Genomic DNA, 144179 nt, shown 5'->3' on the forward strand with positions numbered 1-144179 from the left:
GCATGGATCATGCAATCCCAAATAAAACCAAGACCCAATCCTCCAAAGGCAGATGTCCTGTCTGGTGGCAGCCATAAACAAACTATACAATAGAAGGAGGAAGCTACTACATGATAGAGCAAAATCCCAAAAAGGGAAGGCTTCTCTGATCAGTATTAGCAAAAAACTACGGGCACTCATAAAATCGTCTTAAGGCCAGCTTCGAGAGAAAAATTGTACAGGACACTAAGGATAATCACAAGGATTTCTTTAGTTATGTTAGGAACCTGGGTGGAAATTCCCAGATATGCTCAGAATTAGTCCAAAATGACAAAAAATACACCGAACCCACAGACATTGCCAACATCCTAGCTGACAGGTTCAGCGCAAACTCCCCCCCCCCCTACCAAAAGGGCAAACATCTATCCCAGCAGAGTGCTGCCCCCCCTGACATTTCAGATGCTCAGGTAAGAGCTGCCCTCTCCAAAGCAAAAAACACAGCATCAGTGGGAACAGACGGTGGCCCGGGCTGCGTTCTACATGAACTCCAAGAAGAGCTAAACCCAAACATAAAACTACTGTTCAATCTCAGCCTTACTACAGGATATGTACCCAAAGAGTGGCATACAGCAACAGTGGTCCCTCTCTACAAAGGTGGTGCCTCAACGGATCCTGGAAACTATCGCCCCATAAGCCTGACTAGCTTGGTCTGCAAAGCTATGGAAAGGATCATCATGGACCTCATAAATAAAGATATTGGGGACCTACAGACACTGGATCCTACCCAGTTCGGCTTTGTTAAGGGCAGATCCTGCCTCTTAAACCTGGTTGATTTCTTTGAAAGAGTCACCAAGGCCATTGACGAGGGAAGGTGGTCCACACAGCCTACCTGGACCTTGCAAAAGCCTTCGATACAATACCTCACTCGGGCATTATAGATAAGCTCACCAGCTTAAATATAAACCCCTATGTCACTAGATGGGTTGCAAACTGGCTCAAGGACAGAACCCACATGGTTAGAATTGCTGGAGCCATGTCAGACTCCAAACCAGTTACAAGTGGCATCCCACAAGGCTCAGTCCTGGGACCTGTCTTGTTCGGTATATATTTCTCAGAGGTACAGACTGTGGCTGACCAAGTTCACAGATGACTGCAAACTGGGTGCCATAATTGACTCTCCAGCCAACACAAGCATCCTCCAAAAGGGCCTCATAGAAACAGACAACTGGTGCCAGAGCCATGGCCTCAAGCTAAACGCCAAAATGTGTATAGTCATCCCCTTTGGCAAAAACAAAGTGCCCACAAATTACCACATAGGTGGTAATCCATTAAGTACAGAAGAAGTAATTAGGGACCTGGGGACCCAAGTTGATAGCAATCTCTCATTTGACAACCACGTGGCCAAAGTGGTTAGAAAAACATTTTATATAGCCCACCTAATCATGAAGGGATTCACATCCAGATCAGGGGAGGTTATCATACCTCTTTACTCATCCCTCATCAGGCCCATAATTGAGTACAATGCCCCTTTTGGGATGTACCTTACCAGACACCTGCAGCAACTGGAAAGAACCCAAAAGTACCTCACCAAGAGGATCAAAGGGCTCAAACAGGTGCCATATGCTGCCCAGTTAAAGAAACTCCGGCTCTACTCAGTGGCATACCACCTGCTCAGAGGCGATCTGTGCCTGACGTATAAAGCCATGTCCAACCCGGAATTAATGGACATGCTGCACCTCAGAAAATCCAAATCCCATCGAGCTACGCGCTCTAGAGACTTGAACCTCACCACTGAAATAAATAGGACATGCTGGAGGGACAGATTCATAACCCAGAGGCTCCCTTCACTCTGGAATAAAATCCCAGTCCAGGTTAGGCAGAGTCCCTCATTGACTCTCTTCAAGAGGAATCTTAATGAGTGGATGGGAGATCATAGGTTTACCCCGGGTATCACTTCTGTGACACTGTTAGACAGAGGCACAGTATACTAACCTCGAAAAAGGGCATAGCAAAATTAATTTAAAATGGGTGGCGAAAGCCAAACACACTCTGGCTAGGCTTATAAATGCCCTAGGGCAGATAGCCTAGTATGAACCTATGAACCTATGAATCAAATACACATGAGCAGCTAGTACCTTGTTATATAATCCTATAATTTAGCTGCCCTTAGTTTCAACAGGGGTACAAACAAGAGATTCTCATTTAAACCTGAAAGGGATGTAGCTTGAAGTTTTATTTGCCACTTGAGCTCTTTATATTCTATTTTCTCTTCCCATTGTCCCCCTCTAACATCTTTTTTGACCCCCTTCCAACAACTTTCTTCCTCCTTGACCTCTGACACCAAGGACTTTGTAAATGAGTGCAAATTACAAAACAAGTACAGGAAGGTAGAAATGACAAATATAAACCTATCCTTGGTCAGCCCTTAATTGAGAACCATAGTACTAACTCCTCACAGCAGAACCAATTTAGTAAAGCAATGGTGCTAGAATACAATGCTAGCAGTGGATTAGTAAGGAAAATTATCAGTGATGAGTGGGAGAAATTCAAAAATCTCACTGATTTGGAACAAATAACCAAAACAGAGCTGAAATTTGTATATGAATACTCACAAAGTATGAAAAATGCCTTAGAAAATGACAAAAAAGAAGCAAATGGAAGGAAGAAAGTTGGTACCTACAAATGTGGGCGATGTTCACAATGTAGGTTTATAATGAATTAGGAAGAAGTCATTTTAAATAGTAGAAATGTGGTTTTAAGTAGTAAAGGATATTTTAACTGTGACTCAAATGGCCTTATTTATTTAGCTCTGTGTGAGGTGTGTCATTCTTTTTACATGGGCAAAACTGAACGTAAGCTAAGAAGGAGACTATAGGAACATCTATATGATATGCAAAACAGGAAGGAAACAAATGCCTTTTTTAAACATTCTTTAATATGTGTCAATGCTAATTATTCCTTCTTTGTGTTGGAAGGGGTCAAAAAAGATGTTAGAGGGAGACAATGGGAAGAGAAAATAGAATATAAAGAGCTCAAGTGGAAAATAACACTTCAAGCTACATCCCCTCCAGGTTTAAATGAGAATATCTCTCTTGTACCCCTGTTGAAACTAAGGGCAGCTAAATTATAGGATTATATAACAAGGTACTAGCTGCCCATGTGTATTTGATGTTTTTCCTTTTCTTTCACATTTTAATGCAATTTTAACTTTAACCACTACAGAGTGCTAAAAAAATTACTTTTATTTTAATACAAATTGTTTTATTTAAGTTACTTAAGTTATCCAAGATATTTAAGCATTTTATGGTTTTATAAATTCATGTGATGCATTTTTTTAAGTTTGTAAAATGTATATCATGTTTTTTTAATATTTATGAACATTTTATACAATTGTGGTTAGTAGTGTTTTTTCTGCATGCAAGGTTTTAACATGAATATTCATGAGGATTAATGATGTTTTAAATTGGATGTCTTCTATTAGATAATGAACCTCCTAGAGGATTATAAAAGGCATTAATTGTTCTCTGACTCACATCTGATGAAGTGATTCAAACAAAAACGCTGGTTTTAATGTGTGCATTTATGTGCTTTTGTGCTTAAAGTTGGATTTTTGGTACCTGGTGGCTGTTTTTTCGAAAAAAAAAAAAAAACAAATAAATATATATATATATATATATATATATATATATATATATATATATATATATATATATATATATATATATATATATATATATATATATATATATATATATATATATATATATATATATATATATATATATATATATATATATATATTGAGAGAGAGAGAGAGAAAGATACACACACTCACGAGCTCGCATGGACATATATGTACATATATATATATATATATATATATATATATATATATATATATATATATACGTATGCATATATATAAATGTATATGCATACATATAAGCCTGATATATATAAGCCTATATATATATATCTTTATAGTGACATATTAGCATATATTTGTGTATATGAATACATATATGCATGTGCGTAATCTTTGTGCAGACTAGCACCCCAGACAATTGCCTAACCTTCGTACTACATATCTATACCTTGTTAAATCTGTGAAACTTTACAATCAAATCAGCAAAGTAATTTCACTGTCCAAAAAAGACTTTAGAATTATAACCCAAAGCACTATCTTTAAAAGTACTGAGTGTGTACTGAAATGTATAAAACAAGAGAGAGATTTCAAAGTTGTACACATATTATTATTATGCAGTTTAAGACACAAAAGGAGCTTACCTCTTTTAGGTAAAACATCATTCAAAAGTCCCAGATAAATGTTGTGTTTAGTTTGAAAGTCAGACGAAAAACAAAAATCTTTTAGCTAAAGAAGCCACTTCCTAAAAATGTACACATCACTGGATACTGTCCAATTTATGGGCTAGCAGCAATACCATATTTTGGAAGATTTTTTTCAAGTCATTTGTTACATCGTTTTACGTGTTCCAGTTTTGTTTTGCATGCATTGCAATATGAGTATTATTTATCATAGTATCACAAAGGTACCTAACCAAGAGGATTACTGGCCTCAAACAGTTGCCCTATGCAGCACAATTGAAAAAGCTAAGACTGTTCTCTGTTGCATACCGCTTTGTCAGAGGCAATCTCTGTCTAACGTACAGAGCCATGTCCAACCCAGAATTGTTGAACATGCTCCATCTTAGCAAAACCAAATCTACTTGAGCTACACACTCTAGGGATATAAACCTCAACACAACAATGAATAGAACATGCTGGAGGGATAGATTCCCTTCGCAGAAACTTCCCTTACTATGGAACAGGGTCCCGATCTACATAAGACAGAGCCCCTCACTATCACTCTTCAAGAGGAACCTTGATGAGTGGATGGGTAACAGAAAGTTCACACCAGGGATCACACCAACAGTACTACTAGATAGGGGCCAAGGGTACTAGCTGCTAGTACAAGGGTCTAGAGAACTACTAAAGGGGCGGTGAATACCGCACAATGTGGCTGGGCTAATATATGCCTTCGGGCAGATAGCCCAGTACCAACCTATGAACTGATAGTGTCAACTTTTATGTGTGTTTTTGTTGGTGAAATTACTTACTTACTAGCTGAAATTGTCAAAACAGAGCTTCTGGTGAAACTTATTTTCCAGTGAAACTCCACCCCTCCCCCCAGCATGATATCACATTAGGTAAACAGTGAAATTACTTATTTACTAGATGAAATTGTCAAAACAGAACTTCTGTTGAAACATATTTTCCTGTGAAATTGGTTTAGGGAGATGTTTCATTTTTGTAGTTTTGCATACTTGGATATACTACTGAAGGGATCGCTAGGCGGAAGTATTTCATTTTGATGTCAGTGAAGAGCTTGTGTAGAAATGGGCATACTCCTGAAGGGGGAACTGGGGGAAATGTTTGATTTTGATGTTAGTGAAGTGCTTCTGCATAGGTGGTCAGACTGCTAAAGTGAATACTGGCAAAATGATTTATTTTGCATCATTTTAGTGCATGTGAATATTTGAACTACTGAAGGGGGTTGCTGAGGGAAATTATTCATTTGTGCATCAGCGAAGTGCTTCTACATACTTCGACAAACTACCGAAGGGATGTCTTGAGGCAAGTTCCTGGACTGCAACTCAGATATCAAAGCCCAAGCACTGCTTTTAGCAAGGGATATGAGTACCATGTGGATATTAAACTATGAATCAATAGAATGCCTCATTAGCATATGTCACTTTACAAAATTTCTTATTTGCATCTCATTATACTTCAGACAATTCATATTAGCATAAATGGCCTCTTTGAATTTCACCTTTGCTATGCTCATTCGTAAACATCGGGGATATTCCTATCGCATTTCAGCAAATGAATATGAATACCACCAACTGCTTGTTACAGTTCACTTTTAAAATGGTATTAACTGTGCATTTTGTTTCTCTGGAAATAGCCACTCATTTATGCATGATTTTTAAGTATCTAAGCCAACATATGACATAAATCATGCTGTGCATATCTGTCAACTGCTCAGAACATCGCAGAATATCCCTGAAACTTTAACATAATACCATTGCTTAGTATATGCATGATTCCCATGTGCACATAACAATCTCTGTGACCTTCTCCCAGAACTATCATTCTATGTTGTCTCTGCTACTCTCCAAATAAATTCAGGAATAAGCCTTTGTTCCCCTCATAAACTGCACTTCAACACCCATAATACAGTTTCATACTGCATTTTTTTGTAAAAACTTTTTATTTGATTTTATATCAATAAGAAATTGGGATAAAAATTAATAAGAAACAAAAACAGAACTATATACAAAGTCCATAACAAATATTTATGTAGCCATGGCCTAAAATTAAATGCCAAAAATATAAACCTATAAAATGATTAATATTTTTCTAACAAGTCTTTGAGTTTTTTCCAAGACATACATCTACGTGTTATATTTGATGTTGTGTTGTAAATAGTTTTTAAATCTTTGTTACACACATTTTTGCTCAGCATATACAGTCGTTAAATGAAAGAATGCTTTCATTTTTCCAATTCATTGTATTCACTTTGCTGGCAATGGCCAAGATTGATCAAAGGAGAGTCACTTGTTTTTTTGGAATTGTATCTGAAATTGGAACATTGCATAAGATTACCGATTTAGTAATACTACAATTATCTGACCACAAAGCCTTAACAAAATTTCTAAATTATCTCCAAATCTGTATGACTACCCTACATTCAATAATCATGTGTACCCAATTGGCATCTAAAATCTCACCACATCGCCAACATTTTACTTCCTGTTTTTATATTTATTTTATTTATTTATTTTCAGTTTGTTAACCAGAAAAGTCCATTGGGTCAAAATGAGCCCGTTTTCAATGGAGGCCCAGGGAGAAAAGCTGCATATACAATTATTACAAAGCTAATATCAACAAAGTTAACAAGTACAATACAGTTTTCAAAAACTACTAAAACAGTAATATAAAAGATAAAATAATAACACTTGAGCAAGGTGTTGTAACAAAGCACTGAATGAAATTAAAACATAAGTATTTTGGAGTACATAAGTATAATTTGGAGTGCAGGCATTTATGTACTGCACTCAAAGTTTCATGAGGTGAGAGGAAGGAAGAATTAGAGGAGGAGAGTAGAACAGTGAAAGGTGAATAGGTTGAGTTATGAGAAAGGAAAAACGGGAGAGGGAGTGGAAATGAAATGATGGGAGTCACTAGGTTGAGTTTTGAGAAAGGAGTAAATTATATCAAAGCAATTTTATATGGTGTTAAAAGATTTCTATGTAAATACTTCCACATACAATTTTTTCTACTAAAGTGACGAGGTGGTATTATTTATAGATTGTAAATATATATATTTTTTATTATCTTCTGAAATATTTCATTATTAACTTTTGTTGAATAGTCCCAAAAGGCTGGATCAAGAACTAAAAAATCAGCCCTTAAAATCTTATACGTTATTGATAGGCAAGATCTGTTTTTGTCTCAACATTATTCATACAAAAGAAAAAAATCTAATATCTTTTATAAGGGATTTGTATTCATATTTAGCATAATTTTTTTATTATTAATAAATTCTTTCGATATTTGTATAGTTAACCAATTACCTTTATTTACATCGTATCTGGCTAAAAGATAATTAGCCTTATGTATTTTATTTCTATCTAAAAATTGATGCCAAACATTTAAATTGTCTTTAGGGTTTAGCATTTTACTTGAATTAAAAGATCCCAGTCAATCAGTAGTATAGGCTGTAGGGAACATCAGAAATAACAACTGTTTAACCAGATAATTACTATCCATCACTTTTCTAAATATAGTTAGAATATGATTAATACAAGGAATAAATGGAGGAAAATTCCTGATATTCAAACAAAACTCTCTTAAAACCTAATATGTTTTATTAATACCCAAAGAAGAATTTACATACGTCTCACATTCAATGCTGAACATTATAATTATTTCATGTATTATTTTCCAATTTGAAGTAAAAGATGCATTTAACCAATAACTCACTATATTAATAATATCTGATTTAGCATATAATTCACTGTTAGGGAATCCAATCCCATTAACTTCTCAACTTCTCATAAAATTGAATTTAGTTAAAGATTTTCTTAGGTGGTAACAAAATCAAGGATTGTATATGGAATAAAAGTTTTGGTAAAATAATTATTTTTATCAATGAAAGCCTATCTTTCTTAGTAAAGAACATTTTATTCCAATTGCCAGCTTTAATATTGTATTTATTACAGTTAAATAATTTGAACTTACACCATCTTTCCATGTAGATTTTATAATGATTTCTAAATACTGAAGTTATTTTCCCAATTAAAATTACTTAATCCTTTAAGAACGTATTTGTTTTTATCAATAACATTTCCATTTTATTTATTAAAATTTATGCCAGAGATCCTTTCAAAGAGTTTCATTGACCCAGTAATATGTTGTAGTGAAGATGTTATGTCGTCTCCACTTGTTAATAGTATGTCATCTGTAAACAGCTGAATTTTTGAACAATAAGTATCATTTAAAGGAAAACTTGTATGTGTATGTTGTTTCTAATAAAAATAGCAAAAGTTCAATTGACAGTGCAAACAATAGAGGGGATAAGAGGCAACCTTATTTTGTTCCTTTTAATATTTGAAATGAAGAACATAAATAGGAATGAATTTTAACAATAGAAAATGTATTGTTATACAACTTCATTATTAACTCAATAAAGTCTAAAAATTATATCCTTCAAGTATTTTATATAGGTATGACCAATTAATGGAGTCAAAAGTTTTATGTATATCTAAGCTTATGATTGAAAGTTCTTTTTGTTGTTTAGTATATGAGAGGCGTAGAGTAAGGTGGATGTAAGTTGAGAGTTGGCAATAGAGGTTTTAGCTGCATTGGTTAGGTATAGTTTGTTTCTATAGAGTGGCCCAAGTTTTTCTGTACTTTTTATGGTAAGAGATATGTGTACATCATATTTGAGATTGTTCTCAATCTCTACACCAAAAGTTTGGTGTGTTCTGAAGGGGAGATGGTGGTATTATCTTTGGCAAAGGATCTTGAAGTGGGTGGGAGTTTGGTTGGCTCTGGAGGGTTGGAAGATAAGGAGTCTGGTCTTGTTAGGATTGATTATAAGATGGGCATTGTGTAACCAGCTTTCTACTGATGAAAATGACTCTTGTGTGATCTTTTGAAATTCAGGTAGAGTGGGGCCACAGCAGATGAGCGTGGAGTCATCTGCATATTGTATGAGGGAAGCATGCTTTGTGGAGATATATAGATTGTTAGTGAACAAGGTAAATAGTAGGGGGCAAAGGATGGAGCCTTGGAGGACTCTGAGAGTAATGGGGAAATGAGGAGATAGGCTATCTTTCCAGATGACTGTTGTCGGCCAGTTACGTAACTCTGGAACCAGTTGGTGGCAGAGTAGGAGAAGGAGAGATTAGTGAGAACAGAGAGTAGCATTTTGTGTGATACCATGTCAGATGCCTTAGATAAACCTAGAAATAAAGTGGGTGGGAATAATCCATTGTTTTTATGATAGAGGATGGTGTTGGTGAAAGAGATCAAAGCAGTAGTAGTTCTGTGATATGGCCTAAAGCCATGCTGGGTTTTGGAGGGGAGATTATTAGCTAGGAAATGGTTTAGTACCTGAGAGTTAATGCATTTCTCAAGGATCTTGGAGAGTGGGAAGAGGATGGCGATAGGGCGGTAGTTGGAAAGATCAGTGGAGGAGCATCCCTTGAGAAGGGGAATGAGCTGTGAGATTTTCCATAGAGACAGTATGTAGCTTTCTGATATAGAGCAGTTAATTAGTATGGAGACTGAATAGGCTAAGGTGTCAGCTGCAATTGTTAGGTATTCTGAGGGAAGATTGTCAGCTGCAAGTTTTGTGGGCTTAAGTTTTGTTAGGAGTTTTTTTATATAACAGGTGGGTACAGAGGAAAATGCAAAAGGGGAGGTGGAGAATCAGGTTCGAGAGTGGGTGGGTGGAATAGGGTTGTTGTTGTTTGTCTAGGGATAGAATGGTTTCAGTGAAGTGTTTGCTGAAGGAGTCAGCAATACTGGTAGAGGTGGAGGGGATGGTAGGTGGGGGGTCTGCTTTACCTGAGTGTATTATTGAGTTTATTGTGGACCAGAATTGTTTAGTGTTTTGGTAGAAGGAGTTTAGGGTGGTCTGATAGCAATGGGCTTTATCTGTTTTTATTTGTTGTCTGACCTTATTGTGTAATTCAAGAAATGTTTCCTAGCAGAGGGGGGTTTGTTAGGCACCAGTGATCCCAGGCTTTATCTCTGATTTTCATTAGCCCCTGGGTGTTTTTTTGGAGCCAAGTGGATTTGACCCTGGTGTATCTTAGGGGAGCATGGGTATTTAAAATGTTGAGGAAGGTACTATTGAAGAAGTGGACAGCTTCATCTAGACTGAGGTACTTTAGTGGTGTCCAGTTACAGTTTTGGAGAGAGGAGATAAAGGAGTGGGGGTTGAATTTTGCTTTGTTATGGATTTGTCTATAAATTATGGGATTTGCAGTGTTAATATGGTATTTTAGGAGGTATATGGGAGAGTGGTCACTGAGGATGTCAGGTAGACAGCCAGTAATGTAGGTGTGAGGATCTTTGCTAACTAGTATCCAGTCGAGAATGGTATGTTTGTTGGAGGTTTTATTTATACAAGTGGGTGACTGTATTAGTTGAGAGAAACCATGTAGGTTTAGGTGTATGGCTGGGTGGTCCTTAGAGCAGGGTAGCCAGTCACCAAGGATGATGGTTTCTTGTGGTAGAGAATGATTGGCCCAGTTCAAGAAGTTTTCTAGGGGTGGTATATTTTGGCCTGGAGGGAAGTAGCAGCCAATGATGTTGATAGTTTTATTATAGTTTAGTTTGAGGTTGACATATATGATTTCTTCCTTTCCTATCAGGGGAACTGATATGTTGAGAGGTTGTATGATGAGGTAGTGTTTAAACATAATTGTTATGCTGCCCCCTTTCTTGGATGGTCTATCTGCTCAGAGGATGCTATAGCAAGAGGGGAGTATTTCCTCATTTTTTATGTGAGGTTTGAGCCAGGTTTCTGTTACGATGAGAATATCAGGGAATTATAGTTTTATGGTGGCATGTAGTTCTTGGGTTTTGTTGCATATGCTTCTAATGTTTAGACATAAGATGAGGAGGTTGGATGATTTTTTTTTTTTGGTAGTGATTAAGGAGAAGGGGGTGTTTTTTGGGGAGTTTAAGGTGGGGTTTAAGATGGTGGGGCCAGGAGTTGGGTGGATGTCTCCACTGAGGGTTATTTTACAGAGGGAAGCAAATAATAGTTTAGAATACATTGAATGGAGCCTGTTGTATTTCTTTTGTTTAAACATTGTGGATATTTGGTATTTGAGTGGGTGTATAGGTATGTATTTTTTGGTGGCTGGGGAAGTGTAGTTGTAGAGAGAGAGTTGGTGGGAAGTTGCTGTGTGGGTGCAGTGAGACTAGTGGGGAGTGTCTATGATGTGGTCTTGGTAAGACGTTATGTGAGCAAAAACAGTGAGGGTAAGAAGAGAGATCACGTTAGTAAATAGAATGACTGCGTCAAACTAGAAGAGTGGTAAGTAAAAGGAGGGTGTGGCATGGGGGAGGAGTTTGGTAGTTAGTCCTGACTGGTGACAAGTAGAGGGAGTGGTTGAAGGTTAAGATAAATGTAGATGTAGTGGGGTGGGTTGAATTTGGGGGCAGGGTGGAATGCTAAGTGAGCCTGTGCATAGCACGGGCGAACGGACCAGGACCTAAACCTCAAGCAAATAGTATACAAGGTAAGTGGAAAATAGTTCAGTATGGGAAGGGAATTCAAGAATCAAGCACTGGCCCGATCGATTACACACTACCTTGATTAATTATACTGTTACAGGTATAGATAAAAGCACAATGTACACTTTCTGTTGTATTATTTTTTGGATAAAGTTAGGTGGTTGCCGTGTGGTGGACACACACAGTGGCAAATAGTCCACAGGTTTTGTGTGAGCGGAAGCTAACAAGTCAACCAGCTGAGCAGAAATAAGCTGTTAGAGAGATAGGGGGAACAGAGGTTAGGAGCCTATCTAAAGCAGGGAAAAGAGAGGTACAGTACAGCTATATGCAATACAATCTATTGAGGATAGAAGCAGCAAGTTAGCTAAATTCATGCACAAGTTCACAGTCAAGCCCCTCTGTAGGTATCACACTAGCTAATATGCAGGAAGTCAGAGCAACAGAGTAGCAATGTACATATTAGGTGAACAACTTGTTTATGGCAGAAAGTTACAAACGCCTGAATGGGAATTTAGTGCTCTTACTGAAGCAAGTCGTAAGGAATCTAATGCATGAGCAATTAACTGCTTGAGAGCGTCTATCAGAAATCAGTAATTGCCAACAATCCTGTTCTAAGAAAGTGCACTTAACTTTACAATGGTTCCATTACAATCGTTATACATTTTGCTATGAATCACATATTTAGCAGTTAAATCACATGCTGTACACTATAATATGACTATCTGGTTACCATAAACTATGACTGTAACAGGTACAGGAAAATGTGATTTAACTGGTTACTAGTCTACTGAACCATGGAGCCAACTGTCACAATGCACAAATGAGCAGACTGAAACAGTAAATGAACTTACATGGGAAAGGACGTGCACTCGGTAGGAATGCCATTCAAAAATGGCACCAGGAGTGGGGGAGTATATGTAAGCTTGGTTGGGGAGGGGCTATGATGTTGATGAATTATACTAGGATTTTAAACCCCAAACAAAGGTATATAAAGTAAGTGGAATATCTTGCAATAGTTCAGCAGGGGAAGGGAATTCAAGGATCAAGGGCTGGCTTGATAAAGTGCACACTATCTTGATTAATTATACTGTTACAGGTATAGATAAAAGCACAATGCACACTTTCTGTTGTATTATTTCTTGGGATAGGTTTAGGAGGTAGCTATGTGGTGAACACACACAGTGGCGAATAGTCCATGGGTCTTGTGTGAGTGGGGGCCAACAAGTCAAGCAGCTGAGCAGAAATAAGACCTTCTGTTGTATTATTTCTTTGGATAGGGTTAGGAGGTAGCAGTGTGGTGGCCACACACAGTGGCAAATATTCTGCAGGTCTTGTGTGAGTGGGGTTCAACAAGTCAAGCAGCTGAACAGAAATAAGATGGGAAGGAATGTGCATGTGACCTTTAATGCTTTTAATAAAACCTTTAAGATATTATCAGGAATTATTCCATATATGTCTGGAATTATACCATCTAGTCCTGGGGCCTTATTATATTTTTTTAATTTTTGATTTGTTCTTTCAGTTCCTTGTAAGAAACCAATTTATCCAATATCGTAACTTGCTCTTTTGTTAATCTATTTTTATAGTGTTCTTCAAGAAATTGTCTGTTAATTTATTACTTTCTAAAATTGATTTATTATTAATTTATAATGATTTCCAAAAATTTCAAGAATATTTATCAAATCAGTTACCTTCTATAAGTATATATATATATATATATATATATATATATATATATATATATATATATATATATATTTATATATATGTGTGTGTGTGTGTGTATGTTTGGTTGTGTCTTTCGGCTTTTCCTGGTTAGGGGTCTCCACAGCGGAACTCCGATCCGCTAATGATTGGTAGTTGATTTTTACGTGCCGAGTTACCAGCCCTGATGCACAACCTTCAACGAAGGTACACCCATTCACGCATGTCTCCATGCAGAAGATGCTCTAGCTCAGAATCGAACCGGACAGCTATATATATATATATATATATATATATATATATATATATATATATATATATATGTTCAGTTCATCAGCTCTACTACCAGTGTCCACAAAAAAGGATAGAATTGAGGTACATGCTTACAGACATTTCAGAAGTTTGAAATTTGAAATCTTCTTTTTCTTTTGGCTGTTCCCATTAGGGTTGCCACAGCAGATCATCTGTTTCCATTTCTTCTTGTCCTCTGCATCTTGCTCTAACAAACCAACCACCTGCATGTCCTCTCTCACCACATTCATAAACCTTATCTTAGGCCTTCCTCTTTTCCTCTTACCTGGCAGCTTCATCTTTAGCATCCTTTTCCCAATATACCCAGCATCCCTCCTCAGCACATGTCCAAATCAATACAATCTCGCCTCTCTGGCTTTGTCTCCAAACCGTCCAACCTGGGCTGACCTTCTAATATACTTATTCCTAATCCTGTCTACCCTCGTCACACCCAGTGCAAATCTTAACATCTTTAACTCTGCCACATCCAGCTCTGACTTCTGCCTTTTTGTCAATGACACTATCTCCAGCTCATATAACATAGCTGGTCTCACTACCCTCTTGTAGACCTTCCCTATCACTCTTACTGGTACTTGTCTGTCACAAATCACTCCTGAAACTCTTCTCCACCCACTCCACCCTGCCTGTACTCTCTTCTTCACCTCTCTTCCACACTCGCCATTACTTTGAACTGTTGATCCCAAGTACTTAAACTCATCCACCTTTGCCAACTCTACTCCCTGCATCCTCACCATTCCTCTATCCTCCCTCTCATTCACACACATATATTCTGTCTTAGTCTTGCTGACCTTCATTCCTCTCCTCTCTAGAGCATATCTCCACCTCTCCAGAGTCTCCTCAACCTATTCCCTACTCTCACTACATATCATAATGTCATCTGCAAACATCATAGCCCACGGGGACTCCTGTCTGATCTCGGCTGTCAACCTGTCCATCACCACTCCAAATAAGAAAGGGCTCAGAGCTGATCCTTGATGTAATCCCACCTCCACCTTAAATGCATCTGTCACTCCCACTGCAGATCTCAACGCTGTCACACTACCCTTGTACATATCCTGTACCACTCTTACATACTTCTCTGCCACTCCCGACTTCCTCATTTCAAGTTTGAAATTTGAAATAATAAACAAAATTACCAAACATAGTTTGCAAAAATTGCAGAAAATGATACTGTTCTACTAAGTTCTGTTTTTATTTTTGGTAACTTAATGTTTAAGTTACTGTATATTTAACATCTTTGAGATTTATCTGATCTTTATCTCATTACCATAATTTCACTTTGTAGATTATCTAAAGAAGGATTGTACATTATGGCAGATAAGTGCTCCTACTTAATACAGACATGAAATGCACTTAGAGAATTCTGTTTTGCTAAACTAAATATGAATTTAATATTTGTTTCCAGTTATACAAAATACAATGTAACATTATATATGTTACCCCCTCTAAAAAGCAGTAAACTTTCTTGCTCACTGTAACAGCATTGTGTGCTGGCTTAAAGCAGTGACGGCTTTCTTTGATGAGAAAGATTATGCAAAGGCCTATGATTATACCTGGCTTGACTTTTGAAAGGAAGAGTCCCTTCTTCTGTGTCTGATATTGGCAGCTTCATTTAAAACATAACACTCAAAAAAGGACCACAATGAGGTGTCTTTCCTTGTGACTATCTGTTCTAGTAAGATAATATCAAAATTATTAATGAATCATGAGAGTAAAAGTCAGAAACTGCCTAGATGCTGATGTCAGATAAGTAGGCAAATAAATTACAATGGCTTGGTACTAAGTCACCATGCAAACATAGGGAAAATCTAATTTAGATAAGAGTTTAATTATTGCCTCCTACTCTAGAAAAGTAATCAATATTAACAAGAGTCTAAAGAAAATTATACATAGTGAGTGTGTAAGTGCCCACGTGTGCACATCTGCCTCTCTGCATTTTGTATATACATATTACCTAAGCCAATACATTTAACTACAAACACATTAACCATCACCTAATCTAACACACACTAATGACTATTCTAAAGTTAACAGTTTGCAATGAAATAGGAAATATGGTCATAGCTGTAAACAAAAAATTCTAACATTTGTGACACAAATTCTTAAATGACTTCTTTACAGGTTGAAACATACAGAATAAGTCTAGAAAATATCTATAAACTATCATTTTGTCAGACACAAAGATTATCTGTGTGTATACTGAGACATGAACTCAAAGTTTTATGAATGACTTTATATTTTCTAATTTATCTATAAAAAGTAATATATAAAAAAATCATTATATTGCATTTTAATGTGTGGGCGTGTTCCATGTATGCAAGTGTACATGCGTGCCTGTCCATCTATATACAGGTAAGTAGTATAAACCATTGAGTTTGACACTGTCTGATTTAAATTACTTTAAGCACATATTTCAGGAACACACTAACACCAGAACACTTACTTAAAAGCAACTAAGTATAACATATATTTTCAAATGCAAACACCATTTAATATAGTATAATTAATAATTATAACTTACATGATACTTCTTTTAACTCTTGCTTCAAAAATAAAAACAACAAAAACACTGTGTCCTTTCCCCATTATTGTTGTAGCATTTGATCCATTGTCCAGGCAGGTTCAAAGGTCATATATGACTTCCTGCATTTTCAACTTTCAGTGCTGTATCACTACAAAGCTCAGCAGTATTAAAAAGGAGCTTGTGACCTCTTCAATACTTCTAAAGCAAGCACAAATGTACAGCTGAGTGGGAAAATGTTTTTAACTGATATTTGAAATTGTGAAAGGCCTGAGACTCCTTTGGACTAACTGCAGTTATCCCTTTTTTTCTCAAAAAATGAAACTTTCCATCACATTTAATGCATTTCACCCCATATTATAAAAATAAAAACAGGATTATTCAGTACCACTCTAATAAACTAAAGTGATCAGACCTACTTGCACAATGATTATTACCAGAAAAGGAAAATAAAGGAATAAATCACATATATAAAAAAGAAAACCTGAGAGATATACAGCACACATGCGCACACACACACACACACACACACACACACACACACACACACACACACACACACACACACACACTCCCAACAAACCCCAGCATGCAGCATCCAAAGACATCATTCATACACACATATGTATTATGCAAATAAAAAACAAGTTTTTAAACAAATTTAAATTAAAATGTGGGTTCAACTACCCATGTCTAATAATTACAATTGCAACAGAGCTGTCATATAAATACACTTTGTCGCTAAGTATTGTAAAAGAAAAGAGAGAAAGAAAATAAAAAAGAGAAAAAAGAAAGAAAAGGATTACCTCATTTTATGCTTCTCTCAAAGAAAGCTGAATAAATACTTTTAGGTTCATAGGTTCATAGGCAGGTACTAGGCTATTGGCCCTAGGGCCTCTATAAGCCTAGCCAAAAAAGTACCCTGGCTTTCGCCACCCAAGAAAATTATTTTCCTGTGCCCCTGTCGAGCAGAGCCACAGAAGTGATCCCTGGGGTGAATTTCCTATCTCCCATCCAGTCATCAAGATTTTTCTTGAATTGTGTTAATGAGGAGCTTTGTTTGATATAGACAGGTAGTTTGTTCCAGAGTATGGGAAGTCTCTGGGACAGGAATCTATCCCCACAGTATGTTCTGTTTATTGTGGTGACAAGGTTTAGGTACCTAGAGACTGTATCTCAGAGGATTGGGATTTCTTTAAGTGGAGCATGTCCAACAGCTCTGGGTTTGGCATAGCTTTGAATGTTAGGCAGAGATCGTCTTTGAGTATGTGATATGCAATGGAGTAAAGATGGAGTTTTTTGAGACGGTCTGCGTAGGGCATCTGTCTGAGGCTGGTAATCCTCTTTGTGAGGTATTTCTGCAGCCTTTCTAGTTGTTGTAGATGTCTTGTAAGGTACATACCAAAAGGGGCGTTGTACTCTATAATGGGTCTAATGAGTGATGAGTAGAGGGGAACAATGACCTCCTTTTTTCCTGGATGAGAAACCTTTTGTGATGAGGTGTGCCATGTTGAAGGATTTCCTGACTACTGTGGTGATGTGATTATCAAAGGAGAGACTACTGTCCACCGGTGTCCCAATGTCTCTTATCGCAGTTTTAGTGTTAAGTAGACTACTGCCAACGTGGTAATTCATGGGTACAGAGTTTTTACCAAAAGGGATGACAATGCACTTTTTGGCATTGAGCTTGAGGCCATGGCTTTGACACCAGGCATCTGTCTCAGTGAGGCCCTTTTTTAGGATGTCCACATCGTTAAGAGTTTTGATTATGGCTCCTAGTTTGCAGTCATCTGTGAACTTCGTTAGCCAAAGGCCTTTTGCTTTAGCCTGTACTTCTGAGAAGTAGATACCAAACAGGAAAGGACCCAGGACTGAACCCCGTGGTACTCCACTTGTCACTGGTCTGAAGTCGGATTTGGAGTCTGCTACTTTCACAGTGTGGGTTCTGTTAGTGAATAAGTTGGCAACCCATCTTGTGACATAAGGATTTATACCTAGTTTAGTGAGTTTATCTATAATTCCAGAGTGGGGGATGGTGTTGAAAGCCTTGGCGAGATTTAGCTAGTCTGTATGAACCAGCTTACCCTCATCTACAGCTTTGGTGACTGCTTCAAAGAAGTCTATCAGGTTTAGGAGACATGATCTGCCTTTTACAAACCCTAACTGGGTGGGGTCCAAAGTTTGGAGATTATCACTGTCATTGTTTATATGTTCCATGATGATACTTCCATAGCATTGCAGACCAGGCTCATCAGGCTAATGTGGTGGTAGTTCCCGGGGTCCGTGTTGGCTCCCCCTTTGTGGAGTGGGATAACTGTTGCTGTGCACCATTCAGTGGGCACAAAGCAGAGTTGAGGCTATGACTGAATATGGTACTTAGGTGGGGTACCAGTTCATTCTGTAGTTCGTGTAGAACACAGCCTGGGATGTTGTCAGGTCCCATGGATGCTATGTTCTTGGCTTTGGAGAGTGTGGTTTTTACCTGTGCAGCTGTGATTACAGGAACTTTGCATTCTTCTGGTATAGAGATGGGCCCTTTAGGGGTGAGAGGAGGGTAAAGTTATCACTGACCCTATCTGCCAGGATTTTGGCAATATCAGTTGGTTCTGTATATTTAGTACCATTTTGTTGTAACTCAGAGCAGATCTGAGTGTTGCCATTGAGATTCTTGACATAGCTATAGGATGCTTTGTGGTTGTCTTTGGAATCAGTGGTGATTTTGTTTTCATAACTAGCTTTGGAGGGTTTTATGAGGGATCTCAGCTTTTTACTTAGGCTGACCAGTAAGTTCCTCCAATCATGGGCTTTTACTCTCTTTTGCAACAGTTTCTTTGTTTTGTTGTAGAGTTTGCTTATGGCAAGGGACCACCAGATTGGCTTCCTTTTTTGGAGGATAGCATCTTGGTTCTGTTAGGGATTACACAATCCATGCACTTGCGTAAGTGCTTATAAAGTGCATTTGTGTAGGATTCAGCAGTCGTACCTCTATTGTCTGTCTGCATGGGTATCATGAAGTTTGCCACTTCTGTCTTAAGAAGCGTGAAGTTGGCTTTGGAGAAATCTTTTATGGTGGTTTCTCTAATGGAGGGGTGGGGGAGGGTTGTGGATGTCTAGGGTGATTAGCTTGTGGTCAGATCTGACCAATGAGGAATTGACTTCTAGTGTGGAACACCGGTTGCCCATGTTGGTAATGACCAGGTCTAGGATATTGCTGCCCCTGGTAGGGGTATGAATAAGCTGATCCAAGACATTGGAATTTATGAATTCCAGAAAACCTTGAGCAAAAGAGTTGGTACATGCATAGTTTTCCCAGTTAATGGTGAGGTAGTTGAAATTGCCCATTATTAGGGTGTTAGGTTGTACCCTAATATTTTCTAGTGTATCAAGAAATGAGCAGTGGGAATCCTGGGGCATGGTGGGGGATCTGTAGCAAGCTACAATTTGGATTGCAGTCTTGCCCAGAGTTAGTTGCACTTGGATATTCTCTGATACATTATGCTGAGCAACTAGCCTGGAGGTGTGGATATCCTTAATGAATATGGACACGCACCAAAAGGTGTGGTATGAATTATAGCCTGGCAATGCAGGGGTGCTCTCTGGAGCCTTGAATGAGGTCTTTTTCACTGCACAGATGTCAATGTTCTCCATTTTTAGGAGTACCTCCAGTGAGTGCATTTTGAGGTTTAGACTTCTAGCATTCAGTGGCATTACCCTCAGATTTTGCTTGCTTGCACCCGTTACAGTGGTGAGTTTGTCATTTGAACCTTGCCTAAAAAAGGCACTATAGTGGTGGCAAGAGCCTTAGCCAGTTTCTGGAATCCCAAGGGCAACAGGTGCAGGCAATCTCTGGCAAAGCATCGTGGTCTGTCGATCATGTCATCTCAGGCAGACAGATACTTTGTTAACACAACATTTAAACCATTGTATGTAATATAAAGAAATTAGTTATATTTCTTTATTTGTCTTTAATCTTTTTATTTGTTTTTTTCTTTAGTAGACCAACTATTTCTTGTTGATTGTCTTTTTAAGCTTGTTGCAGACCAATCCATATCATCTTTTCCAGATAATAGATTTTTCTTTTGTATAAAATCTAAAGCTTCATCAAGAGAGTTAAATACTTTGTCACCATTGAATAGAAAGATTTTTATTCCGGCAGGAAATAAAATTTGTGCTTTGATTTTAGATTTTTGAGATATTTTATTAAAGGGACATACTCCATTCTCCTGGAAATCACTGAAGAAGTATAGTCATTGCCAAACAATAGTTCTTTCCATTTATTGTTATGGGAGGATTTGACCAGGCTGTTCTTAGTGCCAAGTCCTTGTCCTAGGCCAAAAAGAATCTAACAATTATGGATCTGGGTGTGAATAAGTTATTTACTGATGAAGTATTTGATAGACATCTATGAATTTTTTCAATCCCAAATGAAAGAGATTTTGGCAAGTTTAAAGTCTTCAGTAACTAATTATTTAAAAATTGTATCATATTATTTCCTTCCTCTTTTTCTGACACTCCATATATTCTTACATTGTTCCTCCTGAATCTGCTTTCCAATTCATCAATTTTATTCAAGAGTAAAGTGTTTTGTTTTAGTAGAAATTCAGTTTGTCTTTCATTTTCAATTAGTTTCTCTGCCATGACATTCATATCTTCTTCAGTCAAAGAAATTTAAGCTGAATGTTTCTTAATTACCTCTTTAAGCAAGTCCATTTCTTTCTTGCTGTTCTGTTTTATGCTGTCTGTTTTACTTTCCATTATGAGTGAAAGACCCCGGATATTTGTAATGATGGATTGTAGCTCTTTTTTTTCATCATACTATCCTGATGAGAAGCTTTTGAGTTGCTCATGACTATATCAGGCTGAAAAAGAACTTCTGACAGGATTCAAATTGAGAATAAATATGAAAACTTAGTTTTTCTTCTGGATTTCAAAAAAATGCTATTACTCAGTCACTTGAAACAGTTATAAACTTGTTTATTTTATTATTATTATTATAAATCTGACATTTCCCATTAGAATAACTGAAAAGAGGCAGAGCAAAAATGTTAAGCTGCTAACTGCTTGGCACTTTAGCCATGCCCTCATACTATATTTTCTTCTTAATTAAAAAGTAAAAAGTTCATATTGTATACAGAAGAATTTCTTTGATGCACCAAGTTTCACTCCTTTGCCTAAGATGTTGTGTGTGTGTGTGTGTGTGTGTGTGTGTGTGTGTGTGTGTGTGTGTGTGTGTGTGTGTGTGTGTGTGTGTGTGTGTGTGTGTGTGTGTGTGTGTTTTTGTGAACACTTCGGTACATATGATGCATGGCTCCTGTGAGAATCATTCTTAATTTCCTGTTTATAAATTCATATCATTTACTAACTCCCCTATATGCTAGACAAAAACTCTTTATCCCCAAGCATACTGCTGTCACTCAAAACATTATCAAAACAATAGTACACAGCTCTGAATCACTAACTACAGCAAGCACCACCATATATATATATATATATATATATATATATATATATATATATATATACATATATATAATATATATATATATATACATATATATATATATATATATATATATATATATATACATATATATATATATATATATATATATATATATATATATATATATATACACACACACATATATATATATATATACATATATATATATATATATATATATATATATATATATATATATATATATATGGGTTCACTTCAGTTCACTGAACTTTCAATTCACTGACTTTCATTTCACTGACACCATTTCACTGAAATTCATTTCACTGAAACTTCATTTCACTGAAAGTTAATTTCACTGACAAGTATTATTACAAAGTAAATGGAATATGCCCCCTTCCCCACTGTAGTACGACCCAGGAGTTAGAATATATAATTAGGGGGGTATGGGGGGCAGAGCCCCCCCCATCGGGGGGTGTGGGGGGCAGCCCCCCCACTTACTTTTCTTTTACTAAGCAATATTATATCAAAACGTAAGAATATCATATGAAATGAAGTGGGGACTGCACCCCCCCACACCCCCCCAACTATATATTCTAACTCCAGGGTCACACTACAGTGGGGAAGGGGGAATATTCCATTTTATTGCTAATAATAGTTGTCAGTGAAATGAACTTTCAGTGAAATGAAGTTTCAGTGAAATGAATTTCAGAGAAATGGTGTCAGTGAAATGAAAGTCAGTGAATTGAAAGTTCAGTGAACTGAAGTGAACCCATATATATATATATATATATATATATATATATATATATATATATATATATATATAGAGAGAGAGAGAGAGAGAGAGAGTAATCATCAGCTAAAGAAATCCTAGCAGAACCCATACTATTTGATTTCCCATATATCTTACAGTTTGCTATGGAGAAAGCCACACAGCCTCATCATCAACAACATTCATATCATCTGAACTTCCTGCTGAACTCAGATCAGGGTCATCTTTGAAAAGATTTAGAATACCAACATCAGAAGTTAATACAATAAATTAGAAATCACTGTCCTCTCCCTAGAAAAATTACTCCATTCCTTCTTATCACTTTCACATTGAACTGAAAACTTTAGTGGACATTTTTAAATGGCATCAAAGGTCAGAGTGCATTTCACATAGAATTCCATGTAGGTGAAGCATCATACAATGAAAAATAACAGAAAAAAATGAATAATGACTGCAAACCATAAAACAACAATAGCAAAAAACACATAACAGTGCATTACAAAAATAAAACAACCATGCAGGTAGGAACAATGACAAATAAATTTAAGTTTACATAGTTTTGAATATGCATAGTTAACTACATCAGTGTAAGTCAGGAAAAAATATTTATTCCTTACACATTCCTGGGGATCATTTTACAAATCTCCATGTGCGAATAGGTTTTAACTATTCCATTAGTAAACATATAATATCACTGAAATTATATCTACAAAGCTTGTTTTCAGGTCAGAAAAATCCAGTCTCAATTCTTGCTGAAGTTGAACTATGCAGAATTAGGCAGTATAAGAAACATTGCCCTCAAAAAATAAAAACAGACATTAAAATCAAACACAAAACTAGTTTCTTCCTTACAGGTTTTTATACAAAAATATGTTCTGTTAATCAGAAGAGAAAAATATGTCACTTGTAATTTATGAAGAAATATTGTATTGATTGAGATGACATTCTGAGAATTTCTAGTGAAAGTGGTAGTCAATCAAACAAAACATTTTATTGACCAAGACCAAATGTCTCAGCTTTTTTCCCCACAGGATTTTGTCTTCTCTGATACCCATGTCTGCATTCTTGTAAAGCTTCTACTACCAGTAATTTTGAACAATGAAGATGTTAATATTCCTGGGGATTTTATCCATATTTGCCATCACCGTCTTTCTGTTTGCTTATAATCCGAATACTGGAGAACTAATAACTGGTAAGTAGAAATGCACAAAAGTTATCTTACAAACCTGGGTACAGAATGCTAAGGATACAGAAGGCATGGCCATTAACTTGGCTCAAACTAAAAAATATTATGACATGCCAGCATTGTTTTACCTTACAGTAGACCTTAGAAGGTATGTAAGTCAGATAGATAAGTAGCATTGAATGATGTTTTAGCAAAAAATATGAAGCTATGTTGTTTTTCTTTTCTTTTTTTTTATTTTAACTTATTTGTTTTTTATTTTGTTTTTGTTATTCAGTTTAACAGAATTGTATAAAATTGTCATCTTACTCAAGAGCAAGAACGAGCAGTGTAGGAAACAAAAAACAAAAGTAGTGTTTGAGAAATAAATATATTAAATATGATCACTGTGTAGGTGATGAAAATCATCACTTAGTAAGGTTAGCAAAGTTAGATGTGAGTAGCAGGACAGTTTTATTGCCCTTGGACAACACCAGGAGACATCCCAAATAGGGTATGATACTCAACCACTGAAGTTTAACATCCCTAGGGAAATTGCCATGATACTACAACACAGATAAATAGAACTGAGAAGGTATGATATATGGAATATATGTACTGCAACCCCAAAGGAGAACATAAAATCTGTGTGTTTGTATGTGTGTGTGTGTGTGTGTGTGTGTGTGTGTGTGTGTGTGTGTGTGTGTGTGTGTGTGTGTGTGTGTGTGTGTGTGTGTGGTCTATGTGTCTGGAGGGTAATGCCCAAGGTCCTTATACCATCAGAGATAATTAATTGTTTTAGGAAAACTCATATTTTTATTGAAAAGTAGCCTAAATTTAAAAATTATATCAGTGATTTTGGAAAGCTTTAAGTTTATAATGAAAAAAAGTTATTTACTTCTAAAAAGGATGATACCAAGAGCATTTGGTTTATAAAGCTGGTCAGTGTCAAAAGACTTAATATATTTATTTTACCCTACTGCTGTTGTTTTTTCATATATTGGTCATTTGTTTCGTGTTTTTACTTGGTTGGTGTTGTGTTTTCTGGCAACTGCGGTGTTGCACCAGTATGGAAGACAAGATTAATTCTTTATTTGAAGCAGTCAGCAATCTTATTGCTTTAGTTCACAAACTGATGCAACGAACAGGTGATTCACATGGGGAGATCCGGGGGGACAGATTTCGTCTCTGGGATCCAAGAATCAACTTCCCGTTGTTGGAACTCAGATTGCACAGCCCTCTATTTCTGGGCACAACAGGCAACTTTTCGGTGTTTACTCAGGGCTGAGTAATGATGACGAAATTTCACTGGGACAGCTTACAGGAGCCTCTGTGTCAATGGAGGACAGTATTATTGCTTCAGGAAGTAATTTCTTGAACACTGTTGCTGGTTCAAATAATTCCGTGACAGACTTATCTAATATCAATCTTACTACCTGGATGAAAGAGGGTTTCGGCCTTTCAGGCGGGTTTTGACAGGCAGGAAAGTGAATTTGGTACTTTGGACAAACAACTCAAGTCATTTCAGGGCATGGTTTTGAAATACAGAAATGATGAATGTAGTAAATTATTGGATATGTTTTTGAAGTGGGGCTACCCCAAGATTTTTTAACAGAAATTTTTACTGAAGTTCAGACAAAGAGGTCAAACTGGATTTACACTCCTTTAGTGGGGAACTCTATAGTTCCAGATTTGAACTTGGAATTAGATTCTTCTAGGAAATTATACAGTAAGGCCTTTATTCTGCCTTTTAATTTACAATTCAAGGATATCAGTCACATTATTAGGAAATTTTGGGGAATTTTTAAATGTGATCAAGACATTTTCAACAAAGTAGGTGAACAATCCGTTATAGTATACCAAAAGGACATGTGTTTGAAAAATCTCATTGAAAGGCCTTTGTCATCTGTATCCATTGGCAAAATGTCTAAATGTGGACGGTGTTCACAGGGTAGATTTATTCTTGAAGGTATTGATTGTTTTGTTTATGGTTTTGGACAAATCAAACACAAAATGAGATTTAATTGTGACAGTAAAGGTATTGTTTATGTTGCTTTATGTCAATGTTTTGACTGTTTTTACATTGGCAAAACCATTAGGCAATTTAGATACAGAATTTATCAACACAATTATGACATCTCTAAAAAGGATAAACACAATGCACTTTATAGGCACATAAAACATTTTCCCACTCATACTTTTAAATTTTCTGTTATTAATAATGTAGGCACAGATCCCAGAGGGGGTCCTTGTGACATTTTTCTTGAATTTTTGGAACTGAGATGGCAGTTGAAATATAATGCTTCTTGTTTTCCTGGGTTTAATGACGTCATTTCCATTGCCAGTTTGTTGAAACTAAAATCTATGTATGCTGTCTAAAATTATTTTTCTATTCATATGTTATTTATTTGTAACATATTTATACATTTTTTAGCATATTTGTTAAGCTTTTTACAGTCTAAGGTTCATACATATATTGTGATTTATCATACAATCTGCATATATGTACTCATGTTTATAAACTTAACATGTACTTTTTTCTTTTTTTACATTTCACTTTAACTGATTAATTGGTTCAATTATCTATGTGACATTTTTCATGAGTATTTATGCTGACTGTTTGTACTATTCCTTGTTCTGATGAAGTCCTGCTATATCAGCGGATGAAAGCGCTCAACTATTAAATTGTTTGGTTCAATGCTGCTGTTGTCTTTTTTCATATATTTATTTTACAGATTTCATTTACATGAACATAGACATGCTGTTATCTATGAATTCATGTATGCAAAAGATGGAGAAAATATTACTTATCCAATGTATATCTCTTTTCAGTTAAGAATGTGCTTTAGGTGAAACATCAGCTTAAACCCCTGAAAGAAGACATGAATGTGCTAAAATTAGATTTAAAAAACACAGATGAGCTCTCACAAATAAAACAATTGCTGAGGATAATCCAACTTCTTGAGTTTAATGATATGAATATACGTATTTCAATACAGTCACACATATAGACATAGACTCTTGTGTTAGGCCTTACTGTCACCTCTCTTTGTTAGTCTGAACCTTTCCTTGCAGAGGTGCAGAGTAGTAAAATTTAAACTTTTAGAGAAGATGCACTGTCACAGATAAATGTAATGTATCAGGTAGCATCTTTTCAAGTGTAAAATTTCATGAATTGGCCTGTAGTTAACTATATAAGTAAGCCTAGTTATGGCAACAAGTGTAGCTAGCGCCATGAAATTATGATGCAGTGGGACAGCACTAGTTGGCATTCTGGTGTCACCTAGTAATACATCTCAAAATTATATGTAATTTCTATTTAAATACTCAAAAAACATTTGCTAACATTCTAGTCATACAATTACAGATCCTTGATTGTGTGTTTCACCATGCTTATTTCATTGTTAATTATTGTGGTGTAGTGTTTTTCCTCATAATAGTTTCTATTATTGCCTCACCTTGGGTATTCTGACTTAGGGAAAGAATAGAAGAGTTTATTTATTTATTTATCTGTTTTGTGCTCTTTCTCCAAATTTAAGTAACATTGGTTACTAACTAATAAAGGAAGGGTGTGTTGATGGTTTGATTGCTTGATAAACTACTGTATTGCAAGTCCACCTGTTAATGCCTACTCAAGGGAATAATTGTAAGGTTGCAAGGCAGAACAGTTCTATTTTCAGGGGTCACAATTCAAGCTTTTATAGGGGAAACACTGTAGCCCACAATATGAGTGAACAAAACCATGTAAAACTGGCTTCCATTATCAGTGGATAAAACAAATGCACTGAAGATCGGAAACCTTGAACTGCATTAGCCAAATAAAATTTCTGAAAAATTATTTTCTAAGTATTTTTTGCAGAGGGGGCTTGTCCCATGTGGTGGACAATCCTTCTACCACCCCTTGAACTTATATCTACCAACTCCATGATTGAACCAAGTTGAAAAAAGGAGAAATTCCCCCCAAAAGGGCATCACTGCTGGCAAAACTCATTCATGTATTCAGAGCTTCCTTGTGCTTGGCTTGGACACCTGTGATTACAAGACCTGGATTGCTTCTAAAGTCATCTGGACCTAAACAGCTAATATAAGTATATTTTTTGCATTTGCTCTGTTTCAGTGATATTTAACACTTTTGTGCTTCATTTATCGATTTGGTCAAATATATCGCTGTTTTGCAGCCTGCACTTTTTAAAAAAAACACTATCTGTTTGTTACTGTACTGCTTTTAGGTTGTTTTAACAGAATTCTGATATTTCCTAAACTCTTTTGACACTGCAAAAGATGTTCTGAGTTTGCCAAAGTTCTTCTGAGTCTGCCAGATTATTTCTAAGTTTTGGAATTTTTTTGTGTGTTGGGAATATTTATCAGGGTTAGTGAACTTATTTCCAAGGATTCCTGATATTTTAAGAATTCTGACTTCTGTTGTAAAGCATTGGTTACTATACTTGAGCTCAAAACCAGTTTGTTTTATATTTAAAAGTTTCTTTTCACCTTGGTGGGAGCATAAAGCTAAGTTCACTCCATCCAAGATGGGAACTACTGGTCGATAGCTTATTATATTTTTATCTGACTGGCCTGAGGGTTTAACTTTATAAAAGTCTTTCATCTTGCTGGTATAAAAGTGCACAAACATGGTTCCCCATGCTTGCATATAAGCAGACCTCTCCAGTTTAAAATCCTCTATAGGAAACTCTTTCCATAGTTTCCCACTATTCACAGCTACTCATAGAGCTGCCAGTTTGTGCAGAGGGTGGTACCACTGCAGGTCAATGAAGGTTATATTCCTAAACACTCTCATTTTGACCTTTATGTGACTGTCCCCTACTCCTTCCCATCTAGAAACTGTGTTTCCTTGCTTTACATATCATAGGCTAGATTTAGACCTACTGAATCTAGACTGTTTGGTATCAGTGTGCTCTTAAACCAGCCATCTTACATTAAGAGGGCCTCCCTGAAACCTTGTGGCAGAAGTGTGCAGCTAAGGACTCATCTGAGTTGAGGATTGCTGGAGAAAGGTTCAGTTTGGGGCTTTCCTATTCATACTTGTGTTAAAACTGTTTAAATTTGCCTTCATATAAGTGGGATTGTGCTCAGTTTACTGGAGCTGCACAATGTTTGGCAACTGTAGCTAGAAGTCTGGAGTGCATCTGCATTGAAATCCAAGGCATCCACTGAAAAAAAGACCTGAAAAATACACATATTTTAAGCCAGCACTGCACTTTGGTATCTGTATTTAATTGAATTACTGTTTCATTTTTGCTCTTTGACAGCGTTTTATTCTGCACTTTGAAATTGTGTTTTATTGCCTTATATAGTGTAGGCTAGATTCAGACCTGCTGAATCTAGACTGTTTGGAATCACTGTGCTTTTAAACCAGCCATCTTACATTAAGAGGGCCTCCCCGCACCCTTGTAGCAACAGTATATAGCTCAGGACCCATCTGAGTTGGGAATTCCTGAAGAAAGTCTCAGGTTGGGGCTTCACCATTGGTAGTTGTGTTAAAAACTGTTTAAATTCACCTGTATATAAGCTTTGCATTTGCCTGTTGCCGTGCACTATGCAACAGGGTTTAGCAGTGTCCTGTATATATGTATACGCCTGGGAACATTATTTTTCCCTGGAACCCCCAAGCGTTCCTGTTGAGCAAAGGGCAATTTAGTTGCACTCTAAGCAGCATTCTCATGCTTATTATCCACAGCCTGCTATACACCCACGGTCTTTCATATTCCAAGTCAAATTAGCCCACTAGTTAAGTCAAAGTTCTAAGTCCAGATAGCCTACTTCCTTCCCAAATACTACATTAAGAAAAATCCTGCCACAATGGGCAGACAGTTTCCCATTATTTCTCCTGCCATCTTAATTGAAATATGTATTTTGAGGCACTGTAGCAATTGCTTCATGTATACTGACAACCATTTGCTCCTAAAGCAAACTAACACCTTATGTGAGAGATGCAAATACATTGTGTAACTGTAGTCAATTCTCTCATATAAAAATAAACTAGTCATCAAAGAGGTTGTCAGCAAACATGCTTCACCTCTGACACAAAATAAGGTCATGGCACATAAACTCACATATGAGGAGGTACTCACTAAAAGCCTACCAAAAGAACAGGGACCTCCCAAATGCATACCACCTACACTCACCACTAATCAAAAAGAAACCACTACACATATCAATACATACACCCGTGTTTCAACAAATATGCCCCTAAGGCAAAACACATCAAATGCCTTGGTCATAAATGACTCACAGATGTCTCCCTCACCAGACTGGACAAGGAAAAGATCACAGTCATCTGCCTATCAGGTGCCAGGATACCACAAATTAAGCATGCACTCAAGTCACTCAACAACAAGTACTGTTATGACTTTGTCATAGTCCATGTTGGAGTGAATTACCTGAGACGTACCTGTCTGGACTATATGAAGATACAGGACAGAACTCTCTGATTATGTGTCCCAGATAGGTATGTCCCTAGCTCTAAGCAGTATCCTACCCTCACCCAGGATGATAGTACAATATAAACAAAAAATTATTGACTTCAACAATTGGCTTAGCTTCCGGTGTCAGTGCAGGGGGATCCAGTATCTGTCAACATGGGAGGATATTGTAGACGGACCTCCCTGCTTTGATAGAGATGGTCTGCATCTGTCCCCCCTAGGCATTCAGATACTGATAAAGGCCCTTGCCTGCTCCATAGTGCCTTTTTTTAGACAATGTCAAAACAACAAATTTTCCAATGTAACAACATCTAATTGAGACAAACTCAGGGTCATACTGCTTAATGCCAGGAGCTTAAACACAAAACTGCATTCCCTGGAAGCATTCCTCACCTTGGAGGATACCAGTGTCTGTGCAGTTACAGTTACTGAGACATGGTTCAAGGCTGTTGAAAGCACCCAGTCATGCAAGGCTACAATGCCTTTCACATGTTGACACCTCAAAATGAGCATGAAGGAGCCAAAGGTGGAGGTGTATCCATTTTCATTAATACGAAATATACTTCAGCACTGGTCAAACAGCATAACTCTCTTGAACTACTCTGTAGATCAGTGTGTATGACAGAATATGCTGTGCCATTAAGAAGCATATCAAAGGCTGAGTGTGCATGTATATATATCAGGCACGTGCCATTCATGTTGCATTTTGAGACTGCACCCAGAGAGTGAGCATGTATGATTGCAGTAGTTAGTTTGTATATAAGTTACTTAAGTTAAAGTCAGTGAAATCTTATTGTGATGTGTTTGTGTAAAATAAAGCTGCTTGAATAGAACCCATGAAGACTCTTCTATTGTGTCCAAAGTAGGAGAGCAACATGGTGTCAGAACCAGGATTGCAGAGAATAATATTCAGAGCCATGCGGTGCAGAGATGACAGTAAAGGTAAACTAAGAGAAACAAGCAAGAAAATGAACCAGAAAAGAATCAAATGTAATGAGAATTTGCACAAACTGCTTATTTTATAAAAAAGACAAAACAGGGCATTACAAGGGCACAAATCACTTTATTAAACAAGTGGGAGGCACAAAAGGCTTATTAACTAAGGGAAATGTTCAAAATAAAGATATTTGATGAAATGATTAACATAAAAGCAAAATGAGTATGCTTAAGGCAAAAACGAGTGTGTTTAAGGCAAAATTGGTATGTTTAGAGTAAAACAAGCACAAGAAAAGTACATTGGGCATGAAAAGAGATTAACCGAGCAAAATTAATATAATAAGGGCAAAAAAGGGCATATTAAGTGTAAATAAAGCAAGGCGACTGCATGTGTTTTGGCAAAGTGCTGTGTATTGGCATAACTATGACTTTGTATTTTATCAAGAGTATCGCTAAAGTTATTTGAAGTATCTAAAAGTGTGCAAAAGTGCTTACAGTGTGTGCTTATTACTGTGTATGTATTCCAAAGAGTTTATTTGTGTGCAAAGTACAACTATTTTATGAAGTACAGTCAATGTATAGCCATTCCGAAAAGTTTCTTGTGCTGGGTGTGTCTATTCACAAAGTGACGCCATTGCAAAGTGTTTCTTGCACTGTGAAGAGTTCCTAGCAAGGTACTGCCATTTTGGGGAAATGTCAGCGTGCTGTGTACAGTTTATTCGCAAAGTGCATTTATTTTGAAATTGTATTGACTCTGGGCTTCTCTTGCCCAGTTAATTCATATTGTGGAGTTATTTGAAATGTTTCTTAAAATGATGATAGGTTACTTTTGCAATACAATAATTTCAAGAGTATTACAGTGCCCTAGAGATGTATTTTGCAAATTCCAGTTATACAGAGGCTTGCATTGAGCAGTTATTTGATATGTTTCTTACACTGATAAGAGGTGATTTCTTGCAATACAGTAATTTCAAGAAGTATTACAGTGCCCAAGAGAGAGTTATTTCACAAAGTTCAGTTATACAGAGGCTTATTGTGCTATTGGGCAAAGTTACAAATAATGGCATAAATTTCTGGTATATGTGTATGTGTATGTGTTCCTGCTTATTTGCAAAACCCTTCACTGGTATGTGTTAATATGGTAGATAGATTTTGAAAGCACTTACCTGTTGTATTTGATCAGAATATTGCAGAGAATTGAAGAATATTTAAGCGAGAGCATAATATTTTTATGCAAGCAGCTTATTCAGATAAAGATGCATGCAGCAGGGCATTCATTTTGTTAAACTTAACTGGCCGAAGGAGAAGAGGAGGGGAATGGCATGCCCGAAGGCAGGAAGAAAGGAGGAAGGTTAGGAGTGTAGTAGTGAGGGTAGGAACTTTGAATGTTGGCAGTATGACTGGTATAGGGAGAGAGCTAGCTGATATGATGGAGAGAAGAAGGTCGATATATTGTGCGTGCAAGACACCAGATGGAAAGGAAGTAAGGCCAGGTGTATAGGAGGCGGGTTCAAATTGTTTTATCATAGTGTGGATGGCAGGAGAAATGGGGTAGGGGTTATCCTAAAGGAACAGTATGCCAATAATGTTTTGGAGGTGAAGAGAGTGTCTGATAGAGTGATGTTTATGAAGCTTGAAATTGATGGTGTAATGATGAATGTTGTTAGTGCATATGTTCCACAAGTTGAGTGTGCTATGGATGAGAAAGAAAAATTTTGGAGTGAGTGGGAGGAAGTGGTGGTGAGTGTACCCAAGGGTGAGAGACTAGTGATTAGAGTGGACCTCAATGGGCATGTTGGTGAAGTGAACAGAGGGGATGAGGAAGTGATGGGTAGGTATGGTGTTAAGGAGAGGAATGCAGAAGGTCAAATGATTGTGGATTTTGCGAAAAGAATGGACATGGCTGTGGTGAATACGTATTTTAAGAAGAGGGAGGAGCATAGGGTGATGTACAAGAGTGGAGGAAGATGCACTTAGGAGGATTATATCCTATATAGGAGGGTCAGTCTGAAGGAGATTGGAGACTGTAAAGTGGTAACAGGAGAAAGTGTAGTTAAGCAGCATAGAATGGTGGTCTGTAGGATGATGTTGGTCATCAAGAAGAGGAGAAAAAGTGTGAAAGCAGTGCCAAGGATTAAATGGTGGAAGTTAAAAAAGGGTGATTGTGAGGTGGAGTTCAGGGAAGAGTTAAGTCAGGCACTGGGAGGCAGTGAAGAGTTAACGAATAGCTGGGAAACTACAGCAGAGCTAGTAAGGGAGACTGCTAGAAAGGTGCCTGGTGTGACACCTGGACAGAGGAAAGAGGACAAGGAGACCTGGTGGAGAATGAGAAAGTACAGGAGAGTATACAGAGGAAGAGGCTGGCGAAGAAGAAGTAGGATTGCCAAAGAGATGAAGAAAGTAGACATGAGTATAAGGAGATGAGACGCATGGCAAAGAGAGAGGTGGCAAAGGCTAAGGATAAAGCATATGGAGAGTTGTATGAGAGATTGGACACTAAAGAGGGAGAAAAGGACCTGTACTGATTGGCTAGACAGAGGGACAGAGCTGGGAAAGATGTGCAGCAGGTAAGGGTGATAAAGGATAGTGAGGGAAACGTACTCACAAGTGAGGAGAGTGTGTTGAGTAGATGGAAAGAGTACTTTGAAGGGCTGATGAATGAAGAGAATGAGAGAGAAAGAAGGTTGGATGATGTGGGATAGTGAATCAGGAAGTGAAACAGATTAGCAAGGAGGAAGTAAGGTCAGCTATGAAGAGGATGAAGAATGGAAAGGCTGTTGGCCCAGATTACATACCAGTGGAAGCATGGAGGTGCTTAGGTGAAATGGCAGTGGAATATTTAACCAGATTGTTTAATGACATTTTGGAAAGTCAGAGGATGCCTGAGGAGTGGAGAAAAGTGTTTTGGTACCTATCTTTAAGAATATGGGTGATGTGCAGAGCTGCAGTAACTACAGAGGGATAAAATTGATCAGTCATAGCTTGAAGTTATGGAAAAAAGTAGTGGAAGCTAGGTTAAGAAGGGAGGTGATGATTAGTGATCAGCAGTATGGTTTCATGCCAGGAAAGAGCACTACAGATGCAATATTTGCTCTGAGAGTGTTGTTGGAGAAATACAGAGAAGGTCAGAAGGAGTTGCATTGTGTCTTTGTGGACTTAGAGAAAGCATATGACAGGGTGCCTAGAGAGGCAGTGGCGGCTGGTGACTTCAAATCACAGGGGGGCTGCAGGAGACGCTGAATGGGCGGGGTCAAAGGGAAGGGGTGTGGTCAACCATAAAGGGGAGGAGCTATGCACAAAACCACAAAAAAACTAACTTTAATTAAATACGCTGCCCTGGGTGGCAAACCATCATTATGAAAGTCCAATCAAGACAAAAATAAGTGTAGAAGAATAAAAATATTTCAATGCATTGGCTGCATGACAGCTTACTTAATATCTAGATGGAAACAAAAGGTTGTGAGGCATGAAAAAATAAATTACTTTTAAATACATTACTGGAATGCCAGTCAAAATCAAGTATAAGAAAATCCAGAAGCACTCAAGTCCAACTACTTCTGCTTCCACTGAAGTTATAACTATAATACATTCAGGTTTATTAAAGTAGCAAGCAACATGCTGAAAGTGGAAATCTATGTGATGCCCCCACTTGTAAAAATGTTTCTTATCCAAAAAAGACCTGCTGCCTGACGTTTCATGGGGAAAACATGATAAAAGTAAAAAATGAAAAGCAAACAAGAAACAAGCTCAAGATACATTGCTTAAAGGATTACTGTACAGGTTATGGACCACACATGATTGGCATTCTGTTTAGTTTACTGGTAAAGCCTGTAGAGATGACTGGAAGTCTCCAACAAGTGTAATGAGCTTTTTAAAATAATGGAATCCTGTCCTTTAATACCCAAGGCTTATACATTATCTAGTCAAGTATTCTCTGCATGGCAACAACAGAAAGGCTTTCAATGTTGGCAATTCTTTAACAGTATGCTTATTAAAGCTTACTTGCATCTTACGATGTCAGACAAGCTACCTTATGGTCATTAAAGCATTGCTACTTAAACACAGAGCAACAGGCACTTTGAGTAATAAGCATAAATCAACAGTACAAAAATATGACAGAAACCAGACCATTCTGCAAAATCAAGGACAGACGAAAAGCCACTGTAGTACTTATGCAGTGTGTCCTCCCCATCCAAGGTAGATACAACTACTCCTTGCCTTGCTTGGACACATCCAGAGTCACTACATGGGGAGGGGTGCAACAAGCATGTCACAATTTGAAATCTCTCTGGCTGACTGTGATGGCCCTGACACATTTGTCATACCTCTCAACTTCAAGAGCAAGAAATCTGGACAAAGCCATACACAGAAGTGGGACAAAGGCACAACAAGAAGGACAATTTTTAAATATTGCTCTAATAAACTTAGAAAGATAATAGAATAGGTCTTGCATTAGTATGAATTTTCTGAAGGGTATAAAATCTGAAACTCAAATGTCTGTCATTTTCTAACTTCAGTCTTTAGTGATTTGTCACTAATTTGCCAAAAACACAATTTTATGAAAAATGGACCAAAATGTGATGCAAAAATATAAAATAGACACACAATACAGCTTCTACCTGTCAAAGAAGGGACACTTTAATATTAGTACTGCTACCTTGAGCAGCTGACAAAATAAAAGAATCTACATGCATTTCAAGTAATCTATAACTTTGATTATTACAGTTATTTCTTAATTGTAAACCCTCCATGTTTTCTTCCAAAATTGCTATTTTATGGAGGGATTATTAGGGGAAGAGCAACATTTTGAGCCAAAAATTGGGGACAGTTGAGAGGTTGGCTATGCCTAATTCTATAAAGCAATTTATTTGCATGTACCTCTCAACCTGTTAATGCAGTAAATCTGAACAAGGCCAAATATATTGGGGCACATATAAACAGTACTAAAAATTGCTCTTGTATAAATTGAGACAGTTGATAGAACGGCTCTTACTTTAACATGCATTTTATGAAGGTTATGAAGTCTGAAACTTATTATTTAGTGACTTCTGGCAAATCATTTAGGAATTAAAACTACAAATTTTATGAACAACAAACCAAAAATAAGAAGCAAAAATCTATTCATTCTTTGAAAATCTGGACAGTTGGGAGGTATAGTTCAGCTGGGCCTGTCTGAGTTTGCTGCCCTTCCCCTGACAAAATAATGGTTGAACTGGAGCCTCTGCAGCCATTCCAATTAACCATTACTTGGCTATTTCACTCCATTTACCATAAACACTAATGTGCATACTGCTTTACTTCAATGATTGGACTTCATTTGAAAGTTTTATTTTGTATTTTACAGCACAAACATTAAGTAATCTGTTAAACAAAGCAATGCAGTCTCACAATGAAAACTTAGCATTAAAACTTCTCTGCCCTTGAAACTCACATTCATTGAAACAGCATTGAAACCCACATTCAAAGAAAATACATTTTGCCAGTGGCAGATAAAGATTAATTTTGGGCTGTTTTTCAATCATAGGCCCCTTGCATATGAAACATACATGTGCTCTTTGATACACCTTCCTCATTGTACTAAAAATTATATTCCTTGTACAATACAGTACACTTGTTAGAGGGTGTTTTAAATTTGTTTTGAACATTTTTCCAGTAAGCAATGAAACAAAACATATGCACCCATAATGGCAAAACTGCCCAGTTGAGAACATTTATCATAAAAAGTCTACTCAGACTTCCACAGTCCACCATTATTAGTAAATATACACAATTCTACAGTCCACCATTATTAGTAAATATGCACAATTCCACAGTCCACCATTATTAGTAAATATGCACAATTCTACAGTCCACCATTATCAGTAAATATGCACAATTCTACAGTGCACCTTTATCAGTAAATATGCATAATTCTACAGTCCATATTCAGTGAATTCAGTTCTTGCCATAGCTGTCAACCTTAGCACAAAAACCTGACGAAGCCAATAATGTGGGGAATACAGTCCCAAAATAGGGACAAATTTAAAATATTCATCTTATAAACTTAGAAAATTGCTAGAAAAAAAGGTTGTGCTACTATGTATTCTGAAGAACATGAAGTTTGAAATTCAAATGCCGGTCAATTCTACTCTTGGACAGAACAAAACAATTTTCAGCAGAGACGAGGATTAATACTGCAGACACGTCTGTGTAAAATGGCAGGGCATCAGAGCAAATCCACACAAACACAGGCAGGAGATGCAGACTCCACACAGAAGCCACCCAACCAAGAATCAAACCAGAAAACCTATAGCTGTGAGGCAACAATACTACCACTGCACCATCAAATCTGCAAGGAATTAAACATTCAGAAACCTGAAGTCTGAAATTCAAATGCCTGTCAATTTTACTGGACAGAACAAAAACAATTTTCAGCAGGGATTAAAACTGCAGACACGTCTTTGTAAAATGGCAGGGCACCAGAGCAAATCCACACAAACACATGGAGGAGATGCAGACTCCACACAGAAGCCACAACCAAGAATCAAACCAGAAAACCTATGGCTGTGAGGCAACAATACCACTGCACCATCAAATCTGCAAGGAATTAAACATTCAGAAACCTGAAGGCTGAAATTCAAATGCCTGTCAATTTTACTGCGGACAGAACAAAAACAATTTTCAGCAGAGATGCAGGGATTAATACTGCGAACACGTCTTTGTAAAATGGCAGGGCACCAGAGCAAATCCACACAAATACAGGGAGGAGATGCAGACAGAAGCCACCCCAACCAAGAATCAAACCAGAAAACCTATAGTTGTGAGGTAACAATACTATCACTGCACCATCAAATCTGCAAGGAATTAAACATTCAGAAACCTGAAGTCTGAAATTCAAATACCCGTCAATTTTACTGCGGACAGAACAAAAACAATTTTCAGCACGGATTAAAACTGCACACACGTCTTTGTAAAATGGCAGGGCACCAGAGCAAATCCACACAAACACATGGAGGAGATGCAGACTCCACACAGAAGCCACCCCAACCAAGAATCAAACCAGAAAACCTATAGCTGTGAGGCAACAATACTACCACTGCACCATCAAATCTGCAAGGAATTAAACATTCAGAAACCTGAAGGCTGAAATTCAAATGCCTGTCAATTTTACTGCGGACAGAACAAAACCAATTTTCAGCAGAGATGCAGGGATTAATACTGCAGACACGTCTTTGTAAAATGGCAGGGCACCAGAGCAAATCCACACAAATACAGGGAGGAGATGCAGACAGAAGCCACCCCAACCAAGAATCAAACCAGAAAACCTATAGTTGTGAGGTAACAATACTATCACTGCACCATCAATTATACAAGGAGTTAAACATTCAGAAACCTGAAGTCTGAAATTCAAATGCCTGTCAATTTTACTGCGGACAGAACAAAAACAATTTTCAGCAGAGGCGAGGGATTAAAACTGCAGACACATCTTTGTAAAATGGCAGGGCACCAGAGCAAATCCACACAAACACAGGCAGGAGATGCAGACTCAAACAGAAGCCACCCAACCAAGAATCAAACCAGAAAACCTATGGCTGTGAGGCAACAATACTACCACCGCACCATCAATTATGCAGGATATTAAACATTCAGAACCCTGAAGTCTGAAATTCAAATGCCTGCCAATTTTACTGCGGACAGAACAAAACCAATTTTCAGCAGGGATTACAACTGCAGACCGTCTTTTGTAAAATGGCAGGGCAACAGAGCAAATCCACACAAACACATGGAGGAGATGCAGACTCCACACAGAAGCCACCCCAACCAAGAATCAAACCAGAAAACCTATAGCTGTGAGGCAACAATACGACCACTGCACCATCAAAATAAAGGAATTAAACATTCAGAAACCCTTAAATAATGGCATAAATTTCTGGTATATGTGTATGTGTGTGTTTCCTCAAGCTTATTTCGCAAAAGAGCCTTCACTGTGTATGTGTGTGTTAATATGGTGAGATAGATTTTGAAAGCTTATCTTACCTGTTGTATTTGACAGTCAGAATATTGCAGTGAGAATTGAAGAATATTTAGCTGTTTATAGAGCATAATATTTTTATGCAAGCAGCTTATTCAGATAAAGATGCATGCAGCAGGGCATTCATTTTGTTAAAACTTAACTGGCGAAGGAGAAGAGAGGGTGAAGAAGGCATGCCCGAAGGTGAGGAAGAAAGGAGGAGGGTTAGGAGTGTGAAAGTAGTAGAGGGTAGGAACTTTTGAATGTTGGCAGTATGACTGGTATAGGGAGAGAGCTAGCTGATATGATGGAGTAGAGAAGAAGGTTGATATATTGCATGCGTGCAAGACACCAGATGGAAGGAAGTAAGGCCAGGTGCTATAGGAGAAGCGAGGTTCAAATTGTTTTATCATAGTGTGGATGGCAGGAGAAATGGGGTAGGGGTTATCCTAAAGGAACAGTATGCCAATAATGTTTTGGAGGTGAAGAGAGTGTCTGATAGAGTGATGTTTATGAAGCTTGAAATTGATGGTGTAATGATGAATGTTTAAGTGCATATGTTTCCACAAGTTGAGTGTGCTATGGATGAGAAAGAAAAATTTTGGCACAGGTGAGTGGGATGAAGTGGTGGTAGTGAGTGTACCCAAGGGTGAGAGACTAGTGATTGGAGTGGACCTCAGCAATGGGCATGTTGGTGAAGTGAACAGAGGGATGAGGAAGTGATGGGTAGGTATGGTGTTAAGAGGAGAGAGGAGAGGAATGCAGAAGGTCAAATGATTGTGGATTTTGCGAAAAGAATGGACATGGCTGTGGTGAATACATATTTTAAGAAGAGGGAGGAGCATAGGGTGACGTACAAGAGTGGAGGAAGATGCACTTAGGAGGATTATATCCTATATAGGAGGGTCAGTCTGAAGGAGATTGGAGACTGTAAAGTGGTGACAGGAGAAAGTGTAGTTAAGCAGCATAGAATGGTGGTCTGTAGGATGATGTTGGTCATCAAGAAGAGGAGGAAAAGTGTGAAAGCAGTGCCAAGGATTAAATGGTGGAAGTTAAAAAAGGGTGATTGTGAGGTGGAGTTCAGGAAGAGTTAAGTCAGGGCACTGGGAGGCAGTGAAGAGTTAACGAATAGCTGGGAAACTACAGCAGAGCTAGTAAGGGAGACTGCTAGAAAGGTGCCTGGTGTGACACCTGGATAGAGGAAAGAGGACAAGGAGACCTGGTGGTGGAATGAGGAAGTACAGGAGAGTATACAGAGGAAGAGGCTGGCGAAGAAGAAGTAGGATTGCCAAAGAGATGAAGAAAGTAGACATGAGTATAAGGAGATGAGACGCATGGCAAAGAGAGGTGGCAGGCTAAGGATAAAGCATATGGAGAGTTGTATGAGAGATTGGACACTAAAGAGGGAGAAAAGGACCTGTACTGATTGGCTAGACAGAGGGACAGAGCTGGGAAAGATGTGCAGCAGGTAAGGGTGATAAAGGATAGTGAGAGAAACGTACTCACAAGTGAGGAGAGTGTGTTGAGTAGATGGAAAGAGTACTTTGAAGGGCTGATGAATGAAGAGAATGAGAGAGAAAGAAGGTTGGATGATGTGGGAATAGTGAATCAGGAAGTGAAACAGATTAGCAAGGAGGAAGTAAGGTCAGCTATGAAGAGGATGAAGAATGGAAAGGCTGTTGGCCCAGATTACATACCAGTGGAAGCATGGAGGTGCTTAGGTGAAATGGCAGTGGAATATTTAACCAGATTGTTTAATGACATTTTGGAAAGTCAGAGGATGCCTGAGGAGTGGAGAAAAGTGTTTTGGTACCTATCTTTAAGAATATGGGTGATGTGCAGAGCTGCAGTAACTACAGAGGGATAAAATTGATCAGTCACAGCTTGAAGTTATGGGAAAAAGTAGTGGAAGCTAGATTAAGAAGGGAGGTGATGATTAGTGATCAGCAGTATGGTTTCATGCCAGGAAAGAGCACTACAGATGCAATATTTGCTCTGAGAGTGTTGTTGGAGAAATACAGAGAAGGTCAGAAGGAGTTGCATTGTGTCTTTGTGGACTTAGAAAGCATATGACAGGGTGCCTAGAGAGGAGTTGTGGTATTGTATGAGGAAGTCGGGAGTGGCAGAGAAGTATGTAAGAGTGGTACAGGATATGTACAAGGGTAGTGTGACATTGGTGAGGATTGCGGTGGGAGTGACAGATACGTTTAAGGTGGAGGTGGGATTACATCAAGGATCAGCTCTGAGCCCTTTCTTATTTGCAGTAGTGATGGACAGGTTGACAGATGAGATCAGACAGGAGGCCCTGTGGACTATGATGTTTTCAGATGACATTGTGATATGTAGTGAGAGTAGGGACCAGTTTGAGGAGACCCTGGAGAGGTGGAGATATGCTTTAGAGAGGAGAGGAATGAAGGTCAGCAGGGCTAAAACAGAATATATGTGTGTAAATGTGAGGGAGAGTAGAGGAATGCTGAGGATGCAGGGACTAGAGTTGGTAAAGGTGGATGAGTTTAAGTACTTGGGATCAACAGTTCAGAGTAATGGTGAGTGTGGAAGAGAGGTGAAGAAGAGAGTACAAGCAGGGGGGAATGGGTGGAGAAGAGTGTCAGGAGTGATTTTTGACAGACGGGTACCAGTAAGAGTGAAAGGAAAGGTCTACAAGAGGGTAGTGAGACCAGCTATGTTATATGGGCTGGAGATGGTGGCATTGATGAAAAGGCAGGAGTCAGAGCTAGATGTGGCAGAGTTAAAGATGTTAAGATTTGCACTGGGTGTGACTAGGATGGACAGGATTAGGAATAAGTATATTAGAGGGTCAGCTCAGGTTGGACAGTTTGGAGACAAAGCATGAGAAGCGAGATTGCGTTGGTTTGGACATGTGCTGAGGAGGGATGCTGGGTATATTGGGAAAAGGATGCTAAGGATGGAGCTGCCAGGTAAGAGGAAAAGAGGAAGGCCTAAGATAAGGTTTATGGATGTGGTGAGAGAGGACATGCAGGTGGTTGGTGTGAAAGAGCATGATGCAGAGGACAGGAAGAAATGGAAACAAAAAATCTGCTGTGGTGACCCCTAGCGGGAACAGCCAAAAGAAGATGATGAACTGGGTCAGAGACCATAGAAAGAGATTGTTCATTTGTGTATGCACCAGCAATATATGAAGGAGAATGTGAAAACCGTTATATTCCTGCACAGGCTAAATCAAGGGAAGACCCTGGGTGTTTGAAGTACAAGTGCAGAGAAATGTGTAACCCCCAGACAAATATTACATTAGAGAGGCATCTGTTTTATACAAGAGATCAGAAACGAGGGGAAACTTTTGCAGCTTATATAACTGACCTGAGAAACAAAGCTAAAACGTGTCAGTTTTGCGACTAAAAAGATGAATTAATAAAGGACAGGCTTGTGTGTGGTATTAATAATGCTGCTGTGAGAAAGATCCTGCTTCATGACAGTGATTTAATGTTGAGCAAAGCCATAGAGATTTGTCAAATCAATGAAGTGACAGAAAAGCACACAAGTAGGCTTGAACGTGACAAGACCATGATTTCAGCAGGCTCCAGAGCAAATGTAGATTGCATGCGACATCATGTGGCAAACAGAAGTAGGCCTACGCACATGTCAGCCACAGCCCCTGCTGGCTCATCAGGGAAACCCTGTAGTTTTCAAGCAAGTTCTATGACTAGTTCAGTTAAAGGACCATGTTCCTCAGTGCAGTACAAGCCTGAATCAGCAAAACCGAAGTCTAGCTTTATTGTTAACTATCGCAATTGTGGTGCAAATCATGAGTCTGATGGAGAAAAATGCTTAGCATTCAGTCAGCAATGTCACAAGTGTAAAAAATGGAACCAAAATTTTGCAAATCAAGTTAACCTCACACATTTGTAAAGAAAGGTCACACAAAAAAGCAAGTTGATCAAGTAGAGCCAAAGCAGACAGCTTTCTATGTAGATGGTATATCAGTAGTTGATGAAACAGCTGATGCAGTGAATTTATTAGCAAAGAGCGGAGTGTTTTGTACTGTCAGGATCAATGGTAAATTCACAGAGCTTAAAGTAAACACTGGTTCAAAGTGTAATGTTATATCAGCAGACACATTTGCTACAGTGAGAACTAATGAGCAACTCAATGTGACCAGTAGTGCGAAGTTTGTTGCTTATGGAGGTAAAGAAATCCAAACTGAAGGCTCAGTGATGCTTTCATGTTATTTGGCTAAGAACTGTTACAACTTGGTATTCTATGTAGTCCGAAGACCAGTACAGTCTTTATTGGGTCTCAAAGATAGTCTGAGAATGAATCTGCTTTCCTTTACCAAAGAAGTTCATCACATAAGTGCATCTCCTAGTTCTAATTTTTCTGAAGCTATTTTCTCAGAGTATGCTGATGTTTTCAATGACAAGTTGGACAAACTTCCAGTTGTATATTCCATGAAGTTAGACCCAGAGGTCACTCCAGTGGTCAGACCAGCAAGAAGAGTTCCAATAGCTTTGCAGGATAAAGTTAAGGCTCAGTTGGATAACATGGTGCAGTAAAGTGTAATTTTTCCAGTTACAGAACCAACTGAATGGGTGTCGTCTATGGTAGCAGCTCACAAAAAAAGCTCTGACAAAATCAGAATATGTATTGACCCGAGAGATTTGAACAAAGCATTAAAGAGACCATATCATCCAATGTGCACAGTCAAAGAGGTCGCAGCCCTAATATCAAATGCCACTGTGTTTTCTGTCTCGGATGCAAAAAGTTAATTTTGGCAAATGATGCTTGATCACAAATCCTCATTACTAACCACTTTTGGTGCTCCATTCAGCAGATACAGATTCCTAAGAATGCCATTTGTAAAAGATTCTGCAAGTGAAGTCTTCCAGCGTGCAATGGAGCAATTTTTTTCAGGTTATCCTTGTGCCATAATAGTAGATGATTTATTGGTTGGAGGCAATTTGAAGCAGAGCATGACAGAAAACTAAAGAAAGTTCTAAAAAGAGCACGTGAAGTAGACTTGAAGATCAATCCTCTGAAGTGCAAATTCACACTTCCAGAAGTTACATATGTAGGTAATTTATTTACCAGCTCTGGCTTGAGACAAGACCCCACCAAGTAAGCAGCTATTCGTGAGATATCAGCACCAAAGAATGTTCAAGCTCTACAGCATTTCTAAGGCACAATCATCTATTTAGGCAAATTTATATCAGACTTCAGTTAGTTGACATCACCATTAAGAGAGCTGATGCACAATAATGTTACATGGTCATGGTTAGAACAGCACCAGAATGCATTTGAAGACCTTAAGCAGAAAATTGCCATCCCTCCTACATTAAGATACTATGATGTGAACAAACCAGTCACTCTTTCCTGTGATGCTTCAAAATTTGGTCTTGGCACAGTTTTACTTCAAGAGGGCAGACCAGTACCCTATGCATCTAGAACATTTGCCAAAACTGAGATGCAGTATGATCAAATTGAGAAATAACTTTTGGCAATATTATTTGTATGTTCCAAGTTTCATGATTATATTTATGGTCAAGCTATTCAGATTGAAACTGACTACCAACCTCTAGTTACTATAATAAAGAAGCCTATGCATTCAGCTCCAGCAAGATTACAAATAATGATGTTCAAACTGCAAAAGTACAACTTCAAAATGGTCTATACAAAAGGCAAACTGCTCTGTCTGGCTGGTACCTTATCCAGATTGCCCAGAAATACAATGGGACATTTTGATGCATAGAATTTTGACTTTGATGTGATGGCAGAGCATATTTTTTCTAACAATAGGCTTGATGTGTTAAGAGATAATACAAAGACTGATCCAATTTTGCAAAAGCTCAATTAGTACATTAATGATGGATGGCCGTCAAAGCAATCAAGTGTACCACCTGAAGTGTAAACCTATTTTCCTGACAGAGATGAAATGTTGATGGAAGATGGCATTATTTTCAAAGGTCCTAAAATTGTTGTTCCTGCTTCTTTACAACAAGAATATATCCAAATTTTGCATTGTGGCCACCCAGGTTCCACATACACTGAGAGAAGAGTGAGAGAATTTGTATTTTGGTCTTCATTACTGAAAGACATTTCAGTATGTAATAGTACTAGACTGCATTTGCAAAGAGAACCACTTCAGCTAAGTCCAGTTCCTGAACTAACTTGGTCAACAGTAGCCACTAATATCTTCGAGTGGAGCAATCAACACTACTTGGTATTGGTACACTCTTATTTGAACTGGTTTGAGATTGATTTACTACCTAACCTAACATCCACTGCTGTTATTACTAAGTTGAAACATCATTTCGCAGTCCATGGTAGTCCACACAGTTATTTCTGACAATGGTACTCAATTTACAATCCAGTTGTTTCAGAAATTTGCAACAGAATGGGATGTTGTACATGTTACCATCAGTCCTGAACATCTCTAGTCAAATGGTCTAGCTGAACGTGCAGTGCTGAATGCAAAGCAATTACCTGAAAGGCCAAAGCATGACAATACCGATGTCTTTTTGAATTTGCTTAATCTCAGAAAAATACGTCGTGACGATATTCTTGGCTCACCTGCTCAAAGACTTCTATCCGGGCAAACCAAAACTTCGCTACCTATTAGTCTAGTTTATTGAGGCCTAAAACTAAGAACAATAAAACCATCAAGGCTCAATTATTCAAGAAGCATTCTATCCAGAAGTCCAGTTATGATAAATCAAGATTTCTTTGTCCATTGAGGGAAGGAGTGACAGTGAGAATACAAATGGCGACAGGTTTTGACCGGATTTGTCAAGTTACAGGTGTATGTGCTGAGCCAAAATCATACCTTATAGAGTCTGAGGATGTGGAGTACAGAAGAAATTGCAGACATCTTCTTCCTGTACCAGAATCATTATCACAGCATTGTTCCTGTGATACAGACTCTAGATCTCAGAGCAAACCATATGTTGTTCCCATCACTGAGTGTGTTCCAACCTCTGATTCCATTCCTGAAGATGTTCCAAAGACTTCCAAGGTTGAACATTTTGTAGAGACAGCTCCAGTTGTAAAACCCAATTCCCAGTTTTTTGTCACACGATATGGTCGAGTATCCAGGCCCAGTGTGAAATACCCAGCAACATGGACTTAACTGTGTATATATGTACCTAGTCTTGTATAAATGCATGACAAAGAACCACCTGTGATATCTGCATGCCAAATAGATTCATAATGTTGCATGATCTATTTATCAAATAGGGAGGATGTAGATCAATGTGTATGACAGAATGTGCTCTGTCTTTAAGAAGCATATCAAAGGCTGAGTGTGCATGTATATATATCAGGCACGTGCCATGAGTGTGCCATTTTGTGACTGCACCCAGAGAGTGAGCATGTATGATTGCGGTAGTTAGTTTGTATATAAACTACATAAGTTAAAGTCAGTAAACTTCTATCGTGATGTGTTTATATAAAATAAAGCTGCTTGAACAGGACCCACAAACACTCTTCTATTGTATCCAAAGTAGGAGAGCGACTACTCTATGTCCAATTAACTATTGGGAAAGTACCATACCACATCATTGCTAGCTATAGATCCCACATCATTAACCAGGATAAACACACCGCCTACCTTGATTTACTGGAATCCCTTGCCATACAGCACAACATCTTAGTCATGGGAGATTTCAATTATCCTTCCATAGACTGGGGGACATACATGAGTCAAAATATGTTCACCCAGAGGTTCCTGTACTTTTTTAACACAAATGCTCTGTAACAGATAGTCTGCACCCCTACTGAGGGCTCTAATGTTCTTGACATAGTACTCACCAACATGGGGAGGGGGTCACTGCATTTTGCCATGTGTGATGTCCTCCCTGGTTATGTCAGACCACAAATCAGTCTGATTTGAAGGAATTACTGGAACTGATACCCTCACAGTAACAAAAATTATTAAAAATATTCACTAAAGCTAATTACAACCTACTAAGTAATGGTGTAAAAAGCTTAATACCATCCTCAGTCACAGACATCAATGATCACTATGCAGAAGTGTACGCAAATACACTGTACAAACACTTAAGTGACTGCATAAATTCTGCTGTACCTGACTGGATCAAGACCAGGTCTTCCTATAAAAAGACACCATGGTGAACTTCAAGTATAAACAGATTATATAACAAGAAGAAAAAATTGTTGTCCAAAAGCAAGAGGGATATTACTCTGCAGAGGAAGAGTTCCCTTTTAAGTCTAAACAAGAAAATCAGAAATCTTGTAAAGTTTTCTAAAACAAATTGCAAAACTAAAATCACATCCCTAGGCAAGGATAATCATAAGGCATTCTTTAACTATGTCCAAAGTCTAAAAGGGAATGCTCAACTATGTGCCGAACAGGTTGTAGATGGGATCCCTCATACTACACCAGAAGATATTGCCAACCTGCTAGCTGACAGCTTCAGTGCAGAATTTACCTCCCCTAATTCTACCTATCATATCCCAAAGCATACCTGACACCAGCCCTTTGTCTCGTATCTCTAGAGGACAGGTCATCTCTGCACCCGACTAGGCCAAAAATATGGCCTCAATGGGACCAGATAATATCCCAGGTTATGTACTAAACAATCTAAAACAAGACATAGTGGACCCACTTGGCATTCTCTTCAGTCATAGTTTGAAAACTGGCTATGTTCTTGTACAATGGAGAACATCAACAGTAATCCCCCTGCACAAAGGGGAGCCATCAATTGACCCTGGGAACTACAGACCCATAAGTCTAATCAGTCTCATCTGCAAGGCCATGGAAAGAATTGTAATGAGCCTTATCAACAAGAACATAGGTGACCTCCAAATTCTGGACCCAACCCAATTTGGCTTCATTAAGGGTAGATTGTGCTTATTAAACCTGGTAGACTTCTTTGAGAATGTCACCAAAGCCATGGACAAAGGTAAGACAGTGCAAACAGCCTATCTCAACCTTGCTAAGGCTTTCAACATAATTCCCCACTCTGGTATTGTTGTGAAACTCTACCAGCTAGGGATTATCCTTTATGTTACTAGATGGGTAGCCAATTGGCTCACCAACAGAACATGCTCGGTCAAAATTGGTGACTCCATCTCCATCAGTGGACCCGATACCAATGGAATACCACAGGGGTCTGTGCTGGGCCTCTTACTGGTTGGCTTCTATTTCTTAGACGTCCAGGCCAAAGTGCATGGCCTCTGGCTCACCAAGTTCACTGATTATTGCAAACTGAGAGCAATCAATGAGTCCCCCAGTGATGTTAACATATTAAAAGAAGGGCTAACACAAACAAATGATTGGTGCCAAAGCCATGGTCTAAAATTAAATGTAAAAAAAATGCATTATTACTGCCCTTAGCAAAATGGAATTCTCTACAAATTACAGTATTGATAGACCCCCCCCCCCCACACTGAGTTCCAACCCAGTGGTGCAAGACTTGAGAATACAGGTTGATAGCAACCTTGAACTTTGACCGCCAAGTTTTCACAGTGATAAGGAAATCCTTTTACTTAGTGCACCTCGTAAGCAATGGCATAGCATCCAGGTCAAGGAATGTTATAACTCTACTATAATCAACCCTCATCAGACCACTAACAGAGTACAATGCACCCTTTTGGATGTACCTCACCAGACACTTACAGCAGCTGTAGAAACTTCAGAGGTTTCTTACTAAGAAAATACAGGGACTCCAAGCCCTGACCTATATGGACAGGCTGAAAGCCCTGTCACTTTACTCTATATCTTATAGGCTGCTTAGAGGTGACTTGTTCCTTACCTATATGGAAATCTATGACCCTACCCTAATGGAAATGCTGCACATCCACAGGTCAAATGGCACAAGACTCACTCACTCTAGGGATCTCAACCTAGCTTGTGACATTAACAGAACATGCTGGGGAGACAGATGTGTCTCCCAGAGTGAGAGGGAGACACTTCTCTGGAACAGAATTCCTATTCACATAAACAGAGCTCCTCAATGACCCTATTCAAACACAACCTAGATAATTGCGTGGGAGACCACACATTCACCCCTGGGGTGGTACCAATGTTCCTCATGGATAAAGGTAGGTAACCAGTGTTGATCAGAGACCCACTTTGTTCATAAATTCATTCTGCAAACTACCCAAAAAGAACAAATGTGGATACTTGGGAATAACATGGCTAGGCTTGTAAAGGCTCTAGGGCCACTGGCCTAATAACCTCATATGAACCTATGAACCTGTGAGTGATTTTTAAGGTGAAACTCTGTTTGTTGACAGGCTGAACCTTGTGCAACTGAAGCCTGTGCATTCAGTCTTCATCCATCAGTAGGTTATCCATAAAACTGCTGGCAATGCTATGTGTGAAGTGCAAACTAGCTCCAAAAATTACTACTATTAATTGTTTTTCCTAAAAGGTCTAAAATTGAAGAAACAGATTGTCAAGAATTTTTGTACACATACATATATAACAGATGAGAGGATACTGTACTTTCCAACCTAAGTACAGTTGGTTACTTAGTTTCTCTTGCTTCCTTCAGTTATAAGAAGAAAGATACGCCTGTTATTTATGTGAGTGAACAAACAATTTAAATGTCAGCAAAGATTTTCAATTTTCATTTGCTATATATCAACTAAAGTTATGCATAATGAAGGATAAGCAAAATATAAAGTAGTCCGTCTGTACTTGAACTTTAAAATGGATTTCAGTTACAACTATGGTTACAGTGGGGTATAGTAAAATGGTGCAGATACTGACTGGCTGTTCTTCCCTAGGGAAAGTTAATAAATATAGGAATACCTTGTGAAACCTTCCCTGTGCCTTTGCAAGAGAGGTTACAGTCTATTTTATTTATTTATTTTTTTATTATATGGATCCTTTGTTGACTGGGTTAGTCCCACTAGGCTAGTGGCCTCTTTTCAGGGGATACCCATATATGAGTATGCTACCTGTTGTACCAGTTATGCTGCTAATAAAGCCTTTAAGGCCTTCCACAAGAGTATTTTTATATATATATATATATATATATATATATATATATATATATATATATATATATATATATATACATATATATACACACACAATGGATATGAAAAGTTTACACACCTCTGTTAAAATGCCAGGTTTTTGTGATATAAAAAATGAGACCACAATAAATAATTTCAAAACTTTTCCCACTTTTAATGTGACCTATAACCTGACCAAGTCCATTGAAAAACAAACAAATCTGTTAGGGGAAAAAATATAAAAAATAAAAACGTACAATGCACTGGTTGCATAAGTGTGCACACCCTTAAACTAATACTTTGTTTTGTGCGCACACCCTTAAATTAATACTTTGAAGCACCTTTTGATTTAATTACATCATTCAGTCTTCTTGGGTAGGAGTCTATCAGCATGGCACATCTTGACAAGGCAATATTTGCCCACTCTTCCTTGCAGAAGAGCTCCAAATCTGTCAGATTGTGAGGGAATCTCTTGTGCACAACCCTCTTTGGGTCACCCCACAGATTTTCTATTGAATTTAGGTCTGGGCTCTTGCTGGGACATTCCAAAACTTTAATTTTCTTCTGGTGAAGCCATTATTTTGTTGATCTGGATGTATGTTTGTGGTCATTGTCCTGTTGAAAGGTGAAATGCCTCTTCATCTTCAGCTTTCTAGCAGATGCCTAAAGGTTTTGGGCCAAAAGTGACTGGTATTTGGAACTGTTCATAAGTCCCTCCACCTTGACTAAAGCCCCAGTTACAGCTGAAGAAAAGCAACTCCAAAGCATGACACTGCCACCACCATACTTCACCGTGGGAATGGTGTTCTTTTGTTGATGCAAAGTTTTGTTTTTGCACCAAATGTACCTTTTGGAAGGGTCTATATTATCATATTGCATACTCAGCAGAGCGAATGACAGATAATCGACCCCATGTAAGCAAAAGCTTGCCACATCGAAAATTCAGAACATTGATTATTTTCCAATGGAAAACAATCGCTGTTCCAAAACAAACAAACAAAAAAAAGTAAAACATTACTTAACGTGGCTGTGCCCCCCATGACCCCCTACTTAAATATACCAACTCAGAGATCGCACTACAGTGTCGAAAATGCAAAGTAGCGAAAGTGGCCAAACGGATATTTTCCCAGGGAAAGAATTCACTGAAACTCTACTTCGCTATTTTGCCTTTTTGCGTTTTACTGTTCGACAACAATGCATTTGAAACCTGTGTCTGCATCGGTGTAATAGTGAACATTTTGGAATTGTGGCGAAAAAGTTAAACCTTGGTCTCATCAGACCATAACACATTTTCCCACATGCTTTTGGGAGACTTGATGTATTGTTTTGCAAAATTTAGCTCAGCCTGGATGTTTTGCTGTGTAAGAAAAGGCTTCCATCTTGCAACACTATCCCATAGTCCAGACATATGGAGAATACGGGAGATTGTTGTCACATCTAGTACACAACCAGTATTTGCCAGAAATTCCTGAAGCTCCTTCAGTGTTGCTGTAGGTCTCTTGGCAGCCTCCCTGACTAATTTTTGTCTTGTCTTTTCATCAATTTTGAATGGATGCCCTGTTCTTTGCAACGTCACTGTTGTCCCATATTTTCTCCACTTTTTGATGACTGTCTTCACTGTGTTCCATGGTATATCCAATGCTGTGGAAATTTTTTTGTATCCTTCTCCTGACTGATACCTTTCAACAATGAAATCCCTTTGATGCTTTGTAAGCTCTCTGCAAACCATGCCTTTTGCTGTAGCAGACAACTTCCAACAAATTCCAATACATGTGAGAGATGCAACCATATAGCCAAACTGGAGGCTAAGCTCTCTCAACTCAGTACTGGCATAACCAGTCAGGAGGAGAAGGAAACCATACTCACTACAATTCCAATCTCACATAGACCTACCACGACAGCAAACCAAACACATAATCACACAAAAACATACTCGGAGGCTCTAAATAAAGATCTGCCGAAGCAGCAGAGACCTCCAAAGCAGACACCCAAGCAGCCGCTACCCCAAAACAAAACACGTGCAACACATATCTCACAAAGCCAGTGTGCCAAACAGTCACAGCCCTTAAGACTAAACAACACACCTGATACACTTGTAATAGGTGACTCTATCATCAGGCACACTGACGTCCCGCTCACCAGGCTGAACAAGGAGAGGGTCACGGTGAGCAGCCTGTCGGGTGCTAGGATCCGCCACATAACACAAGCACTCAGGTCACTCCAAGGCAAGTACAAATATGACTCAGTCATTGTCCATGCTGGTGTGAATGACCTGAGACGTACCTCCCTGGACTACATGAAAAGAGACATAAAGGAGCTCTCTGAGCATGTAGCCCAGGCCGGTATGACCCTGACCTTGAGTAGCATCTTACCCTCACCAAGAATGATGCCACAATTTGAAGACAAGATGATCAATTTCAACAATTGGCTTAAGTACTGGTGTCATTCAAAGGGGATCCAATGCCTGTCAGCTTGGGATGATATGCTCGACAAGCCACGATGCTTCGCTAGGGACGGCTTGCACCTGTCACCCCTGGGCTTTTGGATATTGGCAAAGGCTCTTGCTACCCCCATAGTGCTTTTTTTAGGCAAGGCTCAAAAGACAAACCCACCTCCATAGGTATCACAAGGGATAAGAAACTAAGAGTAATGCTACTCAACGCCAGAAGTCTAAACCTCAAGATGCACGCACTCGAAATTCTCCTTAGCATGGAGAACATCGATATCTGTGCAGTAACAGAAACCTGGTTCAGGGTTCCCAAGAGCACCCCAGCACTACCAGGTTATACCTCATACCATGCTTTTCGGCCCCAAAACTTGGACCGAACCACAAAAGGAGGGGGAGTATCGATATTCATCAAAGATACCCACACCTCCAGGTTGGTGGCAAAGCACGAAGCATCAGAGACCATCCATGTGCAACTAACAGTGGGTAAAACTGCCTTCCAGTTTATAGCCTGCTACAGACCACCCTCCCAAACCCAGGAACCCCACTCGGCCTTCCTGAGAACACTGGAAAATATGAAGGTCTCTCCAAACACCATTATATTGGGCGACTTCAACTACCCAAACATAGACTGGGAGCCTTACTCTAGCTCCAACACCCTAGCCCAAAGGTTCCTAGAATTTATAAACTCAAATGCTATGGAACAACTTGTTACCACTCCCACAAGAGGGGAAAACATACTGGACCTGATCATCACCAACATGGGGACTCTATGCTCCAGACCAGAAGTGTATCCCTCACTGGTAAGATCAGACCATAAACTAATCTCACTGGATATTCACATCCCGACCCCACCCCTGCCCAGAAAACCACAGTGAAAAACTTCTCTAAAGAAAATTTCACACTCCTCAAAACTGAGGTGGAATCCTTCAAAGCCCCGGGCCTGTGGAAAATACAGCCCAGACTGCAGAATCCTTTATAATCGCATTCTATGAACACCTTCAGGAATGCATGGATCATCGATCCCAAATAAAACCAAGACCCAATCCTCCAAAGGCAGACGTCCTGTCTGGTGGACCCCAGCCATAAACAAACTATACAATAGAAGGAGGAAGCTACTAAATGATAAAGCAAAATCCCAAAAAGGGAAGGCATCACTGATCAGTATTAGCAAAAACTACGGGCACACATAAAATTGTCTAAGGCCAGCTTCGAGAGAAAAATTGCACAGGACACTAAGGATAATCACAAGACTTTCTTTAGTTATGTTAGGAACCTGGGTGGGAATTCCCAGATATGCTCAGAATTAGTCCAAAATGACAAAAATACACTGAACCCACAGACATTGCCAACATCCTAGCTGACAGGTTCAGCGCAAACTCCCCCCCACCAAAAGGGCAAATATCTATCCCAGCAGAGTGCTGCCCCCTGACATCTCAGATGCTCAGGTAAGAGCCGCCCTCTCCAAAGCAAAAAACAGCATCAATGGGACCAGATGATGTCCCGGCTGCGTCCTACATGAACTCAAAGAAGAGCTAAACCCAAACCTAAAACTACTGTTCAATCTCAGCCTTACTACAGGATATGTGCCCAAAGAGTGGCGTACAGCAACAGTGGTCCCTCTCCATAAAGGTGGTGCCTCAACGGATCCTGGAAACTATTGCCCCATAAGCCTGACTAGCTTGGTCTGCAAAGCTATGGAAAGGATCATCATGGACCTCATAAATAAAGATATTGGGGACCTACAAACACTGGATCCTACCCAGTTCGGCTTTGTTAAGGGCAGATCCTGCCTCTTAAACCTGGTTGATTTCTTTGAAACAGTCACCAAGGCCATTGACGAGGGGAAGGTGGTCCACACAGCCTACCTGGACCTCGCAAAAGCCTTCGATACAATACCCCACTCGGGCATTATAGATAAGCTCACCAGCTTAAATATAAACCCCTATGTCACTAGATGGATTGCAAACTGGCTCAAGGACAGAACCCACATGGTTAGAATTGCTGGAGCCATGTCAGACTCCAAACCAGTTACAAGTGGTGTCCCACAAGGCTCAGTCCTGGGACCTCTCTTGTTCGGTATATATTTCTCGGAGGTACAGGCCAACACGGAAGGACTGTGGCTGACCAAGTTCGCAGATGACTGCAAACTGGGTGCCATAATCGACTCTCCAGCCGACACAAGCATCCTCCAAAAGGGCCTCATAGAAACAGACAACTGGTGCCAGAGCCATGGCCTCAAGCTAAATGCCAAAAGTGTATAGTCATCCCCTTTGGCAAAAACAAAGTGCCCACAAATTACCACATAGGTGGAAATCCATTAAGTACAGAAGAAGTAATTAGGGACCTGGGGACCCAAGTTGATAGCAATCTCTCATTTGACAACCACGTGGCCAAAGTGGTTAGAAAAACATTTTATATAGCCCACCTAATCATGAAGGGATTCACATCTAGATCAGGGGAGGTCATCGTGCCTCTTTACTCATCCCTCATCAGGCCCATAATTGAGTACAATGCCCCTTTTGGGATGTACCTTACCAGACACCTGCAGCAACTGGAAAGACCCCAAAAGTACCTCACCAAGAGGATCAAAGGGCTCAAACAGATGCCATATGCTGCCTGGTTAAAGAAACTCCAGCTCTACTCAGTGGCATACCGCCTGTTCAGAGGAGATCTGTGCCTGACGTATAAAGCCATGTCCAACCCGGAATTAATGGACATGCTGCACCTCAGAAAATCCAAATCCCATCGAGCTACACGCTCGAGAGACTTGAACCTCAGCACTGAAATAAATAGGACATGCTGGAGGGACAGATTCATAACCCAGAGGCTCCCTTCACTCTGGAATAAAATCCCAGTCCAGGTTAGGCAGAGTCCCTCATTGACTCTCTTCAAGAGGAATCTTGATGAGTGGATGGGAGATCGTAGGTTTACCCTGGGTATCACTTCTGTGTCACTGTTAGATAGAGGCACAGTATACTAACCTCGAAAAAGGGCATAGCAAAATACATTTAAAATGGGTGGCGAAAGCCAAACACATTCTGGCTAGGCTTATAAATGCCCTAGGGCAGATAGCCTAGTATGAACCTATGAACCTATGAACCTATGAACAACTGAGTAATGTCAAGAAAATCCTACTAGGACAGCTGAAGTTTATGTGGGGTTAATCAGAGTCTCTTTAATTGATGGCAGGTGTATACCCAAGAAGACTGAATGATGTAATTAAATCAAAAGGTGCTTCAACAAAGTATTAGTTGAAGGGTGTGCACACACAACAAGTATTAGTTTAAGGGTGTGCACACTTATGCAACCAGCTTATTGTACTTTTTTTATTTTTTATATTTTTCCCCTAACAAATTTGTTTGCTTTTCAATTGAATTGTACAGGTTATAGGTGACATTAAAGGTGGGAAATGTTTTGAAATTATTTATTGTGGTCTATTTTTTTATATCACAAAAACCTGGCATTTTAACAGGGGGGTGTACACTTTTTATATCCACTGTAGTAAATAGTGTGGGAAGAAATAGCCAGGGAATTGTTATGGCTAGGCTTGTATAGGCCCTCAGGCCGATAGCCTAGTGCCAACCTATGAACCTACGAACATATATATATATATATATATATATATATATATATATATATATATATATGTATGTATATGTATGGATGTGTAGTTTTCTATTACATGTCAAGCCCAAAATGAGGATGCTGTCAGAATCGCACAGATTGATAACCCTGGCTCTCCTGTTCAGTGCTTTATGTCTTTGTTTCCTACCATCTCTGTAGACAAACTCAAAAGTTTAATTCTTGCTAAAAACTATGAGACACTCATACAAAATTTTACACTGGCACTGACCTGGAATGAAGATCCAGGAGGCTTAGAAACAGATAGTAAACATATCTTAATGCTAGAAGAGGTGTATATAAATATGTGTAATACAGTAACAAGCAGGAACTAATCTATTGGTGAAGATGGTATAAGTAGGTAATTTATAAAAAAATATGATGGCAAAATCTCAAATTATTTTTGTTATGAGGCACCCTACCTTTGGCAGAGGGAGCCAGCAACTTAGCTTATTTGATGTGGCAAGCTAGGCCCTCTAATCTAGCAACTTTCCACTTGTGATGGTCATTCAGGTGATTAAATTGTGTCACTCAGCACTGCAGTAAAGCAAATGTGTTAACTAGTGTGCAAGCTGTTCAGATGCCATGCAAAAGAAACAATGTTTTGAAGAGTAAAAGAGTCCACAGTAGTACACTGCCACATATTGCAAATTGTGTGGTTATTTTTTAATGAAGCTCTGTTATACTAGACTAACTGAGGGGTTTGTGCAGAAAATAAGTACAATACAGTGCATTTCAAAAAGGAGATCTGGTCTTATCATACAAAATGAAAGGCATACCTTTTCAGTCAGATAGGAGCTATGCAAGAGGAATACAGTTTTGTATTTGGGTCCTCTTTTTAGGGGAGAAATGTAATATTATTGAAAGCTGACATGCTTCAGTTTTATTCCAAAATAAGTGGTTGCAATCCATATTTTTCCAGTTGTATAGCAGTAGTGTAGCAGCTCAGAGGTAGGAATAACACTATCCTCCATTTCTCCCTAGGCTGAACACCTAAACTTAGTTAACAAAGGTAAAACCTGACAAACAACTACAAGTTATGGACTGTTACACCTTCAGCACCCAAACACATTCTTACATTTGAGCATTTTCTGAAAACTCATGTTAAAAAACATACACCAAACAAATGTAAATACCTTTCAGACAGTAAATGTTATTAAAAACCTACAAACTATAATGTTATCAGTAAAACATTTGTTTTCCAGTAATAATAATGAATGCATTCACAGTCTTTAATTCAATACTGTAATGTAATTATAATGCACACAAACCCAAAATTATATTTTCCTCAAAGGTTTCAGAAACAACTCTAATTCTTCACAACTGTACAACCTAGACATATAATGTCAGGGACTTCTATTCAATCTGATTTCAGTTTTTACATGACAGCAAAAAATGTATCTTCTGAGTACTTGTTTATTGAAATATTTACATAAATATGAATTACTATACTTATTTAAGCAATTGATGATAGAAGTAGCACTGAGTATCTCGTAAGATGTACAACTTACGGCGCAAATATCAAGAATTGTTTGACTCAATATAATGTAAGATTTCACCTGATATCATGTTATAATTAGTAAGGAACTTAGTTTTGGAAACATTAATATACATATGGAAATATTGTATATCGTAATACTTGCAAGCACCAAACAGTAATTAATATCACCAATGCAGGACTTCTGGATTAACAGTTTTAGGATTGTTTTGTTACTTAACAGTTTGCTCTTTTTTATGCTGACTATTATTAATTGGTAAGGTACAAGGTATGGAAATTTGTCCGCTAAAAATGTTGAACTGCTATAAGGAGCTAATGTTGTCAAATGGTATAATACAATACGTACTGTAGGTGTGAATGAGAATGAGTGTAGGTCAACCACAAAAAAGAACTCCCCTTCCATGTAAGAAAGAATGTGGAAAAGTACTGGATAAACTAGATAAAATGGATGTAAAAGCAAGAGGTGTAATTTCCTACACCCTTGGTTTCTGCAACACTTTTGGGCTCCCAAAGGTAAAGATTTTGATAGTTGTGAAGCTACATAATGGAGTCATGGTAGCCAATACAGCCATGCAAATAGAAAAGGTGCTTTGACTCTGGCTGCAGATTATGTAATCAGTGTATTACTTTCTTCCATTTTCTCTCTGCATCCTATCCTTCATATTCTACAGTATATATAGTCACTCTCATCCCAGACTAAATACCTGCTGCAATACTGTATATTTTGCCGAGGATTATTTCTGTTGTAAATTTCATGTGCATTTTGTAAATCTGAATGCCCAGTTATATGCGTTAACTGTATAATAATGTTTACTGTTTTTCTTCTTTTTTTGTACCCCCCTGAGTTGAACGTGAAAATGGTCACCAAGATCAATGCTGTACCTTGGTCAACAAACATACACAAACATAAATAAACAAATAAGTATATATTTGATGAGATTGTTTTGAAATAAGGGTACCATCATCTCGAACATCTTGAACAACATGCATGCGGCAGAAATATTACCACCCTTCCAACTAACATAATGCTGATATGACACTAGAGACTGATCTTTAATGTGAGCTCTGCATCAGGGATATTCCACCATGTAATATTTCAGGCCACACAAGACATTCAGACTGTAGGAATCTTCAGCGATGACATAAGCATCTATGAGAATAAAAGTAGCACCGAACGTATAGAAGTATGAATTTGTTTTGACTTCTACAGTCTTGTGCTTACTTTGCTTGTCTAATTATTATTTAAAATGTATTTTCTGATGCTCTTAAAGATTTGAAGCCCAGTGGCTTTGCTGGACCTGATGGCATCCTTGGTGTCATTGACAATAATCACTGAAGAGCATTGTCTATGTTTTGTCAAAATTTTTTAAGGACAGGCCAAATCCAGTAAAAGACTTTTGTGGTTCCCATTTTAAAGAAAGAAATGTGATTGTTGCCGTCATATTCTTGCTGGTTGTTCTTGTCTTTCATTCCTTATCAGTTTTATACTACTATAGCAGAAGTAACTGAGCTGTGCTTGTTGCTTATTGCTTTGTATCTAAATTTATCTAAAGCTTTTGATAGCATTCCTCATGATGTAATTGCTAAGCACTGTTTCAAACTGAATTATAAATTTGCTCAGCAAGCATCCATCTCACGTAAGGAATCCGACTAGCCTATCACCTCTGAGGATATTAAATAGCAAAACCAAAAGTGGATGATCCCTAAGAATACTTTTCCTAATTGCTATATCTTTCCTTTTTATTGTTGGAAAAAGAAGATTCCTTTTCTGATGGTGAATCCTTCCTTAAAATGTCCTTAGTTCTCATTGTAAACTGTTGGACACCTACTCCAGTGAAGGGTGTTTATTTTGAATTGTTTAAATAAATCACACTTAGATCACTTAGTCTGTTTCACTTCAGCTTTTTATTGTAGAATGCATGAGGTCTGTAGTGTACAGCACATCATTGTTATACACAGATGTGCAGCAAGGGGGGGAGTAGTCTCAACTGGGAATACAATGTCTGGTTGGTTAGCTTTGGTGGTAGTTTCCCAGACAGCGAGTTGTTTGAAACATCTAAAGCAATGGAGAGCTGGGTTGGGTTTTAGCTGATAGGGATCACCAAGCTAGCATGGGTATGTCTGAGAGGATCCTAATAATTTCCATAAGGTTTAAATTTTATTCCAAGGTGTACTCAAAGGTCTAAAGTATGCATAGGAGGCTGTATATCACTAGCAAAAAGTGGACATTTTAACACTCTTTCTCCATCATGGCTTCATCAGATCCACTGTATATTTAGTCAACAAATGCATCTGTAAACACTTAGTTGCTGCAACCAGCTAGTTGTCAGGTCTCTTAAAGTACCTCTCATATTTTATAACATTAACCCACTTTTTATTTATTTATTTATTTATATTTGTTGACCGAGAGTGTCCGACTGGACGTAGGTCCATTTTCAGTGGAGGCCCGGGGAGAAAAGCTCCACTTTTATTTTGTTTTACTCAAAGGATGTTGCATTAATTCATAATTATGACCAACAACCTGCTTTTCTGGGGGTTTATTCATAGGTGTTTCACTTCTCTTAAAAACATTTTTTCTTAGTTCTACCAATCCTAATATATCTCATTTCTTACAATGATAAGCCCATTAAAACCTGTTTTTTAGTGGCCCATTTATACACTTTTATGGTGTATTATACCCAGCCATGTCGATTGTAAAGAATTAGTGCCAGTTCCTGTCTTTAGTTTAATTTTTATTTCTATATATTTACCTATATAGGTCCTCTTGTTTTGGTAAGCCTGCAATCAACTAACTTTTATGGGGTAAGAATGGAATTTATCTGATCTAGATCAGGGATTAGTGGCCAGTTCTCTGCTATGATTTCTGTGTTGCTCTCAATTCTATGGACTAAGATATATTCTGTGCTCAGGGGTTGAGTGACCAGTTGTCTGCTTTAATTTCTGATTTGCTGTTAGCTCTGTGGGCAACATTGTGGTTTGTTCTCAAGGTTTATCAGATTCACAAAGTTGTGGGATGAAGGGAGGAGTCAGTGTAACTAGAAAGAAAAAAAATCTGCAAAATAGAAATACAATAATCAGAAATCAGAGTATAAAAATCCTTCTAAATAAAACATTGAAAACAAGAGGATCATTCCAAGCAAGTTACCAGAAGGATCAAGCTCCAAAGCATCCTAAATATAGTTTTTAAAAGTAATAATAGTAATAATAATAATAATAATAATAATAATAATAATAATAATAATAATAATAATGAAAACAACGACTCCTTGGGATAAAGATTTGCAGCGTTTCAGACAGAGGGATGTGGTTGCATGGTTTAGTTACTCTACTCGAATATGGAGATTCACCTGCAATATTAGATGAAATGGTTATAGTCCTTAGTGATTTTTTTGCTAGAGCACATAATTTTGGAGTAGTATTGCATTACATTGTTTAGGGCTTGATAATATTCTGGATTGAACAGAAATCTGTGTTTTGTATTTAGCTGAGAAAGAGCTAGTTGATGCGGTAGTTCTAACCAGTTGAGTTCTCTCAGTGCTAGGCAGTGGTTTGTTTGATTGTTATATTGACAGTGCACAAAGGAGTCTGAATCATAAGGACCAACCACTGAAAAATAATATAATTTAAATTTTAATGTTAATATTAAGTTAATTGTTTTAATCCAATAAATAATAGCATCAAAGACTTCATCAGAACTAAATCTTCACATATGCATTAGACATTTGAATACTTGGACTTCCATCTTCATGGCTTCCTTAAAGACTCAGAGGATAGTAAATGCGCATTAACTAAAATAATCAATCCCATAACAAGTATACATACGACATTTGCTATAAATACATAATATAGCCTTTGTTATAAAAATAAAAAAATATGTAAAAATTACCTGTATGTAAGAAATATATAGGTAAAGAGACAACAGAGACCTCTACCTCATTACCACAATCAACAGAATGTGCTTGGTGGACAGGTTCATAACCCAGAGACTGCCCATGCTATGGAATAGACTTCCTATACATGTCAAATAGAGCCTCACTGGCCCTCTTCAAGAAAATCTTGATGAGTGGATGCTAAATAAAAAATTCACCCCGGGGATCACTCCAGTGGCTCTACTTAAGAGAGGCACTGGGAACTAAGGTCGGGTGGCATGATGCCAGGGATAATACTATGGGCAATGCTTGTAAATGCTCCAGGGCCATTAGCCTAGTACATATCTAAGAACCTATCTAGGAACCTAAAAATATGTATATGAAAAATATTTACAATACGGTTAATATTATACTTTGCCAGCCTGTAATTTATGTACTGAATTTATAGAGACCAGATAATTTATTCCTGAGGGGCTAGTAGCATTTAACCTAAACTGTCACAGCAACTATTCTATTTTTGCCCACCAAGTCCCCTCTAGGATCAGAAGCAACCAGTTCCAAAAATACCAAATACCAAAAACGGAACTTTTTAAAATTCAAACAACTTTACAAATGTTTGAATAAGGCATTATTGATACTTCCTTTCACTGTATAAATTCTTGTTCTCAAAGTTCTTTCCATCTTTCCTACGCAGAAACCTGAACATGGTATTTCACTATATAAACCACCCCTGTAAGACCATAACTGATCTTTTGTAGGATAACAGTAAAACCCAATGGATTTTCCACTTTTAAGGAATCCAGTGCAAAAATATTGGGACATTGTTTACAATTATCAATAGTATACATTATAATGCATGAAATATAGAAAATGAAGCTGAGAACCCGCTCAACACTCCTTGAGTTGCTTAATCCTAATAAGATGCAATTCATTGAACTGGCTAATGTGCTTATTAAATGGTATTTGGTGAAGTATTAAGCAATTACTACAAACTGAATTCAGTGTCGGTTTTAATGAGAAATTGTAACTATATTCTTCTGTTTATAATAAAGAGTACACAAGAATGCATTGACTAAGCATTGCCTTTTTACCAAAAACACATATAAATGATAGAAAATTATTTTTGTTTTATTTCTACACTTTACTTTTGCATTAACTTTCTTTAAACTGTTGAATTTTCTCTAAATAATAAAACTTTCATTGCTTAAACATGAAAGTTTTATTATTTAGAGCTAATTACACAGTTTAAAAACTGATGATGATATGGCAATAAAATGTACTGAAGACAAGATACTCTATACAGGCTTGTTTTAGCTGAGGTGCTAAGAGAATTGTATGTTTTTGATTTTATTTGCTTAAAGTGTTTTGCATTTTTGTATCACTGGCCTTCTTGTTTTTTGCGGTTTTACAGTATTGCTTTGCTTGGTGGTTATTCATACTTATCTATATTTTATCACTAATCAGCATGATTATAAATAAGTTACATTCAAGTTCTTCCCAAATTAAAAAAGAACACTTAAAATATTTTATTCTATTTTATTATAATTTATTATAATTTGCTTTTGTTTCCTGTGTTTGTCCAAGTAGATTTAGTCAAAAATTCATTTTCAGTGGAGGCCCAGGGAGAAAAGCTTGAATATTGCAAACATTTTTAAAAAGGCATTCAGTTATTGCATGAACAGACATTAAGTAATGTACATTAATAATTACACACACATTAGCTAATTGGATTATATTCATGTGAAACAAAGACAACTGTTACAGTACAAAGATATTTATGCATTTAGCAGGTGTTGAACATTGAACATCTGAAGAGGTGTTTTAGTGAGTTTGTCAAATAGTTAATAGATCTTGTGATTAGAACTTAGAAATTGAAAAAGAAATGGAAGTAAAGGAAAGAACTTCACAGGGCAGAATACATTAATACTGTTGCTAAGAAGTAGGATATTAAGCAGGTTCAGGGACTATTATATGCAGCTATCATAAATTTGTATTAGATGTATAGAGGTGGGGGTTGGTGTAGAATTGTTGTGGGTCATAGAATTCAGATTGAAGAGAAATGGCTTGACAATATGCCAACTTGAAGATTACAGTATGCAATAACCTTAAGAGATATAATTAATTTACATTCTAAATGGATTTCAGTGGTAGTGGGATATGGTTGCATAGTTTCGCTACACTTCTTGAATATGGAGATTCACCTGCACTGTTAGATGATTTGGTAATAGTGATTAATGAGTTTTATTTAGATCATAAAATTCTAATGGGAGATTATTGTTATATTACTTTGTTAAGAACTGAGCAATTTTTTGGCTTGTAAAGAAGTCAAGTGTTGTTGTAGGCTAAGAAAGAGCTAAGTGATGCGGAATCTTCTGAGTGCTAGGTAGTAGTGTATTCTATTGTTATATTAAAACAGTGCACAAAGGAGTCTGAGATTCAAGGACTACTGGAAAATAATATAATTTCATCTAATAAATAATGACATCAAGGACTTCGTCAGAACTAAATCATCACATGCAGTTAGACATTTAAATATTTGAACTAATATCCTCTTGTCTTCCAGACAAAGGCAATAATAAATATACATCAACTGACTCAATCAATCATAATATGAGTATACATACAATGTTTGTTTAAATACATAAGACATCCATTGTTGTGCAAATATAAAAAAAAATGTAAAAAATATCTTTAAGTAAGAAATATATATGGAAAATATAGTTATGAAAAATATTTACAATAAAATTAACATTATAGTCTAGCTGCTCTTAATTTAAGCACTGAATTTATAAAGACGGGCCCCGGGATTCATTGCGCCAGGCGCAGGCGTAGCGTAGGCAGTATAATGCCAAATATGGCCGCCAAGCGATCCAGGTACAGTCCAATTCCATGTGCGCTACCAGCGTACGCCAGATCTGTGCAGCCCTCGGCTCAGGCATGCTAATCACCCCATGTGCAGTACTGCACAATGCAAATGAAGGTACATAGCGATTCATTAAGTGGTGCAGGCATAGCGTAAGCCCACAAAAATGTAAACCAAAAAAAAACAGTTTACATTTTTCCAAACAGAACATCGGAGCTATGAAAGCGGACCAGACTCATGTATTACAAAGTTAACATATGCCAATGGCTAAATACACAGCCAATGGCATAAGAAAAGATGCACAACACCTAAAAAACAACATTTAATGTCATGTCCACAGTAACGCAAAGTACACCCACAGGGCATGTGTGCACAAATGGGAACACAAGGAAAATATATACAAATATCATAAAATCGCAATGTAATACAAATCATGATTTCACCATAATACTCAATGGTATGCATGGTACACCACAACCAAGCTGCAAGGGTTGCTAAGGGTTTGTGACAGTGTTTGGCACGGTAACTATGAATTAGTAGTCAATGCTATGCAAATGAGGCAAGTAATAGTGAATCGCAAACGTCCCGCCGGACTAAGAATGTACAATACGGCGCAGCTCTACAACACCGAGGAGTGGTTTGGAGGTATACATGACATCAGCAGTGGGGTGTGCTACCGTAGCGGTAAGCACATTGGAGCAATGCAAATCTGGCCTGCCCATTGCTAAGCAAAGCCGCAGGATAGGGGTGGGGATGTAGGTATAGCATTGTTTAGCTGAGAGCTCATATGGTGCCCGAAAGCTCATGTGTACGTGGATGAAAACGTGCCTGAAACCCGGTAAGTGGACACACGCGCTGTGCACCATAGCTCAAACAGGAAGGTTAGGGGAAGAAAATAAGGAAATGCCGCAGTAGGGTAATTGGAGTACAACTGAGCAATTAACACCTATTAACTCACAGTGGGCAATCAACAGCAGCTAACAAGTCTGCTCGCAGCAACCTGCAGAACAGGATAGGGGAGGTGTCGGATTGCAAAGAAAAGAGAACTGTCATAGCAGAGCAAAGCAAACCTGCAGTAGATCGGCCATAGAGTACATTTTGCAAGATAAGCCAGGTTTTGGAAAGTACAAAAGAGAGCAGGCTGCCGGATGCATGCCAGAAAATTGGAGGGGAAACGTTCAGAAATGTTAAGGGAAGGGCAAGAGGTAATCCACAGCAGCTAAATGTAATTCAACACCAAAGGCACCACAATAGCAGTACCTGTGGTAAAACACATAAGATACCCTGTAGCTCTGATTGTACATACACACCCTATGACATCATCAGTGTTCACAGCACAATAGTATAAAGTGTGAAGGCACCTTACACACACCTGTGTATTCACAAACATTGCATCATCGGTGTAAACAGACGGGGAACTTTTACAATGTACATGTTGGGAGTTGCCATAGCTGTGATTCATCACCATGTGTTAGAGACTGAAGGTGTTGTGGAGGATGATGCTGACAACCACCGCAGGCCCCGGAGGAGGAGAAGAGTGTTCAGACCAAGGGTAACCTACTAGGGGCTACATGATCTGGAGATAGTAGAGCGTTACAGGGTGGACAAGGACATCTTACAGCAAATAGTTGAGCTGTGCCGGCCACACCTGAGATCCAGAAACAACAGAGGGGAACCCATCTCAGTGGACACGAAGGTATGTGTAAGCTTGTGAATACTAGCCACAGGTACCTTTCAAAGGCCAACTGGAGGTATAATGGGGATCTCCCAGACATCACCATCCAGGGTACTACACCAGTTCCTGGATGCCATGTTACCACATGCCAATAAGCATATATACTTCCCCCAAACTCAGGAGGAGTTGGCCAGCAATATGCGTCTCTTCCACCATGTGGCACACTACCCGGAGGTACTGGGTGTGATAGACTGCACGCACATACATATCAAGTCACCACCTGGTGAGCATGGTAGGCGCTACATAAACTGCAAGGGATACCACTCCATCAACTGTCAGGTCGTCTGCAATGCCCAGGGCATTATCATGGATGTGTGTGCTGGCAGCCCTGGAAGCTACCATGACTCCCACATCTGGCATGCCTCACAGCTGTACCCAGGTATTTGTCAGGGGGGACATCCCACATGGCCACCTTGTGGGGGATGCTGGCTATGCACTGAAGCCATGGATGATGACTCCCATCAGAAATGCACACACACCCATGCAAGAACGCCATAATGAGGCACATGTACAAACCAGAATCATCATAGAGCGTGTGTTTGGGATGCTGAAATCATGGTTCCGTTGCTTGGACATATCTGGTGGAGCCTTTCAGTACTCTCCAGGCACGTGTGCCTACATCTTCATAGTATGTGCCATGCTACATAATATGATCCTGCGGAAACAGTTGCAGCAGGGACATAATGGCGAAGGCCCTCACAGCCCACCGCAATTGCCAAGGCCATCACAGGCACAGAGGGATTCAGACCACGAACACCCTGTGCCAGCTCCAGTAGGCAGATGCAGGTGTGCCCAATATGCCCACACCTTGGCAAAGAGGGAACGTATAGCACATACACTGACAGTGTAGGCCCCTACGGACTGACACACCTCTCCACCTGCACACACAGTAAACTGGATGGCACACACACACGACCACCTGTAAATTGTAATGTATATGTGGCCTACTGTGTGAATACTACATAGGCAGCCCTCAACCATTGCACACACAACAGCTATTGGAACAAGGAATGTCAACACCTGAACAGTACACACACCTAACAGCATATGTTGATACTGTATGTATAGGTTCCTAGGTACATCGGTAGGTACATGCCCAATTGTCAGAGGCCATTCATCAACTGAAGCAAACAGCGTCTGCTGTTGCCACCACATCGATTAACCAACTGTCCCTCAGTGGAGCAGAGCCAATTGCGGGATCCATGTGTGTAATCAGTGTTCCCCACACACTCTGCATGGATTCCCTGGTGTGTTAATGAGGGGCTCCATATAATGTAATCAGGGATGTAGTGGCAAAGCATGGGGAGTACCCATGACAGGTATCTGTCACCCCAGCATGCTCCACCTATGGTTGTGTGAAGGTGTAGCACATTATAGTGTGTGGCTCACTGTGACATACATTCACAATGCTGGAGCACATCCATTAAACATCACTTGGACACACCAATAATAGGTCTCATCCATATGTAAACTAACTGAGTTACACATTTGATTGCAGTATGGAGTAACAGCCATAGTACAGTCCACATACAAAACACCATAACACATGTACAAATCCCAGATGCCCAAGTGGTAAATGCACTGACTGTCGTGCATGTTCCCGGTTCCACGTCCTGCAAGGGACGTTACGTAATCCCGAAGGCACGAATAATGGATGTTGGATGCAGGTCATCACATCAGGTTTAGCACATGTTAGCGGGATTATGCATTGGCAAGTGCTGGTAAGCGTCGTTGAAACATGACTATACGGATATGCATGAAACAGGGCTAAGCTTTGCTGAATATCGCGCAGATCACGGTCAAAGATGTCCAGAACAGGTGAAACTAGCATTATTCACCCCTGCACTAATAGTGCCTGCTCTGAAGGGTAAAATGACCACTGCCAGGAGTAGATCACTCAATCATGTACACAATCACCTAACACTAAGCTACCCGAGATGTACCAACGGCAGGTGTGTATTGTGACAGGTTAAAACACAAACGTGTGGAGTCCAGGAAACAGTACACACCGCCATGTACACAACGAAAGGTGTGTTCTCCCTCTCACACTCTTTCTCTCTTTATATATATATATATATATATATAAAATAGAGATAGAAAGGGTGATAGAGGTATATATGTTGATATATACGGATTCACGTATATCTGCAAATATATAGATAGGTCAACGACATGTACACAACCATGGAGGTACAAATAAATAGGATACTGCCAACTATCGAATGTGTCACATACTGACACGCGTAATCACGAGGCTTAAAGACTGAAAGACCACAGTACCGGAACAATAGAACCACGCGTAATATTATCACAATGTTAAGGGACATTTAGTTATCGCTGCCGGTGCTGCGGTCCAGGTAGGTACTGTGTTCAACTGTGTTTGTGATTGCTGTAGTCTGTGTATGTGTGTGTTGAGGGTGCCATGTGCATTTCCGTGGGACTGTAATATGTGTGTGTGTGTGTTTGCATCGTGTGTCTGTTAGTGCTAACTCGGAGGTAGATCATTACGGTAGGTGTGGTCATAGCTGGCCGTAGGCATACGGTTACCACCTATCCCACTTTAAGAGGGACAGCCCCTCCCTGAGCATTTGTGTCTTGACAATAAATATTAAAAAGGGCAAATGTATGAGATTGCAGGACATAATTATGTCGCATATATTATGTAATAGTTGCATTAAATAGTAATTCCTGTATCTAAAATACGTAAATGTTACATGAAATATGATAAGTAGCTAAAGTGCTACAAGAATAAGTATGTATTTAGGATAAAAGTATGTTCCATCCTGTGTACTGACTGTGGGTATGTGTCGCCCTGTAAACACCGATGTGTGTCCTGCAAAAGTCCCACTATGGCCATTTGAAAAGGTGGCAACCCATGCCAAAGAGGTTCAGTCACCAACACAACTGCAAATAGTGCAAATATCTGTGACAGAAATACACGAGACAGCTGTCATTTAGTAACATTCCCTTAAATATTGATGTACTTCCAGAGGTATTGAAGTATCAATCTCACCTGCATGCTATATAGGAACCAATTAACACTGGCTCAATGTATAAGCCCGTAACAACCATAGTTTCATGTCTACTAAATGATAGGTCTTCAATTAGGGAAGGGGCCCACACACATATATGGAATATGTAGAAATGCAGTCCCCACAAACCTGTATATGCTATGTACACCCACCTACATCTCCCCCACACTCGAAACTATTGCAATACAGACTGTAATAACATCACAAACATCCACTCACTCAATTACATCTGCAGAAGCATTAACATACCTTGTGAGAGACACATTTGTAATGGCACCATGTGAAATCGTAGCTGTTGTATAATGGACAGCGATTTTACAGGTTTTGTTTGCAATAGTCCCTTATCAGACTATTGAGATGACAGGTACACACATGTAGAACCACATACTCTAGCCATCACACACAATCCACGGGGGGCATGAATTCAAAATATCCGTGTCTCTCCAAATAGCAGTTGCAATTCCTCACAACAAAACACATACAGGCCATCTCCCCAAAAGTAGGGCAAAAGAGCAATGCCCAAGTGGAGAATTCAATTATACCCCACTGTTGCCACGTAATTGGCGAATGGAGTAGCTGCACAGCTGATGTGCATGTAATAATTTACTCAGGAACACCAACTGGCAGCAGGATACCACATGTTACAGGTATTGACGTATATAAGGATGCCTTGCCATACATTCAAACCATATGCTCATACCATAGAACCCTTTAAACAGTAAAGGTGTAAGAGAGAGATTTATGAAGACTCGGAACGCTAATAAGGTATGTAGAACACTCAGTATGTTAGTGCATGTAGAGCCTGTTTTGTATTAATTAAAGTGTACGCAATGCATAAAGTGGGAAAAGGTATTATGTAGTGATGTCTTGTTGAGCATAGTAATGCTTGTAGAAATTGTGTGTCCTGCTGTGGGCCACAAGGTAAACTTCTCATACACCACAAGGGATCCTACATGAGGGCTTTAAACACAACAATTCCACACCACCCACCGTCAGTGGTAGGGTTTGTCCAACAAGTATGTGCCATAGCAGGGGATAGTATATGTTGATATACTGTCACAGTAGGCATGTGTATGGGCATATAACGAGAATAACATGCCTAAGGTGGTCCTGCTGTGCAAGTATGCTTTGCATTATGGGATAATGTTTAAAATATGTGTAATGTACAGTATTGTAGGTAGATATGTCAGATATTTTACACAGCATAACAGTTATATCATGCAAACAAAAGGTATCGTCAATTGGCATGTACAATACACAATAACAGGTTACATATGGCTTGTAGTCACGGGACACTGTAACAGCATGATAGCTAATTGAAATGAAAGAGCTACTCAATTATCCATGCACAAAGGACATGTAATAGCTTCACAGGTTCATAGTGAGGTACTATGCTGTCTGGCCAAGTCCATGTGTAAGCCCAACTACAGTGTTTTCACCGGTGGCACCTCCCTAGGGTAGTGTCCTGTCTGTGAACAGCAGAGCCATGTGTTACATGCACCTGTGTACAGTACAGCCACTGCAGTGATCCCTGGCGTACATGTGTGTCTCCCATCCACCCATCGAGGTATCTCATGAAGAGTGCTAGTGAGTGTCCCTGCCTGATGTACATAGGAATCATGTTCCAAAGCGTGGTGAGTGTCTGGTTCAGGAATGTATCCCTCAAGCACGTCCCACTCATTGTTGCGTTTGTGCACATATCCATGACCATGTTGCTCTCAGTGGTTTTTGCTTATGTTGCTTATGTGGAGTATATCCATAAATATTGCTGTGGACATGGGCCCTGTATGTTCAGCAGAGGTCACCCCTGAGTATGCAGTATGCAAATGTGTACAGTCGTGGTGTCCATAGTTGTGCCGCATACATCATCCTTCGGAGGTCAATAATCCTCATGGTGTGTTAATGTTGTGGTATGTAAAGCCGTTGCTGTTCTGTAAGGTACACCCCAAAAGGGGTGTTGTACCCTTGAACGTGTGTCATATGTCAGGAGTATAGAGGTACAATTGGTGCCTTTGTTCCAGCTACAAACCCATTACAGATAAGGGTGGCCATGTAGAAGAATATGGTTATCAAAGGAGTGGGTGCAATATACGTGTGTACTAAGATCCCATATAATATCACATGTATGTAGGGGACCACCACCTATGTGATAGTCAGTGGGTGATTGGTGTAATCCAAAGGGGATGTCTATGCACCTTGTGTCATGCAGCTTGAGGCCATGTTATCAACACCAGGTATCCGTCACAGTGACACCCTTATGGAGGGTGTCTCTATCAGCTGGTGGATCAATCATGGCTCCTTGTTTGCAGTCGTCTGGAAACCTATTCAGGGAAAGTCCCTCTGTGCTAGTCTGTACCTCAGGGAAGCATATACCGAACATAAGGGGCCCTATGACCAAGGACTGTGGTACACCAAGTGTAACTGAATTACAGTAGGTAGTACGGTATGCTACCCTCATTGTGTGGGTCCTGTCCTGTCCGTGAGCAACTTTGCATAACATCTTGAGACGTAGGGGTCAATGTGCAGGTGGATGTGTATGTTGTCAATACCAGAATGGAGAACGGTGCTGAAAGCCAATGATTGGACAGTGTAGGCTGTGTGGACCCCCTTACCATCATCAACTACCCTGGTAATTGTATCAAAGGAGTCCACCAGGTGTAGGAGCCATGGTCTGGCTCTAACAAATCCAACCTGGGTGGCATCAAAGGTCTGGATCCCACCAATGTCTCTGTGAATGACTTCCATGATGATGTGTCCCATAGCCTTGCAGAACAGTCCAGTCAGGCGTATAGGGCAATAGTCCCTCTGGTTCATTGTGGCACCACCTGTGTGGAGTGTGATAAATGTTGCTGTTCACCATTCAGGGGCCACAATGTCTGATACAAGGCTATTAGTGAATCTGATGGTCAAGTGGGGAACCATGTAATTCTGAGGTTTGTGTAAATCACAGCCAGGGATGTTGGAGGTTCACATGGCATCTGTGTTCCAGGCCTTAGAGAGTGCAGGATGGAACTGCGTAGTTGTGACCGCAGGGACTCTGCATTGTTCCTGTATGGATTTTGGCCCTGTAGAGAGTGAGAGTATGTAAAGTTAGCATTGAACCTATCTGCCAGGATGTTGCCAATATCAGTCGGTTCTGTAATGTTCCTGCCTAACCGTTGTATGTCAGAGCAGATGTGGGTATTGCCATCGAGTACTGACATGCCTCCAAAATGCTTTGTGGTAGTCCTTGGAATGTGTTGCAGTAATGTTTACGTAGCTAGCTTTGGAGGATGTGATAAGGGATCCCGGATTCCTACAGAGGCTGACCAGTGAGCTACCCCACCCATGGGATTGTACTCCACTTTGCAACAGCCTCCACCTTTTGTTGTACATTATGTCCATGGAACTGGACCCCCAGAGTGGCGTCCATTATCTGGTGGGAACCATCATGGCTCTGTTTGGGAAAGCATGATCCATGCAGTCGTGTAAGTGCTAATGAAGTGCACCGGTGTATGTTTCAGCATTTGTAAGTACATTGTCTATATGCACGGGTGTCATGGCGTTTACTACCGCTGTCATAAGACGTCTGAAGTAGGCCTTGTAGAAATCGTGTACTGTGTATTCCGTGAAGGGTGTGGTGCCGGGATGTGGATAACAAGGTGATTAGCATATGTTCGGAAACTACCAACGAGGGGATAAACCCAGGGGTGGAACACCAGTCACATGTTGGTAATGTCCATGTCTAGGATATTGTTGGCCTTGGTGGTGGTGTGTATGGGTTGATCCAGCTGAGTGGAGGTTATGAATCCCAGAAAGTGTTGGCCTAATGTGTCAGTACATGAGTAGGTATCCCAGTTAAGTGTGGGGTAGTGTCAGTCTCACATCAGTAGTACCTGTCTGAACCCTACTGTCCAGTACACCAAGAAATGAGGACCGGTAACCATGGGGTATGTTGTTGAATCCGTAGCAAGTTACAATGTGTATAGCAGTTCTGGCCACAGTTAGTTGCAAGTGGATCACCTCTGAATCATTGTGCTAAGTAACCAGCCTGGAGGTGTGTACATCCTTGTGAAATATGGACACACCTACGCCGTGGGTGTTCCGGTCCTGGTTACATGACTGAAAGGTGTGGTCTGCGTATAACCTGTCAGTGCAGGTGTGCTCTCCGGAGCCTAGAGGCAGGTCCCAGTTACTGCAGAGATATTGAAGTGGTCCATTATTAGGAGTGCCTCGCCTGAGTGCGTTAGAGATGAAGATGTCAAGCACTGAGTAACATTACCCCAGGTTTTGCTTGCCTGTTCCTGTTCTGGTGGTGAATATTATTGGAAACTGTCCAAGACAGGCAGTATAGGAGCAGCAAGAGCCTTACATGTTATCTGTAATCCCAGGGCTGACAGGTGCAGGTCATCTGTGCCAAAGCATCGTGTTTTGTTGACCATGTCATTCAAAGCAGACAGATACTGGATGCCTGTGGAATGACAGCAGAAGTATAGGCAACTGTTGAAGTGAAGCATTCAGTCGTTGTACACATGCTACATATGTGCATCTCCCAGAGGCTGTAGTGTCGTATGTTGGAAGGTGAGCATTGACTATGTACATGACACAATTGCTCTATTGCCTCATGTTTGCCATATTCATCATATAGACAGGCAATAACACTGGTAAGTGACACTTGGACATGCCTGTATATTCAACCATGTCTCACAAGATATGTGAGGTACGTGTGTACAACAGCTGTTGTACTGTAAGCAAGCTGGAAATGTAAGGACAGACAGTGTACTTGTAAGAAATGAGTTGGAATGGATGCTATAGTAATTAGTAGCTCATGAAGTGCTTACATGTTCTGAACAAGTGCTGAGCATGAATATGCAATACAGATAGGGTGTTGGATAATATAAACCCACTGCAACCCACAAGTGGAGACGCCAGTCATAATTGGAGGCACTGCACTATTACCCTGCTGAGTATGGTCTGCAAGTCTATGAACCTATATCAATGTAGATGTTAGCAGTACAGAAGTAGATGACAGTACAGATGATTTCACACTGCATAACATACCTGTGACAGGTCATAGGACATCATCACCCATACTGTGTTCCAGCTACACTGAGTATACTAGATGTACCTTCGTATGTCACAGGAGTGTTCTACCAGTGGCCTGTTGACAGAAGCAACACTACAAAAGGTGTCTGAGTGACATGTGCATATCACACCAGTGGCAGCTACAGTAAAACAGGGTTAATGTTTTGTACTCCCCCTCATTTTAGCCCACAGACAAATGGGAGGCATCTGCATATGTAAGGATGTGAATGGCCATGACCTAGGAGCAATAGCTGTCTCAGTGTTGTGGACAACATACAGAATGGGATTTGTGCGAGAGGTGCGTGACATATGTGCACAATCTGACAGCTGCTAATAGCATTGTCACCACTAGGTGAATAACCCTTTACCCATTAACTACCACCTAGGCAGTGGTCAACATTATGGACACTGTGTGTAAGGGATGGTGCTGTGCAGTTCACCTCCCTGAGCTGGTGACATCTCCAGGCCTATTAGGTAGTCATACGAGGCACCCATGTCATGACAGAGTGCCATCCATGAGCATGGAGATCATTGGACAGGCATACTCAGCACTCGGGTGACCAATATCGGAATACATATCACCTTTAAGGGGTATTGGCCATGCGTGGATGGGCGATACCAGCCTTCACAATCCACACCTACACTATGCAGCATGCTGGCTACCTTGCATAAAGACATGTGCTGCACTGTGATGTTGGACATGCTACACATACAAATCCTGATCTGAAAGACATACGTCATGGACAGCCACCGTCCTACTACAAGGATTGCCACATGCTGGACAGATCCCTGTGCCATACATGTTACATACTCCTGCCATACCATGCAACCCTGTCCATCAAAGCTGCACATGTCATCTCTGTTATACATTGTGCGATGACCGCATGGTAGATGTATCATTAACTGTCTGGATCAGTAATGTGGCACTGATGCACCTGGCAGTGGCAAAATGGCTGTCGGATACAGCTAGAAATCCTTGCCCATACATGCTATAGTTGATAACCATCCCTGCGAATAATGTCCGGCTAGCCATTGTCCCATGTGTATCACATGTGCAACACAGGCAATACTTGGCAGGATGTTGAACTGCTGTACAGTGCCGTGTACATGTATATGGCAAAACACATGCATGTAAAGGTTTCCATGTGCCTGTCTGCATTGTCACTGCTCATGTCTGTTAAGGCAGTGTATGTGTTGATATGTGACATATACACAGCATCAAGGTCAACAGCATTACTGTGGACACATCCAGGCATGTGCTGATAGGTAAGAACTTCAGTACAGGCAAACAGACATGCCTACATCAAGACAGCATTCACATGGAGTATGAGCGATGTAATGAGGTGACACACATATATGGTTATGATATCCAATGCACAACGGGTGTTACATGTGTGTGACACAAACATGTCAGTCATGTCAGTGTCATGACGATTTTCAAAGATAACTTTTCATATGTACTAGATTTAATAGAAATGTATGTGCAGCTGTATCTCTGTACATCTCTGTGATACTGTGACCTGTCTCCATCATTATGTCTTCCAGATAATGCCTCATTCACGCCTGCCAGTATATAGCAGGCTGGAGGATGATGCCCTCATACCGTACCTCCATGATAACTATAAGGTGTTGTTCAGCCATGTGTCACAGCATGCCCAGCAGCATGACGACCTGTGGCAGGAACTTCACAGGAGGGTTAATGATGTGGGTGGCCATAACTGCACCTACCAGCAGGTGCGCAGACACTGCACGGACCTGATACGACATGCGAAACAGCGTGCCAATGCAATCACCAGGGAACAAGGTGGAACAGGTAGTGGGCCACCAACCCAGCTCCCACTCATACCTACCGAGGAGCTACTGGCCAGCCTGGGGACACCCTCAGAACAGCATCCACAAACACTAGCTGCCATCGTGGAGGTGGGTGTCTCCCAACCACGGAGCCTGGAGTTGCCTGGTAAGTCACTACTGCACATATGACTATTATATCCCATTTAGTTGCATGTGTCACTGTACAATATGTAATGTAACATCATATGCAAGGTATGTTTACACACATGCCGCATACTATACTATGCTACCCTGTGTATGCACACATGTGCATACTATGTGCTATTGTACAGGCGAATGTGTTAACATGCACAGTGCACCCTGTAGCTGTCATACAGTCATGGATATTGTTCAAACTGCTGTGTCACCCCTATACAGGTACCTCTGGCATGCCGCACAGACATCAGTCTGTTGCAGGTGAGACAGTTATCAGTATCAGGCATGTTAATGCATAGATCTATTTGCCATGTGGCCAGTTAACACATGTACACATAATGTATGGTCCAGTCACGATATACAGGTCGCATCTGTCATCAGTCACACTGGCTACCCATGTGCAATATATACAAACTAAATGAGACACCAACATGAAGCCACAGTATCTGTCATTGCTAGTTGTGTGGACAGCTGTGCATACAATGGTGGAGGTGTTGTTCAATGTAGGCATATGTTCTATACATTGGAACAACACATGTGTGGTACGCAAACAGTACCACACAGTGAGCTGGGATATGGGCAGCCCACAGGATTCACCATTGTGTAATATGCCCCTGCAATGGGTGCACACATTTTGACGTGCCATCTGACATGTCCCAGACATGTAGTGTTCCAGCTGCAATATTGTCTCACTATCCCATAATACATACCCCACATACCAAACATACAACCCTTTGTCTGCATAGCCCTCTGGACACAGAGTGACGTATCTGACATCTATGGATGTATGTTATATGGGACAACACAGACATGTGAGATAGACGGCCATCACACACATTTGGCCAACACATGTTCACACATGGCCATGGAGGATGGCCAGAGACATGTAGTTACACACAGTAGATGTGATGTGTATACATCCTGCTGCACATTTTCCACACATGGTCCAACTATAGCCTTTGCTGAATGGTTATATATTTGATGTGGAACACGGGACATCCTAAAAGCCTGTGCACAGCTTGTGGAGGTGTCACTTAATTCGACCATATAAGATGTGTTGAACATCATGACTGTGTCATAGCATGACAGTAGTCACCTGTACAGCTTCCACAGACATAGACACCACATCAGGCCACAGATACCGTACATTTCCCTTGCTGCGGTTGGACATCACTGTCAGCCGTGCACCTTGTGTGTGTGGTACATAAATGTCATGTGGGACATGGTGTATTGACAAGTCTGCCATGTGTGGACACGGTTGCCAGGCAGCTAAGACATTTTAGTAGTTGTGCAGGGGTGTCATCCGTAGGTCTTCCAGTGACCTGTCACATGACACAACATGGTTTAGTGTGTATACACCTCAGCGATGTGGCTCACAATCCACAGTAGTTATGTAATGTGTATGCACGCAGTCATGGTTATGCACTGTGTGTGTATTCCACACTGTATAGCAATATAGACGCCTCATGATGCCATGCAATGGCACCAGCAGATTACATGTCATACTACATGTTAATGCCAAGGTCACATCAGCCATGTGTACTGTTAACCTGTGCTGGTCCACATGGTGTATCACAGGGATGCATGCTTACTACCATGATTGTGTGAACTGCATGGTTTCTGATATGACACCTGCTTGCTGTTGTGTGCAACCCAGGGATGTATGCTAACTACCACTATTAATGTCTGAGCTGCATGCCGTCTGCTGTATCACATGCATGCTGCATGCCATCTGTCAAATCACATGCATGGTCTGTGTCTGTGTGTCTGTGTGTGTCTGTGTGTGTCTCTGTCTGTGTGTCTGTGTGTGTCTCTGTTTGTCTGTGTGTCTGTGTGTGTCTCTGTCTGTCTGTGTGTTTATTGTAATGTAGAGTCTTTCTTTGCATTCACAGGTGATGTGGGTGCGTTACCCTCCTGCGGTCCATCTGATGTTAGTGACCCCACAGACTCTAGCAGTGATGAACATGTGCATGAGGTACAGGCAGGATTGTCAGGGGCTGAATCTGTGCCAATGGTTGCCATCTCAGCTATGTCCCCCTCTTCCCCGCACATAGTTCTCATGCCAACACATACCCCATCACCAGTGGCCATAGAGGAAGGACAGTCAGCGTGTGTTAGCTTGGAACAGGAACGTGTGGTGGCTACAGAAGGTGTGACTTCACACCATGGTGTCAGTGTAATGACTGCAGATGTGCCACACAGGCATGTGGCCAGTGCTGCTCGTAGGAGGATCTCTGGCAGACATGCACCTGCAGGACAGAGCACAGCAGATGGTGTCACCAGATGCATGATTCAGACTGTAATGGCAGCACAGGCACATGCTGAATGGCAGAACAGAGAAGAGCAAAGGCTTCAGAGGGCTGCTATCCATTCTTTAAATGACAAAATGCAGGCATTGGCAAATGCTCAACAGCAGATTGCTGATGTTCTGGACAGGCAATTGGGTGACATGGTTGGAATCCTTGACCATGGCATGGCAATCCATGAGCGTGAGCTGTCTGTGCTGGAACATCTGGTAGGAGTGAGGCATAGGCCACATGAACATAGGCCAGCTACACCACCTGGTGCAGGTCAACATGAATGAGCTACCTCACATGCCCGCTCCCACAGTGCCAGTAGCAGTAGTAGTGCAGCTGGTGCTGCGCTGTCCACACCAGGACACAGCAGGCCACGTGGACATGGCCCTGGACGTTGCCAGCAGGGACACAGTTTCAGTGGACATGTGTCATCAGACAGTAGCCAATCTGTACCTCTGCCTGGTAGTGCCCGTACAACCCCTGGCAGGCACAGGTCACGTGGCTGTGGCCAGACACAGTGAGCTGTACATCCTGGTCTGTACAATCTGGAGCTGTCAATAATACCCCTGTGTAGGCCAGACAGATGGCAGAACTGTGTGCACACATACACGCACACAGCAGAAACATCTGTAGGGCACTGCAACACCCACATGCATAACAACCACACATGTCCAATCAAATCACCAGCCCTAACCCACACACATGATGTCATCCACTGGTGCAGCCTATGCCCCTGGCAAACATTATCACCCTGTGCATATGATGATGCCTGTGCCGCATCCTTGTCATCCACACCATCGGTGCAGGGACATGCTCATATGGTCTGATGCACAGGGTGAACAGAATAGTGAGATAAGAGTATATTACATTTGTTGTGTACGGTTGACATGCACCAGACATACCATGTAGTACAGGTTTATAATGCATTGTTATATGTTCACAGTATGTGTCTTGGTAACAACGGTAACAGCATGTTGGTAATGATGCCCTGCTTCCCTCCTTATGGTCTAATTGCATGTGCCAATAGGTAGCAGTGTTTGCAGTTTCCCATGTGTAAATGTGGAGTACTCACAGGCATGTATGGCAATACCAGCATGCTATACGTAGCCTCAACCTCACTGTTAGAAAGGCTACCATTCCACAGATGTCCACACATCTACTGATCCAGAAGCATGTGAGCTGTTTAATAGGCTACACTGGCTAGAGATGTGACATCCATACCGGGTCACATCACAGGGATAGTGACATGGTGCAGGGGGTGTACACAGCGGTCTGGCTGATGTCAACGTTAGAGGCCAGTTGATAGCATGAGGCCTCACTGTGTAGGAGTAATACACTGTCACATTACAGGATGAGAACACGCACAGACATACACAGACACACACAGTAACATGCCCACACTTACGGGGTGAATGACACTATAACACACACTCGATAGTGTTGAGGTGAGGACCCCTGCCTATGTGGTAATCAACTTCACAGTACTGTGCACCCACATGATGTGACACAGAGAATGAACATGTACAGGTAGCCAGTAAGGCTGAGACCGATGGCATCAACAGGGTAGTAGACTGCATCACCATGAGGAGTTAGGGATCCTGCCTGTTCTGTATGGTAGCATACACCCTCACTCCATGCACCAGACAGCCATTCATACATACACACACACACACACACACACACACACACACACACACACACACACACACACACACACACACACACACACACACACTGTGGAGTCCACAAATGTCATTCACATACAGATAGCTGACATGTGTGTGATACACACACCACCCCTGCCTACGTCTTGCTTTCTACACTGCAGTCTGTACAGATCTCTACAACAGTGTACAGGGGTGTGTAACAATTGGGATGTATTCCCCAGCATACGTGGCATATATGGTCACACAAGCAAACACACATGGCAGTACTGTGAATCATACACATGCTATATGATGATACGTCTGACAGACATGCAGCAGTATTGGCCGCATTATGTGTTCCAACGCTACCTTCGGCAATTGTGTTGCTATATGCACACGGGAGGATGCAAGTGTTACAGGTGTCAAGTGATTTACAGTCAGTAACACCCTGACCGCTGTGTAGGTTGTATGTCTTCACCTTCAAGTAACAGTAACATAGTGTACTGTTTGCACATCTGTGAGCTGTCTTCAGCAAACATCCATCTGCAAAGGTGGACCACTACTTTATGTACACACATCCATCCATACCTGATGTACAGCCAACCGTACTGTCAGTATTTCACCATATACAGGTGTCAATGATGAGGCTGCATTGTCACTGCATGTTGTAGTTAGACGCAGATGAACAGCATACATCAGCTACTGCACATGCATGGTAGCTGAATGCACACCACTACATGTACATGTGTGTTGGTCCTACATTTCTGTCATGTAGCCATGTTTGTATGCATTGCAATTGGTGGGCATGTGTGATGACATACATGACACATGGACTGTTGTATGACATGATGGTTGTCATGGGTAACTAGTACAGAGGGAATGTTACCTCAGTCAACATTGCTACCTTATGTACTGTAAGCATTCAACAGCCATGGACCTACCTTCCATGTGCATGCGTGTGATTACTGTAGCCACTTGTCTGCACGGAGGACAGCAAAAGCTATGCTATGTACATATGTGTTGTGTGTGTGTGTGTGTGTGTGTGTGTGTGTGTGTGTGTGTGTGTGTGTGTGTGTGTGTGTGTGTGTGTGGGACGTGTACATATCCACAGCAATTACATGTATGTCATATCCAAACATGAGTGTTTTTTGGTGTATAGCAACAGTCATCTGTTACAGCTGTGTAAGACCCAGGGCCCCTGTTATGTGTAGAGCCAACCTGGTTATGAACAGTGGTATCATTGCATTGCATAACACATGATGGAACCCTGTCAGTACATGTGTAGTCTGCACAGTTGCTGTAGACCTATGTACAGTCCACTGGTCATGAGTAACATGGTGTAGTAATGTATGGATGTGTTTTGCTGGTCCAAGGACATGGTGATGTCTGAGGGCTACATAGTAGAATGTGGCATTTACCACTGTGATCTGTACCTGAGACATCTGTGATGGCTGTTGAGTGTGTACTGGTCAGTACATGTGTGTGGCCTTCATGTACGTGGGGACACTAACACCTGGAGCGGTCCGTCATGGTCTTATGGCCCACATGTCTGTATCTGAGGTATACGGTGGTAGTGCTATTGTGCACAACTGTGCCATATGCCAGGTGTTCCTCACTGCAGAGATGTCCGTATTCCCCATTGTTGGATCTGGATTGTCAGCTGTGATTACGAACGCTACATATCATCCGTATTCCCCATTGTTGGATATGGATTGTCAGCTGTGATTACGAATGCTACACATCTAGCACTGACGACCGGTGTCAGATATATGTAGTGCAGCATTCATGCTAACAATGTTCACTATCGACACACTGTGCCTTCCGTGTTTAGAATCCGTGTGCATACAAAACAGCCCTTCGCTACTACTGTGTGAGCATGCCCAGTACGCCGTTGTGTAGATGGACACACAGTACATTCCAAACGGACGTGTGCTACTAAGTGTGTGAGCATGCCCAGTGACACCTTGTGTCGATTATGTGCCTCTGTGTATGGGCATGACCATTGAAATCCTGTATAGCGATAGTGATCATCCAGGCAACAGATGTCCATACCCCACGTCAGGATGGATTCCTACATTGAACACACTGGTTGACTGTCTTGAAGGGTGTACTGTCTGTGGCGTGTCTCGTATCTATGTAATGTTGTAATAGTGCTCCATAGATAGGCAGTTGTCCCGTTCACACCACTGCCGTTTGTTTGTCTCCGTCTACCTTGGGACAATAATATGCTTTTAGACTGCTCACTCTCCATACATTCCCTAACGGCGTCTTTGTCTTTGCTGATGATGTCATCCACCTAGAAGTATGCCTCTGGGAGTGCTGTGTTCCAGTACTCTCGGTAGCGCATTCTGTAACTGTGAAATGCTGTAGTGTGATAAGGTAGTTAGGTTTATGTTCGACTCCCATCCCTGCCAAGTGTCTGTGTGTTTCCAGCTGCCTGAAGACAGAGTAATGCTTTTAGACTGCTCACTCTCCATACATTCCCTATCGGCGTCTTTGCTGATGATGTCATCCACCTAGAAGTATACCTCTGGGAGTGCTGTGTTCCAGTAATCTCGGTAGCGCATTCTGTAACTGCAAAATGCTGTAGTGTGATAAGGTAGTTAGGTGTATGTTCGACTCCCAACCCTGCCAAGTGTGTGTGTGTGTGTCTGTGTGTTTCCAGCTGCCTGGGGACAGAGTAATGCTTTTAGACTGCTCACTCTCCATACATTCCCTATCAGTGTCTTTGCCTTTGCTGATGATGTCATCCACCTAGAAGTATGCCTCTGGGAGTGCTGTGTTCCAGTAATTTCAGTAGCGCATTCTGTAACTGCGAAATGCTGTAGTGTGATAAGGTACTTAGGTGTATGTTCGACTCCCAGCCTTGCCAAGTGTGTGTGTGTGTGTTTTGTGTGTTTCCAGCTGCCTGGGGACAGAGTAATGCTTTTAGACTGCTCACTCTCCATACATTCCCTATCGGCATCTTTGCCTTTGCTGATGATGTCATCCACCTAGAAGTATGCCTCTGGGACTGCTGTGTTCCAGTAATCTCGGTAGTGCATTCTGTAACTGCGAAATGCTGTAGTGTGATAAGGTAGGTGTATGTTCGACTCCCAACCCTGCCAAGTGTGTGTGTGTGTGTGTGTGTGTATGTGGTTGTGTGTTTCCAGCTGCCTGGGGACAGACTAATGCTTTTAGAATGCTCACTCTCCATACATTCCCTATCGGCATCTTTGCCTTTGCTGATGATGTAATCCACCTAGAAGTATGCCTCTGGGAGTGCTGTGTTCCACTAATCTTGGTAGCGCGTTCTGTAACTGCAAAATGCTGTAGTGTGATAAGGTAGTTAGGTGTATGTTCAACTCCCAGCCCGGCCAAGTGTATGTGACTGTGTGTTTCCAGCTGCCTGGGAACAGAATGATGTTTTTAGACAGCTCATTCTCCGTACACTCCCTATCGCTGTCTTTGCCTTTGCTGATGATGTCACCCACCCAGAAGTATGCCTCTGGGAGTGCTGTGATGCTGAAACTCAGTAGCGCATTCTATTACTGAGTAATGCTGTAGTGTGGTAGACTAGACAGGTAGGTGCTCGATTCCAAGGCATGGCAGGTGTGTGTGTTTGGCAGTTATGCCCTATGTGTTGGTGTCTGTGGGTGGCTATCTGCGGGATGTGTTCAGTGTGTTTTGTTGCTGACCTATATAGTGTCCACAGCCCGCATATTCTGCCAAGACACTGGGTTGTCAACACATACATTCGCCAATAGGTCTGGTGAGTAAATGTCAGCAGCCCTACTCTTACCCTTAATACAGTCTGACCCATGTGACGCAACAAAACACACATGCCTTGATAGTAACAACACTACATGATGCAGGTGGCACATGTAGTTTCCTTTTCATTCCTGTCTAATGCTTTGCTGTCATGTGGTCCGCTGTTGTGATACAAATGTAATATCTACATATGTGTGTACATGTATATGTGTGTATATATATATATATATATATATATATATATATATATATATATATACATATAATATATATGATATATGTAGATATAGAGAGATAGACATAGATATAAACATATATGTCTGGGGACATCAGCACTATTGAATGTTTGTGCCGGATGATCTGTACGTGATAACCTCGGATGTCTGTATATCTGCTATGGCGTAGTGGTAATGCACATCATCTGTTGTGTGCAGAGTCCTGGGTTATAGTCGTGTAGACACCGTTTTTTTTTGTTGCTGGGAAACCACAGAACATCGAATATGGTGATAGTAAGGCACTTGTTACCAGTTGTGTATGGATCTGAGCGACACTAAGCAGTGGTTATTAATTTGGAGGTTCGGTATGGGTCATATAACTATTCATTAGAAGACTATACTATGCAGATGAGGTTGACAATAGTGTATCCCATTTATCCCCAGGGTGTGATGCAGATCCCTGGAGTGTATGTGTGTAGTTAGCCGGGTGCTGGGCTCGAATATAGCTGACAGCATGGGAGGAGGGTCAGGCATACTGTACGTATATTGCAGAACTGTGCCTCGGGAGTGCTCCTGCCTTAGCACACCTAAGCTAGGGGTGTGTCTATACCTGCCTGGTGACATTGGGAGGGACAAAAGCAGTAGTGGGGTAGTCAGGGTGTACAGGCTGCACAAGCAGGTGATGATCAGCACAATCAGCAGATGACATGGCCAGCCCACACCTGAACAGTACGGTAATGTGAGCAAGCAGCATAAACACAGGTGTCTTACGCACTTTACACCGCCGGTGTATACCTGCAGGGACATTTCACAACAAAGTCCAACCAAATGAGAAGGGCTGCAGCAGGCAACATAGACCAACATGTGCAGGAGGCTGAGGGCAGTGAGTATGTGTATGTTGCCGAACAACCCTTACTGGGGTGACATAAGACTTTATAGACACAGGGTGACTTACCAGGGGCTACATGAGCTGGGGATGGTGGAGCACTATGGGGTGGACAGAGACCTCCTACAGCGGCTTTTTGACCTGTGCCTGCCACACCTGACACATCAAACAGGCCGAGGGAAACCCATCACAGTGGATACCACGGTATGTTGGCCTAGGTATACTAGCCACAGGTACCTCACACAGCACAACTGGGGATATCATGGGGATCTCGCAGGCATCTGCATCCAGAGTATTGCACCAGTTCACAGACGCCATGTCAACACATGCTAGTGAACATGTACATGTCCTCAACACACGTGATTAGTAGACCAGCAATATGCATCTCTCCAACCACATGGATGACTACTCTGGGGTACTGAATGCTATAGCCTGCACACACGTACACATCAAAGCACCACCTGGTGAGCGGGATAGGGCCTACATTCACTGCAGTGGCATACCCTCCAACAGCTAGGCCATATGCGATGGCCAGGGCCTTAGATTGAATGTGTGTGCTGTCTGCCCTGGAAGCTATGATGATTCTGATATATGGCTTCTGACACAGCTGTACCACACCTTTGCCAATATGGACATCCCCTACAGTCTCCTAGTGGGGGATGCTGGGTAACCACTGGTGTCGTGGCTGATGACACCCATCAGCAATGCACACACACCTGAACACTCACACCATAATGAGGTGGATGCACAGGCAAGACATATAATTGAGCATATGTTTGGGATGCTCAGGTCACGTTTCTGGTATCCGGACACATCCGGTGGAGCCCTGCAGTATTCACTAGCTACATGCACACAATTTGTTATGGTATTTGCTATGCTACACAATCTGATCCTGCAGTAACAGTTGCAGCAGGAACAGCATAGGGCAGGGCCACATGGCTCAACATCACTGCCAAGGCCTGTACAGGCACAGTGTGACTTGGCAAAGGAACTACCTGAGCAGGGCCCGGTCAGCGAAAGGCCGTGCACATTATGACCTGCCCTTGGCAAAGAGGCAACACAAGGCATATGCACTGACACAGTAGGTACCCATAGATTTCCCCTCTCTGACCTGCACACAGTACAATGGATGCCAAACATGACACTACCTGTGCTCGGCCATGTATAGGAGGTGCACTGTGTGCATCTGACATAGGCAGCCCTCCAGCACCGTCCTCAGGTCCAGAACAACCCCAGGGTATGTCTATCGACCTAACAATTGGCCATTGTATTAGAATGTGTATTTACCCATTGCTATGGTATGTATGTGAACATACAAGAGACTTTGGTGTCCGAATGTTAGGGCAGCAGAAAGTACAAGTCCATAGTGGCACCATGACATTTGTAGCACATACGGGAGTCACAATGGTAGCCAGTAGTACACAGGGTGTCCTAACCCACTGCAGATTATGGGCTGAACATCATGTGTGTCCGTACAGCCCACACACGTTCCATGTAGCTGGACAGGTGTGGACCAATACAGACAAATGATATACAATGGCCTATGGATATGCCCAATGAATGACCCCAACCCCAAAGACACACACAGACTACAGCAGGCCAGGCAGTTTGATGTAGGTTGTGAAAGCTAGGACATTCAACACCACTATGCTGGTATTCAAAGCTGGGATCTGACGTACACTGGTATCCCTCCAACCAGCAATTTAGGTAGGTCCACACACTGACATGGGTACCTGGCATTCCAGTACAGTAGCGACAGATGTGTACAACTGTCAGCTGTGCCCCCCGTCCAACCTACACATGTGAGAGTCATGTGCGCCACCCACGGTGCTGTGTAGGACTGTGGATGTGGTTAGATGTCCCCCCACGCTATGCAGACATGTAGCAACTGTCAATGCCACATGACCATTAGCTACCCTGCAGACACTGCATGACACCTGTCTGTGTAGAAAGGAGGGTCGGCAACACAGTACTGACTATCTGGACATGTAACACATGCGATACAGTTGACCATACTTGGCATGCTCACACACATGACGGTATGATGGTAATGTCAGTCGACAACATGTGTAACAGTCATACTGGGCATGCTCACAGACTGAAACACAGGACGGCCAGGCATGCATACACCAGTGGTCCAGACATATCTGCCAGTACATTGCTATACTGTTGGATGGCTGTGCTGTATGGTGTGTGTGTGGTCTATTGTCTGTACATATGCCATGGTCTATTGTTAATTCACATGAGCTATGTGCGCAGGGTACTGCTACTAACACGTGAATAGGACAGTTCTTTGTTTGCAGACAGACCGACGTCTTTGGATATGGACTGGGTAAGGCACAATCCAGCAGGTGGGAGCAGTTGTGCATGGGTTAGCACAGTGTTAAGCACTGCTGATCTCTAGTTACAGCATCTTATACCCATTTAGACTCCACATGTCTTTGACAGTGCACTACTGGCATACTGGTAGACAAACACACTGAGAGCCGCTCGCTCACTGACATTTGTGCTTACATTTGTCACTCACGCTGGGTGTGTGCGATCCCTTGTGATGTGTATTACATCAGACTACATGACTACAGTATCGGGTATGACTAACCATTTGGCGATGGCAGGCGTTCGACTGTACGGACCCGGCAGCCTGTCCAGTGACATAATCATATTATATGCGTGTTCCTCATACGATCTGCTCCCATCTGCCTGATACATGGGAACCGATACTCTGCAATGCTGACATGTGAATGTTATTTTGTTAGCAGCTGTCCACCGAGTCATGATACAGCATACCTACTGTACATTTTCCACCATTCAGATTGCACGACGGGAGACTGCAGGTGTGACACCTTTCCCACTTTGCATGGGACAGTCCCTCATTAGGCATATTTCATGTGACAATACTCTAGCCCATGCAACTGTCCTGATTAGGGGACATTCTCATATTCTCTGGCGTCTGTAGTGGTTGCTTGTTACAGGTCTTGTATACCTGACACGTCCAAATGTTATATGTAGTAGCATAAGCAACTTTACTGCTGCTAGACTATGCTTTGATTTGTGCTGATATGTATATTTCTGTACTATGCATGGCTGTAGGTATGTTCTGCCCTGGTACGTCTGACATTCCTACAGAGCAGGTCCCACTTTGGCCATTCAGAATGTTGGCGGCCCTATAGATCCTATATGTAGAGCTATCACATGTGTCAAGGCAACAGTCAAGGCAACACATACCCACAGCCAGTAGTAAACTGACTATTTCAATGGTTTGCATACGGTAAGGTTATTCTTGTAGCATTATAATTGCTAATACTGTTTCCTATTACATGTAGCTGCTTCTGATACAACAAATTAATTTCTGACACCACTACACACAATTTATGGCCTCATTTCCCGAACTCACAGGCCATGTGCATTAACATTCATTTTGCAGGACACAACTGCCCAGACGGGTGTGTCCCTCAAAGGTGTACGGGTGGTAAACCTCATCTATTATGCTATCATCTACCTAAGGTGGTCAGCAAATTATGCACTTTCCGTCACTAGCAGACCTCACATACCAATGGGTACAATGACTTATATATTTGTTTTGTGTGTATATGTATATATCAATACCTTTTGTATGTGTATATATATCTATCTATAGATGTATGTATTAATGTATTATATCTTTGTGTGTATATATATATATAAAATATAAAATATATATATATATATATATATATATATATATATATATATATATATATATATATATATATTATATATATATACGTTTTTATCTATATATACATCTGTGTGTCCGTTAACCTATACATTTCCGGACATAGACACTTACACATGCGTATTGGGTTTATCTCTGCTTCAACAGCATACTATTGCCTTACTCATTATGACACTGATACTTCACTTCGTGAACTTGTGATCAGTATACTGCACGCTATACAGCAGACAGATGTCGCGCATTTTTCATGTCTGGGGTGCGCTGATAAGTGTAATGTGCTACAGTGTCATTCGACCTATTACTCGTGAGCAGCCTATTATTCCTGCTACTGTGTTTGTTTCTGTGCACATTCATATTATTAATGTTAATAGAATGAGTGTTTGTGTTACTGAGATTGTCCGTCAACATATTGATGTCTGCATATAGTTGTGTCTTTCTGCTTTTCCTGGTTTGGGTTGTCACAGCAGAACTCCGTTCGCGCTCATGGTTGGCAGATAGGTTTTACGTGCCAGGCTACCAGTCCTGATGGACATCTGACGACGATACGCCCATTCATGCATGTCTCCACGCAGACGATGCTCTATCTGGGAATCACACCTATGTACTGGCTGACCTCCACAGGCCGCTCCATTGCAACCAGCTTAACATATACCCTAGCACTCCTGTGTCCATAATCGCATATCCATAGTTTCTCCAGCACACCCGTTGAGTTTCCACGCATAACAGCCATTATCTACCTGATATCGCAGCCATGACACACCTTTACACATTGCCCTCTCCAGAAGCTGGGGCCCTACACACATTTTGTACCACCTCATGTATTCACAGGGTCCCCATCCATTCATATTTGCACATGCCTTTCCTGGTGTTATGGATTATGAACAATTGAACTTCTGGGGTGTATGTAGGTGTTCGCAACATGTACTACATTCCGTCTGTGTATAATGTTGACGTAGCACTAGCGATGTTATGGCCACTGGTATAACCCTGCCTCTGGTGTGAATAGCGGTGTTTACTCACTCTTGTGCAGCTTTATCTGACATACACTGCAACACTTTATAATACCTTACTTGCACTAGATTCCCTTCACAACCCTTATGTTTGCTTTCGTCTTTTGGCATTCATTCTATATGTGTATATATATATAGATATATATAGATATATAATTGCATATTTCTGTTATGTCTGTGGATATTTATCTGTCACGACATCTATCTATCTATCTATCTATATATATATATATATCTATATATACAAAAGTTACAGCTGTACAAGACAACATACATTTGCTATGCTACAAGCTCGTACACCGTGCAGGTGCACTTGCATCTCCTTATTGTGAGTTACATATCTTTACTGCCACTTCTTTGTGCTTACATGTGCCTTATTCCTTATTCAAAGTACCACTTTGATTGATGGAATCCGTTAACGGCCCCATGTGAAACACGTGTTCACCTTTACATGTTTAAAAGTTGGCTTTACAGCACAGAGGCATTCATTACATAATAAGTTAATATGTGCTATAGTCGGTACTTGAACCAGGAATGCCTTTTACATTAGGTGGATGCTCTAACCACTACACTATTGTTGTTCTGCCTCATTTATATGTATACCCATGGTTCATAGCTACTCTGACATACCTCACTGGGGTTTCCGTGTTTCCTCACATTTGACTGTTTCATTCATTTATATATACAATGAATATTATCCTGGACATCAGTTATAAATTCACTGTATGCAATATAAGGTCCTGTCAACAAATGTGACAGTTGGTTGGTGTACATATGTGTTCTGACCTCTGTGACGGGGACTAGTTTCAAGGGACAAGGCTATGACAAATCAGGGACAATCATGGACACTTCTACCATATTAGTACTATTAACTTGGAACGTGTTGACAGATTCTATTACTACTAATGGGTTTCCCCTGTGTTTCCCTCATCATTCATTTATATATACAATGAATATTATCCTGGACATCAGTTATAATTCACTACAGGTATGCAATAGTCCTGTCAACAAATGTGACAGTTGGTTGGTGTACATACGGATGGACCTCTGTGATACTGGGACTAGTTTCTACAGTTGAGCTGGACAGGACAAGGCTATGACAAATCAGGGACAATCATGGACACTTCTACCATATTAGTATACTAATGGGTTTCCCCGTGTTTCCTCACATTTGACTGTTTCATTCATTTATATATACAATGAATATTATCCTGGACATCAGTTATAAATTCACTACAGGTATGCAATAGTCCTGTCAACAAATGTGACAGTTGGTTGGTGTACATATGTGTTCTGACCTCTGTGATACTCGGGGACTAGTTTCTACAGGGACAAGGCTAAGGCTATGACAAATCAGTGACAATCATGGACACTTCTACCATATTAGTACTATTAACTTGGACGTGTTGACAGATTCTATCACTACTAATGGGTTTCCTGTTTCCCTCACATTTGACTGTTTCATTCATTTATATATACAATGAATATTATCCTGGACATCAGTTATAAATTCACTACAGGTATGTGCCTGTGTCAAATAAAATGTGACAGTTGGTTGGTGTATATGTTCTGACCTCTGTGATACTTTCGGGACTAGTTTCTACAGTGACAGGGACAAGGCTATGACAAATCAGGGACAATCATGGACACTTCTACCATATTAGTACTATTAACTTGGAACGTGTTGACAGATTCAGATACTACTAATGGGTTTCCCCCGTGTTTCCCCTCACATTTGACTGTTTCATTCATTTATATATACAATGAATATTATCCTGGACATCAGTTATAAATTCACTACAGGTATGCAATAGTCCTGTCAACAAATGTGACAGTTGGTTGGTGTACATATGTGTTCTGACTTCTGTGATACTCGGGGACTAGTTTCTACAGTGACAGGGACAAGGCTATGACAAATCAGGGACAATCATGGACACTTCTACCATATTAGTACTATTAACTTGGAACGTGTTGACAGATTCGTATTACTACTAATGGGTTTCCCCCGTGTTTCCCCTCATATTTGACTGTTTCATTCATTTATATACAATGAATATTATCCTGGACATCAGTTATAAATTCACAGGTGTGATAGAATCCTGTCAACAAATGTGACAGTTGGTTTGATATATGTGTGCGGACCTCTGTGATACTACAAGGCTATGACAAATCAGGGACATCATGGACACTTCGTTGACAGAACTGTTTCATTCATTTATATATACAATGAATATTATCCTGGACATCAGTTATAAATTCACTACAGGTATGCAATAGTCCTGTCAACAAATGTGACAGTTGGTTGGTGTACATATGTGTTCTGACCTCTGTGATACTCGGGGACTAGTTTCTACAGTGACAGGGACAAGGCTATGACAAATCAGGGACAATCATGGACACTTCTACCATATTAGTACTATTAACTTGGAACGCGGTTGACAGATTCATTATTACTACTAATGGGTTTCCCCGTGTTTCCTCACATTTGACTGTTTCATTCATTTATATATACAATGAATATTATCCTGGACATCAGTTATAAATTCACTACAGGTATGCAATAGTCCTGTCAACAAATGTGACAGTTGGTTGGTGTACATATGTGTTCTGACCTCTGTGATACTTTCGGGACTAGTTTCTACAGTGACAGGGACAAGGCTATGACAAATCAGGGACAATCATGGACACTTCTACCATATTAGTACTATTAACTTGGAACGTGTTGACAGATTCAGATACTACTAATGGGTTTCCCCCGTGTTTCCCCTCACATTTGACTGTTTCATTCATTTATATATACAATGAATATTATCCTGGACATCAGTTATAAATTCACTACAGGTATGCAATAGTCCTGTTAACAAATGTGACAGTTGGTTGGTGTACATATGTTATGCGGACCTCTGTGATACTGGGGACTAGTTTCTACAGGGACAAGGCTATGACAAATCAGGGACAATCATGGACACTTCTACCATATTAGTACTATTAACTTGAACGTGTTGACAGATTCATTACTACTAATGGGTTTCCCTGTGTTTCCCCTCATATTTGACTGTTTCATTCATTTATATATACAATGAATATTATCCTGGACATCAGTTATAAATTCACTACAGGTATGCAATAGTCCTGTCAACAAATGTGACAGTTGGTTGGTGTACATATGTGTTCTGACCTCTGTGATACTCGGGGACTAGTTTCTACAGTGACAGGGACAAGGCTATGACAAATCAGGGACAATCATGGACACTTCTACCATATTAGTACTATTAACTTGGAACGCGTGTTGACAGATTCAGATTACTATGGGTTTTCCCCGTGTTTCCCCACATTTGACTGTTTCATTCATTTATATATACAATGAATATTATCCTGGACATCAGTTATAAATTCACTACAGGTATGCAATAGTCCTGTCAACAAATGTGACAGTTGGTTGGTGTACATATGTGTTCTGACCTCTGTGATACTCGGGGACTAGTTTCTACAGTGACAGGGACAAGGCTATGACAAATCAGTGACAATCATGGACACTTCTACCATATTAGTACTATTAACTTGGAGGCGTGTTGACAGATTCAGTATTACTATGGTTTCCGCCGTGTTACCCCTCATATTTGACTGTTTCATTCATTTATATATACAATGAATATTATCCTGGACATCAGTTATAAATTCACTACAGGTATGCAATAGTCCTATCAACAAATGTGACAGTTGGTTGGTGTACATATGTGTTCTGACCTCTGTGATACTCGGGACTAGTTTCTACAGTGACAGGGACAAGGCTATGACAAATCAGGGACAATCATGGACACTTCTACTATATTAGTACTATTAACTTGGAGCTTGTTGACAGATTCGGTATTACTAGTCTCCCCGTGTTTCCCCTCACATTTGACTGTTTCATTCATTTATATATACAATGAATATTATCCTGGACATCAGTTATAAATTCACTACAGGTATAATAGTCCTGTCAACAAATGTGACAGTTGGTTGGTGTACATATGTGTTCTGACCTCTCTGTGATACTCGGGGACTAGTTTCTACAGTGACAGGGACAAGGCTATGACAAATCAGGGACAATCATGGACACTTCTACCATATTAGTACTATTAACTTGGATTGTGTTGACAGATCTGTATTACTACTAATGGGTTTCCCCGTGTTTCCTCACATTTGACTGTTTCATTCATTTATATATACAATGAATATTATCCTGGACATCAGTTATAAATTCACTACAGGTATGCAATAGTCCTGTCAACAAATGTGACAGTTGGTTGGTGTACATATGTATGGACCTCTGTGATACTCGGGGACTAGTTTCTACAGTGACAGGGACAAGGCTATGACAAATCAGGGACAAACATGGACACTTCTACCATATTAGTACTATTAACTTGGAGCGTGTTGACAGATTCAGATACTACTAATGGGTTTCCCGTGTTTTCCCCTCACATTTGACTGTTTCATTCATTTATATATACAATGAATATTATCCTGGACATCAGTTATAAATTCACTACAGGTATGCAATAGTCCTGTCAACAAATGTGACAGTTGGTTGGTGTACATATGTGTACGGACCTCTGTGATACTCGGGGACTAGTTTCTACAGTGACAGGGACAAGGCTATGACAAATCAGTGACAATCATGGATACTTCTACCATATTAGTACTATTAACTTGGAACGTGTTGACATTTTCCTATTTCTACTAATTTTCTGCAGGTTTCCCCCGTGTTTCCCCCGTGTTTCCCCGTGTTTCCCCTCACATTTGACTGTTTCATTCATTTATATATACAATGAATATTATCCAGGACATCAGTTATAAATTCACTACAGGTATGCAATAGTCCTGTCAACAAATGTGACAGTTGGTTGGTGAACATATGTGTACAGACCTCTGTGATACTCGGGGACTAGTTTTTACAGTGACAGGGACAAGGCTATGACAAATCAGGGACAATCATGGACACTTCTACCATATTAGTACTATTAACTTGAAAGTGTTGACAGATTCAGATATTACTACTAATTTTCTGCAGTTAAATGCATCTATTACTCTTAATTGTTGTAATTAGTCATTCTCATTCAACACCTTCTCCAAAGGTCACTGGCTTTGTGGAGTGATTAAGAGGCTGGACAGTTATTGTGCGAATGCTCTGACCATTGGTAGGGTTGACACATTGTCCTATGTACAGGTTGGGATATATTCTGAGGACACCAGATTGTTTAGGCCAATACATACCCACGGTCAGTGCAGGTTTAGAACATTCATTATTTTCCTAGCTGAGAGCCTATATACTTTTAGCACTTTAGTTGTTAGTCTGTTTCTTAGAATTCGTAGTTTCTATCCTGACATGACCGCTTTAGGCAACTGTTAAATGCAGTATGGTACATAGTTATTTCCTACAATCACAGGACATTTGGCATTGTATCATTGTTGGTCAGGACACACCTACCCACACAGTGACTGTCCCTCACACAGTGGATCAGGGGGTATCCTGTTTACATCAGTGCCTTCATCACCCTATTTCCAAGTGCCACTATGCGAATGTGTACAATATATTCTCTCGATTATTCATGTCGGGACACGTGCGTCAAGGGCAGGTGTTTGATCCTGGGTAATAGGTTCTGCATGACCATCTAGGGCTGGACAGTCTTGTGCACCACTACTGCACATTCCAACCTGTGTCCAGATGTCTACAGGACTGACATCGCTTGATACCCATTCTGATGTTTACACAAGTTACTTATCCCATGAGGGATATCCAAAATTTAACAAGACCAATACCGACCATTCTTTTGGCTTTACTTAAAATGTGCTGGGGTTTTACATGCAAGGGATATGGGTCATATAACTATTCATTAGAAGACTATACTATGCAGATGAGGTTGACAATAGTGTATCCCATTTATCCCCAGGGTGTGATGCAGATCCCTGGAGTGTATGTGTGTAGTTAGCCGGGTGCTGGGCTCAAATATAGCTGACAGCATGGGAGGAGGGTCAGGCATACTGTACGTATATTGCAGAACTTTGCCCCAGGAGTGCTCCTGCCTTAGCACACCTAAGCTAGGGGTGTGTCTATACCTGCCTGGTGACATTGGGAGGGACAAAAGCAGTAGTGGGGTAGTCAGGGTGTACAGGCTGCACAAGCAGGTGATGATCAGCACAATCAGCAGATGACATGGCCAGCCCACACCTGAACAGTACGGTAATGTGAGCAAGCAGCATAAACACAGGTGTCTTACGCACTTTACACCGCCGGTGTATACCTGCAGGGACATTTCACAACAAAGTCCAACCAAATGAGAAGGGCTGCAGCAGGCAACATAGACCAACATGTGCAGGAGGCTGAGGGCAGTGAGTATGTGTATGTTGCCGAACAACCCTTACTGGGGTGACATAAGACTTTATAGACACAGGGTGACTTACCAGGGGCTACATGAGCTGGGGATGGTGGAGCACTATGGGGTGGACAGAGACCTCCTACAGCGGCTTTTTGACCTGTGCCTGCCACACCTGACACATCAAACAGGCCGAGGGAAACCCATCACAGTGGATACCACGGTATGTTGGCCTAGGTATACTAGCCACAGGTACCTCACACAGCACAACTGGGGATATCATGGGGATCTCGCAGGCATCTGCATCCAGAGTATTGCACCAGTTCACAGACGCCATGTCAACACATGCTAGTGAACATGTACATGTCCTCAACACACGTGATTAGTAGACCAGCAATATGCATCTCTCCAACCACATGGATGACTACTCTGGGGTACTGAATGCTATAGCCTGCACACACGTACACATCAAAGCACCACCTGGTGAGCGGGATAGGGCCTACATTCACTGCAGTGGCATACCCTCCAACAGCTAGGCCATATGCGATGGCCAGGGCCTTAGATTGAATGTGTGTGCTGTCTGCCCTGGAAGCTATGATGATTCTGATATATGGCTTCTGACACAGCTGTACCACACCTTTGCCAATATGGACATCCCCTACAGTCTCCTAGTGGGGGATGCTGGGTAACCACTGGTGTCGTGGCTGATGACACCCATCAGCAATGCACACACACCTGAACACTCACACCATAATGAGGTGGATGCACAGGCAAGACATATAATTGAGCATATGTTTGGGATGCTCAGGTCACGTTTCTGGTATCCGGACACATCCGGTGGAGCCCTGCAGTATTCACTAGCTACATGCACACAATTTGTTATGGTATTTGCTATGCTACACAATCTGATCCTGCAGTAACAGTTGCAGCAGGAACAGCATAGGGCAGGGCCACACGGCTCAACATCACTGCCAAGGCCTGTACAGGCACAGTGTGACTTGGCAAAGGAACTACCTGAGCAGGGCCCGGTCAGCGAAAGGCCGTGCACATTATGACCTGCCCTTGGCAAAGAGGCAACACAAGGCATATGCACTGACACAGTAGGTACCCATAGATTTCCCCTCTCTGACCTGCACACAGTACAATGGATGCCAAACATGACACTACCTGTGCTCGGCCATGTATAGGAGGTGCACTGTGTGCATCTGACATAGGCAGCCCTCCAGCACCGTCCTCAGGTCCAGAACAACCCCAGGGTATGTCTATCGACCTAACAATTGGCCATTGTATTAGAATGTGTATTTACCCATTGCTATGGTATGTATGTGAACATACAAGAGACTTTGGTGTCCGAATGTTAGGGCAGCAGAAAGTACAAGTCCATAGTGGCACCATGACATTTGTAGCACATACGGGAGTCACAATGGTAGCCAGTAGTACACAGGGTGTCCTAACCCACTGCAGATTATGGGCTGAACATCATGTGTGTCCGTACAGCCCACACACGTTCCATGTAGCTGGACAGGTGTGGACCAATACAGACAAATGATATACAATGGCCTATGGATATGCCCAATGAATGACCCCAACCCCCAAAGACACACACAGACTACAGCAGGCCAGGCAGTTTGATGTAGGTTGTGAAAGCTAGGACATTCAACACCACTATGCTGGTATTCAAAGCTGGGATCTGACGTACACTGGTATCCCTCCAACCAGCAATTTAGGTAGGTCCACACACTGACATGGAGTACCTGGCATTCCAGTACAGTAGCGACAGATGTGTACAACTGTCAGCTGTGCCCCCCGTCCAACCTACACATGTGAGAGTCATGTGCGCCACCCACGGTGCTGTGTAGGACTGTGGATGTGGTTAGATGTCCCCCCACGCTATGCAGACATGTAGCAACTGTCAATGCCACATGACCATTAGCTACCCTGCAGACACTGCATGACACCTGTCTGTGTAGAAAGGAGGGGTCGGCAACACAGTACTGACTATCTGGACATGTAACACATGCGATACAGTTGACCATACTTGGCATGCTCACACACATGACGGTATGATGGTAATGTCAGTCGACAACATGTGTAACAGTCATACTGGGCATGCTCACAGACTGAAACACAGGACGGCCAGGCATGCATACACCAGTGGTCCAGACATATCTGCCAGTACATTGCTATACTGTTGGATGGCTGTGCTGTATGGTGTGTGTGTGGTCTATTGTCTGTACATATGCCATGGTCTATTGTTAATTCACATGAGCTATGTGCGCAGGGTACTGCTACTAACACGTGAATAGGACAGTTCTTTGTTTGCAGACAGACCGACGTCTTTGGATATGGACTGGGTAAGGCACAATCCAGCAGGTGGGAGCAGTTGTGCATGGGTTAGCACAGTGTTAAGCACTGCTGATCTCTAGTTACAGCATCTTATACCCATTTAGACTCCACATGTCTTTGACAGTGCACTACTGGCATACTGGTAGACAAACACACTGACAGCCGCTCGCTCACCGACATTTGTGCTTACATTTGTCACTCACGCTGGGTGTGTGCGATCCCTTGTGATGTGTATTACATCAGACTACATGACTACAGTATCGGGTATGACTAACCATTTGGCGATGGCAGGCGTTCGACTGTACGGACCCGGCAGCCTGTCCAGTGACATAATCATATTATATGCGTGTTCCTCATACGATCTGCTCCCATCTGCCTGATACATGGGAACCGATACTCTGCAATGCTGACATGTGAATGTTATTTTGTTAACGCAGCTGTCCACCGAGTCATGATACAGCATACCTACTGTACATTTTCCACCTTTCAGATTGCACGACGGGAGACTGTAGGTGTGACACCTTTCCCACTTTGCATGGGACAGTCCCTCATTAGGCATATTTCATGTGACAATACTCTAGCCCATGCAACTGTCCTGATTAGGGGACATTCTCATATTCTACGCGTCTGTAGTGGTTGCTTGTTACAGGTCTTGTATACCTGACACGTCCAAATGTTATATGTAGTAGCATAAGCAACTTTACTGCTGCTAGACTATGCTTTGATTTGTGCTGATATGTATATTTCTGTACTATGCATGGCTGTAGGTATGTTCTGCCCTGGTACGTCTGACATTCCTACAGAGCAGGTCCCACTTTGGCCATTCAGAATGTTGGCGGCCCTATAGATCCTATATGTAGAGCTATCACATGTGTCAAGGCAACAGTCAAGGCAACACATACCCACAGCCAGTAGTAAACTGACTATTTCAATGGTTTGCATACGGTAAGGTTATTCTTGTAGCATTATAATTGCTAATACTGTTTCCTATTACATGTAGCTGCTTCTGATACAACAAATTAATTTCTGACACCACTACACACAATTTATGGCCTCATTTCCCAAACTCACAGGCCATGTGCATTAACATTCATTTTGCAGGACACAACTGCCCAGACGGGTGTGTCCCTCAAAGGTGTACGGGTGGTAAACCTCATCTATTATGCTATCATCTACCTAAGGTGGTCAGCAAATTATGCACTTTCCGTCACTAGCAGACCTCACATACCAATGGGTACAATGACTTATATATTTGTTTTGTGTGTATGTGTATATATCAATACCTTTTGTATGTGTATATATATCTATCTATAGATGTATGTATTAATGTATTATATCTTTGTGTGTATATATATATATAAATATATATATATATATATATATATATATATATATATATATATATATATATATATATATATATATATATATACGTTTTTATCTATATATACATCTGTGTGTCCGTTAACCTATACATTTCCCGGACATAGACACTTACACATGCGTATTGGGTTTTATCTCTGCTTCAACAGCATACTATTGCCTTACTCATTATGACACTGATACTTCACTCCGGTGAACTTGTGATCAGTATACTGCACGTTATACAGCAGACAGATGTCGCACGTTTTTCATGTCTGGGGTGCCGCTGATAAGTGTAATGTGCTACAGTGTCATTCGACCTATTACTCGTATGCGCAGCCTATTATTCCTGCTACTGTGTTTGTTTCTGTGCACATTCATATTATTAATGTTAATAGAATGAGTGTTTGTGTTACTGAGATTGTCCGTCAACATATTGATGTCTGCATATAGTTGTGTCTTTCTGCTTTTCCTGGTTTGGGGTTGTCACAGCAGAACTCCGTTCCGCTCATGGTTGGCAGATAGGTTTTACGTGCCAGGCTACCAGTCCTGATGGACATCATCTGACGACGATACGCCCATTCATGCATGTCTCCACGCAGACGATGCTCTATCTGGGAATCACACCTATGTACTGGCTGACCTCCACAGGCCGCTCCATTGCAACCAGCGCAACATACCCTAGCACTCCTGTGTCCATAATCGCATATCCATAGTTTCTCCAGCACACCCGTGTTGAGTTTCCACGCATAACAGCCATTATCTACCTGATATCGCAGCCATGACACACCTTTACACATTGCCCTCTCCAGAGCGTTGGGGCCCTACACACATTTTGTACCACCTCATGTATTCACAGGGTCCCCATCCATTCATATTTGCACATACGTGCCTTTCCTGGTGTTATGGATTATGAACAATTTGCGGGTTACAAGTGTAGGTGTTCGCAACATGTACTACATTCCGTCTGTGTATAATGTTGACGTAGCACTTCAACGATGTTATGGCCACTGGTATAACCCTGCCTCTGGTGTGAATAGCGGTGCTTTACTCACTCTTGTGCAGCTTTATCTGACATACACTGCGAACACTTTATAATACCTTACTTGCACTAGATTCCCTTCACAACCCTTATGTTTGCTTTCGTCTTTTGGCATTCATTCTATATGTGTATATATATATAGATATATATAGATATATAATTGCATATTTCTGTTATGTCTGTGGATATTTATCTATACGCACATCTATCTATCTATCTATCTATATATATATATATATCTATATATACAAAAGTTACAGCTGTACAAGACAACATACATTTGCTATGCTACAAGCTGCGTACACCCGTGCAGGCGCACTTGCATCTACTTATTCTGAGTTACATATGTTTACTGCCACTTCTTTGTGATTACATGTGCCTTATTCCTTATGAAAGTACCACTTTGATTGATGGAATCCGGTTAACGGCCCCATGTGAGACACGCGGTCACCTTTACATGTATAATGTTGGCTTTACAGCACAGAGGCATTCATTACATAATAAGTTAATATGTGCTATAGTCGTACTTGAACCAGGAATGCCTTTACATTAGGTGGATGCTCTAACCACTACACTATTGTTGTTCTGCCTCATTTATATGTATACCCATGGTTCATAGCTACTCTGACATACGCCTCACTGGGGGGGGGGTTTCCCCCGTGTTTCCCCTCACATTTGACTGTTTCATTCATTTATATATACAATGAATATTATCCTGGACATCAGTTATAAATTCACTACAGGTATGCAATAGTCCTGTCAACAAATGTGACAGTTGGTTGGTGTACATATGTGTTCTGACCTCTGTGATACTCGGGGACTAGTTTCTACAGTGAAAGGGACAAGGCTATGACAAATCAGGGACAATCATGGACACTTCTACCATATTAGTACTATTAACTTGGAACGTGTTGACAGATTCGTATTACTACTAATGGGTTTCCCCTGTGTTTCCCCTCATATTTGACTGTTTCATTCATTTATATATACAATGAATATTATCCTGGACATCAGTTATAAATTCACTACAGGTATGCAATAGTCCTGTCAACAAATGTGACAGTTGGTTGGTGTACATATGTGTGGACCTCTGTGATACTGGGACTAGTTTCTACAGTGACAGGGACAAGGCTATGACAAATCAGGGACAATCATGGACACTTCTACCATATTAGTACTATTAACTTGGAACGTGTTGACAGATTCAGATTACTACTAATGGGTTTCCTGTTTCCTCACATTTGACTGTTTCATTCATTTATATATACAATGAATATTATCCTGACATCAGTTATAAATTCACTACAGGTATGCAATAGTCCTGTCAACAAATGTGACAGTTGGTTGGTGTACATATGTGTTCTGACCTCTGTGATACTCGGGGACTAGTTTCTACAGTGACAGGGACAAGGCTATGACAAATCAGTGACAATCATGGACACTTCTACCATATTAGTACTATTAACTTGGAACGTGTTGACAGATTCGTATCACTACTAATGGGTTTCCCCCGTGTTTCCCCTCACATTTGACTGTTTCATTCATTTATATATACAATGAATATTATCCTGGACATCAGTTATAAATTCACTACAGGTATGCAATAGTCCTGTCAACAAATGTGACAGTTGGTTGGTGTACATATGTGTTCTGACCTCTGTGATACTCGGGGACTAGTTTCTACAGTGACAGGGACAAGGCTATGACAAATCAGGGACAATCATGGACACTTCTACCATATTAGTACTATTAACTTGGAACGTGTTGACAGATTCGTATTACTACTAATGGGTTTCCCCCGTGTTTCCCCTCACATTTGACTGTTTCATTCATTTATATATACAATGAATATTATCCTGGACATCAGTTATAAATTCACTACAGGTATGCAATAGTCCTGTCAACAAATGTGACAGTTGGTTGGTGTACATATGTGTTCTGACCTCTGTGATACTCGGGGACTAGTTTCTACAGTGACAGGGACAAGGCTATGACAAATCAGGGACAATCATGGACACTTCTACCATATTAGTACTATTAACTTGGAACGTGTTGACAGATTCGTATTACTACTAATGGGTTTCCCCCGTGTTTCCCCTCATATTTGACTGTTTCATTCATTTATATATACAATGAATATTATCCTGGACATCAGTTATAAATTCACTACAGGTATGCAATAGTCCTGTCAACAAATGTGACAGTTGGTTGGTGTACATATGTGTACGGACCTCTGTGATACTCGGGGACTAGTTTCTACAGTGACAGGGACAAGGCTATGACAAATCAGGGACAATCATGGACACTTCTACCATATTAGTACTATTAACTTGAACGTGTTGACAGATTCAGATTACTACTAATGGGTTTCCGTGTTTCCCCTCATATTTGACTGTTTCATTCATTTATATATACAATGAATATTATCCTGGACATCAGTTATAAATTCACTACAGGTATGCAATAGTCCTGTCAACAAATGTGACAGTTGGTTGGTGTACATATGTGTTCTGACCTCTGTGATACTCGGGGACTAGTTTCTACAGTGACAGGGACAAGGCTATGACAAATCAGGGACAATCATGGACACTTCTACCATATTAGTACTATTAACTTGGAACGTGTTGACAGATTCAGATTACTACTAATGGGTTTCCGTGTTTCCCTCACATTTGACTGTTTCATTCATTTATATATACAATGAATATTATCCTGGACATCAGTTATAAATTCACTACAGGTATGCAATAGTCCTGTCAACAAATGTGACAGTTGGTTGGTGTACATATGTGTTCTGACCTCTGTGATACTCGGGGACTAGTTTCTACAGTGACAGGGACAAGGCTATGACAAATCAGGGACAATCATGGACACTTCTACCATATTAGTACTATTAACTTGGAACGTGTTGACAGATTCGTATTACTACTAGTGGGTTTCCCCCGTGTTTCCCCTCACATTTGACTGTTTCATTCATTTATATATACAATGAATATTATCCTGGACATCAGTTATAAATTCACTACAGGTATGCAATAGTCCTGTCAACAAATGTGACAGTTGGTTGGTGTACATATGTGTACGGACCTCTGTGATACTCGGGGACTAGTTTCTACAGGGACAAGGCTATGACAAATCAGGGACAATCATGGACACTTCTACCATATTAGTACTATTAACTTGGAACGTGTTGACAGATTCGTATTACTACTAATGGGTTTCCCCTGTGTTTCCCCTCATATTTGACTGTTTCATTCATTTATATATACAATGAATATTATCCTGGACATCAGTTATAAATTCACTACAGGTATGCAATAGTCCTGTCAACAAATGTGACAGTTGGTTGGTGTACATATGTGTTCTGACCTCTGTGATACTCGGGGACTAGTTTCTACAGTGACAGGGACAAGGCTATGACAAATCAGGGACAATCATGGACACTTCTACCATATTAGTACTATTAACTTGGAACGTGTTGACAGATTCGTATTACTATGGGTTTCCCCCGTGTTTCCCCTCACATTTGACTGTTTCATTCATTTATATATACAATGAATATTATCCTGGACATCAGTTATAAATTCACTACAGGTATGCAATAGTCCTGTCAACAAATGTGACAGTTGGTTGGTGTACATATGTGTTCTGACCTCTGTGATACTCGGGGACTAGTTTCTACAGTGACAGGGACAAGGCTATGACAAATCAGTGACAATCATGGACACTTCTACCATATTAGTACTATTAACTTGGAACGTGTTGACAGATTCGTATTACTATGGGTTTCCCCCGTGTTTCCCCTCATATTTGACTGTTTCATTCATTTATATATACAATGAATATTATCCTGGACATCAGTTATAAATTCACTACAGGTATGCAATAGTCCTATCAACAAATGTGACAGTTGGTTGGTGTACATATGTGTTCTGACCTCTGTGATACTCGGGGACTAGTTTCTACAGTGACAGGGACAAGGCTATGACAAATCAGGGACAATCATGGACACTTCTACCATATTAGTACTATTAACTTGGAACTTGTTGACAGATTCGTATTACTATGGGTCTCCCCCGTGTTTCCCCTCACATTTGACTGTTTCATTCATTTATATATACAATGAATATTATCCTGGACATCAGTTATAAATTCACTACAGGTATGCAATAGTCCTGTCAACAAATGTGACAGTTGGTTGGTGTACATATGTGTTCTGACCTCTGTGATACTCGGGGACTAGTTTCTACAGTGACAGGGACAAGGCTATGACAAATCAGGGACAATCATGGACACTTCTACCATATTAGTACTATTAACTTGGATTGTGTTGACAGATTCGTATTACTACTAGTGGGTTTCCCCCGTGTTTCCCCTCACATTTGACTGTTTCATTCATTTATATATACAATGAATATTATCCTGGACATCAGTTATAAATTCACTACAGGTATGCAATAGTCCTGTCAACAAATGTGACAGTTGGTTGGTGTACATATGTGTACGGACCTCTGTGATACTCGGGGACTAGTTTCTACAGTGACAGGGACAAGGCTATGACAAATCAGGGACAATCATGGACACTTCTACCATATTAGTACTATTAACTTGGAACGTGTTGACAGATTCGTATTACTACTAATGGGTTTCCCCCGTGTTTTCCCTCACATTTGACTGTTTCATTCATTTATATATACAATGAATATTATCCTGGACATCAGTTATAAATTCACTACAGGTATGCAATAGTCCTGTCAACAAATGTGACAGTTGGTTGGTGTACATATGTGTACGGACCTCTGTGATACTCGGGGACTAGTTTCTACAGTGACAGGGACAAGGCTATGACAAATCAGGGACAATCATGGATACTTCTACCATATTAGTACTATTAACTTGGAACGTGTTGACAGATTCGTATTACTACTAATTTTCTGCAGGTTTCCCCCGTGTTTCCCCCGTGTTTCCCCGTGTTTCCCCTCACATTTGACTGTTTCATTCATTTATATATACAATGAATATTATCCAGGACATCAGTTATAAATTCACTACAGGTATGCAATAGTCCTGTCAACAAATGTGACAGTTGGTTGGTGAACATATGTGTACAGACCTCTGTGATACTCGGGGACTAGTTTTTACAGTGACAGGGACAAGGCTATGACAAATCAGGGACAATCATGGACACTTCTACCATATTAGTACTATTAACTTGGAAAGTGTTGACAGATTCGTATTACTACTAATTTTCTGCAGTTAAATGCATCTATTACTCTTAATTGTTGTAATTAGTCATTCTCATTCAACACCTTTCCTCCAAAGGTCACTGGCTTTGTGAGTGATTAAGAGGCTGGACAGTTATTGTGCGAATGCTCTGACCATTGGTAGGGTTGTCACATTGTCCTTTGTACAGGTTGGGATATATTCTGAGGACACCAGATTGTTTAGGCCAATACATACCCACGGTCAGTGCAGGTTTAGAACATTCATTATTTTCCTAGCTGAGAGCCTATACTTTTAGCACTTTAGTTGTTAGTCTGTTTCTTGTACGAATTACGTAGTTTCTATCCTGACATGACCGCTTTAGGCAACTGTTAAATGCAGTATGGTACATAGTTATTTCCTACAATCACAGGACATTTGGCATTGTATCATTGTTGGTCAGGACACACCTACCCACACAGTGACTGTCCCTCACACAGTGGATCAGGGGGTATCCTGTTTACATCAGTGCCTTCATCACCCTATTTCCAAGTGCCACTATGCGAATGTGTACAATATATTCTCTCGATTATTCATGTCGGGACACGTGCGTCAAGGGCAGGTGTTTGATCCTGGGTAATAGGTTCTGCATGACCATCTAGGGCTGGACAGTCTTGTGCACCACTACTGCACATTCCAACCTGTGTCCAGATGTCTACAGGACTGGACATCGTTTCTTGATACCCATTCTGATGTTTACACAAGTTACTTATCCCATGAGGGATATCCAAAAATTTAACAAGACCAATACCGACCATTCTTTTGGCTTTACGAAAATGTGCTGGGGGTTTTACATGCAAGGGATACATAGTTTGCAATCCTGAAACTGCCTAGGGTGACATTACCTACTACATATGAGTAGTGGTCACTATGTGTAGATATGGCTGCGCCAAGCTAGTAGGCCAAGTATGGCTGGATTTGGTGGACGTTCAGGTATGGGTGCGGGTTGTGTGCTGTGGAGAGGATGATGGGTATTCCATTATGCATCCAGGTGTGTTGCATTTGAATTGGCCAGTTCCATCAGGACCAATCTGTGGGTATGTGCCGGTGACATTTCTGTACATTTGTATCGCACATTTTAATATTCATATGTTTGTGGGATTCTGTTCTACAGTATGGCCCGTCAGGTTGTATTGCAGATGTGTATACATATTCTTTGTGCTTCTTTCTGATTCCCCTGCTGCTCCCTCATACACCTCCAGTTCACCTATTCTGCATTCGACACAGTCTCGCCTTTGAGGATTATGCCATTACCCATCCCCCCCCACACACATATTCCTGACACTCCATCCATCACTGCTTTGGTTGATGGCCCATGACACGGTCAAGGTAACAAATTGCATACACTACATATGTCAGGTACCTGTATAGTTGTGTGGACTACTCTGGCATGTTTCACCTTCCACATGCTATACATCACGCATATAGGTACACGCCCATACTTAACTTTCATGACATGGTTGGTACACCCGGGTAATACCCGTTCAACTGTGAGACATCCTGACAAGTACGGCTTGGACCGCATATGTGCGGATTTTGGCCGACTGCTCTGATCATTGGTAAGATGCCACCTTTTCCTATGTCCAGGATGGGATATATTCCAGACACATATCCGATTGTACTGGACAACACATACCCACAGTCAACGCTATGGATAATACTGTTCCTTTAAGCCTACATGTTGCCTTATTGTTGTAGCAGTTTATATGCTCCTTCTGTTTCGTTTTCATGCTTATTCTATTTCCTGTCACATATGGTATGTTAAATACGGACATACCTATTGTATATGACTATTACATGCATTGTGGGATATAATTCTGTCATACAGTCGCTAAATATTTACATTTATCGTGGTTTTGTTATGGACACATCTGCCCAGTTGTGTACTCTCCCTCACAATGTGGGACAGCTGGTGACACTGATCATTGGGCTGGATGTAGCTATTGGCGGCGTGCTAACATGATGCGTTTCACTTCCATTTGGTATTACTATCTACACTGCGTTGGACTATGGTCACACGGTTTTCAATGTCATTTGTTCGAGGGATGGGGACCCGTTATTCCCTACCGTGCATTTGTGTTTGCTTCTTCATTTTGTGTTCGCAGGAACTGTCTTGCATGCTTTGCATACGTTTCAGTATCCATGGACACTGACGGATGTGATTACTATTGCATGCAAATTGTTATATGCAAGCATTTTAGGTTGTACGTCGAAAGCTGACATTTCCACCCGCCGTGCGGCACTTCGACACTCCCTATGCACTTGTGCTCATTTCCTATGCACATGGCTGTGGCGGCAGCGCACCTTCATTAATATGCATTTGGCACTACTGCGCCATCTTCACGCCACACGGTCAGCGCAAGCCTAACACCGGCCTTACGCCAAGCTTCATGAATCCCGGGGATGGTCATTTATTCCTTAGGGGCTGGTAGGACTTAACCTAAACTGCCAGAGTAATCCTTTATGTTCTAATTTTGTGTCCAAAGCCCCACTTCTAGGATAAGGAATAACCTATTCCAAAATACAAAGTAGAACTTTTTAAAAGTCAGATAACTTTGAGAATGTTTAAATGAGGCATTATTGACATTACCTTTCAGTATGTCATAACAACGTTCATATATTCTTGTTCTCAAAGTTCTTTCCATGTTTCCTATGTAGAAACCTGACTATGTTGACCCTTTCACTATATAAAACACTCCAGTACTACCACAATTGTCCTTTTCTATCTCAGCCTAATGCATTTCTGGTTTTAACTTATCCACCATAAAAATATTGGAACATTGTTTACAAGTATCACATTTACGGGTACCCTTGGTGTTAACATTTGTGGTTGACTTATCATAAACAAAAATTGGGTATTTGTCTTATAAATAGTCTTACTAGTCTTAAAAACATTCCAACTCTACCTAATGATATTATTAATCCCTTGAGACCCAGAAGTGTATTGTAAGACTAAAGCTCTTTTTAAGTTGTTTTGGTTATTCAGAACATCCATTTAGGCATTAGTATCTAAAATCTTCTTTGGTAGACCAACCCCTAAAAGAGGTTTGTATTTAATTCCTCTGTTGTGCCACCTCACTAGTTATGTCATACACTAACTGCTTCAGAATCCCCTATTAAAAATATTTTCTCCAATTTTCGCTTTTCTTTTTAAAAATATCATCTTGGGACATGAGAAGAGAAAGTCTTATAAACTGTCTTTTAACTAAACTTTTTTATACATAAAGGGATGGGATCTCTGAAAAATGCAAATAAGTGTTGCTAAAAGTAGGCTTTATTTAAATGTTAGAATTAAAGCCCCCGTCACATTAGTAATAGACGTATCCAGATGATTCATTATGTCAGTGGAATACTGGTAGGTGAACTTTAAAAAATTAATTGTACTATATAGTACTATTCAAGTAATTTAGGAAATCATTCACCATGTCTTATTGAAGAAAAAACAAACTTCTTTTCCCAACTTAACATGAACAAGTTTGCATATGTAGTGGTGCAGGCTGCCCCCATTGCCATGCCCTTAATTTGTTTTTATATTTCACCTCCAAAAAAAGATATAATTATTTTCCAAATTAAGGAACATAAATTCCATAAGCAGGTTGATACAGGCTCCAGTAAGAAATTTACAACTATTAAGAGCTCACTCCAGGAGCTTTGCAGAGTGAGATTATTGGGGGGGAGTTAGTTCTAGTATACAGGTAAGTCATTCTGATATTGGAGAAGTTATTGCCAGTTCACTGACCCCCAAGTACACTTCCTACATGTCCACTACAAGAGGCTACAAAAGGTACTGTAAATATGTTGTCTGGCAGTGGATCATTGATGAATGAGCAAAAAAAAAAAAAAAAGGAGCACAAAGCTTTTCCTTTAAAGCAACCTCATTCCCTTATTAGAATCAGATTTTTAGATTTTGACAATAAATGTTTAAAATTGCGCAGCATACAGTTGGACAGCATGTATTTGCCTTAGTGTTTAAGGCAAAACATAATAATTGTGATGAGCCAAATTCTCCAATGGTACAGACTGTAAATCTGCTGTTTACGTTATTATTATTATAGTAAAATATTAGGCTATGGACCCAAGGGGTCTTTTTACACCTAGCCATGCTTCCTTTTAAAATGTGATAGGTTTTGGTTTCTGGGAGTTTTGTGGGGCTATATGTACTTGAGTATGGGTGGCCAAGCATTTACAAGCTCCTCTAACAGAGAAACAGGTGCCAGAGCAGGAATATATTTAAGGTTTCCCATCCACTCATCCAAGTTTCTCATGAATAAGTGCAGGGATGAACTCTGCTTCATATGGATGGGAAGCCTGTTCCTGAGAAGGAAGAGCCTCCAAGAAATATACCTATCCCTCCAGCATGTCTTATTTATGTTGCAGACAAGGTTTAGGCCCCTGGGAAATGCTGTTTCTGATGCTATTTATTTCATGGATGTGCAGCAAGTTCATTAGAGCTGGATCAGAGGATGATTTGTAATCTAGGACTAGGTCAACTCACAATAGCCTGTAGGAGACTGAATACCAGGACAAGTCTTTGAAGCAGTCTGCATAGGACTTAATTTCAACACCATGTATTCTTTTTGTGAGAAAACTCTGAGGATACCCTAGTTGTTGCATATGCCTGTCAAGGTACATACTGAAGGGAGCACTATACTCAGCAACTGGTCTTATGAGAGCGGAGTGCAATGGTACAATGACATGTTTGAATCTAGAAGCCATATCCCTGCTTATAAGTTGTGCAACATAGAATTATTTCCTCACTCTAGTACACACATGATGGCCAAATTACAAATCGCTGTCTACATGTGTTCCTAAATCCCTGACTACAGAGTTTACTCTTAGGAGTGTATTGTCGATGTAGTTGTTTGTTGGGGTGGCCACCTTTCTGGAATATAATATGACATACTTTTTGGCATTGAGTTTTAGACCAGTAATCTGGCACTGCAGCATGGCTAGCCACCCGGTGGTGTAAACCTTGGCTCGAGATGATTGTCACTGTTGAAACTGACACCTCAACCCCATGTGCAAAATAGGAAAAATGGGTTGAAGATGGATAGATGGATGGATGGATGGATGGATGGATGGATGGATGGATGGATGGATGGATGGATGGACTCTGATACCAGTTGTTAGTCTGTGTCAGGCCTTCAAGGAGGATATTTGTGTCTTGGAGGATTCAGTGACTGCACCCAATTTGCAATAATCTGCAAATGTGTTCAGCTAGAGGTCTTTGACATTAGCCTTATTCTCAGAGAAGTAGATGCCAAACAGAAGTGGCCCTAGTTCTGAGCCCTAAGGTACCCCACTAGTTACTGGCCATTTTGTGGAGGCAAACTTCCTTATTTTAACTTCTTGGATCCTGTCTACAAGCCAGCTAGCTATCCAGTGGGTGATGTAGGGGGGTTATACCTAATTTAGCAGGCTTTTCTGCAATACCTAAGTGGGTATTAGGTCAAATACCTTGACCAGGTCGAGGTAGCCAGTATGAACCATTTAGCCCTCATCCATTGCTTTGATGACCTTCTTCTGATTTAGGCCAATGTTTGCATGTTACCCATGCTGTCATCTAGGAAATCTATAATTACACAAAGAAAGGTCTTTAGTATTTAAAAACATGCACTCTGATTGGATAACTCAATCAGCATGCCCATTGTAAATCAAGATTATCCTAACAGAAATAATTTTAGTCACTAAACTGTAGTTGAGCAGCCATAATTTCTATTATATGTCCTGTCTCTCCAAGTATTTTACGATATTTTTTTCTCCAACACAATATTACCTACAGACACACATGCACAAATTTAGGATATTGTGCAAAACCCTGGACCGTTAAAAGGTACAGTACTACTAATATAACTAACTGTAATATTTTAACCTTACCTTTCAACTATCCAGGCCTTAGTAGAATGATCCTCACTTTTGTCATATGTTTGTCCTGCCTTTGTAGTTTCAAAACAAAATAAAAAGGAGACAAACTGAGAGGCACATTGATGCATGAATGCACTATCTCACAGTAGCTTCCTAGTACTGTACTGATGCACTGTACAAATGTGCAGACATACTTACCATATGTATGTGCAGTACATCAATACACAAATGAACAATGTGGAAGTATTCTAATGGACCATTATACAAAGAAAATATTTAAGAAAGATAAACAATTATTTCTTTACTAATGTCATGGTATAATAGTAATAACCCACTCCTGGATGTGGCTATTATATGATTAACTGACAGCTGGCTTTGTTTGATCACTCAGGTTTCACCCTTGTGATCAAACCACCCCAGACATGGGTTAATCCTGTGATAATGATACTCACACCCAGTTTAGATTTTTGCTAAACTATTCTGTCCATAGCCTTGCATGTCAGGCTTGTCAGGCTTATGGGTCAATAATTTCCCAGGTCCATGGATGGACTACCCTTGTACAGTGGGATGACAGCTGTAGTCCTCCAATCATTTGTCATGAAGTGTTTTTGGAGGCTGCAGTTCTAGTGGTCCCAATAGTTCATGTTTAGTGCTATTAAGGAGGAATCCTTGTATATTGGGTATTTCCTAATGGGCATCTGGAGGGGAGAAGGGGGTAAAATTGTAGCTAGATTTGTCAGACAGGAGGTTTGCTACATCATCCAGCTCTGTATAGGTGGCACCATTTACAATTAATTTGGCACATTGCTTTGTACTGCCTTTGACGTTACAGACATGACCGAAGAAAAAGCTCTGTGACTGTCCTTACCAATGGAGGCTGATTTTACCTCAGATCTAGTTTTAGAGGATTTTATGATCGCCTGAGTTGCTTGTTTAGGTCTTTGAGGCATTTTTATCTTACTGGGTATTGCACTTCCTAATTTTTCTATCAGTGTCTTCCTTTTGTTGTACAAACTATTCAGGTTGGGATTTTACCAAAGTGGCTTGTTTTGTAAGTTGATCCAGTGCTTAATCCAAGTAGGTACAGCTGTCTCTGTGCAGCTGTTAATATGATTATACAGGAATGATTCCACATAGGCGGTTGTGTTTTCAGGGTTTGGGGAGGCTTGAAATTTACCATGAATGTGGTGCAATTTTGCTAGGCACAACTTTGAATGAATGTGTGTATTAATTAATTATAATACATATTTGACCTCTGGTTTAGCTGATGAAGCAAGGAGTTTAAAACTTTAGAATTAAGGATGACTTACTTTTTGAAAGTTACAATAAGAGATGTGAAAATGTTTTTATTGAGGTTGATAAGCACTGTAATGTTGCAAAAGCTAGGAAGAACATTAAATTGGCTGGGGATAAAAATAATATGAAAATAACATGGTATATTTGCTTTCAAATAATTTACAGTTTAAGAATACTATTTAACTTAAATACTAAGATGATAAAAATAATTTAGTGAAGAGCACAAAAGCCGATAACCATATCATTAATAGTCACAACAATACAAGTGATTTTCATTCTGGTAATGATTTTGACCTAAATAACCCTTTGGATTTTCCATCTTTTTCACTGGTCTGAAAGGTTAGCAAATAAGCCTAGCAAATGGAGAGAGTTGGTAAACCAGAAGGATAAATATGGCTAAGGTCTGGTTCCCCTGCTCAGAAACAACCACAATGGGGGAGAAGCAGAGGAAGAGGAAATAGTAGATTTGAAGGGTACTGATTCAGGCAAATATTTGATAACTGAAAACAATAGTATTTTGTTGAAACACAACAGTTTCAACACATTCAGTTATAGCCACCTGACTATCAATCTAACCCATTTTCTTTTGTTTGAGAAATGGTTTATGTTCATCGCAAGCAAGGGTTTTGATTTGATGAATGAGTTTGAAAACTTTGGTGATGCATTTTAGCCAGTTAGAAAAGGTCTATTTTGGTATGCCAGTTAGAAAAGGGGTATAACACTAAGCCAAACAAATGTTTTAAGAAAAAATGTGCAGTTAACCATTCTGTACATCCATTGGTGCAGGTGTTCAAAAGAGGGTCTATATTACAGGATCAAAAGTTTAGTTACTCAGATAACTAAACATCGATCACTAAATGTTGAAGACACAAAACCATGAACGGCAGTTTCCACACAGGGAAACAATTTGTTTGCCCGATACACAGATTTTGCCCTTTCTGTAATGTGGATCAATCTCAGTGTCGGTATATTTAGTTAGAGGGGTGTGGGGGCAAAGCCCCCACTTGATTTGTATTTAATTTTTTTTTTTTTTTTTTTAGGTGGGATAACAGCATTGTTTCCCTGTAGGGAAACTGCCATTCGTGGTTTTGGATCTTCGGCATTTAGTGATCAGTGTTTAGTTATTTGAGTAACTAAACTTTCAATCATGTAATATGGACCCTTCAAAACAGCCTGTAACAGAGACATTTCCAGATTTAAAACAGTGTACTGTAAATATAAAAAGCAATAACCTCACTAAAAGTGAGACTGAGAGTCTTAATAAAATTAGAAATGATAAGTCTATATGATTTATGAAACCAGATAAAGGAGGGGTATAGCAATATATGATGCTATAGACTATTCCATTATGATGCTGGGTTTATTACAAGATATAGTCACATATTAACAAGTACTAAGGATCAGGTAAATATCACCTGTAGAAATATAGATTTACATTTAGAAGACTGTTTATTACAGGGTGCAATAACCCCTTCTATATATGAGTTTTTAAAGAATTCTAATCCTGTTATTTCACCAGTCTTATTAATTCCTAAACTTCACAAATATATAACTACCCCCTTCAGACCAAAAGTTGCTGCTCAAGTTCTAAAATGTAGCCTTCAGCTGTTTTTGCTGACAGATTTCCTAAACCAATCTTTCAAGAAATATGCCATATATTAAAGCATTCCTGGTATTTTGTGGCAGATTAAGTGCTAGTGTATGGGAGGAAAATCTTGATTTCTTAACAATATATTTAGTAGATCTATTTACATGTGTACCACAGGAAGAGAGTTTGGAACTGTTTAGTGAAACTCTTATAAGTTATAACTTTCTTTCTGGAGCAGATATCAACCTGCTTTTAGAATTAATGAACCTGATTTTGAACAATATTTACATATTTTTGAAGATGAAATATATAAACAAATTAAGGATCTTGTAATGGGTGCAGTCTGCACTCCTATATGCGCAAACTTGGTTATGTTAAGTTGGGAGAATAAATTAGTTGTTTTTTCCAGGTTTTCAATAATTGTAAGGCATACTTGAAGTACCAAGATGACATTTTCATCCTTTGGAATGGACAAGACATAGTGAATGATTTCCTAAATTACATGAATAGTACAATGAATTCACCTACTATTTTTTTCTTCTAAAGCAATGAACCATCCATATACTTGTATTACTAATGTGACAGGGTCTTTGATTCTAGCATCAATAGAAAGCTGACTTTTAGCAATACTTATTTACAGTGTTGGAGATCCTATTCCTTTATGCATAAAATAGTATAGTTAAAGGATAGTTTATAAGGGCTCCCTACTGAAATGGCAGTTCTCTAAATGTCACCTGTTAACATTCTGAAAAAAAAAGAAAATACAGGAGAAGAGCAAATCTTGAGCATCACTTTTCTCCTTTAAACTTCTTTTTTGCAGGGTGGGGGGGCTCCTTTGCACCCCTGATGTGTGGAACAGCCTCCCACTCCCTTGAACTTATATATACCAACTTGAAGATCATCATACCTTGGGGAAAAGGGAGTTTTCCAGGAAATGGTCATCATGGACTTAGTATGTCCACTTCCTCAGCCATTCAGTCTCTATGTTTTGGGGCTCACTCCAACAGGTCCCGACATTTCAGATGGTTACCATTTATAAGACTTGTTTGTATAGTATGTTATCCCAAGATGATACTTTTTATAAGGAAAAGCACAAATTGGATTAAATGTTTTTTGATAGGGGATACCCTTTGCAGTTAGTATAAGACATAAGTAATAAGGTGGCACAACAAACAGGGGATAAATACAAACCTTTTAGGTGTTAGTCTACCAAAGGAGATATTAAATGCTAATGCCCAGGTGGATGTTCTCAATAGCCAAAACAACTTTGAAAGAGCTTTAGTCTTACAATACCATTCTGGATTTTATGGGATGAAAATATCATTAGGCAGGACTGGAATATTTTAAGACTAGTCAGACTAGCTGTAAGGCAGTGGGCATATACCCAAGTTTTGTTTTTAAATCAGGTAGTAATTTTGAAATATTATTTGAGAACAAAGTTTGTGGTACGTCAACCACAACTGTTAACATCAAGGGTACCTGTAAATATGATATTGCAAACAATGTTCCATATTTTTTATGGTGAATATCTTAAAACTGTAAAAGTCATTGAGTGCCACTGTTACCCTACAAATGGGCCACAGTGATTGTACAGGAGTATCTTATATAGTGAAATGTTCAACATGTTCAAGTTCCTACAAAGGAATGATGGGAAAAGCTTTTAGAATAATAATTTATGAACACCGCTATTGCATATTGAAAGGTAATGTCAATAATGTATCATTCAAACATTTCTCAAAGTTGTTTGAATTTTAAAAAGGTTCATTTTGTTATTTGTGAACAGGTAATCCCTGATCCCTGGGGGGCTCTGAGACAAAATTAGAATATAAACAATTGGTATGGCAATTTTGGCTAAAGGCTACCAGCCATCCCAGCAATAAAGGGTCATATTAGTGAAAGCACTGAATTGCGAATGCTGTTTAGTCGAATGTCATTGCATGAAATGGCAAAATACTGAAAGTATGAAAGAGCAATTTTTTTCCTAGGGAAAAAATAATTGGGCCATTTTTGGGACATTGTCGTTTCCCCTGCTGTGGTGCAATCTTGGAGTTGGTATATTTAAGTAGGGTGTGTGTGGGGGTGCACAGCCCCCCACATGGTTGTGGGGTTGAAGCCCCCCACTTTATTTTGTATTTGGATTTTTTTTTTTTTTTTTATGGATCAGTGATTTTTTTCCCTGGGGAAAAAAGAAATCGCTGATCCGTGTGTTCGACATCTTGGGTTTTTGGGGATTGTGGGTCAATTATATAGCTTTCGCAATTCAGTGCATTCCCTAATATAATATAGACCTGGAATAAATCACCTTCTCCCGGATTTGCTATTCCTCCATGAAGGACTAGCTTAGTCCTGCACAGAAGCAGCCATTTAGGAGCAGGACGGCAGGGCGCCATGCATAGTAATAAGGCGCGCTGGCTGAGCTCCTAAGCTTACATGGAGTGTGTAAGAGTGCAGGGGGTGTGTCTGAGAGCAGACCTCTCAGAATATACACTCCCCCACAAGAACAGCAGACAGGGGTATGAAATGAGTGAGACAGCTCATAGGTGACTGCATATCCCCACCAACAGTCCCCCTTGTGTACAACATCAACAGTATATATAATTAATATGAAGAAACCTTTTATTTTTTTTTTTTAAATCCAATTAAAGATAACCGTAGGTGCGCAGGTGTGCCCATCTCTTAGCTACGGTTAATGCAGCTTAAATGGCTGAAGAGGATAACAAGGAAGATATATGCAAATTAAGCAGCATAGCAATAGTGTAGTGGGCAGAGCATTTGCCTTACGAGCAGGCATTCCTGATTCGAGTCCCACTGCAGCACATACCATTTTCCATTGCAAAGCACATTATATATATACATTATATATATACAGACATACATCCATAGATAACAATGGGGAAATAAAAACATATATGTCCACATGCAACGTTAATGGGGTTGAGAGGGCACAAGCAATATACGTCTTGTATGAATAGGTATACCTCCACCAACAGCCAAACACGTCCCCCTGCAATACACTACCAAGTGTTGCAGATTCCATAACAAGGACCAGACACAGCATGGGCATCCCTAGGATACATATACACAGACACATATATACAGATACAAATATACATATATATGCATACATACTTATAGATATATATGTAACTACACATACACACACAGAGATATGTACATTAAATTACATATGTAGTACGTGCACACAATATAGAACAGCCACTATTCCTGCTGTTACCACCTTACCAACTGTAGACTGTATGAGCCACCCATATAAATGCCATTCATTGCCTGCAACATATACCCACAGAGATATCAAAGGCTATAACACCACACACAGGTGCATTAATGGGAAAGCTTTATTTGTGTACTATTACAGTTGTATATGCCATGTCATATAGCTGTTTAGACATGGGCATCCATATAAACTGAGTAATGGAACTCTGAAACAGGTATAGTAATACAGTAGTCCAAAAATGTTAACAAATGTTGCTGTCCAGGCCAAGGTCATCAAGTAGTACAATAGTAAAGACAGACTGGGACACAGGATACCAAAAAACAACAGTAAATAATGCAGGTGTATAGTTCAGCAGCCTCTAACTACACTCTGTAGACAATACCTAGGGGGTAAAGACCTCAGTTGACACACTGGGATGTAACTGTTACATAACAAGGCATAACTGACACCATCAGAAGCACACTGATGGCTAGAACAGTCTGCGTGGCATAGCAGGCTCTACAGGCATGCCAAAGCACAGAGTAACATACACCTGTGTGTAAGTGCATCACTACAACCAATGTGAACATAGCTGCAGCTACATATGGCATGATAGTGTATTATTACAGTATATGGACTATCTGTTCAACGCCAACCTCATATGTGCCACCCACACACTAACCCTACATATACTGGGCCACTACACAGTGTGGTCCACTGCCTGTCTCTGGTATGGGACATGTGTGTGTATGGCCCTACAAATATGTAAGCTGATAGGGTAACATACAGTGGAGAAGCATATAACATCAGATAGAACAGGACCATGAACAATGACATCTACCACAGTCTGTACACAGGCCAAGGTACATATTAACAATACACACACTGCCAACAATCACCATAAGTACACAGACCTCAGTACTGTACACACAACCACAGAATTTCCAGGTTATGTCATCAAATATAACCCCTACTATTCATAACACATGTAGCAGTCTGATATGTCACTGGGTTGTTACCAGATATGATGTCACTAATTATGGTGTACAGTACATATGCAGCCCTTACTGCATGACATATGTACAAAGGTTGTCAGGGTTGTGGCTGGAGGCACATACACAGGGCCAATATTGACATGTTGCTGTGATAACCTCATACATTTACTGTTGTAACAAGGTTTGTTGCACCATATGTCCTATGAGGGATTTGAACTCTCACGGCTGTCACCATCTACAGACTGCAATCCTCACACTACCTTCTGCAGATCACAGATAGGTGCTCAGTAGGTAACACCTGAAACTAAAGGCACCACACACTGGCCAATCTGCAGACGACCCTACAGATGGGTGTTCCCTCATTAGCATAGCACTGACATGTCAGGTATGTAAACATGTAGGACAGCCACATCCACACACACCCTGTTAAACCAACATTACTCCAAATGCAGTATAGCAGCACTTACAGTCTGTAGTCAGGTCAGGCACATTCCCTTCCTGTGTGTTGGCCTGTCTCCACAGCGTATGTTGTTAGAGGTACACCCCAATCCATCTGAGATGCTGTTTGCCAAACAACAGATCGAGTTCCTGCTCACAGTGAATGAAAGGCCTAACAGCAACATGATGTTCCTAGATATTGGTGTGTGTTTCCATGCAATTGGCTATGGGAATGCTACCACAGTTGTTCCACATAAAAACAGCTAGAAGAGGGCTGCAATTCATGCAGAGGCCATCAGCTGATCATGAGGACCACTTAAAATAGGGTCTATATTATATCCTCGAACGCTTAAAAAAGTGAACGCTGATTGATCGAACTTATTTTCACAAAACTGCAAAATATCGAAGCAGCAGAAACTCAAATTTTTTCCTAGGGAAAGAATCCGGTTGTCCGTTTCTGTTGCTTTGGTATTTTCAGTGTTATGGTGGAAAGTTACCGGTTGGATTCAGGTAAGTGTGCGATTGTGTGGATGTGAGTGTTAGGGTGATTTAGGTGAGTTAGGGTTTGGGCTTGGGTTAGGTGTGTGTGCGATTGAGTGGACATGAGGGTTAGAGTGGATTTAAGTGGGTTAGGGTTAGGGAGCAGGTGAGGTGAGTGTGCGATAGTGACGGACCTTAGGGTTAGGGTTTGGGTTAAGGTAAGTGGGTAATTAGTGGTGTGTGCATAGTTTAGTGTAGGGTTAGGTATCAGATTTTAGGTGTATGTGTGTGGATTTCTGTTTGTTTGATGTGCTTGTGTTGTGTGTATGAGTTTTGGATCATCGATTTTTTTCCCTGGGAAAAAAATCGCTGATCTGACAGTTCGAGATTGTAAGCTTTCGCTTAAATTAGGTCGATCAATCAGCGTTCGCTTTTTTAAGCGTCCGATGATATAATATAGACCCTTAAAATACACATGCTGCTGCCTAAGCAAAGCAGGTGTAGGTCTCCACATCCACCAGAGAGGGAGTGAGAGAGGCAGAGAGTGGCAAAGACAAGTCAAGGAGGGGTGGGAGAGTAAAACCTAAGCATGTTTGTGTCACACACCTACCAGCACAGGGTATCAAACCCCTGATGACTATGTAGTGCTATCACATTTCTATGCAGTTACTGGATGCACCACATAGGTTACATGTTGAGGAGCCCTCAGAATGTATATGTGATGGTGAGTGACATCTACAACAGGGATATGGTAGCTATATGGTAGGTGTAGTACATGTGCCTGTCTGCATGAACAGGTGCCAGCGTCAACACAGCCACACTCTCACACACACACACACACACACACACACACACACACACACACACACACACACACACAATGACACACTTGGCAGGGCCAGGAATACAACTCATCACTAGTGAGATTGCCACAACACATTACTGTGCAGGTATCACATGCACCACAGGGGTCATACAAAGGTTATATGGACAAAGAGTATGAGGAGGTGTCTGACATCAGATAGCATGCTTCAGTATGCCAATGGGTGCTGCAGTGAGTGTGAATGTGATCTTATGCATCATACAACACACACACACACACACACACACACACACACACACACACACACACACACACACACACACACACACACACACACACACACAGGGTGCCCGTAGTGACATGCATGAGTGTATTGCCTCACAGGTGTGTGGTGGTCGATTGTGCCAGATGGCTATACAAGGCTAGGGGATGGGTATACCTTAGCATCAGGCAACATGACAATGGTCTGCATTGTGGCTCAAGGGTGTATTTTCTGGTTTTGCCCACACAGGTGGGTATTGTATTCACCATCCAGTCACCTGGGTGACTATTGCATGTGGCCAGTGCTGTGCATTGCTTGCCATGTATGTGTTCCTTAGTCCATGACATGGATGGTGTCTGTGATGTGCACACCTCCCACATGCATGTACACTGACATGTGAAACTGTACCTGGGGTGTCTGGCCCATGTCGTGTATGCAGATTATCATCAGATGTGCCAGTCCTGGCCTCGGGAACTGGTAATGGACAGCCGGTTTACCCTGCACCTACATTGATAGCAAGCTAACAGCATTCCCTGGTGTCAGTAACATCTGTCCATACAGGGCATGTTTTCAGGCATGGTATGTCCTTTGTGGGTCACATTTGATGATGATGGTATCAGCGGGCAATATGCAGTGAACTACCAACATAGTGGCTGTTGCCTAGGCAAGTGTGTGTGAGTATGAGACATGGGTTGAGAGTGGTCTCTGGGTAATACTGGGGTTGCTGACTTTGTTTGCCTGGCCTTGATGTCACATGTATGGATATGGATTTGCACCCCAGCCTCTCAACTATTTCACATCTGTTATCCCTGTACAGTGAACATTGTGATATATACTAAGGCCACCATATAAGAGATTTGCAAAGCCTGCTCCACATTGGGCCCAGTTAGTACACACTCACAACCACCTCCACACAGGATATGAGTTACAAACACAGACACACACACACACGCACACACACACACACACACACACACACACACACACACACACACACACACACACACACACACACACACACACACACACACACACACACCTGTCATGTCTGGGATTAGAATTCCTACCTAACTAGTTTATTACACTACACAGTTATAGTACGTGCCATGGAGATTACTGGAGTATTCCTTCCCCAAAGGTGTATTTCACATTAGATGACGTCAGCAGGATTGCCAAAGTAGGACATTCGAACTGTAGTGAGTGTGGCTAGGCTAACATGCATTGCTCCCTACACAGACATCAAAACACACACAAAGCATCCACAACTGACATGTGTGGGTATAAAACCCCTGACAGAGGTCTATATTAAACTACAGCATGAAGATGTTATAGGATGCATCACGGGGATTATTGAAGAACTCTTTCCCCAAAGATGTATTTCACAGTGAACGACATCAGCAGGATTGCCAAAGTAGGGCATTTGAAATGTAATGAGTGTGAATAGCCTAAAATCATTGCTCCTGCACAGACATTGAAACACACACAAAACATCCAGAACTGCCATGGGTGGGAATAGAACCCTACCAGAGTTCTATATCACACTACGGCAGTATGCAGTTATGGCATGCGCTACATGCACTACTGGGCTAAATACTTCCCAGAGGTGTATTTCAAGGTGGATGACATCAGCAGCCTTGCCAATGTAGAGCATTGAATTGTAGGGAGTGTGACTACCCTAAAAAGCATTGCTCTCTACACAGACAGAGTCAGACACACACTCCAAGTCTGGGATTAGTACTCCTACCTAACTAATTTATCATACTACAGCAGTATACAGTTATATGACATGCTACAGAGATTACTGGGCTACAACTTTCCCAGAGGTGTATTTCTAGGTGGATGACATCAGCAGCCTTGCCAAAGTAGAGCATTTGAATTGTAGGGAGTGTGACTACCCTAAAAAGCATTGCTCTCTACACAGACAGACGCACACAGACACACACACCTGCCAAGTCCGGGATTAGAACTCCTACCTAGTTATTCTATCACACTACACCAGTACACAGTTATGGCATGCGCTATGGAGATTACTGGGTTACAGCCTTCCCAGAGATGTATTTCTAGGTGGATGACATCAGCAGTCTTACCAAAGTAGAGCATTTCATTTGTAGGGAGTGTGACTACCCTAAAAAGCATTGCTGTCTACACAGACAGACACACACACACACACACACACACACACACACACAGTTGCCATGTCTTGGATTGGAACTCCTACTTAACTAGTTTATCACACAACAGCAGTCTGCAGTTATGGGATGCACCACTGAGATTACTGGGCTCCACCTCTCCCAAAGGTGTATTTCACAGTGGATGACCTCAGAAGGCTTGTCATAGTTGGGCTATGGGGAGGACAGTGTGTGTGCATGGGCCATAACCCATTCATCTAGAGGCTGACATGTCACATGCGGGCACACACAGGGTCATATTTCACAGGTACGTGTATACAGTTTCTAGATGACTACTTCCTTGTACAGTCATGTGGCACAGCTAGCACATGCACCACATAGTCTGTAATGCTGACAGATACCGGTGACTAGAATCTGCAGTGAGTGACATCTGAACCTCATGTGGTTGGGGCTCTTTGGCTGTGTGCTGGGTGGGACAGGCCTGGATGGCTCCTTGTCACAGTCACCCTCTTCCGCACATCTATGTACATCTACCTTTGACTTATTATAGTGTGTTGTCCTTACATATATTTCTGTATTCCTATCCACTGTGTGTGCAAGGCATGAGCGGTGCATACTGAGGAGTGTCCGCACTAACATCTGTGACTGCCAGATATGTCTGGCCCAGTGGTGTTTGCAGACATGGCCTTCATGTGCTTGTGTGTGAGCATGCTCAGTATGCCCATCTATATTGAATGTGTGGATCGAATCCAGGTAGTTTGTACTGCAGTGCTGACCTTTGTGCTGTACACCTACAGGTAGCATGCTGTTTCTGCAGAGTATCAATCGATCATTTGGCATTGACTGTTACTACATTTCTGCATAGGATGGAGGGGGCACACCTGACTATATCTACATTTCTACACAGGATTGGAGGGGCCACACCTGACTGTTACAACATTTCTATGTAGAATGAGGGGCACATCTGACTATTTCTATATTTCTACACAGGTTTGGGGGGCACACCTGACTATTATTACATTACTATATAGGATGGGGGAGCACAACTGACTATTTCTACATTTCTACACAGGATCGGGGGGTGCACCTGACTGCTATTACATTACTACGTAGTATGGGGGGTACACCTGACTATTTTTACATTTCTACACAGGATTGGGGGGGTGCACCTGACTGTTATTACATTACTACATAGGATGGGGGGGCACACCTGACACTTGTGCACATTTGCTATGACTGTACTGGTATGTCAGGTACTCCATTTCATTCTGTATTCTTTCCTATCATGCTGACTGGAGGCATACCAGTGTACTACAGATCTTAGCTTTGGTTACCCTACATATCAGTGTCTGACTTCCTACCCTTCAGAACTAACATCCCACTGCCTGACCTGCTGTAGTCTGTATGGTAGGACTGGGGGGAGGTTACCCATAGCCATCATTCAGAGGCCATACCACAGGGTCTGTTAGGGTTTGTCTACACCCGTCCTGCTGGCTGAGAATGTTGTTGGGTATGTGAACCTCCCTGACTGGCATGTGTGAGTCATATGGACACACATGTCACCCAGCACATTTCTGGTTTTGTTACCCTGTGTAGTACTGGCTACTATGGTGACTCCAGTATGTGTTACAGATGTCATGGTGCCACTATGGGTGTCTACTTTCTGCTGCCATAACATTCAACCACCCAGTTCCCTTGCATGCTCACATCCATACCATAGATACAGGTAACGACACATTATATTCCATTTGGCAATTGATAAGTTGATTGACTTACCTTGTGGGTGTGTTAGACTTGGGGATGGTGCTGGAGGGCTGCCTATGTCGGTTGCACATAGTACACTCCCTATACATGGTTGAGCACAGGTAGTGTCATGTTTCGCATCCCTTTTACTGTATGTGTGAGTCAGAGAGAGGTGTCATTCCCTGGGTCCCTACTGTGTCAGTGTATGTGCTATGCATTGTCTCTTTGCCGCGGCCTCGGCATACTGGGCACTCCTCCATCTGCCTACTGGGGCATGGGCAGGTTGTTCCTCCATGAAGTCACTCTGTGCCTGTGTAGGCCTTGGCATTGGTGGGGAGCTATGTGGCCCTGCCCTGTGCTGTTCTTACTGCAGCTGTTTCCACAGGATCATATTGTGTAGTATAGCACATACCATAACAATTTGGGTACATGTAGCTGGTGAGTACTGCAAGAATCAACTGGATGTGTCCAGACATCGTAACCATGACCTGAGCATCCCAAACACATGCACTATTATAAGTCTGGTCTGTGCATGTGCTTCATTATGGCATTCTTGTTCAAGTGTGTGTGCATTTCTGATGGGTGTCATCAGCCACAGCTCCAATGTGTAACCAGCATCCCCCACTAAGTGACCGTAGGGGATGTCCCCATTGGCAAATCTGTGGTACAGCTGCGTCAGATGCCAAATGTGGGAATCGTGATAGCTTCCAGGGCAGCCAGCACACACATTCATTATAATAGATGTGAAGCAGGAACCAGCACCAGATATACCACAGCAAACTTTATTTTTTCATCCAACCTAAGTTCTTAAGAGTGCTCATTTCCAAAATGTTCTTAATGTTGGAATTCCTTTTGTATATTACAAGTGTTTTTTTCACCCACTTTCTCTCCGTGTTCAAGTTCATTGGTCAAAATACACCAATTGTTGTTAATTACTTATTTGATGTCATAAAATACAGGACTGAAAGTTGATGTCATGGCCCCCATAAAAACATCTCCTTTTGTACCTACATTGTTTGTGTTCATTAATCTGTCGGTATACCTATTGTGGTCATTTGCATTGGCCCCTAGCAATGGAATAAAGTGCCCTTCTATTCTTTTGTTTACCACTTCCTTCAATATAGGATCAATAAATCCATTGGGGTACCCTCTTCTTAATAACAGTTCCCTAGGTTTCTCCACTTCTTCAATAAAAGCTTCCACTTCACTCATCATTCTAGCTAACCTCACTCCCTACCCCTTCACCAAAGATCTTTTTTGATGTGAAGGGTGACAACTATCAAAATGCAGGAGTGTGTTAGAATAAGTGGGTTTTCTGTATAATGAACTGAAGCACTTTGTATTTTTATCCATCCTTATGGTGATATCCAAAAAGTGGATGCTATCTGTAGCAGTCTCCATAGTGAATGATAAAAAAGTTGTACTTGCATTCAAATATTCAAAAAAACTATCAAGTAACTCCTGTGTACCATCCCAAAAAATTAAAATGTCATCCAAAACACGTCCATAGAATCTGCAATGCTTAAACAACTCACTGTTAAATACATTTATTGTTTCTCATTAGGTTAACACAATGTTGGCAAATGGGGGGCACATGCCGCCCCCATTGCAACTCCAGTTTTTTGCTTAAAAAATTGATTTTCAAACACAATTAAGTTATTTTACACGAGGGCCATCAGTGTTCAAAACATTAATATTCTTGAATGACTAAACAAAATATTGGCACATGGAAAATCATAAAACCACATAATACCAATGTCATGGGGCAAGACGGTGAAAATATCTTTGATATCTATGGTTGCAAAAATCAAATTGTCACTGTATAGGTTGCTATTGATTTTACTTAAGCAATCCCATGAATCCTTCAGTACATGCTGATGTTTATCTAAAACATGCTTGAGATGAAAATCAACAAATTTTGCCAAATTAAATGTTTTAGATGCTTTTGCATCTATTATGGGCCTCGGGGGGGGGGTCCATGATGCTCTTGTGGATTTTGGGGATTCCGAATACTGTCGGTATCTCAGGTGAGCTCTGCTGAAGAAAATTATATTCAATAATGGTGATTTGTTCATCAATTAGTAAATCATTCAGGGTAATGTCGACACTCCTATAGGCTATGTTTAACTCATTAATAGATGTTTCATCATAACTGTCACTGTACAAGTGCAACAACATTTTTTCCACATATACATGTTGTTCCATAATCACAATACCCCCACCCTTGTCCAGTTTCATAACCCTAATACTTTTATTATCTATGATATGCTTGAGTAATTTGTTTTCTTCGTCAGATAAATTAGGTATATAATCTTTTTTTTTATATTTCACAATTTTCTTAATTTGACTGCCACACAAATTCTCAAAAACATGTAGTATAGGGTGAAGGGGGAAGTTTAATGTGCTCATTTTTTTACATTGTGCTTCAGGTACATTAGTTTGTTCATTGTCAAAGTAAAATTTAAAATTCAGTTTCCTAACAAAAGTTTTTAATTCTAATAACATATTCTCAACCAAGGGTACTTTTGTTGGAACATAATTCAAGCCTTTTTGAAAAAACTCTGCCCATTTGGTGTCAGCATTCACTTCACTAAAATTAAATATCTTAAAGTCACCATGTACATTACTTATAATTTCTATTAACTCTTGTGTGTTATCATTTACCATCTGTTCGGTGCTCTTCTCTCCCATCCTCTGTAAGGACGACCCTGTTGGGGTAAGAATTCCCGTAATTCCCATAGTTCTCTGTTTCCCTGTTGTAATTGTTCTGCCTCCTCTGATTCTGGAGGCGCTCTGACCTCCTCAATGGTGCTTCTAAAGGGACGGCCTGTATATTTGTAGAAACATTTTCACGTACTAGATTTATGTCCTCATTATTCTCAAAAACATTGACCTCATCCCCCATATATTGTGCTCATATGTTAGCATTAGGTAGGGGGTATGCCTTGTCAGCATCATATTCCCTTTTATCTCTAGCAAGCTTCTTGCTTTTTTATTGATTAATTAATCCACTGTTTTGTCTACATTCATAAAAATAGCCCTATATTTATCAACTTTCAGTGAAAAACACAAATCACTTTTTAGCATTTTATTACATTCATCAACTTTAACCTTTAAATTATTAATTTTTTCTCATTGTCCTTCATTAACAGTTCCAACAGTTCACAGCTATGCCTGTTAAACATAGCAACTAAATCCCTGTGGAAGTCCAAACCCTGAACAGTACCTGTGGGGAATTTCCAAGTCCGCAGCCCCTTTCATACCTGCTCCCTGTGAAGACATTCTCTAGGATAATTATTTTCGACTTGCAGCTTCCTTAACTTCAATAGTTCCCTCTCAAAGTTACTAAGTTGTTCATCAACTGTTCCGAGGCTGTTGGTGTGAGTTGAATCCTTAAACTCACACCGAGAGCCCTCATGTAACCATTCAGAAAAAGACGCCAACTCAGTTCCTGCTTGAGGTTTGCTATCAACACCACCCCTTGTAGCTTGTCGACCAATACCAGTAGGCATAGGTTGTGTAGTGATGGATATAGGGCTCCCTTACCCTGGGGGGAAATCAAAGAAACTTGGACATCCATTACTCTGCTTGCATTGAAGTGACCAGCTCCAAAAGTAGTGGGTAAAACAAAGAGAGAAAAAGTCACAACAAAAAAATCAATCAGTAAAAACTAAAAGGAAACTCCAGCCAATTTAGAATATCCAAAGTGTAACCTCCCAAACCTCCTATAACAGAAACACATGACATAGATGCAAATAACTCTTATAAAGATCAGCTGCTTCAGTTATACAGATCACAACTTTCATGTTTACAACTGCTTTAAAAACCAACTTCAGGCAAATAAAAACAAACACCACTAGCAGCAAATACACATATTCAACCTTATTATGACCTCATAAACATAACACAAGCAGAACTTTTGACTAAGCATAAGAAACACAGGGTTGTTATACCCAGCTGATGTTCATTATCATTAGGGTGACTGCAAAATATCCCAAATAACACGTGAAAAGGTTACACTGAAAAAACAATCAGTAAAAATTAAATGAAAACTCCAGCCAAGCTAGAACTTCCAATGAGTGACCTCCCAAACCTCCTGTGACAGAGGCACATGGGATATATGCAAATGACCCTTATGAACATCAGGTGTTTCAGCTATATGGCGAAGGCCGAAATATGCATATCCATAGCTAGTGGGGTTTGGCTTTATTGGCCTGAAATTGCCCATTAAAATTACTTCAAATGTAAAAGTCATGGGCAATCAGACTCGCCATACAGCTGAAACACCTGATGTTCATAAGGGTCATTTGCATATACCTCATGCGTCTCTGTCACAGGAGGTTGGGAGGTCACTCATTGGAAGTTCTAGCTTGGCTGGAGTTTTCATTTAATTTTTACATATTGTTTTTTCAGTGCGACCTTCTCACTCTTTGTTTTAATTTGTTAGTTGGGATATTTTGCAGTCACCCTAATGATAATGGACAGCAGCTGGGTATAACAACCCTGTGTTTTCTATGCTTAGTGTAATACTCTGCTTGTGCTCTACTTATAGCAAGGCTGAAATGTGTTTTGGGGTTTGATTTTTTTTTTTTTATACATAATTGGTTTGAAGTTGTTTATTAAAGTAACTTCAAGTATAAAAGTCATGGGCAATCAGAGTTGCCATATAGTTGAAACACATGATGTTTGTAAAGGTTAGTTCTGTATATCTCATGTGCCTTTACACAGGAGGTTTGGAAGGTCAGTCATTAGAAGTTCTGGCTTGGCTGGAGTTTCAAAATGCAGTAGGTAAGGAAATAAAATTGTTACCCAAATCTGTAATTTGTTTAGACAGCACCTGGATGAATGCTGCTAGGCTCTCTATGGACATGTTAAGCTCAAGTAGGGAACTGACTGTAGTGTTTTCCATACTGGCACTTGTCTCTATACCAATGCAAACCAACACAGAAGAATGAACTCCAAAACTGCTAACAGATATGAAGCAGGAACCAGCACCAGATATACCACAGCAAACTTTATTTTTTCATCCAACCTAAGTTCTTAAAAGGAGTGCTCCTTTCAAAACGTTCTTAATGTTGGAATTCCTTTTGTATATTACTAATGTTTTTTCACCCACTTTCTATGTGTTCAAGTTCATTGGTCAAAATACACCAATTGTTGTTAATTACTTATTTGATGTCATAAAATACAGGACTGAAAGGTAACATCATGCCCCCCATAAAAATATCTCCTTTTGTACCTACATTGTTTGTGTTCCTCCATCTGCCTACTGAGGCAGGCTTAGGTTGTTCCTCCTCTGAGTCACTCTGTGCCTGTGCAGGCCTTGGCATTGGTGGGGGGCTGTGTGGCCCTGCTCCATGCTGTTCCTGCTGCAGCTGCTGTTTCCACAGGATCATATTGTGTAGCATGGCAGGGTTCCTATCATGAAATCGAATGTTGAGCACGCTGAATATCGAAAGGCCGAACTTGGTAGTTTGAAGGGTGAAAATGTCAAAGCCACAGAAACCTGAAAATTTTCCCAGGAATAGAATTTGGTTGGCCGTTTCTGCAGCTTCGGCATTTTCTGACCATTTCAAGGTAAGTGTACAAACAGGTAGTGATGGTCTTTAGGGTTAGGGCGAGGGTCAGGTAAGTGTGCGATAGTGACGGACTTTAGGGTTAGGGCGTGGATCAGGTAAGTGTGTGGTAGTGACAGACTTTAGGGTTAGGGCACGGGTCAGGTAAGTGTGCGATAGTGATGGACTTTAGGGTTAGGGCGCGGATCAGGTAAGTGTGTGGTAGTGACAGACTTTAGGGTTAGGGCTGGGTTAAGGATAGTGCATAGACAGTGGTGTATGTTAGGTTAAATGTAGGTTTTGAAGGGGGTTGGTGTGATTGTGCTATGTGTGTGTTTTTTGGAACAGTGAATTTTTTCCCTGGGAAAAAATTAGCTGTTTTGAAGGTTTGATGTCCGAATTCAATCTTCTAAGTTCGAAGTTATGGTGTTCGACATTTTGGAAGTTCAATTTTATGATATAGACCCACATGGCACATACCATAACAATTTGGGTACATGTAGCTGGTGAGCACTACAAGGATCCACTGGATGTGTCCAGACACCGGAACTGTGACCTGAGCATCCCAAACACATGCTCTATTATAAGTCTGGTCTGTGCATGTGCCTCATTATGGCATTCTTGTTCAAGTGCGTGTGCATTTCTGATGGGTGTCATCAGCCACGGCTCCAGTGTGTAACCAGCATCCCCCACTAGGTGACCGTAGGGGATGTCCCCATTGACAAATCTGTGGTACAGCTGTGTCAGATGCCAAATGTGGGAATCGTGATAGCTTCCACGGCAGCCAGCACGCACATTCATTATACTGCCCTGGGCATCACAGATGACCTGGCAGTTGATGGAGGGGATTCCCTTGTGATTGATGTAGGCTCTATCCTGATCACTGGGTGGTGCTTTGATGCATATCTGCGTGCAGTCTATAGCACCCACTACCTTAGGGTATTCTGCTATTTGGTGGAAGAGACGCATATTGCTGGCCAACACCTCACGGGTGTTGAGGAAATATATGTGCTCACTGCCATGTGTTGACATGGCATCCAGGAACTGGTGGAATACTCTGGATGCTGATGCCTGTGAGATCCCCATGATATCCCCAGTTGAGCTTTGGGAGGTACCAGTGGCTAGTATTCTTAGGCCTACACATACCTTGGTATCCACTGGGATGGGTACCCATCGGTCAGTTTGGTGTGTCAGGCTTGGTTGACTCAGCTCAACAATTTGCTGTAGGAGCTCTCTGTCCACCCTATAGCGCTCCACTATCTCCAGCTCATGTAGCCCCTGGTAGGTTATCCTGGGTCTGTACACTCTTCTCCGTCTCCTCACTGTGGGTTGATTGGCAGCATTCATATCCTCACCACCCTCAGCCTCTTGCACATGTTGTTCTATGTTGCCTGCTGCAGCCCCTCACATTTTATAGGTTTGTTTGTTAAAAGTTCTCCGCTTGTATACACCGGTGGTGTAGAGTGTGGAAAAAGCAGAGGGGTAGGTGTTTGCATAGTAGTGTTCTGGGCTGGGCTCATCTGCTGCCTGTGTAACTGGCTGATTCTGATACATTTCACCTGCCAGCTATGCTAGTTCTCCTTGATTACCTTCCTACTACTGTTTTCCCTTCCCATTGCCTTTCTGTTAAAGCCTGGGGGCATGCCAAGCAGAGTGCTCACATGTGCACAGTGCTGCTATTTCCTGGTTTAACTTTTTTTTCTTCCTTTAAAACCTGGTGAGCGGTGCACACACCCGCTTAGACAATGTTAAGAGTGCTAGGCAGATTCAGACACACCCCACAGAACCCGAGCCACAGGGCTCCAGTCCACTTACAGTATGCCTGACAACCCCCCCATGAAGTCAGCTAACTCCTAGGCTTTCACCAAGCTATTCCTACTCTTACAATTTTGGGACCTGACTAGCATGCTGGCGAAAACTGGGATTCACTATCATTCCCCTCATTTGCATAGGATTGCCTGCTAATGCATAGTTACATGTCTCACACTGAGCCTCCCCCCTTAGCAACCACTACTCACTGGCCATATTGTCTTCTGCCTGCCATTGACTTGCATGGCAAAATAGTGATTTTAGTTAGAATGCTTAATTTAGGTTTATTTTGTTATTGTCCCCCCAATCCCATTTGCGCGCCGCTGCCCTACGCTTAAACAGCCGAGATTGGCTAAAAAAAATAAAAGTTGATTTTTTTTTTGGCTGTTTACAATGCCAGTGGCTTATACTTGGCCATTGGCATGCTTCCTAACTGCTATGCAGCCTTTATTTGGAGCTGTCACAGCTCCATTTTGGATTTTGCAGAAATGTACTCGGTTACTAACCCAGTACATTTCTACAGATTGCACTAGTCCTGCACGGCCAGTTGCAAGCTTCCTGGATTGCAAATTCACCTCATTTGCATGGATTTCTCCTGCAAATGGGATGATTTTCATACAGGGGCTTAGGCCATGCAGGATTAGTGCAGGAGCGCTCGTGCCCACCCCTGCAGGCTGTTCCTGGATTGTACAGCAGACATATTGCCTGCTAGAGCTCCTGCACTGATATTGCACACCATGCAAGGCATAGAGAATCCAAGGGCTTCTCTCTATAAATTCCATAGTTTAATTACAGCAACCAAACTATAGTATTAACTGCACTGTATATACGTTTCATATATATATATATATATATATATATATATATATATATATATATATATATAAATTTATATTTTTACACAAAGTTTTTGTTTGCTTTTTTATATTTTTACAAATGTTTTATGTTTTTATAAGAATGTTTTATGTTTCTCATATTGTAATTGATTGATTCATTTGGTCTGTATTTATTATTGTCTATGTCAAGTCCAAGTATTTAAATGTCTAATGTGCATGTCAAGATTTAGTTCTGTTGAATTCTTTGCATCTCGGACTTGTTCATGCACCCTTGTTGAGGTTGTTAGTGCCTGTTTGGTGTATACATATTTCTTGGTGTATTGCTATAATTTACCACAAATTTGGCTATTTTATTATAACACTGCTCATGTTCGGACAGTTGTGAGACTTGAAGGTTAGGGAAGGTTTAGGCACCACATAGGACATATGATAGTAAGAAAGCAGAGGCTATACATCTTCTGGCTTTGTCAGTGAGGTAGGTATTTACACTGTGTAATGTAAAAACTGCCTCATTTTAGGGGTCACTAGGGAGCACAGCCTGGTTATGTGAGTTGCACATAGTTAGGAGACTGATGGAATCAAACTCAAGACTACAGGATAAAGTTTACAAAAAGTTGTCTGTAATCTATATTGCATTGTTTTCTACCAATTATTCATCAATATAATTTAGACACAAGCTTTTCCTTGTGAGTGTTCAGGTTTCTGTGCCCACTGTCCCTTTTTACTGAATATAAACAACTGCATGGTCACTGCACCATGGGGAATTGGCTTTTTCAATTACTCTGTTTGAACTCATTTTTACTTTCAGAGTTATTTGCATTTGTAGCATTCATAGCCAATGTATACTTCCATTATTTAAATATAATCATATTATTATGTAAGTTTTATTCTTTTATGCTTAATCTAGCCACATAATTATTCATAGTCGATAGGTAACAGCATGTACAAGTTGCTCTGATCAGTATATTATGATTAACATTGCTAGTCTCTGTGTAATCTAAATAACAGGAAAGTTTGTGTCATGTTCCATATTAACTGCAAAACTTCCACATATTTCTTTTTCTTTCATGCTGGTCTGTACATATGACATGCTTTGTACATATGACATGCTTTGTATATATGATACGTTTTTGTGTTTCCTTCTACTCATTTGTCCATCGTACATCAAAATAGTGTAAAGAGTTTTAATATGCTTATTTCAATGTATTGTGTCTTATTTTATGCTATATAATGTGTTGTATGTTTTTGTGGAGCCTTTCTCCCCAGGCCTCCACTGAAAAGGGGATTGTTAGTCATCCCAGCCAGACTATTCCAGTAAAGAAATGCTAAATAAAATTATTCATTGTGGTGTAGATTTGCCATGTGACATATATAGCTTGTAACTGAGTTGTATTAATGTCTGAGCCAAAGGTCCATACTGTAAATAATTTTTAATGTATGCATCTCTTCAGTTACTTAAAATTAAATTTACAACTGCATGCAAATGCATAATAAACACTGTGAGTGATATTAAGATTGCATATGATTACAAGGCCACAAACTTCTAATGACAGGCTTTATAACATAGTTAATCATCAGGTACAGTCTGACTTATTACATATGTATACAATTCCTTGAAAATCTGCAAACATGGAAGAGCTACAACATTTTAAAATGTTAAGTTGTTATTTGCTAGAAGATGGAAACATAATATTCCTTGCAGAATAACTTATTTTCTTTTGTTCTTTAAGCAGAATTTGAAAGATCTGGTGATGACTTTGTTTTCAGTTGTTTCCAGGAGGCTTTTCACATGGTGAATGATGCATTATCCAACACAGTCAAAAGGTAATACAACAGTTGTGTCCAAAACATTATATTATAGCTAAAATACGTATCTCAAATGCATCATGTGTTAAAGATGGTGACCATTCATAACAAATCATAGCTTGCAGTCTGACTCCATTCAATCTGTATTATTTAGAACATACAGCTGGCAAATATTATATTACATTTTATTACAATTTATACTGTTAACCACAGATGAAGCCTTGAATAACTAGTCTGTCTGTTGCTTTTCAGCTTATACCCTGTACATATATGCTTTTCTTCCTAGTTTACCAACTTATATGTGTATCCTCAAATGTACTAATAATCACTCTCCATAATGTTCCTCAGTAACATTCACAACTTAGTCACTTCTTCTAAGAAAAATTATTTTCAAATGTCCAGTTTAAAGTCTATCCCTTCACTATAAAATATACTCTCCTTCTTGTTCTGCACACTTTAAAAGTAACCCATTATCCATTTTCTTTTTCTTTTCTCCGGTGTGAAAAAAGTGAACGGTCCCAGTCTTTTTATAAGCCTTTATCCTTTCAACATCTTATTATCTAGGTACTCCTCCTCTGAACCCCCTCATATGGCTTGATTTTATTCTGAGAAAGGATAACAGAACTGCACATCTATAGACAAGACAGCTGTAGATGAGGTATGGACAGTATCATTTCTATGTGATGTTTGACATTACTACTTACATTGTGATACGTAATATTGCCTCAGTGTTAAGGTCAGTGTGTATACTATATTTTTAAATTACTCTTACAAACTATGCATGTTTTCTGAGTTCTGCAAATGGAAAAATTAAAATTGCTTTGCTCTTTCTTTTTCTTTTCTTGAGGCAAGAATATTTTTGAAACACTACCTCACATTATTAGGAGATAACAGTATCTTCGGGAGTTCACTACATTTATTAGTTTTCAATTTTCTTTAATATTCGATGACATCAGAATGAAGGGTAGGAACACAGCACCACCAATGGAATTTGCTGAAGCATTACTTAACTCATTTTGCCATATCCCAGACTGCTCTGCTTCTGTAATTTTCATTTCTTCAATTGTTAGTAGCAGAAGATAAAGGATGGGAAGACCTGAATTCCCACCACAACCCATTTTGTACCTTTGTCTGACTACTAATTCATGTTATAACAGCACTGAGTAAAGCATAAGTCTGCTATTTTACATCTAGTCAATATCAAGCTCAGAATTTTCAGGTTTCAGCATCTTATTATTTCATATTACAGTTTGTCTGAATGTATTTATAGTGACCTGAAAGTTGTCTTTAATAAATATATATTTCCGAAATGCTTGGCATTGTGTTGATATTAATCCTTCATCATGTTGCAAGAAACATTTTTATATAAAATTATAGTAGTTCTGTTTTTTTATTATGATGTCATATACAGTGCATACATCATGGATTACATGGTTACTGATTGCATACTGTATCACAGAATTCTCATCTCCTCCCCCCTCCTCCCTGCTTCATTAATTCATGCCATCCTATTGCCTCAATCAGTCACCAGATCTACCTGCTCCTCCTTCATCTCCTGAAATTCTCCAAGTGAGATGGGTCCAGGATTAATCTTAAGGGCATCCTGGGGGTGTTGCCCAGTGATTGCTTCTTCTGCTGAGATGGATTATTTCAGCCTATTCTTATTTCTGTTCCCCCAGTCCTGAATTCATCAACAATTATTGAGGGCTGCACACATCTCTGGGCCACACTTTCCTCAGGGAGAATCTTAAACTAATTACCCCCCTGGATGAGCTCACCCATCCTTCACTGCCAGCTCCCTACCATATCCTCAGATGCCTGAGCTGCTAATTGGACCAGGACTACCTTAGCCATAGTTAGGGCTTTAATCTGCTATACCATGGTGCTGACCATAGAAGCCTTATCTTTGATCTTCATACATCTATATCCTACAGGACCCTCTCCTTGATTTATTAGAAATGCCCGGCAAACTCATTTAGTAGGTGTCCTTCGGCAGAGACAGTCAATATCTGCTAGCATTATACAATACCATAATGGGGTGAAATTATATGATGACAGTGGTAATTCCATCTTCTGATTTATAGCTAGATAATCGGCCACCCCTTTCCATTCTTGCAAGCTTAGTGGTAGGACTCACTTGCTCTATGACACCAGAAAGAGTATTATATGTATTCTTATACAAGATGTGTCAACAATAAATCAGGCATAATTTCTGACTTGCTGCATGATGCTTATCTTGAAGTTATACTGCAGACCCATCTGGTATCCTGCTTCCATCCCCATCTGGTTGTTGCCTAATTCTTTCATTAGTTAGTGATTTAGGTGCGGCTGGAGATGTAAGTTGTTTTCAGTCTATTTTTAAAGTGGTTGAAGTTCTTAGCAGACACTAAACCTGTTTGGATGTGTTATGCAAAATGAACATTTTTCCTCATGTATTATCCATCCAATGGCATGTGCAATTTTCAACAAGAGTTTATAGAATTCCTCATTTACTCAAGGCTAGAATAGCTGAAATGTTTTTTTCTCAGTGATTTTAACATCTGAGTCAGTGAAGATGTGCTGAATCATATACATTTCTATCCTTATTAAAAGAATGTGGGGTTTGCTTGGATAACTACTAATTCTGCATTTGAAAATAACCATTCTCTTGGACAGTATAAGAGGAGGAACAAAATCATGGCATAAATTAGGATATGCAGTATGCAGCAGTATAAAAGCACTCTCATCAACCTAAACAAACAAACAACTCAGAAGACAAATAAAGTCTACCGAAGTCAAAACTGAGCTAAATTTGGCCTCTCAGGACAAGGACAACCACAAGGCATTTCTTAGCTATGCCAGCAACCTCAAAGACAATGCATAATCATGTGCAGTGCTCATGGTTAATGGAACCATGTATACTGTACGAGAAAATACAGCAAACCTATTAGCAGACAAATTCAGCTCTGACTTTATCCCTCTCTCCCTTCAAACTTTACTCAGGAAATACCATCAACTATAACTCCCCCTACTATCACTTGGTAACATGTCCTCAATACTCTTTCTCTAAGGCCAGGAAAACTGCATTGATGGGCCCAGACAGTATCTCAGGATGCTTTCTAAACTGCATGAAACATGATCTATCAAGACCTCTGGAATCCCTATTTAGCTGTAGCCTCCAAATAGGCTTTGTACCTCACAAATGGAGAACAGCAACAGTCATCCCTCTGCACAAATGTGGGACATTCACAGACCCTGGAAACTACAGGTCTATACATCTCAATAGTCTCATATGGAAAGCCATGGAAAGAATTATCATGAAAATGATCAGTAATTTCATAGGAAACCTCCAAACACTGGACCCAACCCAATTTCATTTAATTAAGGGCAGGTCATGCCTACTCAACTAGGTGAACTTGCTTGAGAAGATCACCAAAGCAATGGATGAGGGCAAAATGGATCACTGCCTACCTTGACAGAGCCAAGGCATTTAATTCAATACCACACTCAGGCATTGTTGACACACTCAAGAGGTTATATATAAACCCTTATGTCACTGGTGGATAGCCAGCTGGCTCACAGCCAGGATGCAGGAAGTTAGAAGTGGGAAGTCCACTTCTACAAAGAAGACAGTCACAAGCAGATTCCTCAAGGATTGGTCCTGGGACTGCTCCTTTTTGGCATTTACTTTTCTGGCATCAAGGCGAATATCAAAGGCCTCTTCCTGACTAAATTTACAAATGACTGCAAATTAGGAGCAGTTGTAGAATCCCCCACCAACACTAATGTTCTCCAGGAAGGGCTTACACAAACAAATAATTTGTGTCAGAGCCATGCACTAAAACTAAGCTCCAAGAAATACATAATAGTGTGTTTTGGGAAGTCACCCCTAGTAAATATCATGTTGACAAGACACCCCTAAGAGATGACCTAGTAGTCAGGAACTTGGAGACATACATAAACAGTAATCTAGCCTTTGGGCATCATGTGTCTATAGTAGTGAGGAAATCACTCTGTTGTGCAACTTATAAACAAAGGTATGGCATTTTGGTCCAAGGAGGTCATTGTTCCACTGTATTCAGCATTCATCAGACCTATCATTGAGTACAATGCCCCCTTCAGTATGTACCTAACCAGACACATCCAGCTACTGGAATGTCTAGAGGTTCCTCAGTAAACGAATTCTGAATACAAGTAACAGGTCTTATGCATACTGCCTCAGAGCCATATCTCTATATTCTGTCTCCTACGGGCTGTTGAGGGGAGATTTATGCCTAGCACAATATTGACAGATTGCCCCACAATGACTGGCCTCCTGTGTAACTGCATAACAAACAGTACCAGAATTACCCATTCTAAATACATAAACCTTGCATGTGATATAAATAAGATCTACTGGAGTGACAGGTATGTATCCCAGAAACTTCCCCTTCTCTGGAGCAGGCTCCCCATCTACATGAAGCAGAGTTCCTCCCTAACCCAATTAAAGTGTAACTTGGATAGTTTAATGGAGAACAGGAAATCCATCTGTGGTTTAGCAGCTATGTGTCTAATGGACACAGGAACCCTGTAAAAGGTTCATCTCCCAGGGCCATGCTTATACATATTTCATCTCCCAAGCCCCTGTTATCAAGGGTACCAGGACTTGTCAGAGATTTGGGATGCATGGCTAGGCTTAAAAAGACCCTTATTGTACTATGGTCTAGTACACACCTATGAACTTATGAATCTGATTTTTCAATTGGATGTGGTCAATTCAGAGTTGGTGGTACAACTGGTCTCTTGATATGACCACAGCTTTACCCACTTCATTAGAGAGCACCTGCTTTGTGCTTAGCCATTGTTGACATTGCCACATGCAGGAATTTGAGTAGCATTTACTTATGCATTTATTTATTTCTGCATGTTTGTATGTATTCATATATGTATTCAATTGCTTATTTGTTTGCTTGCTTGCTTGTTTGTTAGTTTGATAACTGAGGTAGACCATTCATACCAGTAATACCATCTGACATTACTTGTTATTATCTACTAGAAGGCACAGATGCTAGCAATGATGACTGAGGTGCACTAATGACTACATGTAATAATGCATTTGTTGCAGATCTGGATAGATTGTCCTTTCACCATTGACCTACATTTACTGGTGTTTCTGAGCCATAGGTTCATAGGTGATTACTAGGCTAATGACACAAGAGCCTTTACAAGGCTAGCCAATAATACCCAGGATATGACAGTATTATATCTTAATTCCTCAGATATGGGCTGGAGTAGTATCAAGGTAGTGGGCCTTTGAGCGTTGGAGCCCTCTGACTCATTTTACAGACTGACTCTGTCCATAAGGAACATTGTAGCCTTTGATAGCCAGGGTGCTTTCTATGGTTTTGAACCATGTTTGTATGACTGCACATATGTCTGCATTCTCTAGGGTGTGGAGTGCTTCCAAGGAATGCAGTTTTTTAATTAAACTCCTAGCAGTGAGCAGCAATACATTTAGGTAGTTGTGAGTGATTTTTGTTGTGTTGGAGGGTTTAACAACTTGGCACAGCCTAAAAAAGGCATTACATGGATAGATAACATTTTTGCCAGTATTCGGAAGCCAAGTGGAGACAAGTGCAAACCATCTCTGGCAAAGCATCATGTTTTGTCGATCATGTCTCCCCAGGCTGACAATTGGATTTCCCTTTTTGTGACACCAGAAACTAAGAAAATTGTTGAAGTTAGTCATTTTTGCTGGTACTGTGTCATCATCAAGGTGAAGGTAGGATGCTACTCAAGGCTAGATTCGTAAGTGCCTGGGGAAAATATTCAGAGAGCTAAATCATGTCTCTCATCATATAGGCCAGTGAGGTATGCCTTAAGTTGTTTACACCCACATGAACTATGACCATGTCATACTGGTACTTGTGGTTTAAAGACCTATGTGCATGTGTGATCTGGCAGATCCTGGCTCCAGACAGACAGCTCACTGTGATCTTCTCCTTGCTTAACCTGGTAAGGGGGACATCATTATGTCTTACAATGGAATCCCCGATAACTAGAATGTTTGGCTATGTGGTGTGTTGCCTTATGGGCTTGGAAGTGGGGCTACTATGATTTTCAGAGTTATTTGTTTTGTGAGGTGCTGTCTTTTTTGTGTGGGTATGACTGTGAGCAAAGATACTGTAGAAGTCAAAGGTGAATGCTGGAATGGTATTGGACATGAGCATGAATTTAGTAAGAAAAAATTAAGCATGATGAAAACTGCTCTGTTTCTCAAGAAGAAATAAAAGGGGGAAAAAGAAGGGGAAATAACCAATAAGAAAGCAAATCTCTAGTCAATGAGACTTAATAGTGTTTCTAACTGACTAGCTAACCTGCCTGAGTAGTGACATGGCTGTGCACTTCAGCCTGTTTTAGTAATCAGAAAGCATTTTCAGCCTCAGACTGTGAGGAAACTGCTTGATTATCTGCCTTTATGGTAGAACCCATTCAGTTTAAACATAATTGTTTGAACTGGATATTTGTGTTTGACCATATTTTTAATTTTCAAGACTTTGTGTGTATTTGCATGCTACTTGGCAGCACCGATCTGCACAGTAGTCCTACCAGACTGGACATTTATACCTGCATTTGACCTTGAAACCATACAAATTACAGCTGGTGTAGTGACAAACTTTACTATTCTTGCTCACTTACTCTTGATTTTGAGATTACTATAAATGCTTTAATATTTTTTTTTATTTAGAAGTGCTTAATCTGCTTTTTTATCCTGTGAGAGAAGGGGAAACTGTGATTGTTTACCTGTTTTTCTCTGGTGAGATCAAGGATAACTTATAGTTTTACTTAGTGTCTAGTTGTTACAGCAGTTAAAACAGAAAATGTTTCAATTGGTATTTATGTTTTCATTTGTTTATAAACTGTGAGTCACTGCATGACCTTAAGCTCTTTTTGGATGGGCTGAACTGAGTTACGCAACACATCTACAGCAATGGACTTTAAGCCTAGATTTGGCCATAGAATCAGACCAAACTCAGTTGAGAAGTGACTGTTTTTGCCAGTTTTTCCTAATTTGTTGTTGCCTTTAGGACTTTTCTCTGGTGATTGAAGGGAAACTGTTATTGTTCTGGCAACTAGTTGCCATAGGCTGTTTAAAAAACAGAAATTGTTTCAATTTGTTTGTTTTCAAATTGAGATTCATTGTATTGCACTGAGTTGTTCATAACTACTGCCAAACTGGACTTGTAACATTAGATTTAACCTCAGAAATCGACCCAATAAATCTAGGAGATAATGGCAGATGTGTGCTTTTCTGAACTGCTCCACTTGATCAAGCCTTAAATGATTGCTTCACAATCTGGGCATTAGTTCAGCTCTGCACGTCATATCATATAGAACAGATTTTTAAACTACATCTCTAAAACAAAAATTTCCTAGCTCCATGGAACCTAATGATATATGCTTCCTAGTCATTGTTAAATACTTCTTAACTGATCTCCCTGAAAACCTATTTAACCTCAACCTCTGTACAAGATATGACTGATATCTGAAGAATGGCTACAGTGGTGCCATTACACAAGATTGGTCCTACCATCAACCCTGGGGGCTACAGACCTATTTGCTTCACCAGTATTATTTGCAAAATAATAATATGAATTATTACAGAGCTCATAAATAATGCAAAGGTAGCCTACAATACTTTGATCAAACTATTTTAGTTTTGTAAAGGATAGGTCCCGTTTGCTGAAACAGATGGACTTTTTCAAGAAGGAACCCAAAGCACTGGATGGTAATAAATTAGTGCATACTACCTATGTCGATCTGGCAAACGTCTTCAACACTATCCCATACTCTGGTAACATAAAGGCATAACGTTAGCTCCTATATATCACAATGGATCCCAAAACTGTTCATGGAAAAAACCCACATGGTGAGGGTAAATGTCACGCTTTCTTCCAAAAGGTTTGTCAAAAATGGCATGCCACAGGATTCTACACTAGGGTTACACTTATTTAAGTTACATTTCTGTGAAATGCAGGTTGACAAATTTCACCAGACCCCAAACTTGGTGCTCTCATTAACTCCCCAACTAATACCCATATCCTATTGAATGGTCTTTCTGGTGTAAAGACCATGACTTAAAGGTTGACATAAAAAAAATCAAAGTGATACTTCTTTGGAAGTAAGAACACCCCTGTTCCTACTATTCTGATAACCCCTCAAAGTTGATAATATTGTTGAAATGCTAGGTACATTTATAAATAACAGGGTCTCCTTTGACCACCATTTGTCAAATATCATTAGGAAATCCTTCTACCTTGTGCATCTAAACAATAAAGGTATTTACTATAGGTCATAGATGTTTCCATCCCTGTCTAATCTTCCCCTGATCCGGCCAAATATTTATTTATTTACTTACTTACTTACTTACTTACTTACATTTGTTTACCGGGAAAGTCTGACTGGGCCAGCAGCCCATTTTCAGTGGAAGTCCGGGCAGAAAATCTCCACAGAAATATAAGCAAAATGCAGTAATTAGATAGGACAATTGTATACATATGGTAGGATGCAGAATACACATAATCTAATTAGCCTTTACAAAGTAGTATTCAATACAGTTTTCTAGTAGATACAGGTTCAAAAAGAAAAACACACAAGCATTTTAGTGCAGATCACTGTGAGAAAAATAAAATTAGTACTGTGTACATATAAAATAATAGTTAGAAACAAATGAGATTTTCTTTATATATATTTTTTTTGAGTAGTAATAAACACTAAGGAGAGAGAGAAAATGAGGTAAGGAGTGGACAGTGTGTTGAGGGAGTTATAGATGTCTTGTCAGTCAGGTTCAGTGCAGGAGCAATGCCAATTTTTGAATAGATGTTCAAATAGTAGTTGTTTGAAATTGGTAGAGTCAAGTGTGTTTTGTAGTGCGATCTTGGAGTTAGTATATATATAAGTAGAGGGGGCATGGGGGTGCAGGGGGGCTTGCCCCCCTGACAAAAATGTATTCTACTTTGCCAGACACACCTCCGGTAATTATATATACTATATACTTCAGGTGCAGCTAACACTGGGTAAGACAGCGATTCAGGTCGTAGCCTGCTATAGGTCCCCAACCATGACCCAAGACTCACACTCCACGTTCCTAAGCACCCTGGAGAATATTAGGGTCCAACCTAACACTCTCATACTGGGCAACTTCAACTACCCCTCCATTACCTGTGAAAACTATTCCTGTACCAATACACTTGCCCAACGTTTCCTGGAATTCACAAATTCCAATGCCTTGGACCAGCTCATTCTTACC

Source organism: Protopterus annectens, chromosome 1.part1, assembly GCF_019279795.1.
Source record: "Protopterus annectens isolate FY-2018-M chromosome 1.part1, PAN1.0, whole genome shotgun sequence".
Lineage (NCBI taxonomy): Eukaryota > Metazoa > Chordata > Ceratodontiformes > Protopteridae > Protopterus > Protopterus annectens.